This window comes from Wyeomyia smithii, chromosome 2, assembly GCF_029784165.1.
Source record: "Wyeomyia smithii strain HCP4-BCI-WySm-NY-G18 chromosome 2, ASM2978416v1, whole genome shotgun sequence".
NCBI classification, from domain to species: Eukaryota; Metazoa; Arthropoda; class Insecta; order Diptera; family Culicidae; genus Wyeomyia; species Wyeomyia smithii.
The window spans coordinates 273,755,303-273,883,451 of NC_073695.1; the positions used below are offsets into that span (position 1 = coordinate 273,755,303).

Consider the following 128,149-nt stretch of genomic DNA (forward strand, 5'->3'; position numbering starts at 1 on the left):
TGGCAGTTTTCTTCGGCCGGGAAAAATATCTAGATGTGTGAAAGTGGCAGTTTAAATTTTGTCAAAAAAAAAAAAAAAATGTTTGGGTTTTAATGGAGTGGTTTCATTCATGCGAAAAATAAAAAACTTCAACGTTCAAGGTAAGTTAACACAAATTGAGTTTCTGAGGCAACTTCTGAGGCTTGGCAAATTGAATCCTGCCCACAATGCATATCACCTGACGAAGCCGTCAGTTACCTTATATATATTAAATACGGGTCAATTATTTTGATATTGATATGTCAAATGAATTGAACGTCTGAGAATAATAATAAAATCTAATAGATTCTAATATTATTTTGAGGCGGGGCTTACCGAATGGAAATTGACTCCGGAATGCGCTGCAAGTACTCAGTCATTCTGCAAAGGGTCTTTGGAAGGTCGGTAGTGCTAACACCTTCTAGATTCCGCAAACAAGACAGATGCAGAAACAAGAATCAACAGCATTGTCTTTTTTCACCCTATCACTGCCAGACAGTGGAATCTAGAAGGTCATACATACACATACACAAAATTGAGCATTTTTTGCCAATATGAACCCGATTTTTGATCACTTTCCTATTGACATTATTTAGTTTTTGGTAAGGTTTTATGACCAGTTCAAGTCCAATTGGTTTACATTTCATTCATACTCATGTAATGAAAATATAGGCCAACATATTTCATCATTATCAGTGTGAGGGAAAATAAAATTCTGAGTTATAATAATTAATAATAAATAATGAGGTTTTAATTTTATGAACTGTACTTTCGCGATAAAACATGGAGCTGCAAATACAGTAGGTTTCCGTTTGTCGATATCTCAGCGGATAACAACAGATGTGGCTGCGTTGGTTTCTTCACAGATCACTTTTAAGTTTGTTTTATTTCAGTTCATGTAACACGTTTTATTTAGCTTTTCACTTCATTAATTTTCTCTTGATTTTGAAAGTTAATTTCACTTAATTTAGATATATTTCAACTTACAACTACATTTTTTAATCTTATATTCAACTTTAACTTATGTATTGATGATGTATTGTACTATCAGGGCTCATTTAGAGTACTGAATACCATCCGTGTCGGAGTAGAAGAGGAGTATTTCACGTGCTGGAACGCTATTTATACCTCGGTGAATATTCTAGCTGGCGGAACAAGGAAGTCAACAAATGACAATCGGCATTCTGCATCGATGACAGTTTGATGGGATGACTTCGAAAATTCGATGACCGAGGGATGCTCGCACAAGGTTGTTTATAAGTTTGACAGCCAGGCCGCGCTGGTTTATTCGTATGCGAACATCCTGGCCCCTTCAGAAATCATCATTTCTGATGACTATTGGTTGCTGTTCCCGTGATGACAGACGTTGACTGTTGACGTTTCCGCTTCTGCTCGAAGTGGTTATTGTTATTGGCGATCGAACGTGGTTCTTCCAGCTGTATCATTTTTGCATTGTTTTTCCTCATTTCAGGTGATTCAAATGTTGAAATTGCATCGGGATGTAATTAGCGACGAAATTGGTAGATGAGATGACTCATTGCTGTTGTTTTGCTTCGGTTTCTGGTCGACTTTCGGTTGGTGTTGGTGATTCATTAGACGGTGCGATTGGCAGCAGGCAAATTTTGCTTACAGGACGAGTGTAATTACCTTGGGCGGTGCGGAGTGTGACCACTCGTATGATTCCATCGGCTCCTGGATGTAATTGTTCGATCCTAGCGGTCGGCCAGAGCATTGGTGGCGATCTTTCGTCCATAAGCAGGACCAGTTGACCCGTATGTAGGTTGATAGGTGGGTCGCACCACTTTGTTCTTGGCTGTAAAGTGGCTAAATATTCCAGATGCCATCGCTTCCATATTATCTGGAATTTCTTTTGAACTAGCTGCCAATTGGTTAGATTACAAGAAACTTCCGCAAGGTCAGAATCAGGAACAGATTTGAGTGCGGACCCAACCAAAAAATGACCAGGAGTAAGGACCTCGTCGTCAGTTGGGTCATCGTTCAGGGGTGTAAGAGGACGTGAATTCAAGCAGCATTCGATCTGCGTCAATAGTGTTTCCATATCGTCGTGGGCGAGTAGAGTAGTACCGAGAACCCGCACAAAATGCTTCTGGGCGGAGTGGATGGCTGCCTCCCACAGGCCGCCAAAGTGTGAGGCCTTGGGAGGGTTGAAAATCCATCGTATGTTGTTGGCTGCACATTCGGTGGCTAGTGCTTGGTGGTGTTGCTTGTCTTTGATTAGGTTGCGCAGCTCGTTCGCTGCACCGATGAAATTTCGTCCGTTGTCTGAGTAGATTGTGTTGCATAGTCCTCTTCGTGCCACAAATCTTCTCAAAGCTTGCAGGAACTTGGCCGTAGTTAAGTCGGTCACCAGCTCTAGATGAACAGCACGGGTAGCGAAGCAGACGAACACTGCAACAAAAGCTTTTTTGGGACCGGCGCGGCGGTGGGGTGGTTTTAGCAAAATAGGGCCCCAGTAATCTATACCGGTGGTGGAGAACGGTCTGCTTGCTGTGACTCGGGAGGACGGTAACTCCGACATAAATTGCTCCAGCAGTTTGGGACGAGCTTTCACACAGGTAATGCAGTTTCGGACGACGATTTTCGCCAAGTTTCTGGCCCCTGTGATCCAGTATCGCAGGCGGAGAACATTCACCAGTAGCTGAGGGGCGGCGTGCAAATGGTTGTGATGTAGTGAACGAAGCAAAAGAGAGGATAGTGGGTGTTTTCCTGGTAAGATAATTTGATGTTTACTATCGTAAGGTTGGGGCGCTTGAGTTAGACGGCCCCCGATTCTCATCAGCTGATCACTGCCAATAAAGGGTTGAAACCAACGAAGTTTGGATTTAGATTGCATTGGTCGTGAGTTTTGCAGTGCAATCCATTCCTCATTGTACGACTGTTGTTGTACCAGACGAATGACGACGGCTTCGGCTTCTTGTAGCTCTTTTGAGCTGAGGAACGGATGTGCTGGTGATGTAGACGGTTCGGAAGTTGGTTTGTATCTTCGAACGAAACGGCGACAATATGCGATGATGCGTAGTAGTTTATTGTAGTTCGAAAACTTGTTCACTAGCGAATCGATAAATGAAGGTGGGGTGACGGCTGCTGTTGCATTCACTGGTACCTGGCGTGCTTCAAGAAAAACATCCTCGTTTGGTGTAGATGTCGATTGGTTTGGCCAGAAACAAGGGTCGAGCTGCAACCATGGTGGCCCGTGCCACCACAGGTCGTCGTTCAGAATTTTTCCTGCTTCTGTTCCGCGGGAGATGCAATCCGCGGGGTTGACTTGGCCAGCAACGTGATTCCAAGTGCAGTGTGACGTTACCTGTTGAATTTTTGATACGCGGTTGGCAACGAAAGTGACCCATGTGGTAGGAGGTGCTTTCAGCCAGTTGAGGACAATTGTTGAGTCCACCCAAAAGTAGACTTCGCCAGAATGATTCAGAGATTTGTGAACCTGTTGGAACAGCTCCGTAGCTAGGCGGGCGCCACACAATTCTAAGCGGGGAATGGTCTGCTGCTGAAGAGGGGCATCGCGAGATTTAGCTGTTAGTAGTGCAACTTTGATTGTGCCGTAAGCGTCGACAGAGCGAAAATAGCAACATGCGCCGTATGCATGCTGTGAAGCGTCTGAGAAGAAATGGAGTTCAATCGACGACGGAGTTTCGCATAGAACCCATCGCTCGATTTTCAAATCGTTCAGTCGCGGAAGTTGATTGCAGTAAGCCAGCCATCGCTCCTTGATGGCCCTTGGTAATTGATCATCCCAGCCCCACATTTCTCCAGCGTCATTTTTTAAAGTCCACAGCTCTTGCATGAATAGTTTTGCTGTCGTGATTACGGGCCCCACTAGTCCAATGGGGTCGAAAAGTCGGGCAATTTTCGAAAGAACATTTCTTTTGGTGCTTGTTATTTCTGCAGGATCAGATGTTAATGAGATACGGTAGCGATAGTGGTCGGTGGCAGGTTCCCAATTTAATCCGAGTGTCCTTATGCATTGGTCACGAGAAAGATCTACTGATGGTTCTAGAGCCAGCTTATCAATAGAGACGTCACGAAGAACTGCAGGTTTGTTAGATGCCCATTTACGTAGGACGAATCCTCCTCTTTCAAGAAGCGAGGTAAGTTGCTCTCGAAGTTCGATGGCCTTCTCTATGCTTTCTGCTCCGGAGAAAAGGTCATCCACATAAAAATCCTTGCGCAGGACTTGAGCAGCTTCTGGAAAGTCGTGTTGTTCGTCGTCGGCCAGCTGTATTAAAACTCTTGTAGCTTGAAAAGGTGCACAGGCTGTCCCATAGGTAACCGTTTTCAGCTCGTACGTGTCCAGTGGTAAATCAGGTGAGTTTCTCCATAGGATTCTCAGCAAAGCGGTGTCGCGGTCATCAACCAAGACCTGGCGGAACATTTGTTTAGCATCAGCAACTAGCATAACGCGATGTGTTCTGCCGCGAATGATGATGGATCTCATATCATCTTGGACGATGGGCCCCACCATAAGTGCATCGTTCAGGGAAGGGCCTTGGCTCGTTTTCCACGACGCATTATAAACGACGCGAACTTTGGTGGTCGTGCTTTCTTCTCTGATAACAGCCTGGTGCGGAAGATGGTAGCAAGGGTTGGGCGGTGTTTCGTAGTCGTCGACTTTTTTCATATGTCCCAAGGTGGCGTATTCGGTCATAAAGTCGACGTATTGTTCACGAAGGTGCGGATTCTGAGCCATTCGCGTTTCCATGGCTCGAAACATTCGGAATGCGGCGCGACGGTTGTCGCCAAGCCGGGCTAAGACATCAGGTTTTACGGGTAAGCGAACAATGTATCGTCCTTGTTCGTTACGAGAGACGGTTTCTTTGAAGTGAGTTTCACAGGCGGCTTCTTCGACAGAGTGGCATGACGACGGATTTCCCTCTTCAATAGTCCAGAATCGTTCCATCATTTGCGTCAAATCGCCGATGGTAGCAACATTTGCGACGAACGGTCTGTTAGATTTTGGGCTGGAAATTCTTCCTGAAACTACCCAACCGAACGTAGAATTAATGAGAGGCGGAAGATCATCGCCAATTCGAATTCGACCCGTGACGTTAAAGACCTCGAAAAAGACATCTGCCCCTAGAACTAGATCGATTACTTTGCGACTGAAGAAAGCTGGATCTGCAAGCTGGATCCCGGGCGGAATGTTCCAAGTAGAAGCATCGATGGAGGTGGAGGGCAAGTCCAATGTCAACCGGGGTAAAACTAAACATTCAACTGTAGTAGAGTAATTGCAGACTCGTGATTGGATTTGTGGGAGAACTGCAAACTTAGCGTTGACGGTAGCTTGACCGATTCCAGAAATAGGGACGGAAACCTTTCTGCGTTTGATTTTTACTGTTTGGAGAAATCTTTCCGACACGAAACAGCACTCACTGCCAGAATCGAGGAGTGCTCTAACTACATGCTCAGTTCCATTATCATCGACGAAAAGGACCACGGCGGTGGCGAGAAGTACACTAGTATGGTTAGTTTCAGTAGCGGCGCAGCTTGGAATCTCGTTAACAGTCACTGTGGCTGATGTTCGTGGTTGGGTTTCAGAAATGAGATTCACTGTTGACTTCGACGACGCTGTATGATGTTGGCTCGCAGCCATAGCGGGTTCAGTGGAACAAAGTTGAGTATGGTGACGGTTTTTGCATTTGCGACACGAGCTGGAAGACTGGCAGTCCCGAACGACGTGTCCTTTACGCAGGCAGTTTCTACATAGTTGTAGACGACGAATCTCCTTTTCTTTGTCCTCAACGCTCATTTTCGAAAACGTTGGACACATGTAGAGCGGGTGATGCTCATAGCAGATGCAGCATTTCCGATCAGTGGAGAACTGGCTGACAGTGTGACAGGCAGTCGGACGTTGGGGAAACCTTTTCGGCTGGTTTAACGACGGTACGGAGGGCGGAGTTTCCACGCTTTTTTCTTTTAGTGTTTGAAGAACAGATACTCTTCGCTGAATAAAGCTTGTTAAATCTTTAAACGAGATACCGTCCTTGGACGAAGAGTATTCTTCCCAATCGCGACGGGTAGTGGCATCTAGACGGACGCTGAGCATTCGAATGAGAATAAGATCCCAGAACTCCGTTTTCTCTCCTAGTTGCTGTAGCACTTTTACGTTTGACTCGAACCTCTCGACCAGGGCGTGTAAATCTGCTGCCGACTCGCGTTTGAGGGGAGCGAACTCGAAGAGGGCGTTAAGGTACGACTGTTTCAACCTTGGCTTGTTCTTATAATGCTCTTCCAATAAATTCCATGCAACGGGGTAATTTAAAGCTGTGATGGGAATCGTTTGAACAAGTTTAAGAGCATCACCGGAGAGCGAAGAGCGAAGATAGTAAAATTTCTGAATATTGGACAGATCGTTAGATGAGTGCACCAGAGAGATATAGAGGTCATGGAAATTCAGCCAATTATCCAGACTCCCATTGAAAACCGGAAGTTTTATGTCTGGTAGACGAACGTGGGATGACGTAGGGCCTTGCTGGTTTGAAGTAGAAGTCGAGGCGAGAGGTGTCGGAGACGACTGTGGCGATTTATTTACGGACAGGAGAAAGCCTTTAACCCTGTAGTACGTCGATTCGTAGGTGGCTCGATCCTTCAGATGCTGTTCCATACCGGCTTCATCTAGAGCTTCTAGTTCCGACTGAACAGTAGAGAAGTCAGTCCACACTTTGTTCAGGTTCTCCAGGCGAACCGGTACTTCTGGAGCGTGTTGATCCTCTTGGTAGTTATCTGCAAACGTTTTGATGAGCGAGAAGGACGTCTGCAGACTCTTCATTCGATTTTTAAGGGCCTTCACTCGTCGCTCGCTAGACATGATGGCGGGAGGTAAGACGAAGGCCGGAACGTAAGCGAGAACGTAGATCGATCTGTGAAATCGAAAGCAACGCGGAGCACAAACGTGACAGGTTGTGAAGATTTGGAAATATAATCACCTTCTCGAGGCAATTTATATGCCTTGTATTAGAAATTTTAGCAGCAACTCGAACTTATGCCGGACTACTTCAGGTAGTGGCCAAATCCACGGATAGCAATTAAGGGGTGTTCCAGATGACCGGAGTGCGCGGCCCATCCGGCTCGAAGGACCAGATGTCGATATCTCAGCGGATAACAACAGATGTGGCTGCGTTGGTTTCTTCACAGATCACTTTTAAGTTTGTTTTATTTCAGTTCATGTAACACGTTTTATTTAGCTTTTCACTTCATTAATTTTCTCTTGATTTTGAAAGTTAATTTCACTTAATTTAGATATATTTCAACTTACAACTACATTTTTTAATCTTATATTCAACTTTAACTTATGTATTGATGATGTATTGTACTATCAGGGCTCATTTAGAGTACTGAATACCATCCGTGTCGGAGTAGAAGAGGAGTATTTCACGTGCTGGAACGCTATTTATACCTCGGTGAATATTCTAGCTGGCGGAACAAGGAAGTCAACAAATGACAATCGGCATTCTGCATCGATGACAGTTTGATGGGATGACTTCGAAAATTCGATGACCGAGGGATGCTCGCACAAGGTTGTTTATAAGTTTGACAGCCAGGCCGCGCTGGTTTATTCGTATGCGAACACCGTTTTTGGCATGTTCCGTTTTTGGCATGCTCCGTTTTTGGCACACTCCGATTTTGGCAACAAAAGGGTTCCGGCAACATTTTCTAGTACATAGTATACAATGATTTACACAACAAACTGAGCTGATTTTGACGCCCGTTCTGAACTGAAACTGAAGACATCTTACGTCTAATGGTTTCTAACGAGCTCAATTACCAACACTATTGATATGCCGCACAGTGAAACACTTAGAACACCAAACCTGATCATAGTGATAACAAAAACTTATGAGTGGATCTGGGTATATTTTTGCATCTAAATTCAGTCATGTTCGGCTCAAAATTCATCCATATACTTGAACTTATCATTAAATGACTTTTCGGTACACTTTTCCATCGTTTGACAAAGTTTCATTTTTGTAACCATGGCTACAACTATCCCAAAGGCGAAAAAAAATTATTTCTTGATTATTTTCACAGAGCGAAACCGGAATCATCCGAATGGTTTTTTTTTTTTCATCAATATAACCCAAAATATTGGCACTTTTACGTAATATAAGCCGTTCAACCGGATATTCCATTTTAAGTTAACTTGTAAAAACTAATATTTTTGATTTTATAATATTGATTTTGACAAACATTAGAGTATTTGGAGAGTTTACCTTACGCGCTAAGTACCCATTTCTGTTCGATTAACATTCTTTAACAATCTCCATCGTTGTTTTATTTAGAAATCGCTTGCTTATCTTCGAAACGTTATATTTCAGTTCACGGTATCAAAACGTCACTATCATTCACAGAAAACTGTTCAATTGGGGTCATTTCAAACCTCTCGTTACGACCGTAAACATAACTTTTGGATGCTGACAAGCTGTTAAATGATCAAGCAAACATTACACTTCAAAATGAAACACTACACAACAAAGTTGACTTACTTTGAGTTTTTCACTTTTGATCTGGTTTGAAGCATATTTACTCTTATGTGTGCCGTAGAGATATGCTTAGTTATGTGGGGATTGTTCTGTCAATGATTTTGAAACGGTGGGATTCCTCCGCGAGGTCTTTTGTCTTCTTTTTTCCGTTTGTTTACACGCAAAGTATATGTTTTTCATAATGTATTTCAAATGAAGCAAGCGTGATTAAATGCAGTTCCCCTAGAATGATATTTCACAAAGCGCAAAATCCAAATTTTGAAAATCAATTAAAAATTTATCAAAAGATTAATTGGTAGTTGTTACTCATCAAATGGGTAAAAAATTTACTCAATAAAAATCGTGCAATTTTGTCAAAAATGGGTGAAATTTCTCTTATTATTGGGTAACTTTAATTTAACGTGTATTTGACTCCAACTGTTAACAACGCACTGTCGTATATAACAGGTTTGGCAATCTAAAACCTGCTGTCTTTTACACTCATTTGCTTTTAAATGGAACAGAGAGTTTTACGTCACATACGCTGTTGTACAAGCGCTGCGAGAGAATAAAAGTGACGACAAATTTGAAATTTGTTATTACTGTACGTTATATTAGACGAATTTTGTTAAAAACCCATTAAATCATATAAACAATAAATTTTCATAATAATTTTTAAGTCTCAAATCGAATATATTGATGACAAAAATGGTTTCCTTTTTTGGCACGGTTCCAGTTTTGGCAACTGAAATTAAAAATTTTGTTGCCAAAAACGGAAGCCTACTGTATTTGAGAAGTAAAATATGCTCAAAACTCATCCCGTCGTAAAGAAGGGTTTGAATACTCTAGAAAGCAAACCGAAGGCCAGCTCGTTATGTATTTACTTGCAGAGGAAAAACAGCAGTCTTTTGATTGCGAATGCTTACCTTTGCGGAGTGTTCTCCAATTGGGCACAATGGAACCCTCTCAACCAACTCGAACAAGGCTCCAGCGAACAACAAACCACAAAAACTCCTTCGATCACGAGAGTACTCGAAAGTGTACAACATAACATCTCGAAGATTGAGAGATAGGAAAAAGAAACGAAGAAGAAGAAAAAACTCCTAAAATGTAAATAATTCTGTTTCAGCTTGGTGAAGTATTCAATTTTCAAAAAAAACACCGGTATTGTTTTACCTCCACATCACCACCTGCTTCTCCTGTTGCTCCCACGTCCACACCTTTCCGACGTTTCTTTCCACTTTCAACAAACTAGCTAAACCGAAAACAGTTTGTTATTAATATCCACACACAAAGCGACATTGTCCTTCTTCGGGCCACTAAGCTGTATGCTGTATAGTGCCTTGGATTGGCCGCTTTACCACACGGTCCGCTGGCCGATCCGTGCGCCGCGTTACCTACTCTCTTCTCACGCGGTTCGAACCTATCTCTTTGTTTGTTATTGTTTTTTTTTTCTTTTTTTTTTCATGCTATAGCATTGTTCGAATTGCCCCTTTTCTTCGGAATCACCGGGAGTTTTTTTCTGGCCGCCCGTAGCTCTAGCCCTCTAGCTTCCCTACCCGTCGTTTAGGTGTACATTATTCATCTATTTGTATGTTTTCTTTTACTTGTGCCGCGCGGTGTATTTTTTATCGTCGTTTTTTTTTTCTCTTCCAATAGTCGCTTTCGTCTATCCTCTTTTCATCGTGGCGCACGGTTGGTTTTGATTTGATTGTCTTTAAAATCGTTTCGACAATGTGTCTTCACCGCGCGCTGCTCCTTTTCCCTTCTTCACCAACTATGCTGCGATAGTTTCGTTTTCAAGATGATGTGGCTCAAGAGTTGCCTGGATGCATTGTTGTCGTAATTATAGTTGATGTTTTCCTGTTACTTCTGTTTGCCACTTTTATTGCTCTATTCCGTTGTTCGGTTTCTTTTCCTCTTCTTCTTCTCGTTCATCTTTACTCCTAGCTCTGCTCTCGTTACTATCGCGGACTGGAAATCTCCGCGGTTTTCGTATTTTAATGTCTCTTTCAGTGGGCCACCGGCTGACTGGACTGTTCACGGCGGCGGCAGCGGTGATTTGACGGAATAACGAATAGATTGAAGTGTTTTGATATCAAATTAACTCGGGGGAAATGAAACGCAGAGATTTGAATCGCAACAAAGGGTAATAAAAATTAGGAGAGTGTTTCACCGGCGGTAACGTTTATTGCTTGTTATAGACGGGTAAGACTGGACACTTCAAGAAATATCAAGTAATTGAAGATACAAATAAAAATCGGTAACAGCTTCATTCGAACCTGTCATTGTTGTTGTACCAATAAACATCATGTACATGTACGATCATCTCCATAAACTCTGACATTTCGCTTAGTCAAAACAACCAGTTTCCGTTGGTTAGCACACAGGCATACACACACGCGCATGTTCTGCGGTGTGAAATGACTCAAGCTCCAGAAATAAAACTGGAAAGAAAATAAAACAATAAATAGCGCCTTTCATCTGCATCTTTCGGGTGGCTTTTTGACTTTAAAGGGAAAAACGGAAACCGCTTTTATTCCCGAACCTTTGGTACGCAAGTAGAAGAAAAAAAGTGTTTCTTTTCTTTTTTTAATTCGGTCGTGTAAACAGCGAGCAGAGCAAGTTCTCGCGTCGGGTTTCTCGTAACGCTGGAATCCGGGGGAGAGAAGGCAGGAACGTTCATCAACACCGCCGGGTTGCTGCCGCCGCACGGTTGGTAGTCGGGGTAAAGGGTAAAACAACATTCGTAAAAATTAAAACAAACAAATTAGTCGATGGCTAAGGTAAATAAACCATTGTCGATTACGGTGGTAAACAGAGCCGGCCCGGATGTATTTCGGCTTAGTGCTGGCTGCGCTCGATGACGCTCGATCTTGTGAACTGAGGGGAGAAAATTTTATTCGATTGGTAACTCTGGCTAGTTGTAAGAGGAGGGTATTTTCCACGCTAAATAGCGAATCGAGGGCTTCCACAATTTCGAAAAATACCGAATTTGAAAATAAAATAAGTTAATATTGCTTGTTTCAGTAAGATTACTGAATGCGCCATCAGATTATCATGATTTCGAAGTACGACAACAAATTTCAAGCTTAAGTAGCGTCGTTGTCAAGATGGTTGTTTGGTTAATAACAACGTGTTCACTAAGGGAGATTTCAAAACTATAAAGTACCTATAAATGCTAGGTATTTAGGTACACTAATCCTGGTACGCTAAGCTGTCTACTTTCTGCTGTGAATAATTTCAAATTGAGTTCAAAAAAATTGGAGAGTAATTGTTGTATGGACCTAACAAAAGCAAAAAAGAAAAACCAAACAATGATCCCAAATTGAGTTTTGAATGGCTTTGAAAACCAACAAAAAGCAAAACATGCTCACAAAAGCTAGAAAAAGCCTGTCTAACTAGAGTGAAAAAGAATAATTCGGCCCAACATGACAAAAATTATAATAAATTTCAAATCCTTTAAAACGCTTCTAAAGGCCTGAAAAATGTCGAAATAGAAAATTCAAAATAACAAAGAAAAGCTTCTTAAAGTCAGTAAATGCAAATAAATCATCCCAAATTAAACCCAGAGTGACGGAAATTTTGACACTTCTTATGCTGTACATACGGATGATAGCATCCTGGTTTACTAGTTTCTTATGAACTTCCATGATATTTTATTTTATTGTCAATATCTCCAGAAAAATATGTAAACAAAGCGCGTATATTTCCAGAAAAATATGTAGCGTGAACAAGCGTGAACATTGCCCTAAGCCCCTCCCCTTCAGTCTTCGTCCACATAGACAATTTTCTTACGAAAAATAGTTGAAAAATGTTTTTCTGTGGTTTATTTAGTGATTATAATATAGCCATAAATGTAAAGAATCCAATCAAAATTCAGCCTATGGGGCAAAAAAAAGAAGAAAGATACAGTAAACGTCTTTATAGTTTAAAAGGAACCGAAAGATGCATAATCACAACTTTAGCTTTGGATGATTGAAAATACCTCTAAATGCCAGAAAAATAACACAATAGATTCCAAAATCGCCTATAAAGACTTCGATTTTAGAAATAGTCGTTATCCACTCGAAGCCAAAATGCCTGAAAAACGTAAAACAGTGGAAAGGCAACAACAGGAATTAATTCCAAATTTAAAAAAAAAATCGTTTGAATGAGAAAACACAAAAACCGCTAGTTGATCTCAAATTAGTATCTAATAACTTAAAAAAGCAACTATAAATTAGAGAAAATACTAAACTCAAGAAAAAATTATGTTAAGTTCAATTTGAAATGCTTAAAACCTCTAGTAAAGGTGGCTTAAAGCATCAAAAATCCTTTTTATTTAAATAAAATAGAAGAATTTTAAATTCTGTTCAAATGTTTGAAAAACGTCTTTAGAAGGCTAGGAAAAGTCAATAATAGAAATAACGGTTTGAGACGCTTTAATTAGACAGAAGAGATTTAAATAAAACATGATCATAAATTAACCGAAAAGAACTGAAAACGCTTCTTAGGTAAAAAAAAAAAAACAGAATAAAAAACTAATAAAGCCAACGATGTATCTCGAACTAACTTAAAAAGCTTAGGAACGTTCCAGGAATCCAGAAAAAAAAACAAAAGTTAAGAAAATGATCCTAAATTTAGCTCAAATCATCAAAGTAACACCAACGAAAGGAAAAGATCGCGAAGAAAATGTTTTAGTCGAATTCGTCCGAATGGTTTTTTTTAAGAGTTCAAACAAAGTTTATGCAAACTGATTTGAAAATAACATAAAAAAATTGGAAAGTACCTCTTCTAACGAAACAAAATAAAAATAATAATCTTATTTCACCTGAAATTCTTGAAGGTTCTCAACATATGCTCGACAAGTTTAAAGAACCATTAAAAAAGTAGGAGGGTGGTATTCAAGACACGACCGCATGACGTTGACTAGCGTATTCTTATAAAAAAAAAATATTCCATTGAAGCAAATAGTAGAGGGAATTGCAACGCTTCTTTTACAAAACTTCTGTAACAAAATTTCGAGGCACCAAAAGGTGCCAGTTGCCGATTATTCTCGTTTACTGGTTAGTCCGTCCAGAATTCCAGCCATTTTAGTATTTTGCAGTAGCCATTTATTACTAACAGCCACCAGCATAACGGGTGAAACCGGCACGACATGACCGGTACTATTTTGTCTTTCCTCCTTTCAGCTGCTAACACCTAGCGCTGTCGTGAAATTAACAACAACATAAACATGCATTTTTGCAAGGTTTTTTTTCCGCTAGCAACAGCAATTGTAAAACATAAAATTCAACTAACCGCTTCTATTATAAAACTGCGAGGCACCAGAAGGTGCCAGGACCGATTTCTTGTTTACTGGTTTCCGTCCAGAATTCCAGCCATTTTAGTACTTTGCAGTAGCCACCAGCATCACGGGTGAAATCGGCACGAGATGACCGGTACTATTTTGTTTTTCCTCCTTTTAGCTGCTAACACCGAGCGTCCGTATGTATCCGATACGGTTTAATAATGAAACTGATGGGGTGAAATGTTCGAACGATCCGTTTTATACCAAGGCTTCGTCAGATAATTAGAAAGAAGGAGGGGCTACATAGATGATGGAATGGTGAAGACAAATGTTTCTCGAAAGCTGCGCCGGCCGCTGTCGTAATATTAACACCAACACAAACATGCATTTTTGCAAGGTTTTTTCCGCTAGCAGCAGCATTTGGTAAAACAGAAAATTCAATTAGCCGCTTCTGTAACAGAATTTCGAGGCACCAAAAGGTGCCAGTTGCCGATTATAGTTTCCTGGTTAGTCCGTCCAGAATTCCAGCCATTTAAGTGTTTTGCAGTAGCCATTTACTACTAAAGCCACTAGCATTACGGGTGAAACCGGCACGAGATAAGCGGTACTCTTTTGTATTTCCTCCTTTCAGCTGCTATCACCTAGCGTCCACATGTCACTGGTGCGGTTTTGGAATCAGAATGATGGGGCGCCGGCCGCTGTCGTAAAATTAACACCAACAAAAAGATGCATATTTGCAAGGTTTTTTCCGCTAGCAGCAGCATAAACATCGGAAACAGAAAGTGACATCAACAATAACGACAAGGTCAGATCGATTGTATCCGTTAGTGTCGACTGTGCTTGGGAAGAGAGGTAGTGATTGGCTGCGCGGTATGATTTAGACAATCGATATTAATTACCAATTTTTCAATAGTGTATCTCAAACAATAGTTTGTTTTTGTTACATAAATTTAATTGTAAAAGAATTTCTGATCGATTGATGCCAAAACCTCGAAAACCTGACTATAGATGACTGCAAAATAAGCGCTCAAAACCTGACCACTTTTCTCTGGTTTTCCCTGGTTGGATTACTAGATTTTCAAATTCAGGGGCCTAACTTCGATATAGACGTTAGTCAACGTCAAAACAAAGAGGCCAATCTCATTACAAATACAGTTGACAACGACTCTTAAAACAGGACAGCTGCAGGATTTTTATCGCAGACCAAACATAATTTTGCCAGTTTTTTTTTGGGAAAAACATCGTGTCCACGAGGACATTATCAATACCCCCTCCACCAGACCGTGGACAAGCGTGGACAAGCGTGGACATTTACTTACCCCCCACCCCCTCTAAGTTGTCCACGTGAGCAAACGTAGAACCGACGAACCCGGCGAGCAATTGCTATGGGGCTTTTTTTATTTTTTTTACAGGGAGGGGGGTTTGTTAGTAATGATTTATTTGTGTAATAAAATATCTATTCAGAATTAATATTGTGTGTTATGCCACAAATGGTGACATTTCAACACTAATATATATATATATATATATATATATATATATATATATATATATATATATATATATATATATATATATATATATATATATATATATATATATATATATATATATATATATATATATATTTTTTTTTTTTTTTTTTTTTTTTTTTTTTCTTCACATAACATTTATTTGACACGGCACAAATACATATATATATATATATATATATATATATATATATATATATATATATATATATATATATATATATATATATATATATATATATATATATATATATATATATATTCGTACGCTCTTTTTATATGTTATTGAATGTTATTAGCTTTCGCAGTTAAGTTAATGTGATTGTAGGAAAATTATTAAACCTTCTTGTCAAGGAGAAAACTAAGGAACAAGACGAAACTTAAAATAAACTTAAAACTATCTTACTGACTATAAAGTGAGCTTATCGTTGCAGTTAGGATTGCAACGATTTTTGTCGAAATTTGTTGATAATTTGGCTTGACATATTTTCTAATGTTTCTACATTAGTGAGCCTATGTAGCTCGTTCGTGCTAAACCAGGGACGACGCTTCAAAATCATTTTCAAAAGTTTATTCTGGATCCTTTGAAGTGTCTTCTTCCTGGTTGCACAACAACTTGTCCAGATGGGAACTGCATATAACATTGCTGGCCTAAAAATTTGTTTGTAAATTTACAGTTTATTCTTGAGACAAAGTCTAGAATTCCTGTTGATAAGAGGATATAAACGTATGATATACTAATTGCACTTTGACTGGATATTTTCAATGTGCTCCTTGAAAGTAAGATTCTTATCATAAATTAGTCCTAGGTATTTAACTTGATCAGACCAATTTAAGACCACACCGTTCATCTTAATAACGTGGTTATTGGTGGGTTTGAGAAATGAAACTCTTGGCCTATGAGGAAAAATAATTAACTGTGTTTTAGAAGCATTAGGTGAAATCCTCCATTTCTGTAAGTATGAAGAAAATATATCTAAACTTTTTTGTAGCCGACTGCATTTAACACGAAGGCTTTTTCCTTTCGCGGAAATGCTTGTATCGTCACAAAACAGGGATTTCTCACAACCTGGTGGTAAATCAGGAAGATCAGAAGTAAAAATGTTATATAAGATTGGGCCCAAGATACTCCCCTGAGGCACACCAGCTCTAACAGGCAATCTATTAGATTTACCATTTAGATAGTTAACCTGAAGAGTGCGGTCAGTTAAATAACTTTGTATCATTTTTGTGAGGTGAAGCGGAAAACTGAAATTTGACATTTTAGCTATTAAACCTTTATGCCAAACACTGTCGAATGCCTTTTCTATATCAAGATTTATTAGTTCGAATCATATTTGTTACTCTAAGTAACTGATGAGTAGTGGAATGCCCATGGCGAAAACCAAACTGCCCATTTGCAAAAATTGAGTTCTCATTAATATGTGTTATCATTCTATTAAGAATTATTCTTTAAAAAAGTTTTTTTTAGGCCTCTGCCATAATAGACGCGAAAAGCGACGCGAACCGATTCGCTCAGCTGTAGGTTAATGTACAGCCATCAGTAGAGCTGTACATCAACCTACGGCCGAGCGAATCGGTTCGCGCCGCTTTTCGCGTCTACTATGGCAGAGGCCTTAGAGAAAGTTGCTGGCTGATGTATTCACTTCATGCAAGCCTGCTGCTGATGCTTCCCGCTACCACACTGAAACAGCATTTTAGTGGAGGGAGTGTCGTTGCATCAGCTGACCCTGCTACTATCGATGCTGATATACCCGCTGCAACAGCTACGCTATGCATAGCCATGCCACAGTTGTGGCCGCTATACGCTGGCCCAACTGCTGAGCACCTGCAACGCTATCCGTAGCCATGCCACAGTTGTGGCCGCCATCTGCTGGCCCTGCTGCTATCGATGGTGAGATCCGCTGAAACTGCTACGCTTATTCGCAGCCATGCCACAGTTGTGGCCGCTATCCGCTATCGATGGTACCCACTGCTCGCTCCCGCTGCTGCTAAGGGAGGACTGCTGTCGTCGCTGTTCAGAACTACTATGAGCGGCTTCGACTAAAACAGGCACTTATATAGGGATGAAAATAGGAATGAATTATTTTACGTACGTGGTGGAATGATATAACTTGAAAAATATGTGTGACTTCATTCTGGTTCAGAGCGATCATTTGATAAGCTCCACCTCTTTTTTCAGTTTCTAAAGTTGTTCCTCAGTTTCGTAGCACGGATGCACAAAAATGATTTCTTGTGAACATTCTGTCGAGCCGGACCGATAGCACTCTCATTGAAGCAACAAAATAACATGTTTTGTGTCGTGTTGTGCAGCTTGGTTGAAGAAAATGTTCCCGTCCCCATGTCGCATGTAAGCAGATTATTGCGTTCAGTAGACAGTAGATAGCGTATCCAGCGAATAAACACCGATGGTGCTCTCACACACTCAACGGTTTTAACCCGTATCTTATTGCGGTTTGTAACATCAAGCGATTTCGTTTGCTCGCTGTTGCGTGTTGCATCATGTTGCAACTTGGCAGCAGGGAGACGACGAAATTCTGTTTATGCTGATTGATTGAATCGACTTCATATTAGCTCTGCATAGTCGAACTAACTGCTTTTGTGAATGCGTACTAACAGGGCAGTTTATTATTCAATGTCGGTTATGCTGATCGCAGCCTTTGCGCTGCCCCTACAGTGGGGGGTTTACTAAATAGAGTGAAAATTAGACAACTACAACAGAATTTGATTGCATCCCGCACAGAATGTCGGCTTGTGTTGATGCCAGAAAATTATTAACCTTCAATTATTTTTTTATTTGCCTTGAAAAAAGCATGTTGCGGTTCAAAATCGGTTGCTAATTACAACCTTTGAGCTGCCCTAACATAGGGGGAATTAAGATACACGGACAACATGCACTGTGGAAGCTATTTCACATTCAGTAAATTAGACGGGTGCGACAAATTTAAATTGCTAGGATGCAACACAGAATGCTTGCTTGCGTTGACAAAAATTATTAACTTTCAATGACTTGTTTATTTGCCTTCAAAAAGGCATTTTGATTTCCAAAATTGGATTTCCTTATGGCAATCTTCATGCTGCCCCAACACGTAGGGAATAATGGCTGTCTGGCGACACACGCTGAGAAAAACCGCGCTGCTCCTGAGACGTGGTGACCAACCACAGGGCTAGTGCCGCCGCTAAGGAAGGACCACTGCTGTTGTCGCTTTTTGGAACTATTATGAGTGGCTCCGGCTGAAACAGGCTCTTATATAGGCCAAATAGCATGTTTTCAATTGCAAGGTATATGATCCTGTCGACCGTGCTTGGGAAGCAAGCATATAACGACCAATCAGAGGTCGAATTTTTCGTTTTGACAAGGCTTGACTATTTTCAATAGTACAATAGTGTGAATAATAAAATTACAATTATCTTATTTTGGGAAGAATCTTAGAAGATTTTCCAATCTATTGCTGCAAGAACGAAGGAAATCCATCGAATACTAACCGATTTATTAGCATTTGAAATTGGACATATTTTTCACTTTTTTCGGTTTTAGATTTTCATTTCACATCCCTATGTAGCCGAACTTCCTGAGAGAAGTATTCTACTTCAAAACTTCTGAATGCCATAAAACAAACTGGTGAGTTTGGTCATAAAACGCATTTAGGAAAAAAAACTGAAGAAACTATCCACGACGTTTTTAAAAGCCAGCAAATGCCATTGAAAATTCCCAATTGAGCTCTGAATGGCTAAAAATAGAGTTACTCAGAGGGAGAGATGAGCGATAGGAATGTTGTGAGCCAAACGAACAAGAAAGATATCTATCTAAATTAAAGATTATAGCTTTTCAACTGTTCCTGTGAATTTTAGTGCTTTAAGCCAAGTCGAAGGTCCGTACAGTTTTTGGAGACTTAAATGTAATTGTCCCGTACACAAACCTACGAGCGTCGAACCCAGCGGGCAATTTACCAGCCATCTTCATGCTTGTCTTTCCTCCTCAGAAAACCTCTAGAGTGCAGGAGAACATCTTGCACTGCGAAAACAACTGCTCTCACACTAAAAACCAAATCAACGCTAATGCTAGAACAGAGCGACAAACGATTTTTTTATGAGCTTCCTGAAAGCACTGCAGTGAAATCTGAAATCTCTCTCTCTTGCGAGACAATGAACTATGGTGTACTTTCTCACACGTGTGGACATCACGCACAATAATTACACTGCTATCTGCGGTGCGTTTCACAGTTTGTTTCTTGAGCATGGCAGAAGAGGAAAAGAGATTGGGAGAAAAAAAATACTGCGTTGCTCGTGCCGGTCGAATTTACTCTGGTGGAATTCGTTCTCGCAGTGTAGCTACATGAGGACTACACTTTTGCCCGGTAGGTTTTTTTTCACCTTCCGGACTACTCGCCAGTGGACACTGTTGTGTACTTCTGCGTTTTCTCTGGAGTGATTCACCTCTCTTGTTTCTATCAGATGTGGGGTGAGCTGGAAGTGTATTTGTCTCTCTCAAGCTGGTTGAGACACTTTGGAGTGGAGAAAGAAGCAGTGTGGTGAAGGCATTTGATACACGCAAGTACATACTGGAAGGGAAGTGCGCGGTGATTTTTTTTCTCCTCTCCTTTTACATACTGAGGAGAAAGACAAACATGACCACCTTTTGACTAGTGCTGGGACTATCCGGATTAAAATATCCGGATATCCGACAATTATCCAAAATCCGGGTCAACCGGATATCCGGATATTATCCGACAGGATATCCGGATTTTCGGATGGTCGGATATCCGGATATTGTATCCGAACATAGTTTATCGAGAAAATATGTAAATAATTACTTACGAGGGGATGGGGGATTGTGGAAAAAGTCGTTTTTCGCGTTACATTTCATTCAATCGGGCTTAAGAGACAGAAAAAAAAATCCGGATATCCGGATAGTATATCCGGATAGTATATCCGGATATCCGACTTTTCGATTATCCGTATCCGGATATTCGGACATCCGAATAGTAATCGTTTACACATCCGTGATCCGAGCTTCGGATAACCGGATCACGAATATATCCGGGTAAAAGTCCCAGCACTACCTTCGACACAATTATAACCAAACTAAGGGCACCAAAATTCACAGGAACGGTTGAAAAGCTATGATAATTTTCCAGTTTGAGCTCTTTGGCAAAACCTGTGTTGACTATTGTAGTTCTAGTTTTATTTTTTTGTATTATTTTATTTTTGTAACATTTTTTATAATTGCAATGGACCAAATAGAAAATGATGCGAACAATGAAACAACGCTTTTAAAGGCACGAAAAGATCACCACAAGACGATCTCGAATTGAGCTCAGAATGGGTAGGACAAAAAATATGAAAATAACCCAAATTGAGCTCAGAAAGGCGAAAACTGCACCTAAATGGTAGCACATGCCGAAAAAGAAAATGAGTACAAATTTATTTCTCAATGGATTTAAAACACTATTGATGTTCGGAAAATTAACAAAGAATAAGCTCGGAATAACTAAATACGCTTAAAAAACGGAAAACCATCAACAGAAATAACCAAAAATTAAGTTTTGGAATTGTGCTCCAAACAGCGAAAACAATAAAGACGAGAACAAAAAGTTATCACAAATTAGCAATATTAGCAGGAGGCAGACGGGTGGAAAAATGCTATCAAAGGCCATAAAATTAAACAGCCGTAAATCAAACACAGAAGAATGAAAAATTGTTTTACGGGCTAGAAAAGTCCAAAAAAGCTGATCCTTAATTAAACTCAAAATGTAGAAAACGGCAGCAAAAAAAACAAAAATAACACTGGTTGACAAAAGCGAAAAAATGCTCCCCTAAAGCTCAAAATAGCTGCCCTAGAAAGATTATAGCTTTATAACCATTCCTGTGAAATTCGGACCCTCTAATCAGTGTAGAAATGCGTCAACTCATGTTACGTCAAAGGGTCGCTTTCGTCGCTTTAACGTTATATCAACGAGAAAACTCATTTAGAAAGCTTTATAAGGCCATCAAGTGTTAAAATACTAAAAGGTTCAGCTCAGCATAGCAATTGGATCTAAAATCGATCACAAAATGCGTCAGAAATTGTTAGGAAACATGAAAAATAGATCAAAATCAAGATAATATCGGAAAAAAAATGCTTTGAAAGAACAGAAAAGTCAATAAAGCTGGTCAACACAGCTGTGACCCTAAAGCTCAAACAGGAAAAAAAAATGAATGTTAATAGCTTTCTTAACATTCCTGTGAATATTGGTGCCTCTGACAACCAACATTTTTTCAGAGATTTAAATGAGTTTACTCGAAAACATTAAGCTGATGCAACGAACCCGGCGAGCAATTACTATGCGACATTTATACGTAAGTTGACGCTTTTTGACAATGGCTATTAACAAACGAACTCACAGGAATGTTTAGTAATCTTTCTAGGCCACATTTTTTCAACCGTTGGGCAGCATTTTTTCGCTTTTGTCGACCAGTGTAATCCTTCTCAAGTTCAATTCAGAATAGGGAATAAAACTTTCAAAGACCAGAAAAGTTTAAAATATAAACTGAGTACGAAACGATGAAAACCGCTTCTAGATGCCAGAAAAAGCTTGAAAAATGAGTTCAAAGTAGCGAGAAACACTGATGAAATCAGAAAAAAAAGGTTGTGTATGAGACACGACTCCAAGGTTGACGTAGAATAACGTCAGTCTGTCTAAAGTGTTTCTTGCAAGAAATACACGCGATTGAGGTTAATCAACTCGATGGTCTGAAGCGGCAATTTTAAGAAAAAAATCTCTTTCAACTCTCTCTGTTTGTTTAAATGATTGGTAACCCTGAAAAGTAACGTTGTTTGATTGGCTCGAAGTCATCAAAACTTTTTGGAAATAATGTAGTGGTCATGAAGAGAATAACTATGACAGCTGGGGCCGATTCACTGGTCCGGCGTCTCGATTTCGGGAGTACTCATATTAAGTGATATTTGGCTGTTTTTCGAAATCGGAAGTCACCATCTTGAAAGTCTACATGGTGTCGATCCCAGATGCCTCTGAATCTCGTGCAGGCTCCAGAAATACCCATATTAGATGGTATTCGGCCTAGATTTCAGTTTGGTCAAAACCTGTGCCAATAGAATAATAGTTAGCATAAAAATCACAATACCCCCATTTACACCAAATTGTGCTCAGAGTACTAAAAAAGCATTTAAAACATGAAACAATAAAAAAAAGGATATCACATTGACACAACATTCGGTTTATTTTCTTTAAAGATCTTCCAAATTACAAAACATTCTCATAGCATTTCATTAAAAAATATTTTTGAAAATTATACGGTAGTTATAACTTCTTATTTGAGCCATTTCCAAACGTTTGAAATCAATGCTACCCACAAACGACAGTTGTCCTATCCTCTTTCATTCATCAACGCCTCGCACGCATACAGTTGGCCACAGGCAGTAACAGCCAGTACAAACCGTGTGGCAGCATGGTTGCCAGCCATGCGCAGACACACTACCAAACAACACTGCCAGTGTAGTGGTGGTACAGTTCGGCCAGTTTTTCTCGGCCATGCTTTCTGTGCTGTCGGCCGCCGCGCGCGTTCAGTAGTAGTGCAGCGTTGATCCCGTTCAGTTCAGTTCAGTTCGCTCATCGATGATTCGGTTCCGTCACCGTGTGTGAGCTTACCGTAGCAAATCGTGTGATAGTGGTTCAGAAGCAGCAGTGAAAAACAGTGCGCCACGGCCATCGAAATCTGATTGGCGGCGCGCGCTCTCGTGTGTGTGTTTTTCATATTACTACGCGGTGGGTTTCCTGTGGTGTGTAACCCTCAACCCTAGCCGAAGGGTCGGTTGGGGCGTTAAACGGGGGAGCCCGTACAAATCTACCGTTTTACGAGGTGAACCACGGCTTTTAATTCATTCAATCCGGCGAACGTCGCGCACCCCTCGTTCCCAAATCCCAGCTGAAATCGAGTGTTTGTGGAACAAAAACCGGTGAACCAATCAAGCAAATAAAACCAACAACAAAAAATACTGTGCATGCACATAAATTGTGTGCGACTGCTTGCGCGTTCGAAGTGAAAGCGGCAATTTTCTCGCGATAGAGCGCGTGTTTATTGCACGCGTTTTCCACCCGTTAACTGACTGCCCACACCACGCAAGGAAGTGCAGCAAAGCCCGACGGCTGCCGGTTTTTCTTGTGTTGTGAGGATTAAATGCTGATTAAAACTAGGCTGTTTTAAAGTGGAGGAAACAGTTTTCGGCGTGAACCGTTAGACCAGTATCGCGTTTCAGAACTCCGTCGGCAGATCTGTTTGTCCGGCTAATTGGATTACCTCTTCAGCTCGCAAACGTGTAGGTATTTTTCCTAGCTAGTAGGGCTCGTTTTAAAGTTCCCCTCGCCGAAACCGATCCGACTTGGGATGGGATTCCCGTTCCGTCGAAATGACAGTTGCTCACATGGCTGCTGCTCTCGAAAATGCGATCCAGCGTATTTACACTGTTAGTGATACGTATCGCCGGAACCGCCAGTTCAAATATCGCGTTCGCAATGTTTATTCTGTGCTCCTACTGCTGCTGTGCGCGCGCGGTGCGGTGCGTATATTCATGATGAACCGTCCGTCCCGTTCGCTTTGTTGGCCGCGGCTCATCGGGGCTGAGTGATGGGTAAACATATACACGAGATTCCTCCGCGCATCACCTCTTACCGACCGACCGACGGTCGTTCCGTTGTTATCGGTGGCGCTGCCAGGAGGCAGGTTTGCCAACCGACCGATCGACCGACCGACGGCCGTCATCATCAGTGGTTTCTATTGTTTTGTGAAGTATTTTTTCGACAATGCTGAACAAATAGCGTGCCGAATTTGTGAGTGCGCCGTATTTCGGTTGGACTGGGAAAGGGGCTTTTGTCGGATGCTGTGTGGTAAGGGTAATGCTGCCGGCGGAAGACTGCAGTTGTTCCGGGGAGGTGGGAAGTTGTGAATCCTATTAATTTGATCGGTTGTTCGGATCGGTGCGGAAAGGCGGTGATGGGGTGCAAGATCGGGGGTGGTTTCAAACGAGCGAGCGGCTAGTCGATTACCGATTTGTAATTTATTTATTAACATGCTTCTTTTTTTCCTTCCATCAGATTTCGAAGCTGAATTCGATTCACCACCAGACGCCGCCTGCCTCGGAAGAAAGAAGCCAGTATCAAATAAACCTAGCGGAAGTGTTTCGTTGCGCTACAACAAGTGAGAAGCGGATTAACGGCGAGGGAAAATAATAAACAAGAGAAGTTTTTTTTTTTGTCGGTGTGTGAACGATAGATAAAGAAAGAAGAAAAGCACAAGAAGCGCAGAAGTGGAATTAAATTCGTTTTTTCTGCCTGAAGCGAAGCAATAAGAAAATTGTTATTGGCCACTCGGAAGCAGCCACCGTCGCTTGTTAATAGTGCTCGCAGTTTTTTTACCACCGTAATCATCATTATCCAGCCGCTCCGACGGTATTTCCATTTCGTCCACCCACCGACGGCCCAGTGCCTAGGAAGAGAGATAGTGAGAGATCGTATGGTTTGAAAGTGTGGATAATTAAGCGTGTGGAAGTTTCGGGAAATTATTAGCCTCCGTCGGCCTGCCAAGCGTTTGCGGTCGTGTGTGTGTGTGAGAGAGTGCTTAGCTGATTTCAATTGTGAATTATTAATGGTGTTAAAGTGCCGGCCTCGAATATAATCAATCCAGGGCGAAACCAGACCTCTTGATTCGGTTAAATATGCCGCTTCTGCTGGAGGCTGTTCACCAAGAATTCAGTCGAAAGTTTGTAGCCGCCGGAAGCCGCCGCTGTCAGTGTCAGAGCTGTCATCGCTAGCGGTTCTATTGTTTACCTATTGCCAGGAATACCAGTGCTAGTGAATATCGAACCAGTGTATAGCAACTAGAGAAAAAAACCTTGTCATACAGTTCAGTTCTATCGAGGAAGTCGTTTGATTTATTTTGTTGCCACCAAGTGACACGATGTATCCAAATTCAGGAATCAACGCCGCGGCTGTAGCCGCCCGCCATCCGGTGAGTGATACAACAAAAAATGTCTGATATTTCCGTACCGCTTAGATCTAAAATTGATAAAAACATCTCGAATCTACTGTGTTGCGAAACAATCTACGGGTGACGTGTTAATTTTTGGGCAAACATTCGGCGCAACATTTGGGCAACATGGTGGCTTAGCTTACCGAGAAATGTTCTGTTTACCCAAGCCATTCGATTCCACACAAATGTTTCGGTGTTTTGCTGATATTTTCCGTTAGTACAATCATTGCTTAAGGGGCGAATCAATATTGGCACGTGATTTAAGCCGTTTGGCTTTCACCGTCAATGTTTTCGACTAGTTGTGAAATCAAATCGTTGTGATCAGTATCGGGAACGGAAAGTTATGTCTGGTGCGCTCCGGTTAAAAATTGCAACGGGCTTTCGTAATTCGTTTTTAGTCCGGTTCAGTCTAGAGTCTAATTGAATTGGACTTTTACGAACCTCGAACGTAATTCGAAAATAAGATCGGCTGTTTAAGACTCCGTTCCGTTCGAACTTCAGACCGGACTCTCCGGTCCGATATCAATCATGATTCCTAATTCGCTCTTATACTTGTAAAACGATTTCATTCGTGTCGATAAATTTACCCGATTGCCACTTAACGCTTGAAGAAACGTGATGATTCCGTCGCCCTGGAACAGCAACACCCCCGGGGGCAAGCTCTAATCGGCTCGAGCGTGCCGAGGGAACGAGCTCTTCTCGCTTCAATCATCCAGTTTTGCGAAATTAAATTATTCCGGGTTAACGAGTTCCGACATCGCGCAATTCCTGCTGCCGCCACCCTTTCCAGCGGACCTGATTCGTAACGGCGTTTCCAGCCATCGTCGTCGTCGTCGTCGCACACGTCGGCAGTTCCATCCAGCACATTCCCACTTGATTTTTATCGCCCTCGGCAAACAGACGGCGGCGTTATGGAATGGCGAGGAAAATAAAAAATAATATACCGGGAAAAGCGAGATTTTATCGATCCAATTTATGACGGCCGCCCGAGCGTTGCTCGTGTGGCGGCGGGACTGGGCCGGGCACGGTTCCGAATCTCATCAAATCGGAAACCGTAAATTATCATTGCACTGTTAATTTCGAACTCCAACTCACTCGACTGGAGCTGAACGGTTTTTAGAGCACGGATGACTCACTATAGAGATCTTAAATTATACACAAAAAAAAGCTCAACACTTCTCAGAATTTCCATCAATTCCTGAGCATCCTTCTTGTTTCTTCTCGGCTCTCCACTACATGGAATCCATTTCCGTTCCAAACTACCCTTCGACTCAAGGCTCTCAAGTGATCTTCCACTTACGGTTTTATGCTTACACGAAGCAAAAACCGACCCCGAGGAGCAGGCAAGCAAGCAAGCACACAAATATTTGCCCAGTAACGAACGCGTCTGCGGCACCAGCATGACAGCTGGAATTTCAAACGCGCGTGTGGAACAGGAGGTCCCCTCGAGTCAATCAAATTTGGTTCCCAAACCACTCGCTCACTCACTCATTCACTTACTCACCCACAGGCAGCGACATGATTGCTCGCTCTTCTGCCCTGAATCGTTCATTCAATTTCCTCCTCCGGGCACCCGTCCCATGGGAAGCGATGCAGATTGTTTCCTCCCCGACTACACAGTAGCGGTATAGATATATACAGCGGACTAACAGCCAGTGTCGTCGTTGTCACCATCCTTCTTCTCGTCCTCGTCCTCGTCGTCGACGACGACAGTCCGGAAAAGACGTACAAGGGAAGAGTAAGCTACTACAGCCCATTATCATCTTCCTGTGTCCTGGGTTTCGTTCCGTCGGCTAGCAGCCGGCAGAGGACGCGTTTTCGCCGTCAAGAGTTCGAGTTGAAAGGGAAGACGGCTCTTGTAAATGAGCCCTTTTAAGTGGAATAATTCTTCCCCCAGTTTTTCCGCGCGCCAGCAAAGTTCCATTGACAACTGAACCCTCTCTGCCAGCAAGAAGCAAGGGGGAAGCGAACATCATGAATCATGTGCGCTGACTACGAGGGAATGCGCGCTCTCTACTGGAGAAGCGGAACCAGAAAAGCGATAATCAAATGTCCAATGGTGTGAAAGCATTTTATTAGTTTTTAAATTGTCGCTCTAGTGACAGCTCAGGAGCCGCCGCGGCGGTGATGATGACTGCGTACCGGTTTTTTTCGGTAGGGGAGAAAACAATTCCCGGAATCTTTTCACCCTGGTGGTGTATGACAATTTCTGTTTGGTTAACGAGAAACATTTGACACAGACACAAACGATGTCTCCTCGGGCGTAAGTGCTTTCTGTGGGAATATTCTCGACACTGACAAGTAAGGAGAGCAGTGAAGTGCCCCATCAAGATTGTATGTTTGAATGTACAACATTTGTGTACGATTGTCAGGGAAATCAAGGGTTGTGCTATCATTTGTTGGAATCTTCAACGGGGCCACCGGGAGAGCTGAGGAGAGAACGAGTTATTAAGTTTGATGTTTACGTTTTCATATCGCACATTTCATTCAAAATAGATTATAGATAGACGGGTTTTATGGACAAAAATACATATCCAATAAAGCTTCGAATATTCTGGGTTTACATTTATTTCATTGCTATGAATATTAATCATGGCCAAACTTTTTGTGTATTCTGTATTTCTCTACTCGCTGCTAGTTTCCACGCATGCAGGAGAAAAATAACATCGATTGTTATTGAATATTTCATTCGTTTTTGTATGATTCAAATACAGCTTACATTTTCTGTGTGCCTTCACATTTTGGAATAATAAATTGATTCATTTTTTCGTAAACATTTAACTTTTCTTTAGTGTTTATTCATAAACACAATTCATTCAGAACATAATCTCAAGTACCCTTGAAATGTCATTGGAAATATCGTTGGTTCCGGTCTTATTAGAAGAAATAACTTTTTTTTTATTATTTATCAATTTCCTATGAAAAAGGCCGCAACCAACGGTCGAAACGTCGGATTTGAAGAAAGTTACCAAAACCAAAAATCCAAAACTAAATACACTAAGGTCGCTTTTCACGCGGTTTTTTACGAAGGTTTTTTTAAGGCGGTTTTTTACGCGGAATCCGAAATTAACGCGGTTTTTACGCGGATTCCAGAATTTACGCGGAATTTTTTTTTGCGCGGATTTCGGTTTCCCTTCGCACGGAATGCAGAATTAACGCTAGTTTTTTTATGCGGATCCGGAATTTACGCGGTTTTTTGTTACACGGATTCTGGAATTTACGCGGCACGTATCCCCCGCGTAAAAAGCGACTTTAGTGTATTTAAAAGCTGTGACACAAAAACTAATGTACACTTAACTTGTTTCTTACGAGTTTTTACGTGTCTTTTTTACGCGGATTTCAGAAATTTCGTGTTTTTTTCATGTGAGGATTAGGGAATCCACGCAGTTTTTTCAAACGCAGATTTCACAGTGCGTTTTATGAATATTTCCAGTGTAAAGGACTTAGTATATATCGAAATCTTATCTGAAATACACAAACATATTGAATAAAAAATAATTCTCAAACTTAAATAAAAATCCCAGAACTTTACATGCTGCAATCAAGTACAAATAAATATAAACAAATATACACATTGAATTTAATTAGAAGTTATCGAATTCTGCAAAATGTTTTTTTCTTCGAAATATATGCAATTGAGTTTAGGAAATAAACGAAAATATCAAAAAAATAAAAAACTTGAACAGATTTAAAATTCGAAATCAATGAGAACTGTTACTAAGAGGTCGACTATTGTATTGGTAGGTGCATTTAAGCTGAGCAGTCTCAAAAATGTAAAACGATTTTGTTTTTATACTGACCGCCGTGCCATCGTGAATCAGTAACATTTTCATGGACTTGCAAAGCTAAAGAGCATTAAAAAAATTGAAAAAAAAGAACAATAAAAAATCATGAAAAGATATTAGGAAATTTTTCACTGGTCAACACGAGGTTTGCTCCAGAGTGCGACTTGGAAAAAATGATACAATAACCTCTTTAGGTTCATAATTTTCAATTTAAAAGCTATTACCTTCATTTTCATCAGTTTGAGTTTTATGGCGAATTTGTTGGCCAATGGTCAACACTAGTAACCCCTAGATCTTAAACTAAAAAGTAGTAAAATTCACAAAAATATCATAATAAAAATGAACTTGTGAAATTCAAGAGACATAAAAAATATTCTCAAAAAAACTTCAACAAAATTTATTTTCAAAACCAGTGGCAAGAATTGTCACTAAAAACTCAGCGGCTGGAACAATTTTTGAGCTGTGTGAATTTTCGTCTGAGCAGTCTCAAAAATGTAGAATGACTTTGTTCTCAAACAGGGGAATCTGCGAGGATTTTTCGCAGCTGATCAAGTGATCATGGCTCATAAATAACCTTCAAGAATCTTTGAAAATGACAGTCAAATAATGTCATAATAACAGTGAAAATATAATTTTGAAGAAAATTTAAACTGACCACATTTCGATCACGTTTCCCGTTTCAGGTCATGAGTATTTATATATTCATTTAAAAAAATCGCAATTATCGGTGTAAATACTGAAAATTAAAAATATTGCATTTTGGTCTTTTTTTCAAACGAGGTTCAAACAGTTTAGGGTTGAATATATGAAGAAAAGTTTAAAAGTGAGTCAAAAGGTTTTAATTATGGAATTATTTGTTTAATATTGTAATCTATAACAACGCATCAAATTGAACTCAATGTTTTTGAAATATTATCCAAAAGTCACATCTGTATCTCTTTCAAAATTATAACAAGCCTTTGCCAAAAAACAGACAAAATTAAAAAAATGTTGTATAAATCCACATTCAACGATTTCCCCCAGCGCTCAAACTGGAAAAATATGAAAAATTATTGCCTCTTCCCTATTCCTGTGAATTTTGTTTGGTGCATCTAGCAAGCTTATAAGTGCTTTAAAAGGACACAGATTTTTTGCTCGCTGGGTTCGTCGCTTCTACATTTCCCTACGGAAAAACTTCATTAAGGTCCTTAAAGAATTATCGCACTTCCGATCTGGCCAGGAGCTACTGGTCGACAGAAAATTGGCCTGGAGCTTGAACTGAAAAAAAAAAAAGATTACAAGTTTTTAACCGTTCTTGTCAGTTTTGGTGTCCCTAGCCGCATCGGAAGTGTGTTGAAGTCTTCGGAAAATTCAACGTTATTTTCCTGTAAGAAAACGAAGAAACGACAAATCCGGGTTCAATGAGAAAAATAAACGCTTTAATTTGAAGTGTCCTTGGAAATATCAAAGTTATTATCAACGCTAATTTTCAAACGCGTTTTTCTCGAAACTAACGTTTGCGGTAAAAAATGGACTGTTTCCGGATGGTGGTAAAAAAAAAACTAAGACAGATAATTGAGTTTGATAAATTTCCCATGAAAGGTATTTATGTTAGCTTACTTGCAAAAAAATTCTACGACCTTGCGAGTAACCTTCCGGCAGTCAACCGAAACATTCGCCATGGTGGACGAAAACATGCGTGTACACATGGTTTTGAGTTCTTTCTTCGTTTTATTTATCAGTTCTTCCTCAGTTTTCACGACAAAGTTGTTGGATCAGATCTTATGCTTCAGGGCTGCCAAAATTCCTCGATGGGACGCAACTTGGGGACGTTGGGCGAGTTCGCCAACTTGGGAACCACTGTTTTCGCCATCACGGTTAAAGTTCTACCAATAGAGCTGTCAAACTTTTTCTGCTGACTCATGGGTTACCATGATTGATGTTGTATGGGTAGTTTCGTCAGTGCGTGTCAAGGTAAACCCATTAAAAATCGGCAATTTTGTCCATTGTTTTTTTCCGCAAACGTTATGAATTTTGGTGTACAATACCAAAAAAAAAAATAAATTCTTGGTCCAGAATTTTTTTTTTCATGTAATTTCACGTACTTTTCTCAATTTACGAAAGGTCTAACTTCTGCAATGATGCCCGGAGGCCAGAATCCGACTCCTGACGCCATTTTAAAATCCAAGGTGGATGAGGTGGATGTGGTGGATGACAATGGATGAGTTTTTTAATACTCCAATAAAAAATAGAAGCAACTTTTCAGACAGAAGTTTTAGTGGCGTAGCAAAGACTTCCTTCTTTTTTGATGAAAAAATGTAAATTTTAAAAATATTGAATGAAGAGACAGGTTGAAAGACAGTAACCTAAATCAATAACTATCATGTAGTCAAACAAAATTAGAAAAACTGTGGTTTGGCATGCTCACGTAACTCACTCTCAATGCGGGTGTAGTAGGAATATCAGTGCGCGAGAATATTGAAGAGAGAATAGAGGAGAGCAACTTTAAAGATTAGGTGTTTTCCTGCTATCATTAGCGATACTGCTTACCGTGCAACGCACGTGCTATTCAAATAAACTGTTGCGTAATTCAGTCAATGTTCAGTTCGAGAACAATATTTAAATTGTTGTTTATTGCAGATCATAAGCAGTAGGGAATTTCGTTTAGCGGTAGAGTCCATGAGTTCGTTTTCTTGGCAAAAATAGAAATAACGCCTGTGCCGGAAAGCCACCTTGATAACGAGAAAAATCCACAGACTGACATACATTCGGAGCAACATTTCTTCGCTGGAATAAAGTGCTGATACTAGACACCTAGTTTCCCAATGACGGCGGCATGGCACAGTGTTTCTTGCTGATTTCGTGATCTATGTTAATAGCGTCCTCACATTTGATTTCACTCATATACTTTATTCGGAAAAGTTTTTATGTATTTTAGTACGCCCTTTTAAAATGAACATTGATTAATCTTCCTAGAAGTAAAATGAAAAACTTATTTTTTAGAACAGTGAGATAGACAGCTACCGTCATCGAGAAAGTTGTAGCAGATGCATTTTCTAGCAACTTTTTCCAAGATGTTCAATTTCTATTCTGATATTTAAAAAGATATAAATAATTTTATATAGAAAGTGCACTACAATCATAGCCATTCAGAAATACATATATTTGCCAAAAATTTAAACTCATTATAGTTTTAAATAAAAAAAAAAAAACATGTGTCTAATAGAGTCTTTTTGATTATTTTAATGGAGGAAATATTTTTGCATGAAAATACGTACTTTCTTAAAAAACAAGAGTATGAACCCCTGAAAATCGCACAGTTTTTGAAAGGATTGAAAAATGTAAAAAACATGGAAAACAGTCATACTGAAAATTGTAAGTACTAGTCGAAACACGCGTATTTGTGATTTGAATAGAAAAGGTTATTGTGCTTGTTAATATGTAAAATAGTATAAGAATAAGTCATGTGTTAAACTTTGATTGAAAATTAACGCTTTCCAATATAATTTTTTTCAATGATTTTTTACATTTTTCTACAAAATTGTGCGATTTCCAGGGGTTCATATTTTTGCTAAAAATATTTTAACGCTGGCTTCAGCAAAATTAGCAGAATAAAACACTGTCATCATTTTCTCCTAAGAAAATAAGTCCATCTTAGATTTAACTGACCAGAAGTACACACAGATGAAATCTCCTCGTTCCTATAATTGGCGATAATATTGGCAAAATGAGCGAAGCTTGGTATAATAGAGACATAGAAAAGAACGGTAAAATAACACAAGCACGTATAAATAATAATCGTGTCACTTTTTCTCAAGAATGATATTGCTTACAATAGAAGTGCGGAATACAGCAGACACAAGGGCAATATTACAATAGATTAACGTTTCTGGTCCAAGTGATCAACCTACCAAGGGGAAAATTATCAAATGTTCAAAAAGGATCCTATTAAAACTAGAACTTTTCGTAAATGTACACCTACCTCTTATGCATTCTGGATAATATTTTTTGTGGTTTTAGTAGAACTTTTTAGTACCTTGACGATATTCATATAATGAAGTCGAATGATTTTTTGTATCTTTTTGATAAATGTTTGATTGTGCGCTGTCTTTTTATGTGTTTCTTTTTTTTTACTTATATTTTCCCTTGTAGAAGACTGAACCACTGCGACCATTGTTTGATCTATTGTGGTATTTTTTTACTTATGCTTTTATATCAATTATTGGTATCTTTCTGCAATTTTGTATTATAACTGGAACTCTTGAATTTTTGTCCTCTTTGCTGTTGCTATTTTGAAGGATTTTCGAACACTTTCGAACACTTTTGAAACTTCTAAACTATCAACTAGTTGTTGAAATTGCAAAGAACATTTGAAAGACTTCGAAAATTGATCGACAAGTATAAGTAAATAAGGCTGATACAAAATTCAAAAAGTTTTTATGTTCACGGTTATCAAAGTTAGCTAAGGGGAGGGCAAAAAATAAATAACACTGGGAAGAAAAAAAAGGAATAGCTTTCATACAAAACTGTGTGCAGGTTACGACGTTTGTAACTTGTATGCAAAAGTGTGTTGAAAAATACTACATTATTATCATTATTAATTATTTCGCTTGTCTTTTGATGACACTTTCACTGTAACTGAACTTGTTTGTTGCTAAATTAAGCATATACGCTGTCGAAAAGTCAATAATATTAACAAAACGGTTTGAACTTTTTTTTCTTCCCCTTCAAATTTTCAACATTTTTAGAGGGGGGGGGGGTGACATAAAACGAAAATGATATTTGTATCGGCCTAAGTTAAATGTTGTTACAAAATGTTGAAAAATGTGTGTACTTGTTGCTACAACGTTTTAACCCAATTTGTTTCCTTCATTGATCACTGAACCGTTATAATCGAATTGCTCCGAGGATATATTTCATCCATGGTCTAGATTCTCCACCGCCGAGCCGCGCATCAACCAGTCGGCAATCTGTCAATTTGTGCAGTTCTTCGCTGACAGGAAAATCGTTTCCAATTGGATCCGTAACTCGTGCTGCGCAACCTTGCAACTGATCGCACATTGAAGTGTTCTAGCAATTCTTAGAAATATCCCTTATCTAACTCCAACCACACAAACACATGTCAGAAAAGTTCGCAGCTTTTTTTCGGTGGGTAGAGTGTGAGGCGAAACAAAGTTTACCCACTAGAGAGAGGCACTCAGTTCGCGCACAAGTTCTAAATCGCTCGACTCGACATGCAAGAATGGGGAAACTTTTCACTCGACTTTTCCCCCCTCTCACGCGTCTGCAAGTCTCGCGCACAAAAACTGGGAACGCAAACTTGCCGGATGAAAAAGAGTGTTTGAAAAATTGTAGCACTTCCAGATTGCTTGCACTCGTTTTTCCGTTCCAACTGCCTTGCTTGCCGACGGTTTTCGGGTGGGAAAGGAGGGTGGAGAGGGGTAGGAAAACCGTCTTCGCGTTAGAACATGACGGCAGGGTGGTCCGCCTGCGACAGTTGACAACTTCTGAGCTGACGGTCGGTGTCGGTGGAGTGAGTATTCGCAAGCTTGCCTTTCCGCGTTCACTGCTGCGAACAAGCAAGATGAAAAGTTGAAATTTTATAAACAAACATTCCCGAGCGATGTTGATGTTGTTCCAGGGCTGGTGGATGAAGCGCACAGAGGCGCATTCAGTGGTTTTGCTGCAAAACACAAACAGGTTGCACTGGAAGCGACCCTTGCTGCGCAATCCGGATTCTGGCGAATGTTTCGAGATGTGTTGCGAGGCAATAAAGAAAAGATTAGAAACCAAGCGTTTGGAATTACGGGAGACGCGTTTCTTCTGAAACCGCCGCCGTCGTCGTCGTTTCCATCGTCATCAGTTTTCGGGCTGATAGACCAAATGCGATGATGAAAGACACAGTCTACCAGGGGAGGAAACTTTGTTTATATACCCTCAATATTTACACACGCGGCTGTGGGCTATCTTTCCGGGGAAGAGAAAGCGTATTGCGGTGGCGGGAGGATTCTCAAATATGCATAATTTTCTCCACTCGGTGAGGTCGTTCTGGTTGTGTTCTTTTGCATGGGGCTCAAACTGAGTGGGGGACGGCATCGGAGACGAGAAGCTCGGCTTCATTATCATCCTCATCAGGGCGGAAAACTTTTCAACCACTGAATTTATAAACAACGTGGTCGTCGTCTGTCGGTAGGCTGCTTGCTTATAGTATATTAGTCAGTAAGCAGGAATCGCTGCGTGTGGCTTCCGATAGGAAATTGTAGATTCCTTATCCGGCGGACCACCAGCAGCTTGGATGGAACCCTTCGTTTGATTAATGTTAATTTTTGCGCTTGGTGGGTGGACTCCGGGGGAAGGATTTAACCGGTCACGCTAGGGTGTACCTTTTGATTCCTGAGAGTATTGTTGTGATGTGATTCTGAGCCTGTTTGGAGCCAGCCTGGACAGGGTGTTGTAGATCGTACGGAAGCGTGAGTATCGATAGTTTTAATCTATTATTCTGACAGAAATCCAAAGCCACCAGCTGCCAATGGATTGCTGCACGTAACGCCCGCAAAAGCAACCCTCTCGTTTTAACGCCTAGTCTTGCACTCAAGTACTAGCATGTGTACTTGTGTACGAGAGCCACTTCGGTCCGCTGCTTCTTGATGATAGGACGACGAGTCTGTAACGAAGAACCCACTTCAACACAACGCCTCGAATCTAGCCGTTTCCATCCTCGCCTCCTCCCTCTGCCTTCATCACAACACACACAAACAACAGGATGGACAGCTCTTCGGCGTACAATCTTATGCCGAGTTGCTAGCAAGAGAATCGCCGTATCTAACGTTCGACTCGAGTGCGAAGTGCAAAGTGGTGGCAAAGGAAAATTTCACAAATCCTCCCATGGAACCCACACCCGCCTGACCCGAACGATTGCTGTGGTGGCGGTGGAACACCATTTAGCACATTTTTCATTAGAAAAACCTAGAAACCACTCAGACATTTGTGCTAGCTTGCCCCGTGCCGCGTCTTCCCAGGAGCGCCACTTGGGGTTCTTCAACCCTGGCACGGCAGCTTAGCAGCAGAAGGGTGAACTTTTGCCTCGGTACAGAAAGTCTCACCACACTTCTCTAGTGCCGGATGGATTTAGTGGTGGCGAGGTGTGCTGCGGAACGGTTTTCGGGGGCGTCGAGCTTGAGCTTGTGGAAATTGAAACCACACTTTGGGCTGTGCGGTTTTATAATTTACGTTCCAGTCCCCCGGATGCCGCACCGCAGTCACACATACACATACACACAGACATAGGACGACGACGACGTTGAACGCTCGGTGTGAAAAGTTTCTCCACCCTCAACACATGCCTTCGTAACTCATCCATCTCTCTTGCGCCAAACTGGCCCAGCTTTGGGTGGTTAAATGGCATCATGGGGCCACTTATGAACGCAAGGAAAAACGCGTTCCAAAAATCTTGACGTTTTGTGGAGGGGGTGGGAGAGGTGTAAAGGAACTGCTTTGCTGGCGGAATTAATTTTGCTCTTGAACTTTTTGTTCTTTTTGCGGTTTCGCGTCCCCGTATATCGGAACTGTCTTTATTTCGACACGAGAAAGAGATGTTGAAGGCGTTCATCAGGGTTGGGGGAAGAAAGCCAACTAGGAAAGGAAGTCACCTTATTCTCTGCAAGTTAGATCGAAATTCGATTCTATCAAATTCAACATGTGGGAGACATACATTAGAATGCTTCGTACCCGGCGTTGTTAGGGATAAAACGTTTTGATATTTATAATCATTTCTCATTTTTAACTATTCATTTAGCCGTTTTGAAATTCACAATGCCTTTTGGGGTCGTTTTCCGGCCTCTGGACGATATCCCAATTCTAAATTTACTCGTATCGGGTTGTATTCGGGCATATTGCCTCAAGTCGCCATCTTGGATGGCGATGACTGCTGGATTCTGGGCATTGCTTCGATTTGGGTTGTTTACCAGGAACGAAAACTGATTTTTTTTTACTAGGCATCATCCCAGCTCTGAAAATACCCAAAGAGTGTCATATTTTGGCCATGAACGATGAGGCACCTTTTAAAAAAATATGGTTTGTTTTTTTTTAAACATAGCAAATTAACAAATATTCAAATTGGGAAATAGAAATTTTGTAAGATTTTGTAAAATAGAAAATTTGATAAAACTATTCTCTTACACTTTTTTATTTTTAATACTTTGATCACTTTTAGATTTTTATACAGAATTCTTCAATTTTTTTGAGTTTTCTTTCATTTCACTGCACACGGCTTCGCAAAGTTATGTATGAATTAAATTTTGTGCAACATTTTTATAAATTTAAATTTAAATTTGAACAAAAATATTTGATACTGGAAAATATTGACTCGTAAAACTTTAAGATGCAACACTCGTGGAAACCGTGTGTCCACCCTAACGTAAAATGCTTCCTAATTTGATGGAAATGTTCCGCAAATTTATTTTTGGGCTGAAATATCAATTTTTTGCACGTTTAGAAGATGAAATCATATTTAAAATTTAAATTTGCAATAAGAGACAGTCTAATTTTGATAAAAAGAAAAAAAAGATATGAAAGAATATTATAAATTCAAAAACACGTCGTTTTGAAATGTTAATCATAACGAAAAAAAATATGATAAAAAATAACATCGTATTGTAACTAATACCAAAAATATTATTTGGTCTGTACATTTAATCCTTCATAGATAGAGGTTTCTCTCAGAAATTTCAAGGTTTCAAGGAACGAACCAATTTGTCCTTTAAAACCATAGAATAATCTAAAGTTCGTATTTCCCAATTGTCATTAGAGAGAAGTATTACTTTTCTCATTTTATTCAAAGAAAACGGTGGCTGAAGCGCACCGAGACTTAAAAAAAGTTTTCGGAAATGTTCCGTTGCTTACCTTTCCCATGCCTTCCGGTAAATGTTACCTTTTCTATCCCTTTCGGAATATTTGTTACCATATCTGTCCATTCCGGCATGTTTGGGACATGCCCGAGTAAGTGGAATCTTTTTTTTTGCTTCTCAAGACCTCACCTCTTTTCCCCATTGAAATAATTTCTGGCTACGCCACTGTATAACAAGTAAAATAACAATGAAAAACAATAGTTTTAGGCTCGTTGATTGCAAATTTGAATAATTTTTTTTTATGATTCGATTATCCGGATAGTCCAGTACCACCTATATTTTCGATGTAGACGTGAAAGCCAAAAACCTTTGAAGACGCGAAGATAGGGACTCATGCTAAACGCAGGAACAGCTTGCTTCGGTATTACGACAACTGCTCCAACGGCAGAAAAGCAAGAGTTTTTTTCATCGCATCGTGACAGGTGACGAATAATAGATTCATTACAGTAAAAAATCTCATGGGTACTGCCCGGTCATATTTCTACGTCTTCAACTTGGCCACACTGCGAAGATTGTTCTGAGCGAAACCACGAAACAGGGCCGGATTTAGACGGTGGTGCCGCTAGCAGTGTAGAAATTTGTCAACTTAGGACAGAGTGTCGCATAGTAATTACTCGCCGGATTTGCCGCTTCAACGGTGTGTTTACGAGAAACCTCATCTCAGTCTCTGGAAAAATATCGGTGGCTAGAGACACCAAAATTCACACGAATGGTTAAAAAGCCGAAATCTTTCATTTTTTTCAGTTTAAGCTTTAGGGTCTCACTTATATATGGGGTGGCTCTGATAGGGACCGTTTGTAATGGCTACTTCCAAAAGCGATGGTCACTCACTGTAAGAATGCTGGCTTCGTTTTGAAAAACTGATTACACGCCATACAAAAGAATAAAACGTCTTAAGAAAAACGATAATGCGATAAACGATGCAAAATTCTTGATGGTTACTCAAAAGTGCGCAAAAACTTATATCCCTTCGTTAAAGCCTCAAAGTATATATAAACCTGTCTTATGTCCCTAAAGACAATTTTCGTAGACAAACATTACCAGCCACAACACATTGAAAAAATAAATGTCAATTTTACCCCATTTTACGGTACTTGTTGGTTTCAAAACTTACTTAAAACATTTATTCGGAACATTATACACCCCAAAAATAATTGTAAATAAATTGTAATTGTAAAAATAATAATTTGGGAAATTAAAAAAAGTTATGTTATATCGAGGTAAAAGTTACGTTATATCGAGGTTGCCTTATATCAAGGTATGACTGTAGTTCGATTTCACAGCAGCTCAGCTTTCGAAATTAGAATGAAGAATCATTTGTTTGTCCTCTTATACAATATGTTATTTTGTTGTGTAGCATAGAGCGAAACTGGGAAAATGACATAATTTGAAGAAAAGGCGGCCACTTACAGCATCAATCAGCCACTTACAATATCGTGCGCGGTTTGATCATGACGCATTTAGGTGATAACTAAACAAAATTTGCATTTGCAATAGTCGGCCTTTTTCAAGCTTTGTTTTTATCAAATTGAAATTGTGCTCAAAATCCGCTACAGGTACGCAGTAGTTGAATGCTCACCACAACTCGATAACATTGTGCATAAACAACGGTATATACAAAACAAATCTTATTTCAATCAAAAGTTGGCGTGTTCTACTGATAACACAGATTTTCCTGTTCCAAAAATTTTATTACATTTTATTAAAAATGTTGGAATGTCTTGAAAAAAAATCGACTTTTCTATTCTCATGTCTGTCGTCAGTCAATGTCAGCACGAACAGAATTTTGTTATTCCCAAACCACACAGCTGCAATATGCAAAACGCACCAGCGTAATAAATTGTCGCGTGATTTTGAAAATTGCACTCTTGCTACCTGCTTCTATCCGACACAAGAAAAGTTTGATTGTTTTCTTCCCAAGCCGTAACACAACACAACGTGTTATTCTGCTGCGTGGCTGAGAGATTCGTCGATATAACATACGGAATAAAATCTTTGTGCGTCTTGCGAAAATTGGGAAATGGCAAATTGGAAAAAGGCGGAGCCACTTACAACATAATTCTAAAATATATGCCACGAACGAAAAGCAAATTCGTGATTGGTTAGCCGCTGTTTTTCCAACTAATTTTTTCACCGGTTTGTAATGGAAAAGATATTCTCATTATAATACTGAAAGTTTGAGGAAAACTTCACCTATTGATTAAAACATTTGTGTTCAAGATATGTATAGTAAAAGTAACATTGGAAATGGCTGTGAATCAATAACACTGTACTACAGCGACTTGGAACTTCTTCTCTAGTGTAGGTTGTAGGTCTCGTCAAGTGTAACATTCGCTCATACTAGAAATTTTTAAAACACACTTCAAATTTGTAGTTATGATCAAAACACCGTTTTTTGGACCTCAACACATACAAATTTTTTTTAACTCGGTCATTTCTTAACCGATTTTCAATTTCTTAGCAGTTTTGGAAAGGGGAAATATAGAGCTTTCAAAATATATACAGTTGTGTACTGATTTATATATTTTTACGCAAATTTTCAACTTGAAATTTGTCATTTATTTTTGTTGGAAAAATATTCAATAACATATCAAATAGAAGTGGTATTGTAAAAATCGATTTATTTGGCTGAGTTATAAATTTTTCAAGTACAACAGAACTTTTGGCATCTATCGCAAAACTATTTCACTGCGCTGAAAATGAAAAAAAAATACGCAAGGATGACTGATGTGTACTAGTGAGGGTTGTAGCTCTAGTCGAGTGCTAGTTGCGCCCATAATTTCGGTTTTTCAATTACCCCTTCAATTTGAAGTTATGGTAAAATCTTCGCTTTTAGACCTTAGCTCAAATTATGTTTTTACCCCGGACACTTTTCAACCGGTTAATTTAAATTTTGGCCCTTTTAGAAAGATAAAAAATATCCGATGTCTGTTGTTTCAAGATGAAAATACTTTTCAATATCGGGTAAGGTAGAGAAATTTGTGTTTTTGTGGTATAAAACTTCGAACTTTTCACTAAAAATTGTTTTGAATATCTTGTATAGATTGAATAGATTTAACCGCTTAAATAAATCAATCAATTTCAATGGTGTAAACTTTGTTTAGTATCGATTCAATCCTACAATAATTTTCTGTGACTTTCGCTTACGAAACGCAACCTAATAATCGTCTGAGATTAGAATCGAACCAGCCAGAAAACCGTTCCCCTCACTCCGCGATGTCGCGCTCGCGTTCACCGCCAGAAGGAGGAAGCCATAAGAAACCCCATTTGCATGTTGACGCGACAACTTAATAGAATTTTAGCACTAAACACGCAAGTCTGTCTTGTCCGTCCCCGTCCGTACACGACACGAATTCCAAGCGCGCGGTGGAAATGACGCGTCGTCTCGTACGCAAATGAATTTCGAACGCGGTGGCAAACATCATTTTCACGCTGTTCTAGGCTCTCTTGCTTTGTTGTCATCGCACCACCGATTTTACTTTTTCTAGCACGCTTGCTGCTTATTACCCGAATTGGCTTCTCCGGTGGTCGATTGTTGTTATTTTTACGGGCAATTGGCTGCGGTTGGGTGCCACATAAATACAATTTTCCACCTGAACGGTGTGTGCTGAAATTAGAACGACATCGGATTAGGAAGAATTTTTTTTTCGAGCGTTACATCCCAGATTACGGCCACACCAAATTAAATAAGTTGTCGTATTACGTTTGTTATTTTAATGACAGATGATGCGAAAAATTTTACAGCTCGGTTGTTAATAAGCATCGGTGAGTCCTTCGCTGCGTCTTTTTCAGAAGCTGCCGTCGCGTTAAAAAGTCAAAAGCCAATGACGACGCCAACGCTCGTTACGGTCGGCTCCACTTTCCCTCGTCGTCGGCCAAAGAAAATACGCCGTCACTAAGTCTGAATAAATTAGGCGTGGGTCGATGGGATGTGAAATATTTTAAGTGTGCCCCTTCTTCGTCGTCCTCCTCTCACCCTACAGCGACCACAAGTATGTTCCTCGGCGTTGAAGCGGCACTCCAATCAGAGTGAAGGCGTTGACATGTTGAATTTACTTCTTACCCTCTGTGCTACTTCCATTCGCCGGCTTTGCCAATTCGCCGGCTTTGAATCGAGTAAACGTTAGCGGGAGGGAGCTTCTTGACAGACATAGCGGAGAAACGCAACGACCCACTTAAAATTAATCATGATTGAGATGGAACGGTAAGTGATTGAATTTGTCAAATTACGATCCGGCAGCCGTGCGTGCAAGCTTGCTACTGCTCACAGATGCGATGGTATTTTTCTTCTGATTCGTCCGGGTGGCCGAAAAATAATTTCCAACCTTGGGACGTATATCAATCTCACACCCTATTCGAAAGTGCTTTTGACGTTCAGTTGAGGGAAACCGTTTATCTACGCGCTGGTAGCCAGTTGGCAGCGTTAACGAGCTGCGGTCGGTCCAATTTTATCCCATCGGCGGCGAAGATAACCACACTGACCAATGTACCGTTGTTTCGAGCAAACTTCCGCTCCGCCGTCCCCATCACCGCCAGCACTCGCCTCGCCTCGCTCGGGTGATATGCAAATCCCGCAAAAGCCGCAACCGTGAAACCGCTTTAACTAGAACCAATCGCCACCGATAGCAAAACCACCATCCAATATCGAACTGAACGTCGCCAGTCACGCCATCGGGGCCGTACAACCCGTCCCGCAGCTCGACCGGGTGAGTGACTCTGAAAAATCGAAACCAAACCATTAATCCCCACACAATTTCCCCGCAGACCGCCGCCGGTTCGCCACCTTCGCGTTCAGGATGACAGACAGCGCGCGGAAACGTGACGCTCTCAAACATTGTCAATCGCGGCACCACACCGTAGCCAGAAGCAAATATGATTTATATTTATTTTGTCCATTCCTCGTCGGTGCCGAGTGCGAGCAAAAAAAAATCCTTCGGAGCATCCCGTTCGAATCAATATTATTATTGTTACTGATAATGTAAACAATAACACTATATAAATAAACGGTTCTGTTTACTCATCGACGGACCGTCCATCCGAGCGAAATTTCTACCGTTCACAGCCGGAAGCAACCGAAGCACATTATAATGGGCTTTATAATAAATATATAAACTCGCGCTCGGGCCAGGTTGAGTACACCGATTCGTCGGGAATCGAGTTAGTCGAAGCATTAAACCGGGGCTAAACCAACAACAGGCACCAGATCAGACCAGGCCCCGGCTAGTCAGCAGCAGCAGCAGGTATCATCCGCCGGTGGGAATTATTCTAGCCACAAAATGCCATCAATGGGGAAGCGATGGTTCGGTCAAACCCATTACCATGAGGGGCCTCCCTTGTCCGGGTTTCGTAGGAAGACATGCTTCGACTAAACGTTAGCGGATCGGAAAAGTCTATTGTCAACGTGTGTGGTTATCTATTAGCACTGTCCCCGTTCCGACGTTTGGTTGACTCAATTGCAGGGGACAAACGGTTAGACATACAAAAACCCGACCTCCCATGTGTGCTGCAGTGGGACGACACCGTGGTTCGATCCTCGTGCATAATTCAACCCACCACCGCCCCGGTACAAAATATCGAATCATTGTTTTCTGTATAAGTACCTGACCATCATCGTTGATTGGGCAGGGAAAGAAGATGAAGCCTTTGGCGGACGCAGGGAATGGATTATAATCGAATCGACGCCATCCAGGGTTGCTACTGGATGCCGCACGCCCGACGGAGTTGGGAGGATAATGAAGTGAATTTTTTGCTCTCGGTTCGACATTAGCGACGATACGTACTTATATGTGAATGGAATCAGGTTCGAACCCGTTTGGAACCCGTTAAGTAAACTAAATAAAGCAAACAAATAAACAAGTTGTCTGTAAACCCACTCCGGCGAAACACTAGAGTAGGGTGGTGTAATTTTTTGTGGAATTGAAGAGTTTTAAAATTATAAACAAAATTACATTGATACAAGTATTTTGGTAACGGGTGGCAACAAAAATTTTGTAATTTTTTCTTCTGCTGTCAATAAAGGTAGATGTACGTAAAGAAACACTGATTAATACATTTGAGAAAGGTTAGTAACCGGCTTTCCGATGTTCCATGATTCCAAAACAAGAGCGGTTTACGGCCTTTACGTCGACTTTTCGTATGCATCTCTTGATTCTATCAATCTTCAATAATTTGTTTGTTGTCCTCTTGTAAGGACAATTGTTGTTCAATTTCATATCGGATATAATGATGATCACATATCACTATATCCTTATAAGAGGACAACAAACAAATTATTGAAAATTTATTATTTTCTCGTGCTACCCCGACAGAGGGGAATAAAGTATTTTTTTATAACACAGTTGAAAGCTATTTTCACGCTAAAATTTTGACGACCCAAATATTTTGAACACCAGTATCTCAAAACGTTCGAGTGTTGTCAAAGTACGGCAACATTTCATTAGAGGAAGTACCGGCTAATGGACCCACTACTGATGCTGCCCGCTACCGCACAAAGACAGCTTTTTACTGTAGGAAGTGCTGTTGCATCAGCTGGCCCTGCAACTATCGATGCTGATACTAGCTGCAACTGCTGTTGCTATTTATGCCACAGCTGCAACCGCTATTCGCTGCCATTGCTATCCACTAGCTGCTGCTTAGTTAGGACTGTTGTAGTCGCTGTTTAGAACTAATGTGAGCAGCTTCGGTTGATACAGGCTCTTATATGAGCCAAATAGTACAATCCGAATTACTAGTTCTATAATTGTGTCGACTGTGCTTGGGAAAGCTATTATATAACGACCACTTCGAGGTCGAATTTTGCGTTATGACGAGGTTTGACAATTTTTAATAGTATAATAGCTCGAATAATAAAATTACAATTTTCTGCATTTGTGAGGATTTTTAGAAGATTTTCCAATCGATTGCTGCAAAAACGCAAGAAATCCAACGAAAACTAACCGATTTATTAGCTTTTGAAATTGGACATATTTTCCACATTTTCATTTTACATCCCTATGTAGCCGAATTTCCTGAGAGACGTAGTTCTATGTCAAAAAAAGTTGAAAAATCTTTCAATACTAACAAAAAAGCAAAACCATAACTAAAATAAAAAAAAAGCCAAAGTAGAAAATGTGAAAGGTTACATACATCAATTTCAAAAACAATCAAAAATATCAAAAAAGACAAAAATGTAAAGGGTTACGAGAAAGATAGGGTAGATTCACCGGTTTTGGCCATAGCACCAGTTTTGGCCATGATAGAATAAAATTGATAATAGTAAAGAAATATCTTGAATTACTCCTATTTCGAAGTTTGCTATTGAAACTGCTGATGTTATTCGATAAATACATTACTTATTGTAGCAAACAAATATGCGTGTTTTACTTTTAATAAAGGAACTAAATAAACTCTCCCAGGTTTACTGTACAGTCTAACGTTTAGGTAATTTGCAAGCTATTTTTGGTAGAGCATAATCTTGTTTAAGCTTGTACATTTCTATAGCAAATTTTGTTACCAGCATCAGGCACAACTTATTACAGCACATGGATAAAAAAATAGGCATTATGGTATGATTTTTCACTGCAATATCAAAAATAACAAAAGCTTCCAAAAACGATCAATGATCCATTCTTGGCCACATATCAATGCAATTCCATAATTCATAATCCTGATATTGGCCATATGTAAACAAATCCATGGTAACGTATTAACATTGATGCAAAACATGAAAAGTACGAAGTTTTTCGGGCTGTCATAAGATATCGCATGAGATTCGTGAAAACACAAAACTGGTTTTGGATTATATTGCTACAGCACCGCTATTTGATGTAATATATCCATTCCGCATAATATATCCGTTCTCTATTGGGTCAGATTATTTACAAAATTGTAACTTCGGTTGTATCTACCGAAACTGACGCTTCGGACTTTTAACTATAGTTGGTAAATAATACAAATAAGTTTCTATGTGAAATAAAGCAAAGAGCGGAAGCTTATTAATAAAGATAAATGACAGAAGACAAATAACATAGATCAATGATGTGATGTCAGTGTTATTAAATATCCTACTCAATTCAAATAAAATTCTAGCTCGAAGTACTTTGCACTGCTAGCTATGTGTGAATGTAATATTATTATTTAGTTTAATTAAAAGATATATTGCTGATATTTCTGCTGATAAAATATATCTACATGGTGAAGTCAAATTATGAAATAAATTCGTGTGAATTCAACTTTTTCGCGAATTGGCCAAAATAGGAGCCCCGAGTGGCCAGTTGAGAAATGCTATGGCCTAGAGAAGTTTTTTGGTTGGAAAATATATAAAAAAAATAACATAATTCTACAATTTAAACTTCAAGTTAGTGGAAAATATAGGCGAGTTCATCCGATTTACACGTTGAACTGATCCAATTACATATTTTTCGAAAGAAGAAGGCAAAATACCTCTCATCAATAACATACTATGGCCAAAACCGGTGCTTTTACCCTATATGTGTCTAAAATGTCAGATATATGAAAAACACACACTCAATGAGAAGCCTTTTTCAGCAAAAAAGGAGCAATAGTAAAACTATTGTACTATATGGTCGGCGTGCGACCAGACCGAACCAAGCGCCATTCTTTTGAAATTGAGTTTTTGACACCAGTGGATGTTGAATTTGATAATCTATCTTTTATGATAAAACTAAATCATTTGAACAGTTTATAATGGTATTATAAAAAAAATTTCTTTGCAGCAGTTTGCAGGAAACATACGGGGTGGTTAAACTTTGATCGCCGATTACTCGAAATAAAGTTTTTGGCGCTTGGTTCGGTCTGGTCGCACGCCGACCATATATGAAGAAAAAAAACTATTGTACCACATCAAGTAAACCAGAAAACTAATTTTCTTTTCAAGTTATACAGTAGGCAATGTATGTGATTTTTTCGAGGATGTGGTTTAGACTTTGAAAAAATTTCCTCCGGCATGATGATGTTTCCCCTTAAGATCAATATCGATCACCCTTCACTATTGCTCCATGCTCTCGACACGTTTCGATCAACTACACTGCCTTGTGGAAGTTATTTTTGTAACTGAACGATTACTTGCTCTCACACTTGTATAGCGACTCACTATATATGATGGGAAGAGAAGCCTAGGTGATTCAGTTGACTGCGAATCTTCCACAGAAATGCATCAAACGGAAGAGCTTCGTTAAGCTGGGATTACTTCGTAAACTAATCACATTTTTTGTCCTATCACATTTTTGTCCTATCAGTTCATGGAGTAAATTTTCTTTATTTTTCTTAGAAATCAGAATCATTATTAACGAAATTCATTAATAACATTAAGCATTAATAACATGTTTTCAAGTCCGATCCATCGGGAAACGTTTAGAACTTTTGTGCATTGTATTGTGAAATGATTCGCGTTGCACCATTCCTTCCAAATGGGGAGGTGTGGCACAATTATTTTAGGCGATACTGCAAATATCGTTGAATGTGACAACATTGTGGTCACGTTTGCTCCGGTATTGGGTTGCAGCGATTTGCGTCATCAAAATAGGTGTACTTTTTCGACGGGTTTCGTTCGTTTTATTAAAAGAAATGTCAAAAAATCCTTAATTGTTAAAAATGTCATCGATGTCAAAAACGTTAACGAATGTTAACAAAATTGAAGCCTACCTTAAGGTTTGATGTAAGATTATGATGAATTTTCCCGGAGCAAATTTGTGTGATGTGTTTTATTCGTTATATAATATTTTTTATAAAAGTAAAAAAATTTGATGTCTAAAAAGAAAACATGATGGTTGGAGGGTAAGAAATATGAAATTTGACAGCCAACAATTCCCCAAACGATTCGAACGAAAACGGAAAGATAACATTACTAAAATAAGAAAACTAAACAAATTCAAAAGAGATTTTACGATAAAAATGTGAGAGCTTCAAAAATGTAAAACATGTAAAAATGATGAGAGGTAAAATCAAAAAAGGTAGAATTTGTCGTAAATGGCATAAATGTTGGTGGCATGAACTGGCGAAAATCGCAAAAATGATGGAAATCGCAAAAAAGTCAAAGTGAAAGCGACCACTACGAAGTTGTAAATTTATGATTTTGCAATTTTTTGCAAAGCTGAAAAGAATAAAAATTGATGTTTGGGAGGAAGAAAACTGAAGTTTTACACTTCCAAATTTCCAAAAATTTGCTATAAATATGGCATGGAATTTATTTACACAATATTTTTTCTCTCTATTAGACTGTAGCAAATATTTATCCAAAACGCCGTTTTGGATAAATATTTGCTACGCCGTTCAAACGAACGATGGTAGAGCCTCTTTGCCTGGTTTGTACTAATATTTTTTTATGCTGTTACACGATGCGAATCGTTTTCAAAAAAGCAATAACAATTCAACATGACCTATATATACGCAGAATTCATCGTTTTGAGTAAAAAGTTTTGCATTTATATGATTCGATTCCGTTTGTAGAAAATGGAAAAAACATTTCTTAAAGCTAGTGTTTAACGATTCATACCTAATTTCAGTATAAATCAAGAAAAAAATCAATCCAATATTTGCTATGTAGTGAATTCACTAGCGAGAAGCGATATTAGACGGAGCGAACATTTGCCTAATTTTTGTTTGATAAGTATGACAGCAAATATTTTCAAGCAAATATTCTGATATAACACTGACTGTCATTTCAAGCAAATATTTGCTTCGTGTAATGCCTGCTTTCATCACAATTAGCATTAATCCAACAAACTTTTCGAACTAAAGTAAAAGTCTAACAAAAAAAAAAATATTTAAAAAAAGATTAAGTGACGATATTTAGAAAGAAGTAGAAGGTTTACAATAGGGTGAAACTTGTGAAAGATCTCGGAAAAACGTAAATATGATACAAACGCTCTAAACATTTTCAAATATACTTCAGATGTCAAAAACGTCAAAAATTATCAAATATCTACAAGAACAAAAATATCAGAAATGTCAGAAAATGCTTACAATTTTTCAAAAATGGTTTAAATGATAAACATGTCTAAAATCGTAAAAATGTCAAATATATCAAAAATGTTGTTAACGAATTTAAAGTATAATGTAAATTTATGATTTTCAAATACTTTGAATCAAACAAGAAAATAACCAAATTTGATGTCTGCGAAGAAAAAAATTGATGTCTTGAAAGTAAAAACTAAAATTTCAAACATTCTAATTTAAATTGTAGTCATAATAAGTAACAATCTTGTTTCCTTGATAGTACAACCCTACAAAAAAATAAATTCTTCTATTTCATCATAATTACGATTTAAAAATATCGTTTACATTTTTGGGTGATTTCCAATTGAAATCATATCGAGTTCCAACATCAGATCAGAATCTATCGACAGAACATTTAAGCCATGGATCAATAGTATCACGTTCAGCCACGGTTTCGCTGCGCTGTTTGCTAGTATTTTCTTCGCACGATTGAATTCAGTAACTATCGCCGTCATCATCGACACGATTCAATTCGCTGCGCCACCCCATCATCATCCATTTACACTAACGATTTCCCTGTCTGTCATAGACCGCCGAGGAGGGACGAGTAACAAATAATAACAACAACAACAACAAAAAACACAACATTCCCTATCGACATTTATTACCCTCGTTGACTAATCGAACGTCGTCGGTACCGCGGTGTATTTGACATCGCCAAAATGGTAACAGAACGGGAGAACGGGGTAAACCCCTAACTGCAAAAACTTCCACACTTGCTGTCTCTCTCCCTAAGAGTAGTAGAGCACAGTAGCAGAAGCTGAAGAAGCGAAGGGCGATGCCATTTGATTTTTCCACTCCGATTCTCGGAGCTCTTGAATGTGCAAATAAACACAACCCCTTACCCCGGCGGATTTCCCCGTTCCCCCTCCCCGTGAACAGTTTCGAACTCGACGTTTTTGGTTTTTATTTTCGCCATTCGTTTCAAACAAATCCAACCGAAAGAGGGCTTAACTGCTGCAACTGTATATATTTTCTCATTTTCCACAAAGCCCTGCCAACAGCGTGGCACTGCCTGGATTGAAAGAGGGTGCACACAGCTTCGCAGACAACAACAGCCACAATGACAACAAAATGCGAATTTTTCCATTACGGTTCCCTTCTTCCACCGAAGCCTCGGGTAAATAATAAAAAAAAGAAGCGAAATGCCAGAATCACACTCCCCGCTATAAAAACAGAATAATCCGTGAGTTTGTGTTGTTTCAGTTCCCTCGTCGGGAAAAGCCCGGAAGGGTGGGCCGAAAAAAAAAACTCACCCGTTTCGGCACTGTTTTTCCCCCCGATTGAGCTGCTCATAAAAAACCGTAGCTACAACGTGTTATTCAAATCCTCGATTTTGGAAGCCGGGCGACGTTCGTGACAGAGCGTACAATTTCACCCTCTTTTGGGTTTTTTTTTTTGCTTTCAAACGCTGGTCGGTTGTCGAGGGAACGAATTTATACCATTTAGGGGAGATGTTCTAATGCCCGGGCATTGTTTGCCTAATAGCGGCGCTCATCGGCGGAGGTACGACCGGGCGCGGGAAGAAAACAAATGGTTCTCCGGTCGGCTTTTGACGCTAAATAAGTGAATGGATGCATGAAGGGTGGGGGTGGAAAGGTGAAGCGGTCTTGGTGCGGTGCCCGAAGTACCCAAAGTGATTAAAATTGAATTTAAGTAATTTGAAGACCCTTCTCACATCCGGCCGGGATGGAGGACGAAAACAAGTCCCAGCGGGAGGTGGAAAGTTAATGAAAATATTCCAATAAAAGTGTGTGGATGAGGGCCGGTGGATTGTGTGCGGTAAGCATCGGTTTCGGCCGACTCGAAAGGAGGGTCGCACCATCCGGCGGGACAGCAGTGAACATATGGCGTATAAAGAGTGTCAATTTCTGCCGTTTGCTCGCTCGTGTGTCGTGCGAAATACGAGGGGGAATGCCGTCGTAAATCATATTACCGGGAAAAGTGGCTGGGGCGCTGGGTTTTGGGTGCGGACAAGGCAGGGACACAGAAGCAGCATTAAATCAGGCAAAACATTTCACAGATAATAATTTCCGGATTAATTTAAGTCTCTTCAGAGTTCGGTTTCGTGTGTGTGGATGAGGAGGTGGAGGCAACGGTAGAGGGGTAGTAGTCGATTGTGAAAAATTACATTCCAGCGAGGGGTCGTCTGGCTATTAATACCGGTGGGTTTTTTGTACTGTATGTCCTAAGGGGAAAGAGGCGGTAAATGCAGCAACGGTCTGTAGGATTCGTGCAACCTTCTTAATTAACAATTACCAAGGCCCTTCCACTGCAGAAGCGATCCGAGTGACGACGTGCAGCAGCGCAGGGGATGAGGAGAGGATACGTGCAGACACGTTTGGCTGGTTAAATTTGTCGTTCGGAAATGATGGAGGATTCCCCCTTATAGTGAACCGGAATATTACCACCGTAATCAGGGGCTTCGACGGAACGGAATATTTATGGGGAATATTTTGCGATTGTGGTAGCATCTGCCACTCGGTCTCTCGGTCTGTTGGGTAAGCGAGAAAACAATCATGATCCTCAAATCATTTCATCCTGTGGATCAACTGGATACGCTTGGCGGTACTTGGTGATGGGATGAGCACGACGCCCGTGTACGTTGTGGTAATGCTGCTACTGCTGCTGCTCTCGAGGGAAGCTTATCCTGATATGAATAATTTACCCTGGCAAATCATAGCAATAACACACGCGGCTCTGTTTACGTTGCCGGAATCATACTTTGAATGTTTGGAGTAATTTTTGTTTGACTTTGGTTTCAAAATATGGTGCTGATGAAATGTCGAACCAGGGTGAGGAATGAAACAAAACTATTTGTGGTCTTTAGAAATATCTAGAAATAATTAACTTGAACGAATTCGGACAACATGGAAAATCGAGTTAATTTGCTTCACGCTTCACGAGTAGCTATGAAACAATTTTTTTATGCCAAGTTTACGCTAAAAAACTCAAAGCTTAATGATTCTAGTTCCACATGAGAACACTTTAGAACACCTTAGATTGATTTGCGTACCTATTTACATTTAGAATCTTTTGAAAAAAAAAAAAAATCATTACACATGTTTGCTTTGGAAAAATCTTGCGAAATCACAAAATTACATCGTGGACGCTCGATTTATTATTTTTTTTTTACGTAAACTATTACGTCTTACGGTAACATTTTGGGATAAGGGTTAAAAAATTTAAATACCGTAAACATAAAGACCTTTACGAAAATTGTCTATTTTGGAATGCCAATGACTCTATAAGTTTTACAGTTTACAGCAATCAATCGGAAAATTAGCTAAGCGTTCATCAAAATGCGGAAAATTGTGATTACTGTCGCACTATGAACAATGTGCAAGCTCCTCAAGTAACAAAACTGGTTTTATCAAAGTTTTATAGCGATGTTTTGGCCGTAATGAGCGCACGGTGCTCCCACAAACCGTTATTATAAAAAAAATGCACCAAAGAATATGAGTACACCATTCGATTCGTTATGACGTCCAGAATCTCTGGTCAAAATTTCAAAATCATCGTATGGTACATTTTTGAGTAATGCCTTTTTGAAGGTCGTAAAGTACAAAAAATTAATACAAAAACGACGAAATACTTATCGTAAAGCACGTTTTTCAACCACCATTTTATGAAACAACTTCCAAAATAGTTTCTACACATTCCAAGGATTATATTTCAAAACACTAACAATTGGTGGTAAGATTTATTTGAAAATCCCATAGTGCACAGTGGTCTAAACTCGAAAAATCGTGATCGTTCCTGATTTGACTGTGAAAAACTGATTGTCAATGTCTTCTTGATACTCAATGTCTTCAGCAAAATTGTTTCATAGAACAAGGCCTTACTTTTGGGGTTTTCAGTTTTTCGATCAATCCACCTAACATTCAAATAAAAAAAAAAGAGTTTTCCTAATTTTCAATATACCAGATTTCTTCCTTCAACAAAGTTGTGGAAAATTTTAAAAGAAAAACATTTGCTGAGTACTGCAATGTCCTATCTGTACGTTGGACACGACAAAATAGAGTATTTTGTTGAACACCCCTCCTTAAAATCAGTTTTTTGTATATAATTTCGTCTGTAATGGTCAAAACAATGCAAAATGTTCTAAGATTTTATCCATTCAACTAAGATTTTCTCAAGACTTTATAAAATTTATTTTAAAGAGGGGTGTTCTACAAAAACTCTATTTTGTCGTGTCCAACGTACAGATAGGACATCGCAGTATTCAGCAATTATTTATCTTTTAAAATTTCCCACAACTTCGCTGAAGAAAGCTATCTGGTATATTAAAAATTAGAAAAAATATTTGTTTTATCTAACTGTACGGCCTTGTTCTATGAAACAATTTTGCTGAAGACAGCAAAATTATTTTACTAGTGCTGGATAAAAGTTACTGACACAAACTTATTGATATTGGATAGTCTATCTTAATCATAGCGTCAGAGACTGTTGAGAGAGAACTATTGCTGGAAATTACCGCAGATCATTAAATTCAGTAACTCCAATCGAGTATTTTCCCTAACATATACGTTAGTACGTTAACCTTGCGGTCATGTCTCACACACAGCCTCTCAAACTTTTTGCGATTTTCTGATTTTTTACGGGTATTTTTGTCTCTCTTGTATTTTTGCATTTTAAGATTATTAATATTTCTGACATTCTTAATATTGTTAACATGTTTGGGAGCATATTCGTCATATTCTTAAAATTTTGGCACATACTGTATTGTTTGATCTTTTTTAATTTCGTGTCGATTTCTAATTTCGATCATGTAAGACTTCCTCCTTAATTTGAATCGTTTGTAAAATTGCTGTGCTGTAAAGTTTAGTATATTTTTACTCTCCGGACATCATTTTTTTTCTTCTAAGACATCATGTTTTGTTATTGTTATGAAAAAATAAATAAAAAATAACACCCATCACACCAATTTGCTTTGAAAACATAATCCAGGATCATAAACTCACATCAAACTGCAAGGTGGTTTTTGATCTTTTTAATATTTTTGACGTTTTTGACAGTATCGACATTTTTGACACCGACAGCTTTGATATTATTGACATATTTAGAATTTTTAAAATTTTTGACATAATTGATATTATGGACATAACGATGTTGTATAAGTTCTCTTGGTTTTCAAGCTACAGGTCGGACTCGATTATCCGGAGACTCGATTATCCGGAAACTCGACTATCCGGAATTCGATTATCCGGAAACTCGATTATCCGGAATCCGATTTCTGAATTTTAGACTCGATTATCCGGAATTTTATTTTTTTGTGTCCGTTTTCTATTTACATTTCAAAATTTTGCCTTTACCATCCCTTCTGGTATATTTGTTACCATTTAAATCACTTCCGGCATGTTTGGGACATGTTCGAATTAAGTGAAAATAATCAATGTGAAACTTATTTTTTTTTTGCTTTTTAAGATTTTACCCCTTTTCGCTTCAGGAGTAACTTCTGGTTACGCCACTGCATCATACAAGTAAAATAAAGAAAAAAAATATTTATTTTATGTTCGTCAATCGCAGAATTTCAGTATTTTTTGTGTGATTCGATTATCCGGAATGAAATTTTTTTGATGATTTTGACCACGATTTTCATACACGATTTTTTCAACCATCGCACAGTGGTCGGAGGCCGAAAAAATCTCCATTTCTCTCACCAATTTTTATTGATGTTTTGCATTTCTACAAAGTTTTGCAAACTGTGAATGACCTCTTCCCAAAGCTTTATAAGAATTGGTTGAGATGTCGATTTTTGGCAGCACTTTGAATGTAGCTATACCAGGTAATTTTGATTATTTTCATGTTTGAAAAAAACAATTTTTAGCTTAACTTCAAAAACCTGTTGTTCTCTCAGTTTTGATTCATTTTGAAGGAAAATTCATGTGCTTTTTGGTTTATTTTGAAAACTTGCTACAAATATAATCAATTTCTCAATCGAGGTGAAACATATTGCAGGGAAGCCAAAAAAACATTTATTTCTGTAATTCCGACCTCATTTCCACCGTGCAGTCTTGTGAAACCGCTTGGAACGCTTGGATAACTAATAGCCTATGGAAAATTTATTGTACTTTGCAGATTTTTCGGTCTCGTTTTGCACATTTTTGTTGATAGGAAGATATTTTGAAAAATAAAAACAATGGAGACGTATGGTGGTCTGTTTTAAAATAATCAGTTTCGTTCGTATATTTAAACAAAATGACTGTGAAGTATACATAAAGTTTTTAGTAGTCTCTTAGTAGTAGGCTTTTTTTATGTAATCATTGTATACCGCTTTCTACAAGATGTAAACAAATTTAAGAATTGAGAATGGAAAAAAATATAATTGAGTATGAGAAAAAAAAACATAAATTGAAATATGTCGATTTTTGGACCATCCGAATTGGTGAAGGAGTACCCTAAGAACTGAACAAAAAGTAGGAGTCTAAAGTTTTTCAAGTATATCAAATTTTAAGCAAGATCAGAGCATAAAAAATCTGATCATGAAAAAAGCCTAACGGCACTTTAGGTGCATTATTTGCCGTTGTTAACATTTTCTGACATCAGAAATGCGTTCACTACCCCATAATATGAGTTTTCCAGTAATTTAAAAATGACAACAACACAACAGCAGTTTCACTCTCACTCTCTTTAAACAAAGTGTCACCCGAGTCAATCATCAGTCAATAATCATGTCAGTGATATAAATGATATATATCCTAATTAATATCGAAATTATTTGATCTGACCCAATGCATTGCATGAAGTCAATGAAGTAGGTGTCAGTGTTAAGAAGTCACCATACACACATACTCATTATTTACTAATATTTATCATAAATACTCAAACTAGTAACAAGAAATGAAGTAGGTAGACACTCCATCCTACATCGCATAAACATCGCTAGAGCAACAAAGCGTGTGCGAAATCACAGTAATGCTGCCAGTCAGCATCACCACTGTCAGCTGATTGGACCTGAAAGCAATTATCACTTTCAGCTCGTTCGTGTTGATACTGATATTCGAAGGGTTCAGTTTCAACTGAGAATCTATCACTGACAGTGAAAATTTGCAACCCGGGTTCTAGCTGATTAATCGACTGTGCACTATTTATTGATTATAATGGACGAGACCCGTCTGGAGCTTACACATGTATTGCTGACGCGAATCGCTGCAACCTACTTGTAGCATTTGGAGACATATTTTTCGAATCGTCTGAAAATAATTATTAGGGTGGGGAAAAGTGATCGATTTTCCAGAACCAGGTTTTTTTGGTTCCTTTTGGGGCCCCACACAACCGTAAACTTACCGGAAGTCGATTGGTTTTATATCCGCTTTATATTATATTATATTATTTATATGGGAAAACCCACTTTTTTGCATTTACCTTTCTAGAGAGCTTAATAATGCTATAACAATACACTACATTATGTTAAAGTATAGTATTTTAGGTGCCTAACAACTTTGCAGAAGACGCTGATGAGCTGGGATGTCCCTAAAAAGAGCTATAGCTGTTCAATGTTTAGTATGTCGATTTTAATGCAGAAAATCTTGTTTTCTCCCAACATTACCAATGTACCGGTGTCAGCAGGATTCCCGTCAGAAGTAACCTGTCGTAACGAGTTACGCTCTAAAAAAAAAAAGGTTTAAAAATTGTTCAAGAAAAGGGTTTGTTTCAAACTTTTCGAAAAACCTTTACCTTCGCGACATCAAATTAGTCTAGCTTCAAGGAAGCGAACATAAATTAACCTATTGGAACGGGGAGACTTTGTAATTTTTATTTTTGACATTGATACAGAGAATATCACAGGGAAAGGTTGGTGTATATTCATGTCGTCTGTGCTAGGAATGCTCGCATGTGATTGGTTCATTGTTCGCGTAAATTTGTCCTTGGCTTTTTTCATCGATTTTTACCGCTTTGCAATAAAAAAAAGATAACTAGTGTATTACAAAATTGTTCAACATTTTATCTATCCTCCAACATATTGGTTATTATTATCCATTATGTGGTTATGCTGTTATTATCGTTTGAAATCTGACGCAACATCTGCCAAGTTCGTTTCCAATTTTATAGAATACATACCAGTATAGAAAACAAAGACGTAGTCCCACGTCAATAAATATCCTATTATAATAAAACTGGTTTGAGTAACGTATGAAAGTTCTCTCCAGGGGGTTGTAATTAGGCGATATTGTTAGGATGGACAGAGGCTCGATATAATAGAGCAGTAAGTTTGAAACCAAGGACCTGGTTTGGTAACCTTCAAGCGTAACGAATATCTAGTTCTGTACCGTTCGTCCCAAAACTACTACTGCCATTACAATTTGTTCTGGATTACAAGTATTGTACTAAATATCACTTATAATATCACATAACATTCAAAAATTTAAAAAAATGCTCAAAACTTGATAAGCTATCAATAATTGCAGTCAACATTTGGTCAGTTTGCCCGAATCAACATAAGATAAAGGTAAACTGACCATTTTTCGGGTGCCAGTGCGAGTAATGTTGGTGTATGTATGGTGGCTGACAGCGATGCCATCCCCGTGCTTGAAACGGAAAGATAAAACTTCTACACAAGCTCGGATATGAATGATAAGCGTATCACTTACTTCAAAAGTGATACTGCAAAAATAAGAAGTGCGGAATACAGTAAACACTTGGGCAATATCACAATATTTAATTTGTATTGTGCCGTGTCAAATAAATGTTGTGTGAACAAAAAAAAAATTACAATAGATCCAATCTCTGGTCGCAGTGATAAGTCCACACATAAAAAATAACATAAAAAAAATCACAGGAGGGTTGTGTGCAAAGCCACGACCGCAAGGTTGAAGTAGAATACTTTTACACAGCTCTACTTACGGCTGTACATTAACCTACGGCCGGGCGAATCGGCTCGCGCCGCTTTTCGCGTTTAGCCTGGCAGAGGCCCAATGCGCACCGCCTACACAATAGAAAAATGTTTTCACAATGAACATTAGACACGGCTTTACTGGAGTAAGTGTTGTCAAATGCATCTACCGCTAATACCGCCGCTATTGTACGAAAGTGCGTCGTTTCTTGTGGGGAAAATATCAACAACCAAAAATTGCGCGCGTTTAAGCACACCCGAACTGTTTCGCCGTGCCGCTTCCATTTACTCCTTATAACATCGGCCTTAGGGAAGTACCGGCTGCACCTACCACTGAGGCTGTTACCATACTGCTACTGGTACCCAAAGCTATTAACTCTTCAAATTAAGTGTTTTATTTGTCCTCAAAAGAAAAATTGTTCAATTCCATATCGGATATAATGCAATCGCATCTCTGTAATATTACCGACAGCAGTGGTGGGCACCGCTAACTGAAAATTTAGCGACGCCAATCGCTAATCCGTTAACTGAAAAATTTAGCTCGATAATCGCTAAACGCTAAACCCATATTAGCGAAACTTTCGCTAATCGCTAATCGCTAACTTATTATTACGTAGATTGAAAATAATTACTTTTGAGTGCTATTTACAATAAGCGATTAAAACATTCACAAAACAGTCATACTTAAGGATTTTGTGAAGCAACATTTGAATTTCGTGAGCAACAAAAGTGATTCTGCTTGCATGTAGTATGCTTTTAGGAATGTTTTCAAAAACTTAAATATTATATGAATCAAAAAAGTAGGACCGAAGATGAATTGCAATTTGCGGCAATTTTTGGCGTTCCACAAACTTAATCTAGATCACTTTGAGCTTGTTCTCCAGAATACTCCTATGGCTAATACGATGACTGGAACCCCATTCTAGAGTAAAAAGACGGACTTGCACTTGTGTCGTAAACAGCGAAATTCTAGACAATTAAGACAATTGAACGTTGTTTGAATGAAACACATGTTCTAGAAGTAACTTTTGCAGCAAGGTATGTTCATCATTCGAAACAATTTATGTACGCCATCAGCGACCCACAGTTTTTTCAAATAGCTTTTTTTGTCACTTCTCTACGAAATTAGCGAATTAGCGTTTCAAAGGCCAAAATTTTAGCGACGCTAACAGCCCGCTAAGCAGCTCAAAAATTAGCGAAATCGCTAAATCGCTAACTGAATATTAGCGTCGCTAATTAGCGATTAGCGGATGAGCGGAATGGTGCCCACCACTGACCGACAGTAATATTTTTCTAAACAAAATGAACCAACTTTTCCATAAGATGTACGGAAAAATCTCGCTCGATCGCTCGCGTTGGCGTTCAGCCCGGCAGAGGCCTGAGACGTGGTGCTATCCTCTGTTACTGCTGAGTGCTGATATCTGCTGCTACTGCTGTCAACGTTGTGGACGGTCCATCCAGTTCACGTTCCGACTAAAGCAAGTATTAGACGAAGCAAATATTTGCTATTTTTGGTACGGATTTTATTTTGTGCAAATAAAATTCGTACCAAAAATAGCAAATGTTTGCTCCGTCTAATACCTGCTTGATGAATGTAGCTAGTTTTCCCAGAAACACTCTTTATAGCCGAAGGGTGCTACGTAATAGGCCACGCCTTTCAGTTCAGGTTTACCATTTCCTTACGTTCTTTAGACGAATTATTCCACAATTCGCATTTGATTTTTGTATCCAGCGAATAAACACCGATGGTGCTTTCACACACGCAACGGTTTTAACCCGTATCTTATTGCGGTTTGTAACATCAAGCGATTTCGTTTGCTCGCTGTTGCGTGTTGCATCATGTTGCAACTTGGCAACTGGGAGACGACGAAATTCTGTTACTGCTGATTGATTGAATCGACTTCATATTAGCTCTGCATAGTCGGACTAACTGTCTTTGAGAATGCGGTCTAACAGGGCAGTTTGTTATTCAAAATTGGTTATGCTGATCGCAGCCTTGGCGCTGCCCCTACAGTGGGGGTTTACTAAATAAAGTGAAAATTAGACAACTACAACAGAATTTGATTGCATCCCGCACAGAATGTCTACTTGTGATGATGCCAGAAAATTATTAACCTTCAATTATTTTTTTATTTGCCTTGAAAAAAGCATTTTGCGGTACAAAATCGGTCACCGATTACAACTTTTGAGCTGCCCTAACATTGGGGGAATTGGGATACACGGACAACATGCACTGTGGAAGCTATTTTACGTTCAGTAAATTCGACTGGTGCGACAGATTTAAATTGCTAGGATGCAACACAGAATGCTTGCTTGCGTTGACAAAAATTATTAACTTTCAATGACTTGTTTATTTGCCTTGAAAGGCATTTTGATTTACAAAATTGGATATCCTGATGGCAAACTTCATGCTGCCCCAACAGGGGGGGAATAATGGCTGTCTGGCGACACACGCTGAGAAAAACCGCGCTGCTCCTGAGACGTGGTGACCAACCACAGGGCTAGGGCTGCTGCTAAGGAAGGACGACTGCTGTTGTCGCTGTCTAGAACTATTATGAGCGGCTCCGGCTGAAACAGGCTCTTATATAGGCCAAATAGCATGTTTTCAATTGCAAGGTATATGATCCTGTCGACCGTGCTTGGGAAGCAAGCATATAACGACCAATCAGAGGTCGAATTTTTCGTTTTGACAAGGCTTGACTATTTTCAATAGTACAATAGTGTGAATGAAAAATTACAATTATCTTATTTTGGGAAGAGTCTTAGAAGATTTTCCAATCTATTGCTGCAAGAACGAAGGAAATCAATCGAATACTAACCGATTTCTTAGCATTTGAAATTGGACATATTTTTCACTTTTTTCGGTTTTAGATTTTCATTTCACATCCCTATGTAGCCGAACTTCCTGAGAGAAGTATTCTACTTCAAAAAAAGAATAAATGAAAAAATGAATGATTGTTATAGGAAACTTGTTTTTTCGCTTTGGTCACCCAGTTTAATGCATAAAATTTGGTTTGAAGCTCAAACGGAAAATAAATGAAAGAATATTGCTTTTCAATCGTTTCGGTGGATTTTGGCATTCTTAGCCAGCTCGAGGATGTGCAAAGTCTTCAGAGATTGAAATGAAATTTTCCCCTGAGCCGACGTAGAAGCATCGAACCGGCGAGCAATTACTATGCGTAACTCACTTTTGTGCTGGCTCTACAGGAACGGTTAAAAGGCTATAGTCTCTCATCTCAGTGCTGTGATGTATACTTTACTTCGAAATCACGAACTAATTACAATCCTACAGTCAAATATTTTTATTAACCTTAGTGATAAATGTAAAAACAGTCCATATCTAAAATGTCTTATGACTGCCACCCTAATTTATAGTCAATTTTGTTACTTCCCCAAACTAAAATCGAGCATGAACACAAAGGACACGGTCTCATCTTTCGGAGGTCGTTGCACTGATCTGTAAAAAGACAACGGAGACAGAGAGAGCGAGTAAAGCAAAAACCAAATCACAAATGCACCACAAGTCGATCCTTTTGACGGAGGACAACCGACTGTATCGGCGCGATAGAATCGGTTCGCTTTTGCTTCCTTCTCGCATGTCTGGCAGCCATTCGACTGCGCCAAACAGGCTTGCAACACGAATCGAGCAATCAGTAAACAAATTCGCTACAGCAAAACCGTCTGCTGCTGCCATTTATTTAAACGCATTAAAGCAGCAGCCAAACCCCAAGCACCATATACAAAGCGTCATAAGAGACCCATGCGTGGACTACTGCCAGACCCGCCCGCGGCCGGCTTGGTATGAACAAGCAAACAACGGCTCTCTGCCCAGACCGGGACGCTGTTGTTGGCATGCATACATGGGAGGTCCCCGAGATGCGAGGTGCAAGGAAATTAAATTACTGCAGCACCGTTAGCGAGTAATTTTCTGCATTTGTTGCAAGTTGTTCGTCGGTTTTGCCTTCCAGGCAGCAGCAGCGGCAGCAACTGCATTCGCTGCACTGATGTTCGGTTGGACTGCCTTTGCCTGCCAAAGTCACTACTGATTTGCATGCACTTTGTAGTTCTCTATCTTAGAACCAATTTGAACAGAAGCTAGCTCGTTTGATTCCATTATAACGCTGTCAGTCAGTTAACTTCCCTCTCTATTAATTATGCTTTTGGAAAAGAATCCCTCAATCACTTATGAGCCTCATCATCAGCAGCAACGTAAAGCGGATGTATCATTTTAACCACCTGGAATCAGACGAGAATGGCAATACAAAAACTCGAAAAAAATGGCATGAGGCCAACACGCTGCCGGTTGGCGGCAGCCGCAGGAGGAAGAAATGATTTACCGGGGAGCCGACGAAAATAAAAAAAAAAACATCTGACGCGTATTGCCAAAAGCAGCCCCTCCGCACCCAATAAAATCAACAGTCGGCAAATTGCGCACAAATCATAAACTGTATAATTGCACCGATCGTAAATGGGGAGTTGGTTTTCCATCTCCACTGTACACCTTCCCTCGGCATCCCGACCGGCAACTGACGAACGGATGTATCAACTTTTATTTATTTTTTGGCTGGGGGAAAAAGGTATTTCACGCGAATAAAATCGTGTGGGTTGCGGTTGGAGTGGAGCAAATTTATTTATAAACATTTATAAGATAATTAAGTGTAAAGCCTCATTGGGACCAAACCGCGCACGCTTCCCCCTTCTTCCCAGCAGCGTTCCGATTCGGGTTTCTTTTTGCAGTCGTTATTTTTTTTATGTATTCTTGCTCTCTGCCTCTGGTCGAAACCGTTCCTCGAGCAAACGAAGCCGAATGAGATGGCCATCAAATTGATTACTCGCGTAAATAAATTATTGAGCAAATATTTGGAGAACACTCATCGGTCGAGTGAAGTGGGTTACGAGCCGAGCGTGAGTTGGTGGTTTCAAATAAGACTGCAATACCGTTGCAATTCGGTTCTCTCGTAATCAAGATGCTGAAATCGTGGCATAAATCTGCAAGTTTTCCAACATAGAAAAAAAATCTATTCCCCTATTTCTCTGCGCGCAATCTCACACTAACCAGTAAACTAATTGAATTTCATTTTTCTAACAAAATTTTCCGTTTTTTTTCTCTCTCTCTCTCCTAATTACAGGGCCCGCCACAGTCGACGCAGCCGTTCAAACTCACAATCACCGAAAGTTGTGATCGGATAAAGGAGGAGTTCAACTTTCTGCAAGCACAATATCACAAGTAATTAAATTTCTGATTTCGCCGCTTCGCGCAGGCTGCCGGAAAACAAATCCAATTTACCACCCTCTTTTACGAAAATCAGCAGCAACAAAAAAAAAACTTTTCTCGATCCCATCCATCATCGCCTCCGGAAAGCTCGCGCAAGGAAGAATTCGTCATATTTCGCTTATTTTCGGCACTTTGTTTCATTCCCGACATTTACTCGCCCGCTTTTTTTCGTTAAGTGGGTGGCTTTTGATTCAACCTCATTCCACTTCGCGAGTGGAGAGCACGTTCCGCCGAAAATTGACAGCCAAACACCGCCACCATCAGTCACCACCAGCATCATCGTCACTTCCACCCGGTGGCCATAATTGATTTCGCGAAGTTTACCCTCTTTGTTCGCTCGAATTCGATTTGCCGTTTTCCCCTACCGCCCGCCACCAGCCATCAAGAGTTGGAGCAATGGCCGGGGAAGGGCCAGTAAAGTTCTCGCTGTTTTCCGGCAGCCATATTGTGCGCTCGAAGGGTGGAACGGAACGACGGCCACCCACCCGCGCGCTCTGATGGAATCGAAACATTCGCTAACTCGTTTTTTTTCGTTCATTTTTTTTTTCCACTCTCTATTTTCCTGCCTGCAATCGTCTGCGAATCACCGGACCGTTCGATCGAACTCTGAAACCACACAACACGAACAAAAAAAAAATCACGACACAACAGTTTAAAAATGGAATGCGAAAAATTAGCGCAGGACAAAACGGAAATGCAACGGCACTATGTGATGGTAAGTTTTTTTCTTTCGATTTTATTTTTCCATTTTTATTTTCTCTGTTTCCCATACACCGGCGCGCAATCTGTGTGATGTTTTTTTTTGTGATTTTTAATTTCAACAAACTGCTAGAGCACAGTACACGCGCCCCGTTCCGGTGGACTGGTTCGGAATTTTAAATCATTAGTTTTCTTTAACGATACTTTCGGTTAGGGGTGGGAAATGGTGGCAAAATTGCTCTAGCCATTTGTAGCGAATTGGGGTAAACAGCGACGTAAAAAAAAACTAACGAGTGTGGTTCAAACCGGCATGTGCTATACATTATTGCCACTAAGGGCCACTCGTTGGTCACATTAAATATTGAATTGATCCATATCATAGCTATTCAGCTGTGAACGGTTTTTCCGCGGATCGGTGCTGCAAAATAGAGAGAGAGAGAGAGAGAGAGTGAAATAAAAAAGCACTGAAATTGTAAATAAATTGGTTCGATTTTCCAGTTCTCTGATTAGATGTTGCAATTGATTGCTCAGAAGGGTCGGGGAATGACCCGAGCGTTGGTGATTTAGATTTATAACTATAAATTGATACACTTTGAATGTACATTTAATGACAATATTTGTTGTCAAAAATTTCCAATCAGCTTGTATGTATTTAAGTTTCGATAATTGCATTAACCCTATCCCCGCGGAGAGAAATCAGTTTTGACATCAAAAAATGGTATTCAAACTCTTATTACTCAGCAACCGCATGCAAAATTGGCACAAATTATATTGCATGTTAAAGAACAATCTGTTCTCTAACTGCATAGAATATTTTCATCGTTAGAAATTTCAAGTATAGTTGTTAAACTGTTTTCGAAGTTTATATGTCAGGTGATGCCATATGGCATCACCCGCGGGCATTGGGTTAATACTTCCAAAATGGTTTAACCGTGATATCTTCTTCCACATCTGCTATATAATTTCAATTGAAGGTTTGTAAAAAATCTTAAATTGAGCAGTTCCAAAAAAATTTAAGGTGAAACCTCATTGAATCTAAAAATGGCCGACTTCGAGTCACCACTTCGAATTTTCAAAAGCACAAGACTCGGAAATACTCATTGCGTTCCCTATGAAAATTCTATTTTATGTTTGCTTTACCACAACAAACATAAAATAGCATTATCACAGGGAACGCATCAACTATTTACAAGTCTTGTGCTTTCAAAAATTCGAAGTAGTGACTCGAAGTCGGTCATTTTTGGATTCAATGAGGTTTCACCTTAAGAGTTCCTGAAGGATAAACAATGAGGGTTCAAACTTTGTATAGCTTTAGAATATTAGTTTTGCCAGTTACTACCTTGCGGATCTTCAGGCCTAGATGTCTTTTAAATGCTTTCCAGTAGAGAGGGTGTCTTTGAAATACCCTGGATTTTCTTTTTTTACGCGATTGATGCGTACGTGTACGTGTAATTTTGAACAAATCGCGTAATTTAGAACAAACCGTGTAAAAAAGGATCGCGTCGTTTTGACAAAATCTTTCGCAATGTGATAAGTGTGTGTGTATGTGTGCATATGTGTGTATGTGTGCATATGTGTGTATGTGTGTATGTATGTGTGTGTGTTATATGTTGGACCATATACAAATGTTTCCCATGTCGAGAAAATCGCGTAAAAAAATCTTGCAAAATAAAATCACGTAAAAAAAGTCGCGTAAAAACAGAATATAAACAGAATACTAACATAAAACAGAATACTTTGAAGTAATATTAAATAGCAGAGTTTATTTCACCTGTGAATCGAGATGCAAACTTCGGAAAATGGTCAGGTTTACTTTTGAAAATAAACCGGCACTTTGAATAATGATGTAAATCCTTCAAGGCACATAATTTTTGATAGATATATTTTGCTACCAGAGCAATTTTCCACAACAAAAATGTAAGCGCAAACCGAAGTAACATTCAAAAGAAGTGTTACAGTGAAATTAGTAAACTGTTGTGAAGAATATCAACTTCAATCAGTGAAAATAGTTTTAATAGCTTGTTGACGAAATTAATGAAAAAGAAGAGATGATGTTTCTATAAATATTATCTATTTAAAATATAATATTGATCAATAATGTACAAATAAAATTTGTAATACATATTCAAAAGTCATGAAAGTGAATAAATAAAATCGTAATATAAATACAAAATAATTTAAATCAGATAAACAAATCTTCAAAAAACTCAAATTTGCAAATTTTACTGTATATTGTAAAAGTATTTTGATCATTTGATGCTGATATAATACTTCGTCCTTTCGAAATTTTTGTTCATGTCGAGAAAAACATTATCATTATCAAAATAATTTGATGCTCTCGATCCTAAAGCTGGTTTTGATATTTTTATCTTCAAACGATTTTATATTATAATTTTTTTCCAAAAGTCGACTTTTTTACAAAAAAAATATAAGAAACCTGTAGAAGCAATCAGACACGCATTAGATGCTCTTGTTCATGCAAAAAAAGTCAAATCTGATTTTTTTTCTTGCTCAGAACATGCCCAAAATCGCTTTAAACGGTCTTTAATGCAGCACTATTGACCCGTATTTTTTTTATTTGTTTGTTAGAGTGACACTTCCTGAAATAAAGTGGCCCAAAAAATCAACTTTTTTTAAAATCTGAAATGTTCAAAATTTTGTAACTTTTAAGCAATTCAACCGATTTCTAATCTTTTAGCGTCAAATTGATTGAGTGATATTCTCAAAGAATTTTACAAAAAAAAAAAAAAAAAAAAAATGACGGAGGTATATTTTTCTAATTTGGAGATGTCAACTATTGAATCTTCTATATCAACCGTGCGACTCCATTAGAAAAACTTTCCCCAATGTAAAAATAATAAGCGATCCTAAACGTCAAAATACGGTTTGTATCATGATACAATGTGGAATCAATACAGAATGCCGGTTTTGCTATGTTAGCGACCATGTATATCACTGCATCCCTACAAAGACCATTGTTCATTTTGTTAAAGGGATGGGTTCTTAAAATTTTGAATTTTAAAGATACAAAAAATAGAAGAAAGTTTTGAAAAACATGTGAAAAGTGCGCGTTATGTTGTAATAAAATCAATAAATTACCTAATATGAGGCAAATTTACGATATATCGATAGTGTTATGCTGCTTCCTGCAGTTGAAAACATGAATTGAAATAAAATACAGACGCAAAAGCACACGTATTTTGTGCTGAAGCTCGACGCTCGTTGCGTTTGAAATAGTAAATTTATTCGATGCTTATGAGAAACAACATTGCAGGTTATGCCCCATTTTCATCCTTAACCGAACGCAACTAAAGATACTAAAGATAGATCAGTGTTAATTTGAAAACTAAGGAGAATAATTCACATTTACCGAACTCATTTACTCGATTTGTGATAGAGAAATTCCGAGATTCATCAATGACAGTCAAAAATACCCCATCCGCAATTGATTAACCGTCCTACTACCCATAAAAAGAACATTATGGAATATTAGGACATTTAGAAAAAATGAAATTGTTATTGATATTGTTGTTGAAAACATTGAATGAGTCGTAAGAAATGTTATCATGAAGACAAAATAAATGAGCGAATATGAAACAAATTCACTAATTAATTGTTGTTGTGCTATTTGCTGCGCCTTCAAACATGATCGAAACAGCGAATTTACTCGATGCTTATGAGAAAGAACACTGCATTGCTTGCGTTCTACGATCATTCATCGCACGAAGTTTTATAAAATAATGTAAAGTAATAAAATGAGCTAATTTGTAGCGTAGCGTGAGCACGATATATTTCGTAGATTACAGACTGACGACTATCACTTCCTCTCAGAAATGGGAGTAGCATTTGAAACAATTTGAGCTGAAGTAGGCCTGTTAGTCATCATTGCTAGCCACACCCATTTTCACTGTAACTTTGGGGTATTAGAAAGGATATTGATGATACGGTATGTATTAAATAGGAGGCCATCGACTAAGCGACACGTCCGTAAGTACTACGGAATTAGAGGAAATTATGATAGGATTCGCATCAAGCAAGCGATTGTTGAGTCCATTTAGCGTTACCCAAGTTGCACCACGAGGAGGCGGGCTTTTTTGCAACCCCGACTTGAAGAAAACAAGGTAAAATAAGGTTATAAAGAAATTGGAATGACCAAAAACAACTCAGTCGATTGCAAAGACTATATAAATTCTGCAAAGGGTAGAATGAAAAAAAAATTAACAACTTTCTATTAAAATTTATAATTATAAATTATTTGTTATTGAAAATAGTAGTTGGTTGTTTCCCAGACACGATCGCTCAATTGACGCAGAATCACACCTCCAATGCATTGTTGAGAGCAGTCTCCTCTCCTCAGAAAATCTCTAGCGTGTAGGAGAATATATTTCACTATATAAATAACGACGCAATTGCTTTAAGAATGCAGCGAATCGTATCTAAGGAGTTTGCAGAAACACTTCTCTCATTAGAGATAATTAACTGAGGTGAGTTTTCAATGAACGACATTTCGCTCAATAACTTCACATCAGAGCTCACTGCAGCGTTTTTACAGTGAGTTTCTTGAGGTTAAACAAAATGAGGGGAGCATCTGGGTAGGAAAATAGATTGCGTTTTTGTCAAATTTGCTTTGCAATTGGACACTGAGTAGAACTGAAGATGCTTCAGTTATAGTAGATCAGTAGAGCGCACTGCGGTTCTTTTTTTATTCTCGCTTATTTTCCGTCGGTCTAGTTCCGCCACTGTTGTGGCCAATCACCGACGCCCAGGGAGGCGACTCCACACCCAGGACCCTAACTCACGACCCGTTTATTAACGGACCGGCGCCAACGGCTTTACTTCCTCATGCGATGGAAGGCGTGATCCCAGAGATTTTTCGCCTCAGGAAATCTCCCGGTGTCGGCTAGGATTGAATTTAGACCAGTTTGGGTTGGTTGTGAGTGGATCACGCCACCTCACAACCATCGACACCTATGTCGGCGGTGGGATTCGAACCCAGGCGTCGAGCGTGGTTGGCGGAGACGTTACCAACCACACTAGGCCCCCGCTCTGCACTGCGGTTTACCTCTGTGTATTCTCATTAGAGTGCGAGCGGCAAGAGCACAGCACAAAGCATAAAACTGCTACACGCAGCGCTCATGCTGGAGAAGAAGTGCGCGGTTAATTTTAGCTCCGCTGTCTCCACTTTTTAAGGAAAATAGCAAATCTGATTTGAGAGTGTTTCATTAATGTGCTGTTAAGTCTATTGTTGCTTGCCCAAATCAAGCAACTCTTCATCAAATAGTAGGAGGGTAGTATCTAAGACTCGACCGCATGCAATAGGACTGCAATTTTTTTATCAGCGAAATTTTGGAGATTGGTAGAAATAAATCCTAGCTTCTTCAATAATATTATTTGAAGAGCGTTAAAAAGCGCCAATGGTGTTTCACAATATAACACCGGTAAACACAGCTTTTACCCTAGAGCTCAAACAAGAAAAAAATGAAACATTATAACTTTTTACCATTTCTGTGAAATTTGTTGCCCCTAGCAAAGATAACTTTTTCGGAGACTGAAATGAGTTAAGGGCGTGTCAATGTGCACTCGAGTGAACAGAACACTTAAGTGTCGTTTTTGCTGGGGAAGTGCTTGGATGGCATCATTTTGGGAATGCAATCGATTGAATTATAGTCAATTTGCTATGAGTTTTACCCACTTTACCATGAAAAAATATTGCGAAAAACGATTTCATAAACTAGAGTAATTTATTTAAGGGGGTACCCTATCTGGAAAATGAAAAATAATAAAACTCAGTAATTTTCTTTTCGGATGTTTAGAGTAGAGTGATGTGTTCGAGTATTTTGACTATTGATTAAGGTATATTTGGAGATATAATTTGCATGTGTTAAATAGAAATATAGTGAGTATTCGCTGCTGGCAGCGTTTTTTTCGAAACCATGTTTTTTTCAAGTTTTTCTTTGCATCAACTGAACCAATTTGGCTGAAATTTCGTTTGAACATGTAAAAAATGATTCTATACATAACTGTTACATAGCCATTTTTCGATATTTGAATTTCAAAATCAGTATGTTTTTTGATATAATAATTTTTGGTGGGAAAAATTTTTATTTCACTAAAATGGCCGCCATTTTGGCAATTTTTAGAATTTTCAAAAACGTTTATGTAGTTAGATAATCCATTTTTATATGCTCAAACGAAATTTCAGCTGAATCGGTTTCAGTAGATGCTGAGAAAAACTTACCACCAGTTGGGTACTAATTTAGAGAGAGCATCCACGTTCCCAGCTTCCAACAGCGTAATATATTCACTATATTTGCATTCACGAAATGCAAAATACATTTTCAAATATACCTCAATGAATAGCCAAAATACCCGAACACTTCACTATACGTTAAACGTCCGAAAAAAATCACGAAAATTCATTATTTTTCGACCTTCCAGTGTAGGGTCTCCCCCTTAACCACAAAATAATAAGCTTTTGAAATCTTTCATTCTGTCGTTTCCATTCTCGATTTTTTGGCATACCATCCTTATAAAGCAAGACGTAATTTCACTTAAAAAATTAATACATAAAAAACGAAACAAAAAATAAAAAACAAATATTATGAAAAGTGGAGTGAAAAAAAAACTAAAAAGGCTGAATCGGCAAATTAAATAAGCAATTCACAAAAAACGGGCCACCATTTTATTCGATTTCGTTGAAATTGATGTTTCTATAGTGAATGATGCCATTTTGTGATATTTGTAATTTTTTTTTTTGGATCACAACTAACTATGTAAACAAGGTATTGATAATTGTTTTTCCAGAAAAAATATACAACGTGAAAAAAAATCATTTTCTGGGGAAAGGTGCAATAGGGTAATCACTCCATTATTCATCTCCACAGCTTGGTGCACCTATGTTCATCTTATTTATCTCATTTGTCCAATTTACCGTCAAATTTCTAAAAATTTTCGAAAGTAAATCTATTTGCTTCTCGATTTTCTCAAGTAGCTGAAAGTTTTCGTCGAAAATATGGTGAAATTTGACGATAAATAGATCAAAAAGGCGTGATGAGATGAATATAGGTACTGATGAATATAGGATGAATATAAAAGCGGTAACCCTAATTAAATGAAAATCTCAAAAACTCCCTCTTTGTGAATCTGTTTATTTTTTCCTACAAAAACAACTACATATTAAAAGCTAACCATTAATAGTTTCCTGTACTTGGAAAATGAAAACAAAAAAAAATAATTGTAAAAAAAAACGATTTTAATATTATGTAGGGTACCCGATCAGAAAAGCAGAACTAGAAAATTACAAAATTCTATCAACACGAGATACAAATAACAAATTTTGATACGAATTTGTATTTTCTCATATGCTTTTGATAACGAAATTGAATCCGAATGAGTTATGATAACAAATTCTGAAATGAAGTTGTTTTGAAACAAGTCTAACAGATTTTTTATCTCTATCGCAACCTGTTATTTCTAACAATAGTTGTTACTATACTGTTCTATATGCTAACTTATTTTGTTAGAAAGCTGATACGTTAGTTACAAAGCTTGATATGGGTTTGATACTAGTGAAATCATTTTTGTTACAATTTCTGGTATTTTAACACCGAACGGGATCAAATTGAAAACACAACCTAAATGGTTTTTCCCATAACACACTAACAGCTTCTGTTACAATTTTGTTTTGCCCTTATGATCGGGTATGGAACGTCTTCGTCAGTGGTTTTCTTCGGCAGTTTTTCTGCAGCAATCTTATGCAAAAGGGGGCCGAAGAAAACCACTGACGAAGACGTTCGATACCCTATATTTTTTGAAAGGATGAAACTTTTACCTTCAGTTTTGCTGCAGACACTATACCATTCAAATATACCATTTAAATGCCAAAGCTATTTTTAATAATAATAGTTCCGTAGCTTGAGTTATGTCAACACAACCCGGGACATCACGATAAAAAATATTTCTAGCATCTAAACGGATCTAAATTCAGTTAATTGATATTAGTTAGCTTACAATGTGTAATTTTTGCATAAAACATTCGGATTCATAAAAATTAAGTTTTTTGAGATATTCAATTTATAATTATATTTATTTTATATTTTTATAGGACAAAACTACTATCTAAAAGTTTACTGAGGACGTTGTACCAATCAAACCAAACGTTCTGGCTTTAAGTTTTTTTCCTTTTTTCTGGAATACGTATTGTTTTCATTTCTCCATAACAGCTACCAATGTTTAGCTAATCTTTTGTAGTTTCCATGGAAAAAATAAGGTTGAAAACAGATTTCTTGCAGATAATTTATTTGCTTAACTTTTTTTTCTTAGAGTGTATATTTTTTTCGAAAAGACAAAATTATAATCACAACTCTGGCGAAGACATTACACCGACTATAAAAACCGTTTTGGCTCTAAATGTACTAGTTATCATCAATATCCTCTTGCATAGCATCTCAAAAATGTGTCGTTTAAAATAAAACAAATAGCATCTTTTGCCCAGAGCTCAATATTGTTCTTTTTCCACGTTCAAACTAAATTATTTATCTGTGTCACTATTTTCAAATTAAAAAATCACAAAAAGGTTGTATGCAAAGCCAAGACCGCAAGGTTGAAGTAGAATACTTTTACAAGAAAGATAACCTGGCTGCTTGCGTGTCAGTCATTTTTTCTAGTAAATAAACGTTGACCGTTCATTGGCAGTATTGTAATTTCTTTTTGTCTGATATTTTGAATGAAGTTCATTGGATATTTTTAAATTTTGTGCAAATGAGAAGTTGAAGTGCTGCCGAATTGTAATATGCACATTTAATACGACATCATTAAACGGGAACGGAACAAAGGCTACGGTTATGCAGAACGCGAATGCCGGCGCGATGCGATTCGCCTTACCGTGGTGAAATGTACAGCTCTTTTTAAGGCGAAGTAGAGCTATACATTTCAACTGATTTCGTCTTGCCGAATCGCATCGCGCCGTTATTTGCGTTCTGCATGACCGTAGCCAAACACTAAGCGACGCAAACACGTAATAATAGTCAGAGTATGCATGTAGATGAAGATAATTAACTTAGGATTATAGCGCAAAACGAGAAAATATTAACTCTTCAAATAATCATTTGTGTTCTTCAAATTTCAGTTGTTCAATTTAATATCCAATGAAATGTTTGTTTATCATCTGATGAAGCTCTTATATAGGCCAAATGATGCATTCCCATTTACTAGGTCCATAACTCTGCCGACCGTGCATGGGAAAGCGCGGTATAACGACCAATCAGAGGTCGAATTTTGTGTTTTGACAAGGCTTAAGAGTTTTCAATAGTACAATAGTTCGAATGATAAAATTGCAATTTCATGCATTTGGTAGGAATCTTAGAAGATTTTCTAATCGATTGCTGCAAAAACGAAGGAAATCCATCGAAAACTAACCGATTTATTAGCATTTGAAATTTTTCTCACTTTTTTCAGTTTTAGATTCACATTTTACATCCCTATGTAGCCGAACTTCCTGAGAGAAGTATTCTAATTCAAAATTAAATCTTCATTAATTCATTTGTTGTCCTTATAAGAACAATTGTTCAATTTATCATAGGATGTAGTGTTTATCTTACATCTCTGTGTTACCTTTATAGTGAGGACTAAGGCGCACGGTCAACACAATGAGAAAGGTGTTTTCACATTGAAAACTAGACACGGCTTTACTGGAGGAAGTGTTGGCAAATGCATCTACCGCTAATACCACCGCTATCATACGAAAGCGCGTCGTTTCATGTGGGGAATATCAACAACGAAAAATGACGCGCGTCTAAGCATAACCCGAACTGTTTCGCCGTGCTGTTCCCATTTACCTTTACATCGGCCTCAGGGAAGTACCGGCTGCATCTGCATCTACCGCTGAGGCTGTCACTATACTGCTATTGGTACCAAAAGCTATTAACTCTTCAAATAAGTGTTTTATTTGTTCTCAAAAGAACAATTGTTCAATTCAAAATCGGATTTACGCAATCGCATCTCTGTAATATTACCGACAATAATATTCTTCTGAACAAACTGATACAACTTTCCCATTAGGCCTCTGCCATAATAGACGCGAAAAGCGACGCGAACCGATTCGCTCGGCTGTAGGTTAATGTACAGCCATCAGTAGAGGTGTACATTAACATACGGCCGAGCGAATCGGTTCGCGCCGCTTTTCGCGTCTACTATGGCATAGGCCTTAGAGAAAGTTGCTGGCTGATGTATTCACTTCATGCAAGCCTGCTGCTGAGCAACTGCAACGCTATCCGTAGCCATGCCACAGTTGTGGCCGCCATTGGTATCCGCTGTACCTGCATCTGCTGGCCCTGCTGCTATCGATGGTGAGATCCGCTGAAACTGCTACGCTTATCCGCAGCCATGCCACAGTTATGGCCGCTATCCGCTATCGATGGTACCCACTGCTCGCTCCCGCTGCTGCTAAGGGAGGACTGCTGTCGTCGCTGTTCAGAACTACTATGAGCGGCTTCGACTAAAACAGGCTCTTATATAGGGATGAAAATAGGAATGAATTATTTTACGTACGTGGTGGAATGATATAACTTGAAAAATATGTGTGACTTCATTCTGGTTCAGAGCGATCATTTGATAAGCTCCACCTCTTTTTTCAGTTTCTAAAGTTTTTCCTCAGTTCCGTAGCACGGATGCACAAAAATGATTTCTTGTCGAGCCGGACCGATAGCACTCTCATTGAAGCAACAAAATAACATGTTTTGTGTCGTGTTGTGCAGCTTGGTTGAAGAAAATGTTCCCGTCCCCATGTCGCATGTAAGCAGATTATTGCGTTCAGTAGATAGTGTACCCAGCGAATAAACACCGATGGTGCTCTCACACACGCAACGGTTTTAACCCGTATCTTATTGCGGTTTGTAACATCAAGCGGTTTCGTTTGCTCGCTGTTGCGTGTTGCATCATGTTGCAACTTGGCAGCTGGGAGACGACAAAATTCTGTTTATGCTGATTGATTGAATCGACTTCACATTAGCTCTGCATAGTCGAACTAACTGCTTTTGTGAATGCGTTCTAACAGGGCAATTTATTATTCAATGTCGGTTATGCTGATCGCAGCCTTTGCGCTGCCCCTACAGTGCCCCTACAGTTGGATTTCCTGATGGCAATCTTCATGCTGCCCCAACACGGGGGGAATAATGGCTGTCTGACGACACACGCTGAGAAAAACCGCGCTGCTCCTGAGAGTGGTAACCAACCACAGAGCTAGTGCTGCTGCTAAGGAAGGACGACTGCTGTTGTCGCTGTCTAGAACTATTATGAGCGGCTCCGGCTGAAACAGGCTCTTATATAGGCCAAATAGCATGTTTTCAATTGCAAGGTATATGATCCTGTCGACCGTGCTTGGGAAGCCAGCATATAACGACCAATCAGAGGTCGAATTTTTCGTTTTGACAAGGCTTGACTATTTCCAATAGTACAATAGTGTGAATAATAAAATTACAATTATCTTATTTTGGGAAGAATCTTAGAAGATTTTCCAATCTGTTGCTGCAAGAACGAAGGAAATCCATCGAATACTAACCGATTTATTAGCATTTGAAATTGGACATATTTTTCACTATTTTCGGTTTTAGATTTTCATTTCACATCCCTATGTAGCCGAACTTCCTGAGAGAAGTATTCTACTTCAAAAAGGAAAAAACCTCTTCCGACTTCTGAGGTGACACTCCTCAATTAGGATTACACCTCATGAGTCGGAACCATAGGGACGAACTTATTAATGATCTTTTTATCGAAATTTTATAAGAAGAAAAAAAAATAATCAAAGCTAGATTATTTTTTGGGAGTATTTAAAGAGCAAACTGTGATAATTATAGTCCTCTTTTAATGGTAAAATTTCGTCCGTTACGGTCCATGATAAAATATTTGATTTAAACAAAAATAATCCTTTTTTTTTTTAAAGCTTTTCATCACGAAAGTTGCACGTTATTATCAAATGACTAACATAATGATTCATTGTTTCATTGCAGTACTACGAGATGTCCTATGGATTGAATGTGGAAATGCACAAACAGGTATGTAGTATTGTTTCAGTATCTGATTAAGCAACGGTTCTATAGAACCACTGACCGTTTGTTCGTTCGTTGGCTAAATTTGTTGAAACAAAAAAGGATCCCAACTGCTCTGTGCATCCGCACGGAAAGCATTATCGTAATCTCACCCTCTAGTGAACAGACAATTCCTTTTCCTACTAGTGCTTAGCCTAATTCGGCACGCAATTCAATTCCACATCTTCTTCGCCTATTCACACCTTATGAAGGTCCACTCTATCGGATACCCGATCCAGAAGGGGAACTCCTTCTCTGATAGAACACTTGACTAGTTTCGAGCTCAACCGACCGACCGACCGACGGACCACTCAGTAGCAGTGGTGGAAGCTCGTTCTGCTCCGTTGAATCTGCCGCTAGACTTCCTCCGTCCTCCTAGAGAAGTCATTGTGTTTTCTACTGCAGGACGACGATCCGCTCCGGTGGGTGCATTCACCGCGCCCCGCCTGACTGACGTTTGCAACTGAAACTGAAAAGTGAATGGTTCTGCTACGGTGTGCGGTCTCTGAGTTATAACATAATTATCATTGTGTTAAATCGCATTAAACTAACATAATAGGTATTTTGAATGTTGCCTTGTTATTGACCACCACAACGGGCAAAAGAGATGGGGCCACCTTTCTACTACGGCACACAGACAACTCTTGTTTGGGGCGTTCGTTCTAGTGGTTTCAATGAATTGCTTAAGGATTGTAGTTTCAACATTAGTCACACCCTGAGCTTTCCAGATTGCCGCATGCAGATTGCAATCGCACTACGTTGCGCTTCTATACTGCTTGTGACTTGTGGTACGGAGGGATGGAGGAAGGGGCGACTTGTTTTCCACATTGCTTCTGGTGGTGGAACTTGCCGCGGCGCTCTATGATGCACCGGAGCGAGGTGTTTATTGGTTGAAGTCTGTTATTACACCGCACGTAACATGTATATATTTGTAGGTTGCTTGCCAGTGTGGCAACATCTGTAATTCCCGGCTGCTTAGTAGTGCGAGCAAAAGGTGACTTCTGCTTTGTTACAGCTAAGTATTCTGTTAGCTGTCAAACAGCCAGCCCGTGATGCTTATTTTGTTCAGTTGACAGATTCGTGCTTGGGACGATGTAGTGCGTCCCTAATTAAGAGACCCAAGAAACGGTTACAAGTAGCGAGTCAAGTGAGGAGTCTTGTGTTCAATTCATGGTCTGTCACCATTGGCTGCGGCAACGGCGACAACAGCGGCGGTGGCTCCGTCCAACACAAAATCCTGTTGCAACTATAATCGCCTTACACGCCTTGTTGTCGACGGCGCCTTTCGGCTTTTGTCCCCAAGCGTCTGAGCCGGGCCCGGGCCTCTAAGCCGACAGGGTGACGCGACAATCCAACTGCACGAACTGTGTAATTGAACCGTGAACACCGCTAGGGTATCGCGCTCTAATTTGTGAACTAATCTCCGGAACTTACTGTTTTTCTCCATCATCGTCGTCAGCGCCCCGCAGTCAGTCAGCGGTCACTTCGTGGGGGTAATTGGAGAGCCGGTTTCGCTCGGACTGCTGCTTGGTGTAATACGATATTTCCGATTGAATCGTAGTTATTTATCTAATTAGTTTTTTTTTTTCGTGTGTTGTTTTCAATCCGCGAATGCCTTGTGTTCACTCGACGGACTGTAAAATACAAACTGTTGAAATGGCATGTTTTGTAGCGAACATTCAGCCACACGCAGATTGCTAACAAGGCGTAACATAATAGGAAACAAGAAATCGATTGCCTGTAGTTAGTGTATTGTACTTAGAAAAAAAAAACCTGTTTTGATCCCCCTAGAGGGTTGCACGGACTTTCGGATTGAGTTTCTCAGAGGTGAATTTTAGTATGATCATTGTACCTTTCCTCTACTTCAAAAATACCAACACAGACTACAAAGTAGACCAGGCTGTGTGGCCTTGCTCGAGTCCGGTTGAGTATCGCAATGCAGTGAACCGTGGAGTAGCGTGCCTACGTTTCAGCTTTTTTTTCTGTTTTGTTTGCTATGCCCGAGTCACATTTCTAAATCGAGTAACAACGACTTAATTAGTGCTATGGGAAATTGTTGTTCACTCGGTGAGTGATTCCATCGAGCAGCGGGGCAAGCAAGCGCCTCGACCGACCGGGTCGCCTATAATCGGTAAACAACCCACCGCAAACATAATTAGGTGCCCGATTATATATGCGGAGCAGAGATTAATTCGAAAATAATCTGTTCCACTTGCACAATTGCATGCTGTCGCGTCGCGCTCTACCAGCTGGAAAGACCCCGCTAGCGGAGGACGACCTGCGATGCAAGTGCGAGCACATCAATCAAACTAGTTCTCACCGCGTGGCGTGGAAAGTAGCGCGGTACAGAATCTGCAACAATGTCGAGCAACACGGAGTGCAAGCTCTGATCTACGGCGTTCTGCATACTCATGCATACACACGTGGGATGTCAATAATTAGTTCAACCAGCTTTGCCGACACTTCTTGCTGGTGGTTTTCCGCTAACCGCAACGAGCAAGCCGTGTGCGGCAGTCGGGAGGATAGACATCAGTTGTGCCACCAGCCAGGCGTGAATGCCGACAGTCGCGGTTTCCCGGTTTTCCAGCTCTCCGATAGAAACGCACTACTCACATACGTCGCCGTACGTGGCGGTGAATAATTCATGATCATCTTTATTTATGAATAATGCGCGAGTGTCTTCGGTGCAGTACGCCGAGACTGACAGCACAAACGAGGATCGTACTAAGCGGGTTTCACGCCAAATAATAAGTTAATTGTGGGCCAATTTAGACGGCACCACCCCTCGGTTGGTGCCGTAGGATAGCGGATAGTTTTCCGTTGGAAAATGTTTTATCTTTCTAGATCTAGATATGTTATTTTGTCTTCAAAATAATAAGTTGATGACTATGCCAGAAAGACTAGCTTTAGTTTGCCATACGAAACGGCACATTTGATCACAGTTCAGTGAAACTGTGATTATATTTTGGCAAATTGCCAAGACAGTCATTAACTAAGATTACGTCCGTGCTTTCTATGTTTAACTTTCGGCAGTTTTGAAAAATTATAGGCTGAAGTCACAAAGGCACTTTTATCGAAAGTTGTAGTTAATTTTTATTTATTTCTGTATAGGCCACTCTATGTGACCAGGAATATTAATCATTTGGAATATCGCCTAGGCGTCTACTGTATTCCGGATTTCTGTTATTGATAGGAAGCGAAATGCTCATTTTATTATTCGTGTTTATGTAAATGCTTTTCACCCTTCCTTTCTACGCTTTATGCTGCAAACCTCGTTCCTCCTGCCAATATTATCACCAATTCTAATTCATTGGAGAGGTTTTATCTGAATGTCTCTTTGGGCAATTAAAGTTTAAGAGAAATATTTTTGTTAAGAGAATGTCATGGAGGTTTTGTAGAATTCAACATAAGGAAAAGGTTAGCCTGAGAAAAACTCTGCTGAAGTCTGTTTACATCCAAGCGGACTATGTCACCTTGTGGCTCCCTCATAAATAAATTTAATAAATTAGCATAGGAAGCCAGTTTTTTAGATACTTTCTTCAACTGCTAATTGCTTCCTTTTTATATGAACATTTTGAATTTAGGATTTATGTAAATATTATGCCTGTGCTTTGCACTTAAGGTTTGTTGGCATAATTTACGGAGGAGTGCGATATCCCAATTTGCTTATCCTAAAGGGTAGAAGAGTGATCGCATGGACCCAAGGACAGTTCTTTCCTTTGCGATACCCACACCTGATTAGGGATTGGATCGCAGTGCTAACTCAACTCGAACTATACCAAAAATACTCTTTATTGAAAAAAAGATGAGGTTTTCAAATGATATTTTTGTTGCATTACATTTGATTATTTGTTGCATAAGCTGATGAGATTCGTATTAAATTAATGAGTCGGAAAGAGATGCCACAATGGTGTGAAAATTTTGCGTCGATGGAGGTATTAGTATGCTTGTTTGATTACACTGGTCGAAAAAATGAAAAAAAAGTTCATTCCTAAAGCTCAAATCGGAAAGAAATGAAAGATTATAGCTATTCAACCATTCCCATGAATTTCCACTACCTTATCTCCGCTTTCACTTAAGACCTCTCTCCGGCCTTTCTGCTTATTAGTTCATTACCTAATACTATTAGCAAAATCTTTACCGGCGATTTAGTCGCTCATGGTCACAGCATTCTGGGAGTTCTCCAGTGTCGCAAAGTAGTTCTTGTTTACCTATGACTTTATCTTGTATTTATTGTTTTGTTCAGGACCCTGTCCACCTGCCAAAAATGCACACCTTTCACACCTCATATTTATGATTTGTGCAAACCAGACACGAAGGAAATGCTTTTTTTTCGAGCTCTACTTCGAAATCACTCATGACAAAAATCGGCCAAAAGAGGTGGAAGCTGACTTCCCATACTCAGTCCGAATTTTTGCCTGTAAAACTTACCCCTAAAATAGTTTTGGTTAATGCACACTTCCGTCACGGTAAAGTATGCCTCGATGTGATTAGGTGGTGCTTGGCATTATACTGGATGCTGTTGTAAGCTGCGAAGTGCTTCAGCAGCAGGAACGCTAGGAAAAATAGTGGTGGCCCAAATTTTTCCAATTTCTCCAGATGTTTTCAAGCTCTTACCGTGCAGCCATTTTCCCCGTGGGTATACAAAAATATCAGAAGAAATGGCTCGTATTACGACCGAATTTTTGTGGATTTTCGGAAAGCACTACAACGATGCTACCTTTGGAATTGGAACGTGAAATTTTCTTTCAAGATGGTCTTCTCCCATCCAGTGTGCAACTGTTTCTCGTGTGCTGTGTGGACGTCATGCTATGAGTCGAGTGTTTATTTATTATATTATTGTTTTTCGCTTCGCGGTTTTCACCTTTGCGTTAAAGTTATGGCAGAATTGCATTCGCCTTATGGTCACCTATGAACGATTCCACCTTGAAATGTGTCGATTCCCCTTCCGTCTCTGCTGTCGTCTAAATTTTCGTTCGGATCTGATCATGCCTTTCTCGAGTACAACCCTTAACCTCTTTTAACCGTCGACAGCAGACCGTCCAACTTCCCGTTAGTCGTTTTTTAGAATATGGTGGGGTTCTTTGGTGTTACCCTCAAAGCAGACTTATTGTCAGCTCCGTCATATTCATCTCATCGTAGATATGGACTACTCTTGAGGTACAATATATTGTATTCAGGTTGTTTTCCGTCCGTCTAATTATATCGGATGCTGTCGATCAACTTACATTTACATCAATCAAATACTAAATAATTTTACTTTACAATTGTTTTTTTTTACTTTTATAGTTTGATTCGATCCGATTTCATCTTTCTATGTTGTTTCATTATTATTTCCGCTATCAATGCGGTACCGAAAACACTTTTTTTCTTGCCTCTTGTTAATCTTTGTTGTCAATCCTGGAATTTTTTTTCTCTGTTTAAACATAATTTTTCCTACTGCGACCTTAATTGGATTTACACTTACTATATCCAAATAACCAAAATTCTTAAGGCCACTTCAATGCAATCATGTCAGCAAAATTCTTTTGTTAACCTGCCGTCTTGGTCCGTGTATTCTTCGGAGAGAGTCTACTTACACTTCGCCTTAGTATGCAATTACCTGCAGGAACCGTTTGAAGGAGCAATTTTCGTGATTCCTGAAAGATAAAAATATAAGAACAGGAGAAGGTAGAATCTCACCCACTCAATTATCTTGGGTCGGCTATTCCCTTAGCGTTCCATCCAATTCTCACTCATTTCACTCAAAAACTCAATCTTAACGTCTCCTCATCTGCGCTTTAGAGAAATGGTGTCTACAAGAAAGTTGTTGATGATATTATCACGCAAAACTTTGCCAACGACACCTTTCTTCTATCTCTTCTTGTTGTGGAGATATAAAGAATATAACTTGCACTAGCCCTTGAAATAAGATTTTTTCGTATATCTGAAAAACTATAGTATTTAGAAGCCAACAATGTTCAGCATATATTTGTATATGTATCAACCAAACACACAACTTTGTAGAAGGCACAAAATAGATAGCTTCTACATAGGTCAACTTATTGTCAAGTCAAAAGAAATCGAATTTTATGGATTAGTATAATTAAAAACGGTGAATATTCAAAATAAGAGGAAGAAAAATGCCTTCTGCAAAGTTTTTTGCGACAACATTATCAACAACTTTGCTGAAGACTTCATTAACGTCCCATTAACGGAACCGATTGGAAACCAAATTTAAACAAAACTAAATCTAAATTAGGACCAGATTACACTATGATAAACTGTTGTTTAGAGCTAACCATGTACTTAGTTTAGGACAAACGTCAAACAAGCTTCATTTTTTTCAGTTTATCAAATGGTGTTTTGAATAATTGACATTCATTTAGTACAAACGATCAACTACTTCGAATTTTTGAAGCAAAAAAATGTCAGCGAAGACGAGTTTCAACGATTTTGTAATATTCAGAGTCGAACTTCGCCCGCTGAGCATCTGACTCCGAAAGTACACAATTTGCGTCGTATTTGGCCAAATACACGAATACACGAATAAGCAACGAATGGAACAATTTTTACCGATTTTTTTATATTATGAATTAAAAAATTGCCAAATTTTTGCAAAATGGAACTGTGATTAATTTTGAAAAATCCAACGATTTTATCACACTTTTACACAATTCATATAGTTTGTCAAATAATTTGTTGGTAATTCTACAAAATGTCAGTAGAATTATTGACAAATTTTGCCAAAAATATTATAAAGTTATTTGTTTTATTAGGTTTTTTAAGAATGTATAACAAAATTGTCAAAATTAAACAAGTCAACAAATTGTGACCATCAAACAATATTTAATTTGTCTACGAAAAATGTCGGTTGGGACCAGGCTTTGTTTTGCTCATCTTCATCTTAAAGAGAAAATAGTTTTTTTTCCCTCTTAACAACTGCTAGCTTACATTCAATGTGCATCACACCATCTGCTGTAGAGAGAGCACAAAGTAATAGTTTCTCTGACGAAAAAAGGACCTAATTTGACAGAGCAAAAACCCAGTGAAACTCTGGTAAATTGCTCATCCGCGCACGCAAGAAAAGTGAAATAAATTGCTCGGCGATCAACTGAGCATTGCGTCACCGTTCTCATCGCTCTGGGGTGCGGCAAAACAGTATTAAATCGAACTTTCTGCGGAAACGCACCCATGACTTGTGAATCTTCCTATTATATTAAATTCGAAAACGGTTAGGGCGTGGCTTCAATGTGAACCTAAATGTTCTAATATTTGGCCAACTCCTCTTCTAGTAAAGGAGAAGCTAACGAAAACTACTCCCTCTTAAACGGAGAGAGCAAACAAATGTTTACCCCTAACACGCGATGATTAAGAGTGAAAAGAAACTGCGACTGAAATACTCTACGCCTAAATGTGGATAATTACGCACTCTGTGTGAGAGAAAGTCTAGTTCTCCAAGGGGTTTGGCAGGTAGAGAAGAAAATTTGAGCAAAAACCAAGAGAACGGAAGAAGCCTGGTTGTGACAGAATGTTGTTGTGGAAAGAGCAAAATTAAATATTCATCTACAGTTCGGTTTCATATCCTATTGAATCCTTTTTTTTTACTGGGGTTTAAGTGTTGCGTTGATTTACGTTGCACTTTTTATACTGAATGCTGAAAAATTTCAGGGAAATAACATTATATTTCAGGGAACATTTTCATTGGTTACTAGCTGAGCATTGGGTTCAATGTCTGCTATCATCCTGTTTAGAATGATTCCCTCCATCCAAACTGTTTGGATTCATCAGGAAGGCAGGAAGGCGTAAACTGCAGTTTTGTTAACTTACATGATTAGCATTTGTGTCGAAACACTGTTGATAAGGTAATTTGTTTAAAAAACGATAACAATATAGCCTTTAATAGTTTCTCAACTTTGCTAGATTCACAGCAAACTTTACTGTATAACCATGTAAAGTTAAAAACTAATCGGGGTCTTTATAAATCCCCCTAATATATTTTTAAATTGCCAACATTAAGGATCATTTGATACTGAATTTATCACCCTGCTAAAACCGAGAGTAGAAATGTGAATCGCCCTTTATTAAATTCTTTGCAAATTTATTCTATTTTAACGGAAATTCTACTCGCTGCTGATGCACATTTCATTGAAACCAATTCTTCATTCTTAGCATACATTATAAAGCAACTCTGACCTCAACAACCCTGCCTTCCATTGCTGTGATGAGGCGAAAAATCAATCACAATCGCGTGCTGCTGCTACCGCTGCAAACCAGATGTAAAATTAGTAAATTCTGCCGTCCAATTTTGGCAATTACAATATTACCCAATAATTTACCGGCCGCTGTTGGATGGCAGATTGCAGAGCCCAACTCAACCTATCCCAGTTTCCCGGCCAGTAGTATGACCGCCTACAGGGTAGACAGGCAGCCCACAGTGACCAAAATACTTCACATTTGGCTTTCTATATTGGTTTAGGTCTGGTCTACCCCCCTCCCCGTTCGCCAGAACTCGTGCATAGCCCGGGTGTAAGTTTGGAACGTGTTTCGAAACTACCACACCACCTCTGGGACTGCCTCAAACTCTTTGTAACCCCACGTGTACCTGGGGCGCGGGACTATTCGGTACAAGCTGACAACTAACACTATACATATCCAGTGCAACGAAAACGACAACAGCATCAGCAACAGCGGTTGCCATATGTTGTTCGTCGTCGTCGTCGTCGTCGTCACCGTCGTTGGGCAGAAAAGAGCAAACTCGGTCATTTGTTGTCGGCGGTCGGACGTTGCAAGCTGCTGCTGACCGGTTGGCTGCAGTTCTCGTAGCATGTTCTACCGAATGCAATTACAAGTTTTGACACGGATTTAATTACATTCATGTATTTTTAATGGGGACACCACATCCTCTACTTGCACTGCGGCCAACCCCACACAGCTGAGGGGAATTTCGGGATTGCAACTATGTTGAGCCTGCCTTGGTTGGTGGGCCGATCGATGAAGCGGGTCAATTAGTAAATATAATTTTCGTGTTCGTGTAACGATATTTTCTCTAGCATGTTTTTTTTTTCTCTCTCCTGAAACGCCCGAGTTGCAACACTGTCTGTTACACATATGCAACAAGCGTGCAATGCAAACAGATCTAAAGAAAATGTTGTTGGTGTTGTTGGTTCGAAGCTTCCCCCTCGTTGCCTTGCTGGAAGGAATAAAGTTAGTAACATGGAAGTACACGATTCTTTTGCCGCTACCGATGCTTTTTCTGGTGCCTGGATGGGTTCCTTCGTTGCAGCGTGCGATGACTGGTTGAACAAGAAGGTGTCATGTAAAGGCCTCATGGGGATTCAGCCCGGAGGTGCGGCGCAGTCTATAAAAGCTTGTTCCATAATTGTGTACAAGCTCTACATCGGGCACAATGCCACAGTACGAGGCACAGGAGAACCGGGCTACGGAGGGAACTTGTTTGATTTGGTGAAGTTGTCCGCTAGTTGTTACCCAGGAAGAAAAATTCCTCTTTTTACGCAGCTGCTTGGTGAAAGTTTCTGCTTGGAACATCGAGTTGGAAGGACGAAGATTTGTGAAGAATTATTAATCAACAAAGCAGTTTTTGTTGGTTGGAGTGTTGAAACTGACTATGATATCAATTTGCTAACACTATCACGCCACTCCAAGAGTAAAAAGTACTTCACTTTCACTTGGCTAGAAAGTCTAATCTATCACCCCTCAATCGACTCCGTTGCTTCGAAAGCTGATCCAAATCGAACAATGGATCACAAAGTTGCACCGCACTCGCCCTTCACTGGGGAGCCTTCCTTTCCCATCCATCAGCAGCAGATAAATCTCGAAACCATTTGCCGACCCGACCGAGCTGCCCTGGTTGCTACTGTGGGTCGATCGACCGGCCGATCGAATTATTCTGCATGACCATTCACATTCCCACCTCAGGAGAATTTAGTATGGCGACCGCAGCGGCTGCAACTAACGGTGAGGCGGCGAGGTGGGAATTGGTGAGGCGGTGGTTCCGTTAATTGACTGCGAACCGCCCCCGAACAACAAATCCAGCGAGTCATGCCAAATCAATTTCCATATTACTCAACCGCAGCGAGAGAGCCAATCTGGCGGGTGGTGGGGGCAGAAAATCATTCAAGTCGAGTGGAAAATCTCAACCACGACTTAGCGCGGGCAACCAGCCAGCCAGCTGCGGGGGCACAGTGGTCTAGAGTGAGCAGTTTTTGGCGTCAAATATTTACTGTCTTGCCGCGGGATGTCAAATCTGTGTATTTCAATGTGAAAAATGGGAAACGTATATTTTCCCTCTTTAGTGTATAGTTTGTAAACATATTATTTCATCTTCAAAACCAAAATTTATCAATGATTTCAACGACGAAAACAGCTGGTAATATACCTGGGAAATGTCAACAGCCGATAAACCTTGTCTTTTATTGGAAAAAATAGAGCACAAGAAAAATGAAGAAAAGAAGTTGAAATAAATGTTGAGGAGAGAAATCAAGAAATGAACAGATATATGTGTGAACAGAATGTAAAATAAAGAAAGATGAAAGAGGGATGATGTGGTCCCCGTGGCTCTGTGGTTAGCGATGTCGGCTAGCTCTCCCACACGGTTGTGATATCGGGTTCGATTCCCGATCGAGTCGAGGATCTTTTCGAGCTGGAAATTTTCTCGACTCAGCACTGGGGCACGGTGTATCGTTGTTCTTATCCTACACATGCAAAATGTGCCAAAAACAATATCGATAACGAATTCTCTCAACTAATCTAGTTGATCGAGACCGCTATTAGCCCCAAGGCTAAGCGTACGATATTGTTTTGAAAGAGGGATGATGATATACAACAAGATTCCGATGAATCAAGGAACAAGTATGTTAATAAAAGAGAGAGAGAAAGATACCAAAGCTGTTTTCGAAGAATTGCTGCTAGAAAGGGAAATTATGTACTAATCAAATGTACTAATTAAGTGTACTAATTAAGTTGATAATTTATTAAATTTTATCAAATGCTTAAACCTCACCATCAGCCTAACCTTTATCTCCTATCTCGTTTATTCTTGAGCCATACTATGGCCTTCTCGTTTTTTTTAATATAAAAATATCATTTAGTTTTATTATTGAAGAGTTTGTTACCGTCAAAATTTTTATTTGGGTCTGATCATCCCTCTTGAGTACTGCACCTAACCTCTTTTGGCCGTCGACACCCGACCGTCCAACTCCTTGCAAATGACTTCTCCTTTTTTGTGATGTATTGTGATTCAAACAGCTACATTTTAAAGTAAAAAAAAAAACAAATCGAGAAGAAGGATGAGCTAGAAACATAAAAAACTGAGAGCTTTTTAGTGAAATTCAGGTTTTTAAAACAAATTTTTTGGGGAATTCAAACTGGAACGGTGGAGTGCAGGGATTTGTTATTTTATGTACTTCGGAGCCGAAAAAAGATTTCTCCGTTCCTAAAAATAAATGTTTGAGTAATCAAATTAGTTGGTACAGCTCGGAAAAATCCGAACCATTTTTAAATGTGACTAAAAGGAGGTGACCTTATTAAAAAAAACTTATATTTCAAATCTTCACTAGACTAAAAAAAGTATGCTGCTAAAGTTCAAAGGAAAACTTTACCAATAATTTTTGTCGAAGAAATATGCTTTCAAATTGCCAGCAAGAAGCGAAAAATTTGAATTTGCTAGCGTAACTGGAACTTCACATCTTTTCATAACAGACAATATAAAACAAAGAAAAAAGAGATAAGAGAAAAACAAACAAACAGAAAAATTATGTACATTTATGAGACATAGAGATGATGAGGTATGATGACGATATTAAAAAAATGCAGCATAAAACTGCTTAGAAAGAAAAGTTTTGAGAAAAATTAAAGTTACAGATTCAAATATTAAATAGAAAGAAGCCTGAAAAAAACGTTTTAATGTAATGGTAGAAAATATAATTCCAGAGAAATCAGAGAAAACGTATTGGAGAATGAAGGAATAAAAAAAATAAGTAGCAGTGCAAAGAGGAATTAACAAATTTTAGGTTGAGATTTTTGAAGAAAGGACGTTAGCAATTGAAAGAATGGATTTCAAATAGCTTTGTCTTTGATAAAAGGAGAAAAAGATTGCAAAGTTAAAAAATTAGCTTTAGAAAATATAAAAATTAAAATTCAAAAAAAAAAAATAGTAAAAACTAAACATACAAATTCAATAAAAGATTTAAAAGTAAAACAATAAAATTAAAATGAAAAGGATTACAAACGGAGCAATGATTAAAAAATTGAATAAAATTAAAATAAACTGGAAGAATAAATATATGGAAAGGAGAAAAAATTCAAAAAAAAACTTGAATTTTAGAAAGAACATGAAAAAATTTTGAAAATGATATAGCAACAACAGAAATTAGAGTAACGAGAAACAATCAAAGAATTTTGGCAATAGACAAAACGAACCATTAACAGGCAGTAAGCATAAGAAGGAGTGAAAATGAGAAATAAAATTGAAAATAGAAACTAGTTACTAGTAACGAATAGGAAAAAATAAAAAAGAAAAAACATAAGAGAACAGAGATGCAAAATACAATAGAGAGATGGAAAGAAAATAGAAAGAAAGTTTTCAGAGGATAAAACCCTCAAAGTGGAAGACAATCGATACTGAAAGACAATATATTCTAATACAGTGGTATAAACAAAGAACTGGGTTAAGAAATAAAAATAAATTGAGAGTTAGAGTTTTTTTTAAACAGAGGACAATTTAAAAGGTAAATTGAGGAGAGAGCACACATGAAAGAGAAATATTTTATTATGGGGTGCAAAAATCAAGTTAACGTAAATAGAACAGATATTCCGGAAAGTGAGACGGAAGAAAGAAAGAAAAAAAGAGGGAAATATCTTCTAGGGAAATAAACTCGTAAGTGAAATGGGAGTAGAAATTTTCAGAAAGTGAGAGATTGAAGAAGAAAGAGAAAGAGAGAGAGAGACAGATAAAGAAAGAGAGATGAAAAAAGTCAGAGAGGTATACAAAACAAGAGAGTTAGAGAACGACAAAGAGAGATAAATAAAGAAAGAAAGAGTAAGAAATAGAAAAAGAAAGAGCGAGAAATAAAAAATGAAAAAAGAGCAAGAGACAGAAAAGAGCGAGAAATTTTAGAAAGAAAAAATAGGAATAGAGAATGAAAGAGCGGAAAATTCAAAAGGAAAGAGCAGAAAATAGAGAGATAAAGAGCGAGAAACAAAGAAAGAAAAAGCAGGGAGTAGAGAAGGATAGAGTGAGCAATATAGTGAGAAAAAGCAAGAAGTAGAGAAGAAAAAAACGAGAAATAGAGGTAGAGCGAGCAATAGATAAAGAAAGGGTGAGAAATAAAGAAAAAGCGAGAAATTGAAAAAGAAAGAGAAAGATTTAGACTAGGGAAAAGTGGGAAATGAAGTAAGAAGGAACGAAAAGTAGAGATAAAAAAAGAAAGAATGAGCAAGAAATAAAGATAAAACAGTGAGCAATAGAGGAAGAAAGAGAGAAAAAATACAAAAGGAAAGGGTTAGAAATACAGAAAAAAGAGCGAGAAATAGAGACAGCAAGAGCTAGAAGTTAAGAAGAAAAGTTTAAGAAATAAAGTAAGAAGGAGCGAAAAATAACTAAATAAAGATCAAGAAACAGAGAGAAAAAAAACAGCGAGAATGGAGAAAGAGACAACGAAGAATAGAGAGAAAAGTGGGAAAAGTAGAGGATAAAAAAGAAAGAAATATAGAAAGGTAGAGCGATAAATAGGGGTAAAATAGCGAGATATAGAGAAAGAAACAGTGAGGAAAAGAGAGAAAATTAGGAATAGAGAATTAAAGAGGAAAAATACAGACGGAAAGAGCGAAAAATAGAGAAAGAAAGAGTGAAAAATAGAGAAAGAATGAACGAGAAGTAGAGCAAGGAATAAAGAATGTAAGATTGTGAAATGGAAAAGAAAAAAGCGAGTTGTAGCGACAGAGAGACAGGAAAATAGAGAGAGGAAAAAAAAGAGAAAGGAAAAAAAGAGAGAGAGGAAAAAAAGAGAGAGAGGAAACGAGAGAGAGAGAGGAAACGAGAGAGAGAGGAAACGAGAGAGACAAAGGAAACGAAAGAGATGAAACGAGAGAGAGAGAGAAACGAGAGAGAGAGAAACGAGAGAGAGAGAGAAACGAGAGAGAGAGAAACGAGAGAGAGAGAGAAACGAGAGAGAGAATAGAAAGGGAGGGAGAAGGGAGAGAGAAAGAGAGAGAGGAGAGATAGAGAGAAGAGAGAAACAGAGAAAGAGAGAGAGAGAAAGAGAAAGAGAGAGAGAAAGAGAGAAAGAGAAACAGGAAAAGAGAAAAAACAGAAATGAGAGAGAGATTGGAAAAAAGAGAAAAAACAAAAAAAGAGATAGACAGGGGAAAAGAGAGAGAGATAAGAAAAAAGAGTGAGAAAGGAAAAAGAAAGAGTCAGGCAAAAGGGTAGGGAGACAAAAAAAAAGCGGGACAGGAAAAAAGAGAGACGTTTAAAAATAGAATAGAGAGACATAAAAATAGGACGATAGATTTCGAAAAAAGAGGGAAACAGGAAAAAAAAAGAGAGAGAGAGAGAGATAGAAAAAAAGCGAAAGAGACAGGAAAAAGAGAGACATAGAGCGACATAACCACAGAGAGACAGAAACAGACAGAGAGAGAGAGAGAGAGAAAGAGTAGATATTTGTTGAATATACAAGAAAACTAAGATAAAAAGGTGAAAGGAAAAACTGTTTAACATTAAAAAAGGAAGAGTGTACACCAAGTTGAGAAAGTAAGAATTCGAATGAGACAGAAAGAAGTATTTTAGCAAGAGTCAAAATAATCCCGTCTGGATGCGGTATAATTCCAAGTCTGTATCATATTTTCACTTAGCTTATTTTTCGTCTACTAGTTGCACTCACTGTTTGTTTTTAATAAACAAAATAAAACACTTCTAAAAGCAAAACAAACGATAAGAAACAAAAAAGAGAGATTTATGCAATCACGATTTGTGGTCTGCGTTAGGGAAAACCACAAATATTCACCTTCTTGCAGGCGCATGCAAACAATGCTACAGAATGATCACTTTGTGAAAATTAACGGAATCTCTGCATAGTTCAATTTTTCCTTTTCTAGATCGCTCCCTGAACGTCGTCGTGTTAACCGCGAAGAAGACTTATTTAGTTTGTTTTTTTTTCGTCTAATGCACGGTCATAAGACACAAAAAGCAATAGAAAGTTACTCAAAGCAACAAAATCTTCTCCACTTGTGTACCTACTCCTAAAGCAATTTATTTTCACCTAGAAAGAATTGCTCTTTCTAGCCGAATATTGCCCATCACCAGCGCACCGTGTTTAGGCCGGCGCAGCATCCATCTTTAGCTGCTAGCAGCGCGCCTTGCGACTGACGTAATAAATTTGTACCTATTTAAGACTCAATCAGCGAAATCATTCCTCTGTGGCTGCTGCCGGCCGTAGCTAGCAGCTCGTAAAACTCCAAAGTTTAATGTAAAAACGCGGCTTCAAGCGGCGGCACTCTGCAGTAGCGCGCTAAAACGATCGCAGCACGGGAGGGTAGAAGGCACCCGACTGTTATTACCGTAAATGAGGTTCGCCTTGCGCTTGGGCCCCCCCCCCACCTTCTCTGCCACTGCGCTCACCGGTAGCTGACTAATGCAGGCAGTGCATAAAGATGAAAAGAGTTCGGTTGGTCAAGGCTTCTTGGCTTTGCCCATTTCTGCCGTCGAGCGAGAGCGAGCCTACGCTGGCCAGTGGCCATTTATGAACCCGCCGTGGAAAGATTTATCTTCCATCTGTAGGACCAAAGTAGGACCGAGTCTGCCGCGTGGTCACCGGACACACTGTAGCGTGTGCAGTGGTTGCTTTTTATTACGAGCCATGATTAGATGGAATGACTGTCATGCTGCTGCCGTGTGGCGATAGCGCGGCAGTGGCAACGTGTGGACGTAATTAATTCCATCTCGGACTTAGGGCGGCGACTTGCGGCCCACCGGTCGGCTAATGCCTGTGGTACATCGAACCGTACAGGTTGCTAATTGGACTGTGTTACGATTACGGTGCCGAACGGGGGGAGAGTGCACAGATGTTGCAACGAAATCGAATTAGTTGGTACAGAGGGGTTTCGATTATTTACATTCTGACATAATGTCGCTCGTAAAACAAGAAGTGGACGTTTTTATCAGGAATCTTTTTCAAATCATTGATTCCTCTAAAGTCACAAGATTCAAAGGCGTAGTCAGTGTCTTTATTACTCAAGTCCAAACACAATTCTGTGAGGGTAACAATTGAGCCACGCCACTGCTTTACTAACATTACTGCTGCCATGCCGCAGGAAGTTTTCCCACTCTTGCAAAGGAAAGACAACCAACCAACCGTCAGGACAACGCAAAGCGATGGCAGCTCCGAGATAACTTTTACATCTTTCTCTACTGATGCTGTGGTTTTTGGCAAGCAGCACCGCCCTGAGCCGAAGAAGATAGCATACCGCTTGGAAAGTTTGTGCGAGACAGGAAATTGTCTGCCTCCGTCGTTCCGTCGTTGGACACTTCTCCCATTCTTCCGGTGGTTCTTACTGCCTTACATCCGATAAGGTGGGCCCCCGATGGGGAGGCAAATGAGATGAGTCATTTGATACGGATAGGAAGCGGGCGTACGAAGCATGGATTCAGCTGCTGCTACTGCTGCGGTGGCACGGGAACAACAGCTGACAACGGTAGGTGGTGGTGGCGGTGAGACAAACTTGGTAGTAGTTTTAGCCGCAGCAATGGTCTCGTGGTATATTTGTATCCTATATGATGCGGCCGAGGAAACCGCAGAATTGTGGCGTTCTACATAGTTACTCAGACCAGTGAAACCAATGATTCAACTATTTTATATTTTCCAGCAGAGCCAGTAGCAGCAGAGCAGTCGAGTCTCTGGCTGGTGACGGTAATAGACCGTGGACGGTCGGTCCGCAGTCGGAAGGTGGAAGGAAGTCGGCTGGAAAATACCGAAAACCACTTTATGTGTGCACAAAATGCTGCTGCCTGCTACTGCTTGGCCAAACTGGTTAGCTAACCATGAGGACGGTGGATGCAACAGAAGAGAATGAGGCTGGATGTGGTTGTTGCTGTTGGTCTCCAGGGATTGTGGCAAGTGGCCTTTGGTTGATGGCGCCGGATGAGGCAAAGTTGATGAGGCAGCAGAGCGCATCCCAAAGCACCGACCTCATGAACTATGAGTGGAGCACAGGGAACATCCCCGGCATGGCAGAGCACTGCACATACATAATAAATGTTTTGGTTGAACCCGAGCAGGGAGTGAAGCTTGAATCGGATAGCGGAGCTGAACAAAGAGCAGAACAGTAGCTACATCAACAGCAACAAAAGCCGGTGCGGTTTTGCCCTGACGGAGATAGGCACTGGAGTTGCTCTGCTGCTCTTCAAAGTTCTTATCGTACTAGTGGTCCACTTGCCATGGAACGTCGAACGCCAGACCCCCATTGATGTTGCGGTCTGCTATGGTTCATGTGGTACAAATGTTCTCTGTTTGCCATCAGGTTGGATCCACCACCGTACAGCAGCCAACCCCAATGCAAACTGGATGTTGCACTCGGTTGTCGGTCAGGCTCTTGTGCATTCGGATAGATGATGTTGCAATTCGATACCTAATTCATACTTTTTCTGCTCTGTGGTTTTCTACGAGTTGAGGTTAGTACTGGGTCTTCTCGTGGTGGCCAAATAGTTCGCTAGTCCTGTTATAAACTCAGTTGTACAGAAATATACGCAAACAGGCAAGAGAAACTTTAAACTTCAACATTCCCCTGTGTTATTAAATCCCATCCATTCCGGTTCACTGCGGCGCTGTTGGTATTCCAAGCGTTTTTGTCACTCTTGAATTCGTTAGTGAATACTAAAGCATCACCCCCTGGCACCGACGGTCGTGTTCCGAGCCAAAGATTCCATTTTCACACGCCATTTGTCAAATTGCATCGAGAGCGTGACCTGCAGCTTTAGCAGCAGCGCTGCGAGATGAACTGGTGGTGCAAAAAAGCCAAACACTTTTGCGAACCCCCCCCCCCCTCTTTTCCCGAAACATACCTTCTCACCTTTCGGAACGTGGCTCTGAACACACAGCGTGAATAACCAATGCTAAGAAGGAAGAAAAATGACCCAGGCTGGACCAACGAACGAACGAACAAACGAACAAAGCTAGAAGCCGGTAGTCCCGGGACACAGGGCATCGGACGATTTTGCTGCCGTCCAACGCCCAGAAGCCAATTCAATTATACCTACTAAATTTTCATGATTTTTTTTCTAACCGCTCTCTCTTCTCTTTCTCTTACCTACAGACGGAAATCGCGAAAAGGTTAAATGCGATAATCACTCAGATCGTACCGTTTCTGTCCCAGGAGCACCAGCAGCAGGTTCTAACCGCGGTCGAACGGGCGAAGCAGATTACCGTGTCCGAACTGAATGCTGTGATAGGGGTAAGCGAGCTGGATAAGCACAAACATACTCTTACACACACAAAACCCTTCGGGTTTCACCCAGCCCATGGTTTCAGTCGTTAGCATAATCACCTCCGTTTTACTCTCTATCTCTATCTCTACTAAAAAAGCAGCAACAACGTCCCGACCTGCCCCGGTTGCTGCAGCAGATGCACGCACAGCAAATCCCCGGAGCGCACGGTGCCCCACCGATGCCGGTGGGGATGCCACATCCTAGTCTCGGCCCGGGCGGTCTCGGTGGACCGTTGGGTGCACTGGGCAGTACACCACCGCAACATCCGTTGGCCATTCTGAACAAACAGGAACTGCACCGGCCGGAAGAATCGAAGAGCAGCAATAGCAACATTATGCCATTGGACGATCGGCACGTAAGTTTCGCAAATTTTCAATTTAGCAAATGCCGGTTCCGTTGATTCACACACATTTTTCCTTCACAGCGGAGTTCCATTTCCCCGAACGACCGGGACAAGTATCGACCCCGAACGCCAGAATCATCCCACGAGCTGAAGAAGGTCAAGAAGGAGGAGAAGGACATGGGCCATGTAAGTGTTTCGCCCAACTTAGATTCTTAAGAGCTTGCAAAAGCTGATGGTTTGATTTTCGCTTTTGTTTCATGAAACCCGCTCCGGTTAGCAGTCCGATGGTGAAAAATCCGACCAGGATCTGGTGGTGGACGACGCGTCCGAGATCAACCCGATGAGTCCGATGCCGAATCAGCATCATAATGGTGAGTGTTCTATGCAAATATTACTTCTTGAGAGTGGATAAAATTTATAGCCAGTGTACAATGGTGGTCCGACCTTGAAGCTTTTCCTCAATTTTCGACCCGTAACAACAGAAGGTATTAACGTTACATGCTCATTTCGGTTTTCGCATAATGTACTCCAGTACAGTGACGAAAGACGTCTGAATATCAGACTCTGTCTCATTCGAATGTTTTAGTTATAAAATCCAAGTTCATAAATGCAAAATATCAAGCAACTTCTTTTTTTTTCTTCATCTATAATTTATTTGACACGGCACAAATACAATTTAATGTTTAACGGCGCCAATTATATCTGGTAGTTTACTTTCTAAAGTATCTTAATAACTAAAAGCAAATTTTTTATCCTCGCTGCCGACTACGAGCTGAAACTAAATCTAACTTAAAGCTAGAATGTTTTGCATTAAAAGCACTGATTTGTTGTTTGGTGGTTTTCCATCGCCATAGGTAAGCAGCATATTGAATATGTTCCGCTGCTGGGCCAAGATATTACGGACTGGCATATTGGGTTGTCTCCCTCGGGACCTGAGAGTATCGTGCGGGTCTAGTTGCCGGATCCGGGGTCTTAACGTGTTCTTGTCGTTTGGTTGGATGTACGTCAAATCTATAGTGATTGGACATAAGCCGGGACATCACGCAAATGAAATCCCGACCTACATCCAACCCCTTGAACCACGGGTTCGTCGATACTTTGGGGGTTATGGAATGTAACCACCTTCCCAATTCCCCTCTGGTCCAAGCATTTTGCCAACTGATGATCGTATTCTGACGTACAAATGCGAAAAATTCATTAAAGGCAATTGGTCTTTCATAAATATCACCGTTTGTTGCGCCCACCTTAGCCAAAGAGTCCGCTTTTTCATTGCCCGGTATCGAGCAGTGAGAAGGGACCCACGCTAAGGTAATCTGAGTAGATTTTTCGGATAAAGCACTCAGATGTTCCCGTATTTTCCCCAGGAAATACGGAGAGTGCTTAACATCTTTCATCGATCGGAGAGCCTCAATGGAACTGAGACTGTCCGTTAAGATGAAATAATGGTCCGTGGGCATTTTTCGATAATCCCTAGGGTGTACTGAATTGCAGCCAATTCTGCGACGTAAACAGAAGCAGGATTATCGAGCTTATGGAGACGGTTGAATTGTTATTGAAAATACCGAAGCCAGTGGACCCATCAAGAAGTGATCCGTGAGTGTAGAACATATTGTTGCAGTTGATGTTTCGATATTTATTGGAAAAAATTTTGGGGATCTGCTGCACGCGTAAATGATCCGGGATTCCACGAGTTTCTTCTATCATGAATGTATCGAAAAACACAGTAGAATCAGAAGTATTTGATAAGTCGACACGATTTGGAATATTCGAAGAAGGGTTAAAATTTTGGGACATGTGATTGAAATACAATGTCATAAAACGGGTTTGAGAATTAAGTTCGATTAACCTTTCAAAATTTTCAATCACGGGACGGTTCAAGACCTCACATTTGATAAGAATACGAGAAGACAGGCTCCAGAAGCGGTTTTTCAATGGTAGTACTCCAGCTAAAACCTCCAAACTCATCGTATGGGTCGACTGCATGCAACCTAAGGCGATACGCAAACAACGATATTGTATTCGCTCCAGTTTGATCAAATGTGTGTTTGCTACGGAGCGGAAGCAGAAACACCCGTATTCAATAACAGACAATATCGTTGTTTGGTAAAGCCTTATAAGGTCTCCTGGATGGGCTCCCCACCATTGTCCGGTTATTGTACGAAGAAAATTCACTCTTTGTTGACATTTTTTCATCAGATACCTCACGTGACAACCCCAGGTGCCTTTAGAGTCGAACCAGACACCAAGATATTTGTGTACCAAAACCTGAGAAATCGTTTTACCCATTAATTGTGTTTGAAGCTGAGCAGGTTCATGCTTCCTAGAAAAAACTACTATCTCAGTCTTCTCCGGAGAGAATTCGATACCTAGCTGTAAAGCCCAAGCAGACAAATTGTCCAAGGTATCTTGCAATGGTCCTTGCAAATCGGCAGCTTTGGCTCCTGTAACAGAGATTACACTGTCGTCTGCAAGTTGTCTTATCGTGCATGAATTTGCCAGACATTCGTCGATGTCATTTACATAAAAGTTGTAAAGAAGGGGGCTTAAACATGAGCCCTGGGGAAGACCCATGTAGCTAATGCGAAAAGTTGCCAAATCGCCATGCGTAAAATGCATGTGCTTTTCGGACAACAAATTGTGCAAAAAATTGTTCAAAATTGGAGAAAATCCTTGTCGGTGAAGTTTACCCGAAAGAATGTCAATAGAAACGGAATCAAAAGCCCCCTTAATGTCCAAGAACGCAGACGCCATTTGTTCTTTACGAGCATACGCCAGCTGAATATCTGTTGAAAGCAACGCAAGACAATCATTCGTCCCTTTGGCACGGCGGAAGCCAAATTGAGTTTCTGATAGTAGACCATTTGATTCGACCCAGTGGTCTAAACGACGGAGTATAATTTTTTCCATCAATTTCCGGATACAGGATAGCATTGCAATCGGCCTATAAGAGTTGTGATCAGAAGCTGGTTTCCCTGGTTTTTGGATGGCGATCACCTTCACTTGCCTCCAATCCTGCGGTACAATGTTTTGCTCCAGGAACTTATTGAACAAGTTCAACAAGCGCCTCTTGGCATTGCCGGGTAGATTCTTCAACAAGTTGAATTTGATTCTATCTAATCCAGGCGCGTTATTGTTACAGGACAGGAGGGCAACTGAAAATTCTGCCATCGTAAAAGGTGATTCTATCGCGTCGTGGCCCGGAGACGCATCGCGAACAATATTTTGCTCAGGAACAGAGTCCGGGCATACTTTCCTGGCAAAATCAAATATCCACCTACTTGAAGACTCCTCGCTTTCGTTGACCGTTACGCGATTCCGCATTCTTCGGGCTGTGTTCCAAAGAGTGCTCATCGATGTCTCCCTCGACGTCTCGTTCACGAACCGACGCCAATATCCACGTTTCTTTGCTTTAGCCAAGCTTTTAAGCTTGGTATCAAGCTCCGAATACCGTAAATAGTCGCCAGGTATACCTCCCGTCTGGTAGGCCTTAAACGCGTCGGATCTTTGCGTGTAGACATCGGAGCACTCTTGGTCCCACCACGGAGTGGGAGGCCGTTCTTTGACCGTTACGCCGGGATATTTCTTCGTTTGGGCTTGCAACGCGGCGTCGAGAATCGAGCCCGCGAGGAGGTTGTATTCTTCAAGTGGTGAATGATGTTGAATCGACTCGACCGCTTTTGAAATCATTTCCTCGTATAACTTCCAATCGACATTTCGTGTGAGGTCATACGGAATGTCAATTGGTCGCATGCGAGTTGACCCGTTAGTAATTGAAATAAGAATAGGCAGATGGTCGCTACCGTGAGGATCGAGGATTACCTTCCATGTGCAATCCAACCGTAGCGACGTCGAACATGAGGATAGATCCAAAGCGCTTGGGCGCGCTGGAGGTTTCGGGATACGTGTCATTTCACCGTTGTTTAAAATAGTCATGTCGAAGTCATCGCAAAGGTTATAGATTAAGGAGGAGCGGTTATCATTGTAGGGGGAACCCCAAGCCACACCATGAGAGTTGAAGTCTCCCAAAATCAAACGTGGCGAGGGAAGAAGTTCTATTAAATCAAAGAGCAACCGTTGCCCAACCTGTGCTCTGGGGGAATATATATTGAGGCAATACAAAGCTCTTTACCTTGTATTGTCATTTGACATGCGACAACTTCGATGCCTGGAATCGAGGGGAGGTTAATACGATAGAAAGAATAGCACTTTTTAATCCCTAAAAGTACTCCTCCATATGGGGTGTCTCGATCAAGGCGAATAATATTAAAATCATGGAAGTTGAGATCAATATTTGAAGTAAGCCAAGTTTCACAAAGGGAAAATGCATCGCATTTGTTTTTATTTATCAAAACTTTAAACGAATCAATTTTTGGTAAAATACTTCTACAATTCCACTGTAAGACAGAGATAGAATCCTTCATATACGCAGTTGAATTAGGCATCGAAGGATACAATCGCTGCAAGGAGAGGCCATTGGGCAGTCAACTGCTTCAAAAATGATCTAACTGTTGGGAGGAATGCTGTAAGAAAAATTTTAATTGGATCGGGTACATTGAAAGTTTCAAAAATCCAGTCCACAATGTCAGAAAATTTCACTAATCCAGATTTTGTTTCATCAACTGGGAGTGTAAAAGGAGCAACTGGGGTTTTAGATGTTCCTGGCAGTGCTGGGAACTCCTTCTGGGACTTTAAATTTGCCAGCCCAGGAGGAGTTTGCTTCGGTTTTTCCGCAGCACTGTTTGGTTTGTTTGTAATTTTCATTTCACTTTGAGAAATCTTAGGACCTTTTCTGGGAAGTTTAGGAGAGGAAATATTTTTCCTCTTTCTAGACTCCCCAGGATTGGCGTAAGACGCTCCCGCTGGTGAATCGTCAGAATCGGTTTCATCAGAGGACTACAGATCGAAGGGGTTCGAAGTAACGGGAGAAGTGGTAACGGTCTTCTTCAGCATGTCAGCGTAGGAACGCTTTGAACGCTCTTTGAGAGACCGTTTTATTTTATCCCTGCGCTGCATGTACACCGCACATGTCGAGAGCTCATGCAGATTTTCTCCGCAGTGAATACACTTTTCAGCGTTAACACTGCAAGAATCTTCCGCATGAGACTCCCCACACTTGCCACAACGTGCCTTATTGCAGCAGTAGGCGGCTGTATGGCCTAACTGCTTGCAATTCAGGCAGTTCATGACGCGGGGCACGTAGAGCCTCACAGGGAGACGAACCCGGTGGATCGAGACGTGGCTTGGTAGTGCAGACCCGGCGAACGTAACTCGAAACGAGTCTGACGGAGTGTATACTGTTTTGCCACCGATGATCGATGCTGACCGCAATTGCTTGCAGTCGAGCACCTTTACTTCGGGACACGTTTTGTTCTTAAAGCACCCTTTGGCACTTTGCAGTATACACTCGACGGACAGACTCGAATCGGTTATGACACCGTCGATCTCCACGTCTCGTGCGGGTATGTAAACGCGATACTCGCGTGTGAAGAGCTCAGAGCAAGCTATATCGTTGGCCTCTTTCAGGTCACCGACCACGACACGGAGCTTGTTAGGCCGGACCTTGGAAATTTCGGTCACGCCCTTGTACTCCTTCGTCAGGTCTTTAGAAATCTGCAAGAGGTTCAACTTTTTCGATTTCGGTCCTGCCTTTGGCCGAAAATAAACAGTATAGCTGCCCTGGGCTCCGTCTGGGTAAAGCCTGGGGCGAGGGGGGACTGAAGAATGAACAGGGGAGGGGGTAACAGAAGGGTCAGGGTCAGAGGGGTTCGGGGATGGTGGCGCGGGAGGCGAGGGATCTACATCCATCGCGCTATGTTTAGCGCACTAGCGCTGACAAGAACACGTACCTTTTTATTTCTCCCTTCCAGTAAGGTTGGTTGTCCGATCGTTCGAAGTAGCAGCCGTTACAGCCAGCAGCACCAATACAGCAGCACCAAACAGCCACCAGCAGCGAGCCAGGTGTGAGATCACTCCACACAGCGATACAACTCGCTGACACTGGTGGCTTCTTCTTTTTCCTCGTTTGTGTCTCGTCCACTGCTGTAGCACAATCCAGCCAGCAGCCAAATCGGCTTACGCACCAGCTGGCAGTCACGATGCGAAACAGTTGCACAAAGGCACGACCTTGAACCCGGATTTATTTCACTTGACCAGGCAAACAATGCCAACACTTGTTCACACGTCTTTTGTTTTATACTCTATCGGACCGATCACCAAACACGTCCAGTACTGATGCGTGTTCGGCACAGAATGTATTGCAACTTGTTGTTTTGAATCTGCTTGAGCCGATTGTTTGTATGCAACAAAAATCGCCAAAAATACACTTTATTTTCAATTAATACTTTAGCATGAAAAACACTCTTTAAATAGCAGGAAATGCATGAATAGTAGCAATGCGAACATATATCCACGCAATTAGTGAAGATTACGACAAATCTCAAGCACTACGAGCACTTTTTTACCACATTTTCAAAAAAATGATACAGTGATCAAAGTCACCCCGGTGATCAAAGTCACCCCAGTTTACGGTATTCATAAACTACTAAGTTTACTTACTCAAATGTCTAGACCGAATTATCCTTTCAAAGCGTTCCAAATCCGCGTGTCTCACTTTAAGTCTACCAGTCAAGTCGTTCCAATTAAGATAACTCAGTTAAAATATTCCAGCGTAAATGTTCCTACATGAGTGTCTCAATTAAAACTTTCCGGTGTTAGTGTCCCAACATGGCAATCCCAGATTCACAGGTTTAGGCACTTCTGTTCGTGTGCAAAGAAGTCAGGTTCAGTATAGTTTTTATCTGCCTACCTAATTGTTCTCGAAGTCTCTAGAAATACTGCTCAAAATATGCTACAAAATTTCGATCTCAGTGTCCCAGTTTTGCTGTTCCACGTGTCCCTAATAAAAAAACTTTGTCAAGGTGTTTCAACTGCAGGGTTTCAATTGAAAAACTTAACTCAAAGTGACATCAAGCTTGACAGTCTAATAACTCAAGTTTAACACCCAGTAAAACCACTGCTGTCTTGATTGCTTTATTAGTTTAAAGTGTCCCGATTCAAGCATTTCTGGATCAATATCTCCATCTTAAGGTTCCAATAGGAGCATTCGTGTTCAAACGGCTGAGTACGAATTTTTCTATCCGTGTTTCCCATTTCAACCATCTCAGTTTAAGTATTTTGTTATATTTTTAAGTGTTCAAGCTTACCCATTGTAGTTCTCATGTTCCAATTCCAAACACTTTCTCTTTCTCAGAATAAAACAAGAAAGCTGGGCATCCCAATTATTTCGGCTCAAGTTCGCTAACCCAAGTCTCCCGTTTTAATTATCTTTTCCCAAGCGCCGCTTCAATTCAATCGCCTCAGTTCAAGTGGTTTAGTTCGAATGTCCCAGTCAAAGCGTCCCAATTTGGTCCCTCAAAAAAAAAGTTTTCTGTTAGAACACTTTTTTTCTCCCATAGTGTCCATTTTGCAATGTTCAGAACAGTTTTAGGCAATAAAACTGTCTACCTATCGTTTTTTTCCAATTTATGTTTTTTGAAAACTCTTTTTTCCAATATAGGATCTCAAATTCCCATTTTTTTATATTTTAAAATCAGACACTTCATTGACACTTTAAGATTCATTGACCAGAAGTTCAGAAACGTTAGACTTTTCTGAAGGTTAATCTGAATAACTTCTAGGATAAAAGGAGTGCAAAGTTGCTCAATTCAGTCTTATTCTCGTCATACAAGTACAATGAATAAGTAAAAAATACTCTAAGATTACAAGAAAAAACCTATGACATTAAATTTCAAAGTTAAAATTTTAAAAACAAGGGAAAGATGTTAGAAAGTTTTATTTTCAATCTGGGTGTCCCAGTTCCTTGGTAGTCCAACTTCAGGTATCGAGTCGAAGTGCCCCAAATCATTGTACATGGGCTCTAATTAAAATGTTTAGGGATCAAATATTCTGATTTAAGTGTTTTAAGTTTGAGTAATTTATTCCTAATATCAAGTTAAATATTGATTCCCTATGTCCTGACTAAGGCGCTCTATTTATATGTCCAAATTCAAGAGTGCTAGGTCAGCGTTTCTGATTGGATAAATTAACAAGCGACATCATTTTTTTTGGATTTTTAGACAACACTTAAAAATTTTTACGATCATGTTTTTCATTAAATTCAAATTGAGACATTAATCGAGTGTCCTGGCATAAGCATTTCAGTTCTAGTGTCTTAAATAAAAGATGCAGTATCTGAAAGCTAATTATAAATGAGTAGCGAACAACAAGTTTTAGATTAGAACAAGAAATGAGTATCGCAATCTGCTCTTAAAAATGTTTCCTGTTCAAAGTGTCTCAGTTTTAAAGCGTAAGGATAAATGTTATAGTCTACGTACTTTCATAGTGTCTGGATTTAGTTATCGTTTCCCATGCTTTCCAAATTAAGTAATTAATACCTCAGTTCAAATGTTTCAATGCAAATGTTCCGACTCGAGTGTTCCAATGAAAGCTTTCCGGTCTTAGTGTTCCAGCTCAAACACAGTAAGCCAAATTTCACAGCTCAGGTGCGAAGATGTTCTAGAGCATGTTGATTCAAATGTACCGATTTAAGTAATTTTAGTAGTTGGAAGTTGCTTGCATATGTATACAAATGTCAAGGACCCACATGAAGTGGTCCATTTCAAGTAGTCCAAAAAGTCCCAACCAGTACAGACTTTTGCTAGCATCCTATCATTCCATGAAAGGAATGAAGTGCCCATCCAAGTGTCCCATTTGAGGTAACTGTTTCAATACAATTGGTTCAAGTGAAATTATTTCAATACAGAAGTCCAATTTTTGCCGTTACAAGTGTCACTTTTCATTGACTCCTGTCGGTGTCCCGTATTAAGTGATCAGCTCAAGTATTTCTCTATAGATGTTCCCAGTCAAGAATTTATGTGTTGGAAATTTGTATCCAATTTCTCCGGTGTGGAAGTATCCCAGTTTACCATCATTGTGTCCTGAAAACAAGTTGAAATTTACTGGTCCTCGTTCCAAATATCTTTAACCAAAAGTTGTAGCATGGACTGCATGTTGAAGTGTCCGTAGTAACTTCGGTCAGGAATAGGGTCCATATATATCAGTCCGAGAATTCTAATCAAAGTGTTCCAGCCTTAAGAATCAATTCATGTATTATAGCTCAAGTGTTGAGCTTAAGTCGCCCTAGTTTCAGTAGTCAAGTGACTGGATTCAACTATCGTTTTCTAAGCATTTCAAATTCTAGTGTGTCGGACTAAGTGTCCCAGTCAAAGCCTCCCAATTCAAATAATTCGTTCGTCTGATAAATCAGCTCAAACATTTCAGTGCCAATGTTCCAACTCCAGTGTCCCAGATAAAGCTTGTCGGTCTTAGTGTCCCAGTTCAAATACAGTAATTCACAATCTGTTTAAGTGCAGAGAAGTTCGAGAGCAGCATTTTTTTCGGCAGATTTATGTTGTTTCAAATGTCCCAATTTTAGTAATTTCAGTAAAATTGCTTAATTAAGTTTTCAAATGTCAAATGGCCACTTAAAGTGGTCCATTTTAAGTAGAAACTTTGAATGTCCCAACTTTCCCAGCTGTCCCAACTTTTGCTTTAAAGTGCTCATCCAAGTATCCCATTTGAGGTAAACTGTTTCAATACAAGTGGTCCAAGAGAAAAAATCTCAGTATAGAAGTCAAATTTTGCCGTTACAAATGCCGCCCTTTATTGACTCCTGTCCTGTGTTCCATGTTAAGTCATCAACTAAAGTATTTGGGTCTAAATATTTCTGTTCACATGTTTCTAATCAAGGCTTTATTAAGAGCGCCTCAAAATCTGCTAGATATTTGTACCCAATTTCGCCGGTGTCGAAGTGTCCCAGTTTTTGCACTACCGTCCAAAAAATAAGTTAAAATTTACTGGTGTCAGTGCCCCGTTCCAAATGTCTTTAGAAAAGAAAAGTCAGTATAAGCTGCACGTTCAAGTGTCCCAAGTAACTCAGTTCAGGTATAGGGTCCAGATAAGTCCGAGATAATATGTCATCTTAATTCAAGTGTTAGTGTCTTAATATCTCTATCTGATAACTTAACTTAAGCTTAGATAAGCGGAGGAAAGCGGAGCCCTTGAATCATTTCTCATGAAAACTTGTTTAAGAATGCCTGATTATGTGTTCCAGTGTCCCATTCCGAACGTTTCATCCTATGCCAATTTATGCATGTGTTCAACCAGTCTCATTCAAGTCCCTTTTTCTACTTCTGCCAAAGTATCCCCGTTGTACCAATTTGTTCAAGTAATTTGGTCAAAATATTCCTGTTTAGGTGTCTCAAATCAAGAGTTTATGATCATATATTCTCAAACATGGAAGCTTACATTAAGGCAATTATGTACTGAGGAGTGCCTCAACATCTGTTGAAAATTAAGTTTAAATGTTTTCTTTATAAGCTACAAGTAGTGGTGTAATTTTCGAAGTGTCCCAGTTGAAGTTTCACTGTCTAAAAAACCCACTTTAACTTGTTAGTCCAAGTATCCCAATTCGAGTAAACAGCGCTCCGATGCATGCGTGCCAATTCATGGTGTTCACACATAAACCGAGCAGTCAGTCAAATTGTCTCTGTAAAGTGTCCCAATTTACGATATGGGACAAGTAGAACGTCTCATTCAAGTTAGAATTTGTCGCTACAAGTGTCACCCTTCATATACCCCTGTCAAAGTATTCCAGTTGTATCAATTGAAGTGTCCCATACTCATGTATCAAGTCAAGAATGTAGATCCACACATTCCTCTTAAGTTTTCTACATTAAGAGTTTATGATCATATACTCACAAGTTCAAAACAGAACAAACAGAGAAGTTTACACTGTGTAATTCTCTAACAAATAAAGCGCCTTCAAATCATTTGGATGTTTATACCCTTTTAACAGGTGTTAAAGTGTCCCAGTTGCTTGTTGTTCAAAAAACATAGTTTGAAACTTCATTATTCCAAGTGCCCCGTTCCAAATAGTTTTAGCCAGGTGTCTCTGCATAATTTGCTCGTTCAAGTGTCCCAAATCACTCATTTTAGGTATACAGTCCTAGTGTCCCAGTTCTAGGAATCGGTTCAAGTTTTTTATTTCTAGTGTAAAGTTCAGGACGTTCGAATTTAAGCACGACAGTTCGGATTTGTCAGTCCAAGTGCACACAAAAAACAAGCAGTCAGTCGAAGTGTCCCATACTGTGTTACTTGAACTGGCACATGTCGAGCATCTCTTTTTAAGTAGCTTTGTGCCCTACTAGACTGTTTCAACAAACCTTCAACTGTGGCTTTGATTAAAAACAATATCATTGAATCACAGATAATAATTCAGTTTCTCAAGCTCCTGATTTAAACTCAATGTCTCAATAGTACCACATAACAAACTTCATATCTTCTCTAATTCCAGGAACAGCCTCACCGCGAGAAAACGGCATGATGGCCAAAAAGATGGACGTCCAGGATCGAGATCGCATCGGTACCCATTCGCCACGATCAGGTAACAAAACAAGTTTTCACTGCTAGTGGGAAATATACTCAATCCTTTCCTTCTCAGGAACCTCCTCGAATGCGTCCACTCCTTCAAACAAGAAGCTTGATGATAAACCGACGACTCCAATCGCCAAACCTGCCACTCCCACCAATTCCGCAGCCAGCAACGGGGTGCCAAAGGTAGTGAATAAGCCCCCGGTGCTTAATCCGGGTTACCCACCGTACCTCGCAGGACCACTCAATGGTAAGTTTTTGTGAAAGTACTTTAGGCTCAAATTCTTACTTTTTGTTACTTTGATTAATTAACAGGAGCTCCCCATGATCTACAAGCCGCCTACGGTGGTCCTGGAGTGCACAATAACCTGCCGCACTCTCTCAATAACTATGCCCGAGCTCCGCTGGCTTTCGATCCCCATCCGCAGATGCGAGCACCGCTCGGTCCGATGGCGATTCCCGGAGGAAAACCGTGAGTTCTTTATAACTGACTCGATCTATAACTAATTTTCAACTAATTTTACTATTTTCTAAATTTGCTTCCAGTGCGTACTCGTTTCACGTAAACGCGGAAGGCCAAATGCAGCCGGTGCCCTTTCCTCAGGATGCCCTGGTAGGTACGGGGATACCTCGGCATGCTCGGCAAATTAGTTCCCTGAACCACGGCGAAGTTGTATGCGCCGTCACGATCTCCAACCCCACCAAGTACGTGTACACCGGTGGTAAAGGTTGCGTCAAGGCGTGGGACATTTCCCAGCCCAGCAACAAGAATCCAGTGTCTCAGCTAGATTGTCTGGTGAGTTTATTGTTATTTTCTTAATTTGGAATGAACGTGAACTAATGTTTTTTTTTTTTATTTCACAGCAACGCGACAACTACATCCGCTCAGTGAAGCTGCTTCCGGACGGCCGAACGCTGATCGTCGGCGGTGAGGCATCCAATCTATCCATCTGGGATCTCGCTAGTCCAACCCCGCGTATCAAGGCGGAGCTGACCTCGAATGCACCCGCCTGTTATGCGCTTGCTATCTCTCCCGACTCGAAAGTGTGCTTCTCGTGCTGCTCCGATGGCAATATTGCCGTGTGGGATCTCCAAAACCAAACATTGGTGCGGCAGTTCCAAGGTATGTTTGAAAGCCTACTTGAAAAAAGATGATCAAAAATTTTATGGTTCTTATTTTTAATAAAAAGGTCACACCGATGGAGCATCCTGCATTGATATTAGCGCTGATGGTACAAAACTTTGGACCGGAGGACTGGACAACACCGTGCGGTCCTGGGATCTTCGGGAAGGTCGCCAACTGCAGCAGCACGACTTCACCTCGCAGATCTTCTCGCTTGGTTACTGTCCAACTGGTGAGTGTTTGCTTTATGAAGTATAGTAAACTTGAGATAGACATTTATCAACAATTTATATATTTTTCAGGTGAATGGCTCGCGGTCGGCATGGAGAACTCCAACGTTGAGGTGCTGCACGCCAGTAAACCCGACAAGTATCAGCTCCACCTGCACGAGAGCTGTGTGCTCAGTTTGAAATTCGCCGCCTGCGGAAAGTGGTTTGTGTCCACCGGCAAGGACAATTTGCTGAACGCATGGAAGACGCCCTACGGTGCATCGATCTTCCAGGTAAATATCCTGCTCTAAATGTGCTTTTTGAAACATTCTAACTTTTTTTTTCATCCTCCCAACAGTCGAAGGAATCATCCTCCGTTCTGAGCTGTGATATCTCCGCGGACGATAAGTACATCGTGACCGGATCGGGCGATAAAAAGGCCACAGTCTACGAGGTCATGTACTAGTGGTACTAGAGTCGTCCCCGTCTCGCAGCATTGCTTGCAGCTTGGACAGAGCAATTGAAGCTAAGCGAAGCAGAAAACCGAAAGTGTCATAGAATTTGTCGTCCGGTAAACCGACGGCAGATCGCAACAGTGAACAGTAACATTAACAGAAACCCCAACACATGCATAATACATACAAAAGTAAGCTAAATAATTAACAAACAAACAACAACAACCTGTAAAGCCTGATTACACTCATTAAGCTATACTTTAAGACAGACAGACAGAAAGAAAGATATTGTTTGTAAATGAAGCAAAGGAATAGAACTAATTCTAATGTCTCAGTAATGACAGCGATAGAGTAAACTATTCGTGTAAAAAGTTCAGCCTAATCTTTTCGATAGAGATAAATGCTCAAACGAGAAAAAGCAAGTAGTAACGCCACGTTAACAAATTGTAGATAAAAGTGCTCTCGAAAACAAGAAAACAAAAAACATAAGAAAACAAATTCAATCTCTGACAATGTTCTATTTGTTGAATTGTAAAAAATATACCCTTCCGATGTGTCTCCCAACTGGATGTTTTTATTTGTGAAGCAATCGATTTCACCTAACCCAAGAACCAACGGAGGTCAGATGCTTTTAGAGTCGTTCCTATTTTCGAGGAACGCAATTTCGTTTGTAGAGACAAAAATACTTATAACATAATGATTCTACTGATTGGGATATAAACAAAAAGCATAGTTTAAGAACCCGACCCTGCTCCTCCCCTTCCGCAGATTGAATGTAGAACCAGTACAGAGTAATGAAACGGCTAAGCTTTAGCTTGAGTATAAGCGCTTGTGGATCTTAGAATTTATAGAGCAACTAACTGCAGCTAAGGTCATCTCTTAACGCATATTAGTAGAGCGATTTATCGGTAGAACCTAATTCCGTTTTGTACGCCCCATCGGCCTTCTGGTTGATACTACGGCCAGTATGATCTGAGTGGCGCGTGGCAGCAAAAAAAAACTGAGAGCCTGTAGTTTAGTCTGACGCAAACAAACAACACCCCTTAGCGATAATTGTACCAGTATAAGGTAGCGAACTCTGAACTAAGCGAAGCGCGCAGTACAGCTGAAAATGTGTAAAGAACTTGTGTAATTATTGTTTTTATGAAAAAAATACCGAAAATTGTTCTTATTTTTCAAATAGCGTTTTCGAACTATCGCTAAAGCATCCGAACTTCAGACGTTAATCAAAGTAGGCTTTGTTTGGGGAAAAAGCAGTTGCTTTGTAAAGCGTGTCAGATCGGCCTCGAAATTCTGTCACCCTTTTCGTGGTCTAGTAATCAAAAGTCAGACAGTTTGTGCTAAATTCTAAAGAAAAACGATAAGAAAATCAATCAAATGTCTAAACCGAAAACACCCAGCACTAGTGGTAGCGAAGGACTGTCGCCGTTCGCGTCCAGTTCGTCGATTTCGCGTGCATTAGGTCAACACGGTTATAAAATCGGGCAAAAAATCGGCAAAGGTTCGTTTTCGTCTGTTCGGTTAGCCAAATATATCAGTAAAAATCAGAACGTTTCAACGCTGGCCTGTAAGGTAGTCGACGTCAACAAGGGAACGGAAGAGTTTGTGAAAAAGTTTTTCCCCCGGGAGCTCAACGTGCTAATGAAGATTCGACATCCGAACGTGATTAAAATTCACAGCATTCTCAAGCGGGAGCGGATGGTGTTTATCTTTATGGAGTACGCCGAAGGCAGGGATTTGCTCAAATTCATTAACAAAAATGGCGCGCTGAAGGAGTCGCAGGCTAAGCTGTGGTTTGCGCAGCTAGTCAACGCCGTTCGGTATCTACATTCGATCGACATTGCTCACCGTGATCTGAAGTGCGAAAATATCTTACTCTCGAAAAAAGGCTCCGTGCTGCTGGCTGATTTTGGTTTCGCGCGAGTCTGCGGGGAGGAATATGGCAACGTTTCGGAAACCTACTGTGGCTCGGCTGCCTACGCGGCCCCGGAGGTGATACTTGGCGAACCGTACAACCCGATGGCGGCGGATGTTTGGTCTCTGGGGATTATTCTGTTTGTGATGTTCAACGCCAGTATGCCGTTCGACGATCGCAACGTGAAGACCCTGGTGGAAAGTCACCAAAGCCGTAACTATCACTTCGAGGACACGGTACTAGTGCAGTTGAGTACGGCAGCGGTCAGGACCGTGTTCGAGCTGTTGAATCCGGAACCAAGCGCAAGGATAACGCTCGATCGGTTGTTTCAATACGAGTGGATCGATGAGAATTCGGCTAAGGAGAAAAGGCGACGGCTGAGAGAACTGTGCGCGAGGAAGGAAATTGTTGCCGGTTCCTTCAAGACTACTACCGGCTGTCGGTGCTAGTTACTTGTGGACTTGTGTGTATTTTGCTAAGAAAAACCCGCTATTGTAACAACCAAAACTCCATGTTTTATTGCCAGACTAGCGCTTCGCAAATAGTTCTATATTACTAACTTATCCAAAACTTTGTGCTGTCGGATGATCTTATTTCGGGCTTGCAGGTAGGTATATGGTGCTCGAAATTAGTATTCTTGCAATAGCTGTTACCACGTTCTGAATGAGTTGTATCATTCAATGAACACCCAATTTCTTAATATTAGCAGTCATCACATTATCACTATTAATTCTATTACTTCATACAATAACATTTGACAACATTTTTTGGTAGTAACCAAGTGGCTTAGCTGTGGTGAAAAAAATAACAAAGCCTAGACTAATAGTAATAAACTAACATAAAAGCTCGAGGAACAGTTTGCGCTTTTGATTGCAACCTTTTTTTGCATTCACCGCTGATACCATTTGCAAAACAAAGTTACTACTTTGTCAATTGATAAATGAGCGCAAATCCAATTGCTGCTCAACACATAATATTAAGATCATCATCGGGGATTACAACGTTCAATTGGTGATTGGAAAGTTTAGCGTGCATCAGCTGACCAACAGAAACGATACCAAACTCATACGATACCAAAAAGGAAGATGAGACGTTCGAAGAACTAGAGCAACTGAATCACTCTCATAAGACTAGAAAGTTCTACCAGAAACTCAACAAATCCCGTAGGGGCTTTGTGTCGCAAGCCAAAATGTGCCGAGATAATAGTGGAAGTATTTTGGCGATCGTCCGATTGCGAGGGGACCGAAACGGGGAAGCAGCATTTTGGTGAACACCTGGTGTATAGGTAGAGGGGGACATGCTACCCCCACGATAAGTGAAGTTAGGGAAACCATCAAGCAGCTGAAGAAAAACAAATATTTGGGATACTGAAGCCCTATTTACGAAAAACTGAACTATGGGAACTATCATGCGATTACCATTCCCAATTTTGCCCACGAGGAGTTTTCCAAGTACTCTTCCAATGTATGTCGCCACTAGCATATGTATTCGTGGGAATCTATCAAGCTGGTTTCGTAGAAGAATCTTCACTTTGCGCAGATCCTTAAAAAATACCGTGAGTACAGAGTCCTTACATACCTTTTCCAAAGCCGCACGGAAAGTGCGTTGAAAACTATGATTTAGTGAAAGATAGATTTGTGTATGCTATCCAAAATTGAATTTCAGGTTTCTAGTAAAACAGATAGATAAAAAGTCTTCAAGGATATTCCATTACCTGATTACAACAGGTTATGAGCCCAAAACCCCAGTAGTACGATTATCCCGTTGAAGATGTTGAAGTCGACAACGAAGTCTGGCCAAAAAGAAGATTCCTGATGCAGCATTAACAGTGATGGGTTGCAGGTAGCAGCATAGCTTAGATCAGCCCAACGGCAGGCGACCTTTTGGTTGTTGTTCCAACAAAGAAGTGTCATGAATAGTATATTCGGTAGAAAGGAGACCATATTCATGCGCTAGAAGTGGAGGCTCACTCATTATTTAACAAGTTTGAAACTGCAGTATTGCTAGTAAAATTCAATGGTGAGCCGTTCTTCAGATATTCAATCAGTCAGGGGTGAATATCTTTTTTCACAAGCAAGGTAGCGCCTTGCGGTCTTCAGAAGAGTTTTTCCATGAGAATTTCCTATTTAGGAAGCTTTAAAAATCTGGCGCAAATCGGGCGTTTCACCGATCGATCTGAAAAGTTACAAAGTTGTTATGGGACCCATGAGGAACACGAAAAGTGCATGGGAGCGAAAAAATAACACCATCGCTTTTCTCCCATATAACCGTGTCCCAGTTTAATGGATACTCTATGTTTAGCCTATCAGCGCAGTGGTACATTGGTCGTCCTGAGTGTGCGCTAGCAGCGAAGATAGTTTGTCAACATGGAAAAGATTCTTACCTTGTTGGTAGCATTTCATGAAGGGTACAGTCACGTGGTAGTCGTCATATAATTGCCCCCAAAGAAAGTAGTACAACAGTAGCTACTGGATGACAACACCGACCAAGACCATTCGAAAACAAAACCTTTGAAGCTATCAGGTCGGGTGTCCCAAAGATCCCAATGGACTCGATCGAGGAGAATTCTTTCAACGCAGTATTAGGATCCTTTTACTCCTTCATAGGATCCTTCACATCATATGAGCCGTTGAGAGCAAAAGTGGTACATGTGCCATTGAGTAAATTTTTCAGGAGACGCGGTAAACGAAAACACTCTAATAGTAAATCATTTTCAACAATATTTTCCCACATAACTGCACTAAATCATTGCTGGAAAGGTTTCAAAAGACGGTACATAAAAGTATAACATGTTCTGGTTGAGAAACTTACACAATCTTCAATGGAAAAACATGTACCACTTTTGTTTTATGGGAAAAATAATGACAACCAGAAAACGTTGAGAGCAAAAGTGGTACATGTCCAGTGTGAACATGAAGGATGCATTATAGCTCTCTAATCATAGGACATAGAACATTCATGAGTGATTGAGTACTATAGAATGATGACCTGTTTGTTAAGGAATTCTGTCTCTTCGTGGCGCTAATGTATACGTATTTGGAAATAGGTAAAATGCTTTCTGTTACAAAATAGTCACGAGTACACTAGCACCACGTAGTGAGAAAATTCCAAAGAAGACAGATCTTCATCGGAAAGTACTCAATCACTTGACCAACTTTACTGAAGACATTATGTGTTTTATATCCTAAGATTCTTGACTTACAATTCATCTAACATGCACAGACTGGACATGTACCACTTTGGCTCTCAACGAAATGGTGATTATGTTAATTACCAAAAATTGTGTTGGCTATAACTTTGGTTTAGGTTATCAAATCTCGATTTTTCTTGGATATTCTAGTACATTATTGCGTTCTGCATCAATTTATGCAAAAAACCCAAAAAGTGTAAAAATGGCACATGTACCACTTTTGTTCTCAACGGCTCATATGTGAAAACTGTGATGACCACTATAGGGGAGAGGGGGGCAGTTTCGGACACTTTTTCTATCTTGATTTTTAATATATTTTTTTAACTTTTGAAAAAATCTGAATTCATCCTGGCTGTTACTTGGACGTCGGAGTATCATATAAGCGTGTTAGTAGTGTGCGGTAATGTGATTTCGATTGATTTATTTGAATTTTTCAAAATTGCTTTTTTATCCGAATGTTTCGGACAGTCCTGGGGAACATTCGGTCAGTGTTGAAAAACTTTGCTAGATTAATGGAAATTTTGTGATTTTCAACTCTTTCTTCCGTATAAGCAGAGACTGAGATCAGATGCTTCACCAATCTCGAAACTCATCCTTTTATCTCAAATTTAATTCGTAAAATAAAAACCGAGCAAACTGGCTATGAGAAGGAATGGATAAAAGAACTATGCCATTTTCTCGGCAATATTTGCAATGGCATTCGTGATTGTCAAACAACAGCAAATTGGTTCACTTACGCTGCTTTCTGGAACCTTATTCAAGTGTTCCAGAACATTAAAAAACAATCTTACAATCGCCTTGGTATACGGTATGTCAATCCATAATTCATATGGGAACTTTCGATCAAATATTTCTCTAGAAACGTTTCTTCCACGTTCGTAAATACTTGTTGATCTAAGTTTTTGGACGAGAAGCTCTCTGATTTTTCCGTTTTTTAGTTTCTTTAATTTTTCAGACGACAGCCCAAGGTAGTTTTTTTTTAATTCCGAAGGTATAAGAAGCGTGTCTCAGAGACATTGTACTGTTAGAAACTCTTTCCAGCTAATCTTCGTTGATGCTTGCGCTATCGGTTTTCCTTTCGTAGTTCCGAACCATTTTTAGGACTGAGAATCAGTCTAAATCGATTTTTGTTAATGAACAACAATCAAATACAAATTTGGTAAGTGTCCGAATGTGCCCCATCACCATCCGAACTTACAACTTTAAGTTCAAACGGTTGAAAACATGTATGAAAAATGGCACTGTGTTGTTTTCGTAACTAACAAACAACCAAGAGCTGTCAAACTATATGGTAGCTGTTGCTGGAAGGGCTGCCAACTTACTTTTATTTTTGTTTGGTTGAAAATTGCTCCATTTGTTTTTTCCATCTCTGTCCGAAACTGTCCCCCTTTCCCCTATTCAAAATCCCTCTAACTGAGTTCCATTCTGTATTATACTATAAAAGTCCGTATACTATTCAGTCAAGGCGGGTTTTAGACGCCATCGCACAGTGGTCGGATAAGGCGGTTTGACGAACTTAATTCATTTGTGCTTAAACGGTTGATGTAATCCAAAGACAATGTTCTAAAGAATTGTTCACAAAAATATAACAGGAATGTTGATAAGAAATTTTTTTGCTCATGGCCTACTATCATAAAAATAAAAAATCTAACTTTTCTTCAGCAAAGTTGTAGAACTTTTCAAAATATGAAACTTTGCAGAAGACATCAAATTTCTGTGACTTCTATTTATTGAGATACGAAGCATTTCCTCTGTCAACCTCCTCAAATTTAGTTTTTCTAGTATAACTTTTGAAATATTTTTTTTTCATGCACATAATGTTCTAGGCAAATATGACCAACATGGAAATATAGGTTTCTTTCGACACACAGCATGAAGCTGAAATCGTTCTATACTAAGTTAGAGCGTTTTTCCTTTAAATTATTGCGCATATTCAAATGCATATAGGGGAGAAAGAGGCAAACCGGTACACATCATCAAATACTTTTTTTAAAGCTTAGACCTTGTACTATAAGCTAGTTAAATTTTGATACTTGACAATTCATAAATGAATGAGTAGAGTGATGTTTTATGTATGTATGTTATGTATTAGTATTGCGAGTTATCTGTTTCATAAATTCACAAATCATCGTTCAAATTGGTGCGTTTTTGTATAGAAAACCCTAGAAACATACATACATAAAACATCACTCTAATCATTCATATATGAATTGTCAAGTATCAAAATTTAACTAGCTTATAGTACAAGGTCTAAGCTTTAAAAAAAGTATTTGATGATGTGTACCGGTTTGCCTCTTTCTCCCCTATATGCATTTGAATATGCGCAATAATTTAAAGGAAAAACGCTCTAACTTAGTATAGAACGATTTCAGCTTCATGCTGTCTTCGAAAGAAACCTGTATTTTCATGTTGGTCATATTTGCCTAGAACATTATGTGCATGAAAAAAAAAAATTTCAAAAGTTATACTAGAAAAATTAAATTTGAGGAGGTTGACGGAGGAAATGCTTCGTATCTCAATAAATAGAAGTCACAGAAATTTGATGTTTTCTGCAAAGTTTCATATTTTGAAAAGTTCTACAACTTTGCTGAAGAAACTATTTATGTATCTTCGCTGTATCAAAGGTTAGTTTTTTTATTTTTATGATAGTAGGCCATGATCAAAAAATTTTCTTATCAACATTTCCGTTATATTTTTGTGAACAATTCTTTAGAACATTGTCTTTGGATTACTCAACCGTTTAAGCACAAATGAATTAAGTTTGTCAAATCGTCTTTTCCGACCAATGTGCATCGGTTCATTCCTCCACCTGCGATACTGAAACCGGCTGCTTAGGATAATAAGTTTAGTAAAGCGGGCAATGTATTTAGTTTGCGAGAATGCGAAAATGAACGGGAATAAAAGGTGTGACTGGGCTTAGCAAAAATTCCCCTCGTCCAGACGGGACTCGAACCCGCAATCTCCGTTGTCTCCGGTAAGGTGTTTTGGCCAATTAAGCTACTGGGAAAGTGGGTGAAGAGACCACTCTCTCAGTTACAAAAACAAAAATAAACTTCCACAGGGCAGTGTGTGCAGTTCATCGTGGCATGCTGGGATACGGGAACACAATAGTAGAGGGTGATTCGATTTTGGTTTAGAGTGAGTTATACCTTTCCCAGTAGTTTAATTGGCCAAAACACCTTGCCGGAGACAACGGAGATTGCGGGTTCGACTCCCGTCTGGACGAGGGAAATTTTTTCTAAGCCTAAAGTCACACCTTCTATTCCCTTTTAATTTCGCATTCTCGCAAACTACATACATTGCCCGCTTTACTAAACTCAAAATGTAAGTTATATGACTAAAATAAAATTAGTTTGTAAAGTGCTTAGGACTAGAGAGAACATCAACCGTATGAACTTCCGGGAGCTCAAAAATCTCGCAGGTTTTTTTATTCTTGAGAAATATGCCAACACCACCGAGTTATTTTCGCGACGTTGGTGAGCACATGTTTAGTCAAAGCATAGTGGATATGAAGTTTCTTTGAGACCCGGTTCTTAGCAAACAATGTTATACATCGCCAATCTGGATATCAAATGTCATAATCCAGATTTCCCGTAAAACAAGATGTATGGATTCTGATTTCAAGATACGCGATATCACATGACATCCGCTATAGTGTTAACAAGGCATTAGAATTGTCGACGGAGGACTTTTGGCACTTATCTGGGCCGTTACAATCGTTCAATCACACAGCACACCCTTTTAAAATTCTCTGCGGCCGATCCTTCACAGTTGCTCCGGTGGGGGGATTACTTTCCTCTTTCCTGACATGTCTATCGAGACACTCATGTGGACATGTGGTTTCGGGACACTCATGGATGGCATCGTGATTGCGTTTTTCGCCTCAACCAATTTTTCCAACCAATTCGCGAGTTCTAAAAGCGTGACTTCGGGTAGATGTGGTCGATGAAAAGCCCAATTCAGCTGAGTAGATGGTGGAAGTTTTTCGGTTCATTCTTGGAGGAAAGACACGTTGCATTTGTACTAGTCGAGACTTGAGGCAGCGATGGTGGCGCAGACATTTTGCGCTTCCAGTCCAAAATCTATCAGTGTCTGCAATTTTCCTGCCATCGGCGCTGGCGTCTCTCGTTTCTTATTCCCCAGAGTGTGAACTATAACCAATAAAAAGACGGCGACGGACCGTTCCAAAGTTTTTCCCTACAAAATGAATTTTCGTAACTCGCTATGAAAAGCGGCCACTTCCCTGGGTTTCCTAAAAATATGGTTGGTTACTTATTAACAGCCTGTCGCACAAAGATCTGGCTTCGATTCAACGAAACATATTGGGGGAAAGCATTAGCTCTCGGTTGGAAACCTGGCCTCCATCGACATGTGCTTGCCGAATTGGAAATTGATTTCGCTCTTCCAAATTGCTTCCTTTTCCTTTTCAGTGCCGGCATTTCCTCCAGCATTTCCAATTTTTTCACCCTAACACAATCCTCATGGGGAACATCCTGTCCCCATTCATTCGCGACAACGGAATGTCAGTCGAACTCGCCGCCGGTCCTATTTCGTTGTCTTTCTACCTGTTCTAGTACTCGCCGCTCCGAATCTCTCAGCTCTCGTTCATATTTAGTCTTTTGATCCTTAAGGTGAAACCTCATTGAATCCAAAAATGGCCGACTTCGAGTCACCACTTCGAATTTTCAAAAGCACAAGACTCGGAAATACTCATTGCGTTCCCTATGAAAATGTTATTTTATGTTTGCTGTGGTAAAGCAAACATTAAACAGAATTTTCATAGGAACCTTACCTTTTTTCTGTACCTCCTCTCACTTGTCAACACTATCGTAGACAGAGTTGCTCACCAACCATCAGCGGTTCACGGTTCATGATTGTACAACTGGAGGTGCATCACGTCCCGCATGGTTGTGACAACATTCGTGTTCAATACAAGTACCTTGACCCAAATTTACCATCGAACTACGGAACATTTGAGCAACGGCAATAATCCACCAGCAACACTTCTTTTGTTACTATTACTCGGGAATAAAAGGTGTGTATTTCTGCTAGTGAAGTTACATCATAATTACAGTAACTGAAAAGAAGTAAGGAACATGCGGTCAACTTTGGTTTTCAAGTCATTGTCGCGTGTATTGAGTTCCGGTATTGAACGACTCTGGCAGGAATTATCGGGAGATTGACGAATACGTTGGCTGAAACTATAAGGAAGCAAGACTAGATGGGCCAGCTCGGGGAATCTGTTTAAAATCGGTTCGGAAGGTGTTGTTTACCATCTTCGGTGGACTGCAGATAAAGAACAGAACGCGAAGAAGGCAAATGAACCACGAACTGCAAAAGCTGCTTAGGAAGCCATCTATCGTCCACTCCGTCAGGTTTGGCAGGTTGCGGTGCGCTGAGAATCTCGTAAGGATGTCGGACGACAGCCCGGTAAAGATGGTTCTGCAAATCAGTTCGTCAGGGACGAGACGGATCACAGCGCACAGTGGGCAAGGTGATGATCAAATGGAAGACGACCTACGAACCTTACGCAGACTGCAGAACTGCAGCCATGGACCGAGTGGAAAGGAGACGACTTTTATATACAGCGAAGGTCACACCACGGCTTGGGACTGTTTGGTGAGGTAAATATGGTCTCAATTTAAAGGGCACATTTGACTCTATAAATGGAGAGATTTTTAAAAATTTTAAAAATATATTACGGGCGTCACTTCACGGTGAAATCAGAGTGAAATGAATAAAGTCCTATAGACAATTTTTTTTAGCTGCGGCCAATGGAACGTAAGGAAAAAATCGACCTTCGAATTTCGTTTAGCGGTAGGGCTCAAAAGTTTCCTCTTGTCGAAAAATGTCCTCATACAAACTTTCAGCTCAATCGACTTCCCGGGACATAAAATTTTTTGAGCTGGAAAACTCCCATATTTAACTTGTCCTATTCTCAATTTCACTTCACTGACAATCTCACTTAACGGAGGTGATTTTTGTTACCTCACTTGAAGTGAGCGTGAGAGTGAAATATATTTCACCGCGAAGTGACTCCCGTAATAAGCACCATTTTTTAATTTGATCCAAAAAGACCGGTTAACTGGTTCAAAAGTTATGAATCTTAAGAATAATAATAATCAAATCAGTAGTTTTTCGTTGGGTCGTCGGGGTAACCAGCTCCGAAACAGGGTAACTATGAAAAATAGTCATTTGAAAGAATCTCAAGGACAGTTTTATTGAAGCTTTTTAGAGGTACAACTGAAGACCGTCTAAAGGCGGCACTGGGCACTAGAGGGTTAAAAAACGGAGCTAGAATATTGTTTAACAACTTTCTCTGCTATCTACAAAGATAAAAAAGCTAGATACTTGATTTAACCGATTTGTTTGGGTCACCCTTATTTTTGATAATTTTCATAATTTTTTTTCATATATAACAATTTTCTAGAAGTAAATTTTTCTTCTAAAATATTGCTATAGAGCTCTAGACCTAAATTCCCCCCTGAATTCGATTTCTGGTGCATTGGAACAGCCAAACTGTTGACTTTCCCGGTAAATCGCGATGTGGAGGTGATGATAGACGACAAGACCTATCTCACCCTGAATGACAATGACTGCAGGATATTTCGTATTTTACTTCATATGCCAAGTTTCCTAAAAAAATGCTGCTGTGGCCAGATATGCCAGATGTTTTTGAAAAATGTCTGCAACTGCTCGAAAAACCGGAAAAATGTTCTCGAAATCTGAAAAAAATCTACCCGTGATCCGAAAAAATTTCGCTCACGCGGACAAAAGTCTGTAAAAATCTGCACACATTTTAAGAAAATCTGCGCAAATATAAGGAGACTCTGACAAAAATCTGCAGAAATCGTGGAAAAAGTGCAAATATCTGCAAATCACTAAAAATCTGCACACGGACTCCAAAAATCTTCGTTTTGCAGACAAATCTGCGCATTTGGTATCCCTGGCCGTGGCTGACAATTAGCGAGAAGAGGATGTCGAAGCCGCTTTTCTTTCGCTCCGGACGGGCCACGTGAAACTTATTCTACGAAATGCCTGCCTGATGTTGCGTCGTTCATCAAGCAATACCATAAGGGCGAAGTCGCGTTACTTTGATCGGATCTAGTATCGCCCGAACTCAAAGTGATAGTTGAAGGTGGTGGAGCGGCTGAATATCGATGCGGTACCCAACGGTCCTAACGAGAATTTCAAAGCAACCGAAAGCGTAAGATCTATTCCAAGAAATTTGTCGCCGAAGCTAAGGAGCTCAATAAAATGAAGAAAGAACTCAAAAACATACCTAAACGCATGTTTTGTTAGGCCATGACGAATGTGCCGGTTAACTGCTAAGGGCCGCTCGCAAAGGCTTGGATTTTTTTGCTACTAAGCTAATATAATTACAGCTCAAAATAAATTTCACTCCGGATAATCGAATTTTCCGGAGAATCGGATCACAAAAAATTCATGAAAAATTTGTAATCAACGAACGTAAAGTAATATTTTTCTTTCGTTATGCTACTCAATACATTATGCTACAGATGGCAGAGTCTTGAGAAACAAACAAAATTAGACACTGGTTGGTTTCATTTACCTCCAACATGTCATTAACATGCCGGAAAGGACAGAAATGGTAACAAATATGCTGGAAGGGATAATAAAGATAAAATTTCAAGATAAAAATTAAAAACAAACAGTAACAAATGAATATTCCGGATAATCGAATCCCGGATAATCAACCTTGTACTAATTGTATTTAAATTTCTTGCGAATTTCGCGGCGGAATATTTTGTCAAAAAATATTGGTTATAAAATTTGTTTTTATTTTCGAAACAAGCAAACAATTCTGGTGTCAGCACGTTTTAATCAAGTTTTACTGGTTCACGCTACGTTTTTTTGAGTATCCGGGAATCGATGAATATTCGATTGTAAACCGGAAAAGTACAGGAAAACGTACATGATTCGAATATCGAAATGCTAGTGGCTTCACACTGTTTGCATTTCTCAGTTCATCTTGCAACTTCGATTTTAAGACAGCACACTCGGGAACTCCATCATCAAGCGCCAGAACCTGGATATAGCTGACGACCCGCTCGAATAATGACGTTTTTGTTTTTGCGGTGTGGCTACTCCGCAGACTACACTTTGTCCTATTGCTGTTTTTTTTTTCATTTTCCGGACTATCCCGGACTACCCTTTTTCTGTCCCGGACAGTCCGCGAAATAATCAGGGTGCAGTTTTGGAGACACCAACACATTCACACATATGTGTCAAAATAAAAAAAATGTGTCCAAATCGGTTTGCTTCGATAATCGTTCTTCGCGTGTCAAACATCAGGTTGGATTTTATTTATTTTATTTTGTTATTTTGTCATTTTCAGTAAATTGGCAAATTTTTCGTACAGTAGCACAAATGCGACAAAAAGACAATGGCGATAATGACCAAAACAAAAGTGACAGCTACCTCTGGTATTACGCACACCATTGCAACTGCTCGGAAAGTGTTTTTTTTTAGCTGCAAATTGTAGTCCGGGACGGTATAGTCCTGCCGTAAAAACGAATTCGACATAAACTTTATTTATTCCCAGTTGACGAAATTAAATGAATAACATAGAATGCATTGTTTTACATTAATTTCGGGTGTTTTTGTAAATGTCGTGACCGATGCGGAATTTCGTGGAATCCGTTACTTCCGTGAAATCACGATTTTCACTGTTCCTACCTTCTATGGTGAATTTATCAAACTCAGTTAGTTATTATAGTTTTTCATAGCACCATCCAACAAATCATTGTATAAATATTTTAATTTGGGTGATTGGTGAAACGACCAATCACGTGGCAGCAATTAAGATGCAAGGTTGAAAGATAATATTTGGCTTATAGCTATGTTTAACTTTTCCTAAGTAACAATCAAAATGCTCCAAGAATTTATTCTGGTTTTGGTTTTGTTTTAAGTTGGCTTGCATTAAAGCCTTCGATTGTAAGTTGATTTTATTTAACAGACATAAAATATGTTCTGCAAATATGCATTACAATTCATCATATGTCTTCCGTGATACAAGTTAGCTTCACTGTTTTAAGAACGGTCATAAATATGTTTTATATTGACTTTCATAACAACCAAATAAAACCAGAAGTTGAGTTGTATGATTGTGCCTCTTAAAGCTAAGGTAAACTTCCAAGCTGTAATTTCAATTTGAACAGAATTTTTGATGGTAACCCTGCTATGTAGGTTCTGATTGTGGCCAGACGGATGCTATGTTAGGTTTACTTAGGTTATGATATGATATTGTTCTGATCAAATTATGAGAATTGCTTATGACGAAACACGTTCGAGGTTTTATTCTAAAACAACATGTCGTATTGAATGGAAAAACTGCAAACTTCTGTAATTATATCATCAGCATTTTCTTTTACGAGACTAACGAAACCACACCATACATGGTGTCTCTGGTTGAAGAACTTATCCAAAAATATTAGTATCGCTCTAATACTCGTCATTCGGAAGCTTGAGCTGTCCCCTTTAATATCCTACCAAAATTGAAATGTTCTATCGGGGGGTCTAGAACAATTTGTTTTCGAACATATATTTGTAATTGAAAAGCTAGTGAAATGGAAATAAATAATATGTTTCAGAAATATGAAAAGTTATCAGGGTTCTCTATTCGTACTGAAATATTCAGGGTTGTTTTTATTTGACAAAACAAAGCTTTACATAATATCAGATTTTTTTAAAATGGTTTTTAAAAGGGTTAAGGTCTCCAACCTTTATTTATTTACGTCTGGCCTAAGACCAGAGGGGACTTTTTTTTTTTTAAAGGTGGCGGGGAAATCTGCAAACAGAGAAGAGAACTCAGGGTGTAGGGATGAGACTAGGGGAGAGATGCTGGGGTAGTTACACTCGCCCAGGCACCTACTGATTCCTGTCCCGACCCACTAAAACCCCTCCAGTCTCCAGCCCTGGTCTTCCGGGAACGACGGTTAAGTATTACGTCGGGGAGTGGCTTTTGTGCGTGATGCACCCTCTTTACTCTTATAACCTCCTAGCTAACTACCTGGAGACTGGTAATTAGCTACCACTGGCGTGTTGGTCATTGACCCGCCACACACGTTGTAGCTCCAGGACAATCTGGGAGGCGGCCGCACAGGCCGCGTTCCAGATGTCCGGGACGTCGCACATCCTCCGGACAAGATTGTCCGGAGTAGTGCCAGGCCCGCTCACAGCCATCATGTTGCTCCTCGCTCTTACGAAACGGGGGAATACGAAGAAGACATGCTCAGCAGTCTCCTCCTCCTCCACGCACTCGGGACACATGGGGGACACCGCGTGTCCGAACCTGTGCAGATATTGCCTGAAACAACCATGGCCTGACAGGATTTGTGTCAGGTGGAAGTTCACTTCACCATGTCGTCTCCCGACCCAGCCGGATCTCTCCGGTATGAGTCGGTGCGTCCATCTGCCCTTTGTGGAGTTGGACCATTCCCGCTGCCAGCGGAGCATCGAGAATGACCTTCTGGTACCTCGTATGCCCCTTGTGTCACGTTGGTCGAAACACTCTCTGTCCTCCTTGATGGCGATGCTGATAGGCATCATGCCGGACAAGACACAGATTGCATCGTATGACACCGTACGATACGCACTCGCAACTCTCAGGCACATGAGCCTGTAGGTACTTTCCAGTTTACCACGGTAACTGTTAGTACCTAGCGCTCTGGACCACACTGGCCCACCATACCTAAGTATGGACGAAACCACGCTGGCAAGAAGTCTTCGCTTGCTGCCATGAACCGCTGAGCTATTGGACATCATACGAGATAGTGCTGCAATAGCCGATGAGGCCCTCTTACAGGCATAGTCGACGTGACTCCCGAACGTGAGCTTGTCGTCCACCATAACCCCCAAGAGCTTCAGGGATCGCTTCGAGGTGATGGTGCAGTCTCCGACTCTGACCACCGCCTGTTGCTCCGATTTACGGTTGTTCACAACCGTGACCTCCGTCTTATGATGCGCGAGCTCCAATTTCCTGGAGCGCATCCAGTCCTCGACCTTGCGTATACAGTGCGCGGCCGTCAACTCGACTCGATAGAGTCGCCGTAAACCTCCAGCGTTATGTCGTCTGCAAAGCCGACGATCACAACCCCTACAGGGAACTTGAGTTTCAACACTCCGTCATACATGACATTCCACAACACCGGGCCCAGGATAGAACCTTGCGGAACTCCTGCGGTAATTGGGACGCACTTCTGACCCTCCTCCGTGTCGTAAACAAGTACTCGATTCTGGAAATAATTTTCCAGAATCTTGTACAGCGACACCGGTACATGGATGCTCCTGAGCGCGAGCGCTATGGAGTCCCAACTGGAACTATTGAACGCATTCTTCACGTCGAGCGTGACGATTGCGCAGTAGCATATTCCCCTTCTCTTGCGCTGGATTGCTACCTCCGCCGTCTTGATGACGGAAGAGATTGCGTCCAGCGTGGACCTGCCCTTCCGGAAGCCGAACTGGTTACTTGCCAGACCGTGTACACCCTCCGTGTACCTCACCAGTCTGTTGAGGATGATCCTCTCAAGCACCTTGCCCGCGGTGTCCAGCAGGCAGATAGGCCTATATGCCGATGGGTCCCCTGGCGGTTTCCCAGCCTTCCGCAATAAGACCAGTCTCTGCCGCTTCCACCTGTCCGGAAAGAGACAGTCATCCAGGCACCTCTGCATGACTGCCCTGAACAGCCCGGGGGCCGTTTTTATCGCCAGCCTGATCGCCAGGTTAGGGATACCATCCGGTCCCGGTGCCTTGCTCACCTTTAGGGATTTGGCGATCACGATGAGTTCCTCATTCGTAACCCTTGCCTCCTCCCCTGCCTCGACACGGCTGTCGTCGCTCACGGATTGGATGCTCGGCAGGTTGGCCGACCATCTCTGGTCTATGTCTGAGATACTGGAACGTCGGACGTGAGACTCGACTGCCGGAGGCCAAGGACTTGGCTCGTGGCGTGGAAAGAGTCCCTCGATGCTACGCTCCAGCATCGCTGGTGATCGCTCTGCAGGCGCCAGCGCGCCTTTAGCCTTGGCCATTGCGATCCTGTAGGCGTCACCCCACGGATTTGTATTGGCACTCGCACATAGCCTATCGAAGCAGGCCCTCTTGCTGGCCTTTATCGCACTCTTTAGCATCGATCTTGCCGAACTGAATGCTGCGCGGCGCTCTGTCCTCTCTTCTTCGTTCCGCGCACGCTGCATCCTCCGTCTTGCACGAAGGCACACACTGCGAAGGTCGGCTATCGCGTCCGTCCACCAGTAAACCGGTGGCTTTCCATTCCTAGGTTGGCGAGTCCTAGGCATGGTGGCGTCGCACGCCCGCGATAGCATAGCAACTAGTTGGTCAGCAGTCGGGCGGAGCCAACTGCCCCCCTCGCGCTCCCTTCTCATTGCCTCTTCGAATACCTCGGCATCAAAGTGCGATGTCTTCCACCCGCGAACGGTCGGAGTGTTGGCTCTACCCGTCGCTTGCCGCCTCTCGTTGTCTACACTAAAACAGACCGCCTGGTGGTCGCTATTAGTGTAGCCATCGTCTACCCTCCAGTTCATGATCAGTCCTGGGCTGGAGAACGTCACGTCGATGATCGACTCCGCACCATTTCTGCTAAATATACTCTTCTTCCCAACGTTGGCCAGATCTCGGTTGAGCTTTGCAAAAGCCCCCAACAGGATCTGGCCCCTCTGGTTCGTGAAGCGACTTCCCCACTCAACAGCCCAAGCGTTGAAGTCGCCCGCCACCACCAACGGCGTTAGGCCCGTTAGCTCCATGGATAGGAGGTCGACCATCTGGGTGAACCTTTCGGTAGACCAACGTGGCGGAGCATAGCAACTGCAGTAGAACACTCCGTTCACCTTAGCAACTACGTACCCTTCTTTTGAGGTTGAGACAACCTCCTGAACCGGGAACTTGCTCGTCGTACATATGGCCGCCAAACTGGACTTATCCGCAACCCAGTTACCGTTTCCGGAAGGGATGCGGTAGGGATCCGATATGACGGCGATGTCCGACAACGACTCAGTGGCTGCTTGGTGTAGCAGCTGCTGAGCCGCGAAGCAATGGTTCAGGTTCAGTTGCGTCACCCTTACGCCCGTGGTTTCGCAGCCGGCTTACCGGCTGGGCACCTGGGGCCTCCCATAAAGTGTTTGGCGTCCCGTTTCCCGGAACATACCATGCACTTGGGAGACTCCCCACAGTCCTTCGCTTTATGGCCTACACCTCCACATCGCCTGCACAGCTGGCTCCTATCGGGCCCCTTGCAGGTCCAGGACTTATGTCCGCCCTCGAAGCACTGGAAGCAAATGTCTGGTTGCTGTAGTATGCCCAGAGGACCTACAGACCAGCCGACCTTCAACTTGCCCTCTTTCAGGGCCAGGTTTGCGTCCGCCGACGGTAGTCGGAAGGTAGCTATCTGGGTCCCCGCCGGACCTTTGCGGAGGCGGATTGACTCCATAGCCACCTCCACCCCGCACTTCGCTTTTAGGGCTTGTGCAATGTCGCACCCCTCAGTGATTTCGTCCAGGTTTTTAAGCTGGAGAGTCACTTCTGAGGTGAGTGCCCGCACTTGCACCTTCTTCCCTAGGACCTTTTCAGCTACCGTTTTGTAGGTAGCCCCCTTGTTCTTGGCGTCCTTCCGGAGCTCAAGTATCATCTCGCCAGTGCGAGATCGGCGGATACGCCGCACATCCGCCCCCAGATCCTTGAGCTGGGTTTCCCCCCTCATCTTCTTCAAGACTTCTGAGTACTTAGACCCATCCGTCTTGAGTATGAGGGCATCACCCCTACCCCGCGCCTTTTTGACCTTTTTTGGTCCTCTGGCCGCTCCGCCATCATGTCGCGTCGCACCTTCCCGACGCTTCCTACCCTCTACGGTAGTCCAAGGGTTGCCCGTAGCCTCCACCTGTGCCTTTTCCGCGGTGGACCTTGAACCGGTTGGCGTGTGTTCCCGTGGGAGTAGCACGACCAATCGTTTCTTGGTGTTCCCGGGGGCCGTTTCCCCCGGGGACTGCCTCGTTCGCTTAGCGACCTGCCCCGTGGAGCAGACCGACGCGAACGAGGGGGCTTCTGTCTGCACCTCTTTAGTTGCAGTCGCCCTCCCGGTCCTGGCCGCTTTCTCGGCCGCCTTCACCCGAGCTACGAGTTCTTCGTGCTCCTTTCTGGCTTCATCAATGGTGCTCCGAAGCAGGAGGAGGCTCTGCTTCAGGTCGCCAGCGATGTTTCGCCTGTTCGCCAAGAACTCGATTATGGCATCGAGTTGTTCAGACAGCGCCGCCACTCTTGGCCGCGTGTCCATACACCTTTCGACGGCCTTGACTAGCAAGGAACCGTCTACCGAGATGTCTGGTGTGAACACCGACGGATTCGCCGTTTTTCCACCTCCAGACTTCGCCGCATCCGTCTCCACCTTCTTCTGCGGAGACTGCTGGATGCCACCTCTTGCGAAGGGATTTTGTAATCCCTCCGCACTCGTCTCTTTCGTTTTGAATGTGTTCATCTTGATGTTAAATGGGTCCCCCTTCCAGCCGCTATCCTTGTCCATGGTGGAGTAGTCGCCTATGTGGTCCCATGGTGGTCTATGCCGAAGCAGTGAGGTCATGGCTAGGGTAAGCAGTCATAGCGCCTTATGGGCAACTATGACTCCACCGACCGGCGCAAGTCAGGAACAACCATCTGATCCTACTCCTGCCTGATTCCCACCAGGCAATAGACTCGGAACGTACTGGAAGGCCTGCCAGGTTTTATGGGCCGGAGACCCCTGCACCGGGTACCACCTCGCCATTTCAAGCCGTTGTCACACGACATTACTAAGGGAGCTCGATGCAGGTGCCAGCCCGAGGATGCGGTACCATTCCGAAATCCAGCTCATATCCGTTCACTACGCTGCCAGTTGCCATAATCGGGACCTTACTGGCATCAGTCCCGATGGGCGGATAAGTGCTTTTGGGTGTTGGGAGCGGCTCTATTCGCTCCGTCAGAGGTGCTTCCGGATGATTGTGGCTTTTGCGAGGAGTCGACTGTCCCTGGACCGGCGCTCACCACCCCTAGGCGACCTCC

General features: G+C 40.4%; 3 protein-coding genes across 6 annotated transcripts; 2 read left to right on the forward strand and 1 right to left on the reverse strand.

The window, feature by feature from the left end:
* Positions 1-1,552: 1,552 nt before the first annotated feature.
* Positions 1,553-6,856, reverse strand: LOC129720622 (uncharacterized). The gene has a single exon (XM_055672109.1). The coding sequence runs from the start codon at positions 6,854-6,856 to the stop codon at positions 1,553-1,555; it is 5,304 nt and encodes a 1,767-aa protein (XP_055528084.1).
* Positions 6,857-22,861: 16,005 nt separating this feature from the next.
* On the forward strand, positions 22,862-109,155 carry LOC129722436 (protein groucho-like). 4 transcript variants are annotated; one of them, XM_055675884.1, is made up of 17 exons: positions 22,862-23,628; positions 24,404-25,316; positions 62,968-63,065; positions 63,765-63,828; positions 75,818-75,862; positions 94,205-94,342; positions 94,474-94,731; positions 94,801-94,905; positions 94,997-95,090; positions 106,112-106,201; positions 106,259-106,438; positions 106,504-106,660; positions 106,735-106,984; positions 107,053-107,311; positions 107,379-107,543; positions 107,614-107,813; positions 107,879-109,155. In XM_055675884.1, exons 2-17 carry the CDS (start codon positions 25,266-25,268, stop codon positions 107,984-107,986), a joined length of 2,262 nt encoding a protein of 753 aa, XP_055531859.1. In that variant the 5' UTR covers positions 22,862-23,628; positions 24,404-25,265; the 3' UTR covers positions 107,987-109,155. The 4 variants fall into 4 exon arrangements, with proteins under 4 accessions (XP_055531859.1, XP_055531861.1, XP_055531860.1 ...); XM_055675886.1 differs by having other exon boundaries at positions 95,000-95,090; XM_055675885.1 differs by having other exon boundaries at positions 94,477-94,731.
* Positions 109,156-109,227: 72 nt separating this feature from the next.
* On the forward strand, positions 109,228-110,383 carry LOC129720111 (testis-specific serine/threonine-protein kinase 6-like). Its single transcript, XM_055671533.1, has one exon. The coding sequence runs from the start codon at positions 109,353-109,355 to the stop codon at positions 110,337-110,339; it is 987 nt and encodes a 328-aa protein (XP_055527508.1). The 5' UTR covers positions 109,228-109,352; the 3' UTR covers positions 110,340-110,383.
* The last annotated feature ends 17,766 nt before the right edge of the window (positions 110,384-128,149 follow it).

Coding starts and splice junctions, on each gene's coding strand:
- LOC129720622 (XM_055672109.1), bottom strand. CDS start 6,856: ATGTCTAGCGAGCGACGAGTGAAGGCCCTTAAAAATCGAATGAAGAGT.
- LOC129720111 (XM_055671533.1), top strand. CDS start 109,353: ATGTCTAAACCGAAAACACCCAGCACTAGTGGTAGCGAAGGACTGTCG.
- LOC129722436 (XM_055675884.1), top strand. CDS start 25,266: ATGTATCCAAATTCAGGAATCAACGCCGCGGCTGTAGCCGCCCGCCAT. Junction 63,829..75,817: donor TGCAACGGCACTATGTGATG/GTAAGTTTTTTT, acceptor GTTTCATTGCAG/TACTACGAGATGTCCTATGG. Junction 106,439..106,503: donor CCTCGCAGGACCACTCAATG/GTAAGTTTTTGT, acceptor ATTAATTAACAG/GAGCTCCCCATGATCTACAA.